Raw genomic sequence first — 143,048 nt, 5'->3', positions numbered from 1 at the left:
TGTCAGGTGGGTTAGGCTGTTGTACGAGGTCCCGATGGCGAGTGGCCACGAGCAAGAGGGGGTCTGAGTACTTCCAGTTGCACCGAGGGACGAGGCAGGGGTGTCCCCTGTCCCCCCTGCTCTTCGCACTGGTGATTGAACCCCTGGCTATGGCACTGAGGGAGTCGAGGAACTGGAGGGGGTTGGTGCAGGGTGGGGAGGAGCATAGGGTGTCACTCTATGCGGACGACTTGCTGCTATATGTGGCGGACCCGGTGGGGGAAATGCCGGATGTAATGAGGATCCTCAGGGAGTTCGGGGATTTCTCTGGGTACAAGCTCAACATGGGGAAGAGCGAGCTGTTCGTGGTTCACCCAGGGGACCAGGAGAGGGGGATTGGCGAGCTCCCACTAAAAAGGGCGGAGAGGAGCTTCAGGTATTTGGGGGTCCAGGTGGCCAGGAGCTGGGGGGCCCTGCATAGGCTTAATTTCACAAGGCTGGTGGAGGCAAATGGAGGAGGAGTTCTAGAGGTGGGACGCATTGCCGCTGTCCTTGGCGGGTAGGGTGCAGTCAGTCAAAATGACAGTGCTCCCAAGGTTTTTGTTCCTGTTCCAGTGCCTCCCCGTGTTTATGCCGAAGGTCTTTTTTAGGTGGGTCAACTGGAGCGTATTGGGGTTTGTGTGGGTGCGAGGGACACCGAGGGTGAGAAGGGTGTTCCTGGAGCGGAGTAGAGATGGGGGGGGGGGGGGCTGGCGCTGCCCAACCTCTGTGGGTACTACTAGGCCGCCAATGCGACGATGGTGCGCAAGTGGGTGATGGAGGGGGAGGGGGCTGCATGGAAGAGGCTGGAGACGGCGTCTTGTGTGGGTACGAGTCTGGGGGCGCTGGCAACGGCACCGATGCCGCTCCCTTCAAGGAGGTATACCACGAGCCCAGTAGTGGCGGCTGCCCTCAAAATCTGGGGGCAGTGCAGGCGGCACAGGGGGGAAGTTGGGGCCTCAGTGTGGACCCCAATACGGGGGAACCACCGGTTGTCCCAGGGAGAACAGATGGAGGGTTTTCGGGGTGGCACAGGGCAGGGATACGAAGGTTGGGAGACCTGTTTGTGGATGGGAAGTTCGCGAGCCTGGGTGAGCTGGAGGAGAAGTACGGCTCCCCCGGGGAACACCTTCAGATATTTAGAGGTAAGGGCGTTTGCCAGGCGGCAAGTGGTGGAATTCCCGCGGCTGCTGCCACGCACAGTACAGGATAGGGTGCTCTTGGGGGGGTGGGGGGGGGGGGGGGGGGGGGAAGAGAGAAAGAGAGTGGGGAAGATCTCGGAAATTTACCAGATGATGCAGGAGGAGGAGGAGGCCTCGGTGGTGGAGTTGAAAGATAAGTGGGAGGAGGAGTTGGGAGAGGAGATGGAAGAAGGGACGTGGGGCAGATGCCCTTGGGAGGGTGAACTCTTCCTCTTCGTGTGCGAGGCTCAGCCTCATACAGTTTAAGGTGCTGCACAGGGCACACATGACCGGGACAAGGATGAGCCGGTTCTTTGGGGGTGAGGACAGTTGTGTTAGGTGCTTGGGGAGCCCAGCGAATCACACCCATATGTTCTGGGCATGCCCAGCGCTGGAGGGAATTTTGGAAGGGCGTAGCGAGGACGGTGTCGAGGGTGGTAGGTTCCAGGGTCAAGCCGGGTTGGGGGCTCGCAATATTTGGGGTGGCAGAGGAGCCGGGAGTGCAGGAGGCGAAAGAGGCCGGTATTCTGGCCTTTGCGTCCCTGGTAGCCCGGCGGAGGATTCTTCTTCAGTGGAAGGATGCGAGGCCCCCAAGCGTGGAATCCTGGATCAACGATATGGCGGGGTTTATTAAATTGGAGAGGGTGAAAATTGCCTTAAGAGGGTCGGTACAAGGGTTTTTCAGGCGGTGGCAACCGTTCTTAGACTTCCTGGCAGAATGGTAGACAATGGTCAGTAGCAGCAGCAACTCGGTGGGGGGGGGGGGGGGGGGGGGGGGGGGGCCTGTTCTGTTTTATTTTTGTTTATTTACACTGGGGGATCTGAGGGGGTGTATATATTTGCTATGTTTGTTTTGTGTTAATTCGGGCTGTTAAGTTATTATTTATGTACAGGGGCGAGGGGGGCACGGGGGTTGTTTTACTGTGTTTTGCATTTAACTATCGGGTTCCTTTTTCATTTTGTTGTTGATATTCTGTGAAAACCTTAATAAAAATTATTTTAAAAATATAAATAAATAAATGGTGCAGCATGATAACATGGCGACTGCAGGACCACGTGGCAGTCTATCAAATTCTGCACTTGGGGCATGCCTGCTAATGGGCGAAGCTCATGTCCTTGGTCTTTGCTCTCCTGGTCCCGGTTGAAGTAAATATACATGTGGGCCCTTGCATAAAGGATATCTGTTACCGACATAATGTATTTAAAAAATATATATATTTATTAAGAATTTTTCAACAAAAATTTTCAACCATACAAACAAAACCTCCCCCCCCGTTACAAAAAGAAAGAAAGCTCGCATAGCAAGATATGAACGTGGCAAGTCAATAAGATACAGAGCTTTGTACATTGGATTCCTTCCGTACATATCAGTTTTCCGGATCATTCATGTATTTCCTTGCTCAAATGCCCCCAGAAAGACCCCCCTTCTCCCTCCCTCCCTCCTCTTTCCCCCCCCCCCCCCCCAACACACACGAACAATGTCTCCCCCCCCCCCCCCCTCCCCCCCCGGGTTGCTGTTGCTGCTGTCCGACCTTCATCTAACGCTCCGCGAGATAGTCTAGGAACGGTTGCCACCGCCTGTAGAACTCCTGCGCAGACCCTCTCAAGGCAAACATTATCCGCTCCAATTTGATAAACCCTGCCATATCATTTATCCAGGCTTCCATGCTTGGGGGGCTTCGCCTCTTTCCACATTAACAAGATCCTTCGCCGGGCTACTTGGGACGCAAAGGCCAGAATGCCTCTTTCGCCTCCTGCACTCCCGGCTCGTCCACTACTCCAAATAGTGCTAGCCCCCAGCTTGGCTTGACCCGGACTTTCACCACCTTAGATACTGTTCCCGCAACTCGCCTCCAGAACCCCTCCAGTGCCGGGCATGACCAAAACATATGGACGTGGTTCGCCGGGCTTCCTGAGCACCTCCCACATCTGTCCTCCACCCCAAAGAACCTACTCAGCCTCGCCCCCGTCATATGCGCTCTATGAACCACCTTAAATTGTATCAGGCTAAGCCTGGCACACAAAGAGGAATTAACCCTACTTAGGGCATCAGCCCATAGCCCTCTTCAATCTCCTCCCCCAGCTCCTCTTCCCATTTACCCTTCAGCTCCTCTACCAAAGCCTCCCCCCTCTTCTTTCATCTCCTGGTATATCGCCGACACCTTGCCCTCTCCGACCCATACGCCCAACATCACCCTGTCTTGAATCCCCTGTGCCGGGAGCAGCGGGAATTCCCTCACCTGCCGCCTCACAAACGCCCTCACTTGCATGGACCTGAAGGCATTTCCCGGGGGTAGTCCAAATTTCTCCTCCAGCGCCCCTAAGCTCGCAAACGTCCCATCGATGAACAGGTCCCCCATTCTTCTAATCCCTGCCCGATGCCAGCTCTGAAACCCCCCATCCATCCTTCCTGGGACAAACCAATGGTTATCTCTAATCGGGGACCACACCGAGGCTCCCATTGCACCCCTGTGCCATCTCCACTGCTCCCAGATCTTTAGCGTTGCCCCACCACCGGACTCGTGGTGTACCTTGTCGGCGAGAGCGGCAGCGGCGCCGTCACCAGTGCCCCCAGGCTCGTTCCTTTGCAGGGCGCCATCTCCAACCACTTCCACGCCGCCCCCTCTCCCTCCATCACCCACTTACTGATCATCGCCACGTTGGCTGCCCAGTAGTAGCCACCCACGTTTGGCAACGCCAACCCTCCTCTATCTCTGCTACGCTCCAGGAACCCCCTCCTTACCCTTGGGGTCTTGCTCGCCCACACAAATCCCATAATGCTCCTGCTTACCCTCTTAAAGAAGGCCTTGGTAATCACAATTGGGAGGCATTGGAATACAAAAAGAAACCTCGGGAGGACCACCATTTTAATCGACTGTACCCTGCCCGCCAGCGAGAGTGGCAACATGTCCCACCTTTTAAAATCCTCCTCCATCTGTTCCACCAGCCGCGTCAAATTAAGTTTGTGCAGGGCCCCCCAGCTCCGAGCTACCTGAATCCCCAAGTATCGAAAGCTCCTTTCCGCCCTCCTCAACGGTAGGTCGTCTATCCCTCTTCCCTGATCCCCCGGATGCAGCACAAAGAGCTCACTCTTTCCCACCTTGAGCTTATAGCTCGAAAAGTCTCCAAACTCCCTTAGGATCTGCATGACCTCAACCATGCCCTCCACTGGATCCGCCACATTCAGCACCAGGTCGTCTGCGTACAGGGACACTCGATGTTCCTCTCCCCCTCGAACCACCCCCTTCCATTTCCCCGACTCCCTTAACGCCATGGCCAAAGGTTCAATTGCTAATGCAAACAGCAGCGGGGACAGGGGGCACCCCTGCCTCGTCCCTCGATACAGCTGGAAATACTCCGACCTCCGCCGGTTCGTGACCACACTCTCCACCGGGGCTCTATACAGGAGCTTAACCCAACTAATGAACCCTCCCCCGAACCCAAACCTCCTCAACACTTCCCAGAGATACTCCCACTCTACTCGGTCAAAGGCCTGCTCCGCATCCATGGCTGCCACTATCTCCACCTCTCCCTCCACCGCTGGCATCATTATCACATTTAGGAGTCTTCGCACATTAGTATTTAGCTGCCTCCCCTTTACGAATCCCGTCGCCATAATGTATTTGTGAGCACTGATTGGGAGATGCCACACATCACCGGTGCTGCCCTGAAACAAGCATTTTGCTTAGAAGTTCAGTCTGTGGTGACTAAGGGCTATGGGCAGTGAGTGTCCTCCCATCTCATGTGGTACCAACTCTTGCAGGACATGGAACAGGTCCACCATCCCCTGCGACAGGTGCAGTCTTCCCTGGAACTGTGTCTCCGACATAGGAGCAGAATTAGGCCACTAGGCCCTCCGAGTCTGCTCCACCATTCAATTATGGCTGATATTTTCTCATCTCCATTCTCCTGCCTTCTCCCCATAACCCCTGATCCCCTTATTAATCAAGAACCTATCTATCTCTGTCTTAAAGACACTCAGTGATTTGGCTTCCATTCCGCCTCATCTCCGTTTTAAAGGATCGTCCCTTTAGTCTGAGATTGTGTCCTCTGCTTCTAGTTTTTCCTCCAAGTGAAAACATCCTCCCCACGTCCACTATCCAGGCTTCGCAGTATCCTATGAGTTCCAATAAGATCCCCCCTCACCCTTCTAAATTCCAACGAGTTCAGACCCAGAGTCCTCAACCGTTCCTTATACGACAAGCTGTTCATTCCAGGGATTATTCTTGTGAACCTCCTCTGGATCCTTTCCAAGGCCAGCACATCCTTCCTTAGATAAGGGGCCCAAAACTGCTCACAATACTCCAGATGGGGTCTGACCAGAGCCTTATATAGCCTCAGAAGTACATAAGAACATAAGAACTAGGAGCAGGAGTAGGCCATCTGGCCCCTCGAGCCTGCTCCACCATTCAATGAGATCATTGCTGATCTTTTGTGGACTCGGCTCCACTTTCCAGCCCGAACACCATAACCCTTAATCCCTTTATTCTTCAAAAAACTATCCATCTTTATCTTAAAAACATTTAATGAAGGAGCCTCTACTGCTTCACTGGGCAAGGAATTCCATAGATTCACAACCCTTTGGGTGAAGAAATTCCTCCTAAACTCAGTCCTAAATCTATTTCCCCTTATTTTGAGGCTATGCCCCCTAGTTCTGCTTTCACCCGCCAGTGGAAACAACCTGCCCGCATCTATCCTATCTATTCCCTTCATAATTTTATAGTTTTCTATAAGATCCCCCCTCATCCTTCTAAATTCCAACGAGTACAGTCCCAGTCTACTCAACCTCTCCTCGTAATCCAACCTCTTCAGCTATGGTATTAACCTAGTGAATCTCCTCTGCACACCCTCCAGTGCCAGGACGTCCTTTCTCAAGTAAGGAGACCAAAACTGAACACACTACTCCAGGTGTGGCCTCACTAACACCTTATACAATTGCAGCATAACCTCCCTAGTCTTAAACTCCATCCCTCTAGCAATGAAGGACAAAATTCCATTTACCTTCTTAATCGCCTGTTGCACCTGTAAACCAACTTTTTGCGACTTATGCACTAGCACACCCAGGTCTCTCTACACAGCAGCATGTTTTAATATTTTATCATTTAAATAATAATCCCTTTTGCTGTTCTTCCTACCAAACTGGATAACCTCACATTTGTCAACATTGTATTCCATCTGCCAGACCCTAGCCCATTCACTTAGCCTATCCAAATCTCTCTGCAGACTTCCAGTATCCTCTGCACTTTTTGCTTTACCACTCATCTTAGTGTCGTCTGCAAACTTGGACACATTGCCCTTGGTCCCCAACTCCAAATCATCAATGTAAATTGTGAACAGTTGTGGGCCCAACACTGATCCCTGAGGGACACCACTAGCTATTGATTGCCAACCAGAGAAACACCCATTAATCCCCACTCTTTGCTTTCTATTAATTAACCAATCCTCTATCCATGCTACTACTTTCCCCTTAATGCCATGCATCTTTATCTTGTGCAGCAACCTTTTGTGTGGCACCTTGTCAAAGGCTTTCTGGAAATCCAGATATACCACATCCATTGGCTCTCTGTTATCTACCGCACTGGTAATGTCCTCAAAAAATTGCACTAAATTAGTTAGGCACGACCTGCTCTTTATGAACCCATGCTGCATCTGCTCAATGGGACAATTTCCATCCAGATGCCTCGCTATTTCTTCCTTGATGATAGATTCCACCATCTTCCCTCATACCGAATTTAAGCTCACTGGCCTATAATTACCCACTTTCTGCCTACCTCCTTTTTTAAACAGTGGTGTCCCGTTTGCTAATTTCCAATCCGCCGGGACCACCCCAGAGTCCAGTGAATTTTGGTAAATCATCGAAGGCCTTACAGCATTGGAAATTGTATGCGGTGATGTGAATGCAATTTTAAAATGTTTGGTCGGTGTTTAGAAGGTAGTCTTTGGTTCTATTGTGCTCTCTGGGAATCAGAAATCCATCGATAATCATTAAAAACTCATAAATGGGTAATTTATACCTTGCTGCATTGTTCTCCCTGCAGTACTGTAGAATTTTTCATTATTAGATTTACTGAATGTTCGAAACTTAATTTGAAAACACCCACTCATGATGTACATCTATGTAACAGCGTTAGATTTGCATTTTCCATTTGTGTTTTAGATTTGTACTTCAGATTGGTGGGGATTTTTTCTTTGAAATGAAAATACCTATTTTATTACCAAAATTCTGATTTCTGGTATCTGGAATACTGATTTCTGTTGGAAAAGGCTGGCAGCTCTGCAATCAATTGATTGCCTCTTGTGACAGATGAGGCACAGCTGATTAGAGTAAAGCTCACAATGAGCATGACAAGCACCACACACATTCCTGAGAGTCAAATCCCCCCACTCCCCAAGAATGAGTGACTGATTCCCCAGCCTCGAGTTAGAACATAGAACATAGAATTTACAGTGCAGAAGGAGGCTATTCGGCCCATCGAGTCTGCACCGGCTCTTGGAAAGAGCACCCTACTTAGGCCCACGCCGCCTATCTCCGTAACCCCTCCAAACCGTTTTTTCTTGGACACTAAGGGGAATTTATCGTGGCCAATCCACCTAACCTGCACATCTTTGGACTGTGGGAGGAAACCCACGCACACACGGGGAGAACGTGCAGACTCCGCACAGACAGTGACCCAAGCCGGCAATCGAACCTGGGACCCTGGAGCGGTGAAGCAACTGTGCAAACCACTGTGCAAACCACTGTGCTACCATGCTGCCCACAGTTGAACTTATGTGTTCCACATGGCTTCTCCTGTGCGCCCTGAGCAGTGAAGCGCCTGGGGAATCATGTCTGCTGAGTGCACACCTCCGATATCTCCCTCAGAGGTGAAGGCGCCAGGTTCTCACTTTTGTAACCCTGATTTAAATGACACCGGTGTCACGTCAACGTCTGGTGAATATTCCGTGAGGGGTGAAGGTCTGGAGCGAATGCTCGTTAATGTATTAAAATTAGGTGCCTGAAATGTGCTCCAATGGGCGGGGAGAATACAGTTTATCGATTCTCTTCGGATTTGACCCCGGCCAGGTTTCTCACAGTTGGAATGAGAGAGCTCAAGATCGCCCCCACACTGTTTGACTACAGTTTCATCTGTACATTCTACATTTTCTGGCGACTAGTGCCGTTGAATTTTGTCTATCTAGAGTTTTCTGAATCTTAGCACTTGGGATTCATAAAAAGAACAAGTCGGCTTACATGATGTGTATCTTTTCTGACCTTAAAAGTAATCCTATATCTAAATAAAAATGTAAAATGACCTTTCTGAACCTCTTGTTGGAACTCTTGTCATTCGTGGGATGTGGGTGTCGCTGGCTGCGCCATCATCCATTGCCCTTGAGAAGGTGGTGATGTGCTGCCTTATCTGCTGGAACCATCTTAATTGCTATTCTTTGCATTCTCTTGCATTGTAATTTGTTTCAATTGTTAGAACTGGTTGCAGTACTCCAGTAGGCACTAACTCTTGGCAAAATTACTTGCTTTACTATAGGCACTTGACCTTGCACTCTGATATTTCATTTTATTCATTTTGAATTGCATATGGCTGTCTTTGTGCAATCGTGTATTATTAGCTTGCTTATTTTAGCAGGAATTCTAATCCTCTACCTGTTCACTTGCATGGTTAAGTAAATCCCCTCAAAATTTACACTTCTCTACACTTTCCCACCTAATTTATTATACAAAAACTTGAATAACCACCTTTTACAATGAAACATCACTCCAATTAGCTTGAAAAGACTGTGAAGTAAAACATCCACAATTTTAGACAGGAAGCGACTTGGAAGAATGCAGAAATTTTCAAAAAGGTCAGAGGGGCAAAAATGCTGAGTCGGCTGACCCAGTGGTCAGTATTGGACCTTCCAACTATTTCTGATTTGTATAAACCATCTGAATTTCACTAACAAACTAAAATAAGATTGTTCTTCCATCTTCAATTTCAAAGTCCGAGGATGGGTGTGTTTTTATTAGGGAGGGGTTCAGTGATGTCCAGAATCCATGTAGATTCATACAAGACCCTGTTAAATTATAAAAAAGGCAGATTTTGGACTTCAGTTGAGTATTATACTGCTGGTTACTTGCTGTATTATTTTGTTTCTGTGAAATATTCCTTGTCAATAAATGTATTTCCTTATTTTAGTCCAAACACTGTCAATACAGTGCTTTCTACTTAAGAATACACACATGGTGGGTATGTTTTATGGATATTTGTTTCTTAATACTGTGGTAAAAGGTTAAGTGTTAGGCCTGTGCTATGCTAGCCTATTCACAAACACTCAAGATTGTGAATTTCGAGACTTTTGGTGACGCAATGTAACTCTGCAAAACTGCCCCCTAGAATCAGGTCTCCAAATCGCTCAATCCCTGTCTGCCGCCACTGCCGAAACCTTGCATCCAGACCCCTGGCGCAAACCTATGATTATCACAGATGGGTGCCCACACCCAGGCACCCTCCAGACCCGAATGCTGCCTCCACTGCCCCCGCACACTCAAGGCCGACACTACCACTGGGCTCATGTTCACTGGCCAGCGAGAACAGCAGAGGCGCTGTTGACAATAGTTTTAAGTTTGTTCCCCTGCAAGAAACTGACTCCATCCGTCCCCACACTGACCCTCCCCCCAAACTACCCATTTCCTAACCATGGCGATATTCGCCACCCAGTAGTAGTTTATTAAATTCGGCAACGCCAGCCCCCCCCCCCCCCCCCCCCCCCCCCCTCCCCATCCTCCCCCTCCCCATCCCCACTACACAAAAGCCCTTATGACCCACGGGGTCTTTCCCGCCCATACAAACACAGATCAGCGTGTGAGGTTCTGAAATTTAACCGGAACCTTGGCAGCACCATCATCTTGACTGCACCTGCCCCACTAACGACAGTAGCAGCACATCCCACCTCTTAAAATCCCCCTTCATCTGCTCCACCAACCAAGCCACATTTAACTTGTGCCGCCTCATGTCACCTGAAATCACCATGATGCCCCCAATGCCACCCAATGGGTCTATAATATATAACAGCAAGTCGTCCGTGTACAATGAAACCCTGTGCTCGACAGCCCCCCCCCCCCCCCCCCGCGCTGCAAAATCCCTTTCCAATCCCTCGATGCTCTAAGTGCCATTGCCAATGGCTCTACAGCCAAGGCAAAAAGCAATGGGAAGATTTTCCAACAGCTGCCTCCTTTTCATAAACCACATTTGGTTCTTGCCTATCTCCCCAGGGCGCAGTCCTCAATTCACGAAGCCCTCAATTCACGAAGCCAACACCTTCTTCAGAAAGGGGGCTGTCACAGCCGCTACCCTGTGGAAGGCACTCAAGGTGGTGGTTTGGGGGGGGAGTTTATTTCAGTACGGGCGCATAGGGCGAAGGCAGAACAGGCAGAGATTAAAATCCCCACTTTTTTTCCTAAATTTAGAGTACCCAATTCATTTTTTCCAATTAAGTGCCAAACCACCTACCCTGCACATCTTTTGAGTTGTGGGGGTGAAACCCACGCAAACATGGGGAGAATGTGCAAACTCCACATGGACAGTGACCCAGAGCCGGGATCGAACCTAGGACCCGGAAATTTGAACTCCATCTGGAGCCTCTGCCTCTCTTTCAGCAGCCCCGCCTTTGGGGCTTCCGAATACCACCTGTCGACTCACCGAATCTCTTCCACCTGCCTTGCCATCTCTGCCTGTTCTGCCTTCGCCCTATGCGCCCGTATTGAAATAAACTCCCCCCAAACCACCACCTTGAGTGCCTTCCACAGGGTAGCGGCTATGACATCCCCCGTGTCATTGAACTCCACATAATAATAAACATACTCCTGGAGGCCGGCCCTCATGCGCTCACACACCACCTCATCCGCCAACAGCCCCATATCCAGCCCCACCCCCTGTCCACTCGCAAATCCACCCAGTGCGGGGCGTGGTCAGAGACCATAATCGCCGAATACTCTTGAGTTGACCAATCCCACCAACAACGTCCTGTCCACAGCCAATCGGGGAGTACACCCGGTGCACATTGGAAAAATATAAAAATTCCTTCACCTACGGCCTCCCAAACCACCAACGGCCCACCTCACCTCTCCCCTCACCCCCACACGCTCCATAAACCCCTTCAGCATCGCCACTGCCGATACCTTCCCCAACCTCGGGCTTGACCAGTCCAATCTTGGCTCTATAACTGTATTAAAATCGCCACTCATTTTTTTCCCCTAAATTTAGAGTACCCAATTCATTTTTTCCAATTAAGGGCCAATCCAGCTACCCTGCACATCTTTTGGGTTGTGGGGGTGAAACCCACGCAGACACGGGGAGAATGTGCAAACTCCACACGGACAGTGACCCAGAGCCGGGATCGAGCTTGGGACCTCGGCGACGTGAGGCAGCAATGCTAACCACTGCGCCACCGTGCTGATCAATAATCTCCCTTTTCGGGCCAGCCCTGGGCCCGTGTCACGTGACCCACCCGGCCCACCCTCCAGTGTCCACCATCATCACTCGCTCTCCAGCTATGCCACAGCAACTACTTATCAGCAACCCTTCCCCCCCCCCCCCCCCCACCCCTCTCCCAAACAAAACAACAACCCTCATCCCCCTCCCCTACGCCTACCTCCTGACAATCCCTCACTGCACTCCTGTTAACTAGCCCGCTCAGCTAGCATGGTGGCCCCCGACCAAGGCCTCCAAACCCCCTGCCACCCCAATTACCCCCCCCCCAAATCGATGCTCCCGCAAAAATAAACAGGAAAGATGCACTCACCCTTGATATTTCCCCCACGGAGGGACCTGCCCACGGAGGGACCTGCCCTCCTAACACCCTGTCATCAAAAGCAAAAGATCATTTCAAGGGGTACAATAGTTTTACCCACGAGGTGAACACTGGCCCAAACCCAAACTGTTCCGGTATCTTGAAGAGGTACATCCGCTACACCCAGTCAAAGGCCTTCTCTGTGTCCATGGAGATGATCACCTCAAGTGTTTCCTTCCTGGGTGGGGCATGACTGTTCAATAGCCGATTGATGTTAGCTGACAAACCCGGTATGGGCCTCCGCAATCACTTCTGGAAAGCAACTCTCCAGCCATCTTGCCAGAACCTTTGCTCAAACCTTTGCGCGGTGTTCAGAAGTGAGATAGGTTTGTATGACCCAAACTCCACCGCGTCTTTTTTCAGAATCAAGGAGAGCGAAGCTTGTGCCAGTACGGGTGGCAAGGCCCCCCTCGACAGCAAGTTATTGAACATCTCCAGCAAGTGGGGAGCCAGCACTGCCACTAATGTTTTGTAGAAGTCCACTGGGAATCCATCCGGTCCCGGCGCCTTCCTGCATTGCATGTAGTTGATGCATTCCATGACCTCCTCCACAACCAACGGTGCTTCCAATCTCTGTCCCTTTCCCTCCTCCACCACTGGGAAGTCCAGTCAATCCAGAAATTGTTTTATCTTTGAGTCCCCCTCCGGGGGCTCGGATGTGCACAGCCCTTGGTAGAAGGCTCCAAAGACACAATTGATGTCTTCTGGAGCCGCGACCAGCCAACCGCCCTCGTCCCTGATCTGTGCTATCTCCCATCCGGGTACCTGCTTCCACTACCCGTGGGCCAGCAGGCAGCGGGCCTCGTCACCAGGCTTATAGTAAGCCCCATGTGAATGGCGGTGCTCGCTCACCACCTTCCCGATTGAGATCAGTTCAAACTCCATTTGTAATCTTTTCCTCTCTGTTGGTGGCGACTCAGGGAACGCTCTAGGAAAAAGTGGAGGACCAGGAGAGCCCATTGTGCTGCCAGAATCTGCATTGTGGGCATGCCGGAGGGCATCAAGGGCAGAAACCCAAAAGAGTACATATCTTGGATGCTGGGCAAGCTGGTCGGTTGGGGGGTGGAAATCTTTCCCAAGCTCCCAGAAATAGACAGGGCCCACAGGTCACTCCGGCCCTGGCCAAAAATACGGGGGCAACCACAGGCCATCATTGCCAAGCTACACAGGTTTCAACATAGAGAGCGGATCCTGAACTGGGCAAGACACACTCAGTCCTGTAACTGGGGAGGACATTCGATCAGGACATTGGGGCATGTCTGGCTAAATGCCAGGCCGAATTTAATGCAGCCAAGGCAGCCCTGTACAAAAGCAAGGTACAGTTCAGGATGCTGTACCCAGCCATGTTGTGGGTAACCTTCCAGGGTAAGGAACATTATTTTACCGCACCGGCTGAAACAGATGAGTTTGTGCATAGGCATGGACTGGGAACGCAACAGCAACATCAATGAGAACAAACTTTAATGATCGCGTGAGATAACGTTGCCCCACTTTCAAACCAAAGTAAGTCCCAGGAAGGAGGAGGAGAGGGCAGAAAGGTGCAGAACCAAGATCACACCGTGGGGGAGGGTGGTGGGGAGGAGAACCAGACTAGCGAGCAGGCTAGCACAGGTAAGTCTGGAGAGCGGGCGGGGAATAAAAGTTTGGTAGGGGAGCAGAAGGGAGGGGAGAAATGGGGGGGGAGGGAAAGACAAGAGGGGTAGACATGGTCACAGGGGGGAGGGGGAAGGGGGTTGAAAGGTAGAATGTGTCATGATATCCATATTAACATATGGTGCAATCACACACACACACTGATGGACAGGTAGATGGACCAACCAACACACACACAACATCACAGCCAATCACCAGTGAGAGCACATGCACTATAAAACAGGGAACACCACAGTTCCCGCTCATTCTACCAGGAGATAGCCAGAGCACAGAGCTCACAGCGTGCCACTCAGACATACACCATGTGCTGAGTGCCTCACTAAGATAGTGCTAGGGCTGGGTCCACAGGTTAGCTGGTGAAGTACGAACCACAGCCAGAAGTTAATAGTTATTATTGTACAGAATAATAAAATAGAGTTGTACCATCCATAACCGTGTTGGTTCGTTTGTGTATCGGAACACCCAACACGACATGATACCAGGTCTGGAAACTCGCCAGCGACTGCACCTCTTCAGAGATCCGCCATCCTGCGCCATGGACACCATCAGCCCGCCGCAGCCGCTCCAAATCGCTGGAAACCTCGGCGTCAATTGGAAGCTGTTTAAACAGCGCTTCCAGCTCTTCCTAGAAGCCACAGACAGGGTGGATGCATCGGACACCAGGAAGATCGCCCTCCTCCTCTCCACAGCGGGGCAACACGCCATCCACATCTACATCGGAACGCGAGGACAAGACGAAGTACAAGACGGTCCTTCTAAAATTTGAGGAACACTTCAGCGTGGAAGTTAATGAGAGCTTCAAGAGGCACCTCTTCCAGCAGCGCCTGCACAGTAAGGATGAGCCTTTTCAATCTTATTTGACACATCTCCGTATCCTCGCACAGTCCTGCGGCTATGAGGCCACCTCCGACTCCATGATTCGGGATCAGATAGTTTTTGGGGACACCTCAGACACCCTACGCCAGCAGCTCCTCAAAATAAAGCGCCTCACCCTAACCACCGCCATCGAAACCTGCGTCCTCCATGAAAATGCGACCAGCCGGTACTCCCAATTCCAGGCGGCCGAATCGGCACGGCAAGGGTCCTACGAGGCCGAGCGGGTCCAGTTGATCGAGTTCCTCCCGGCCCGCTGCCCGGACGAGGGCGGCCATTTCACGCGCTTTCCGAGGCCTCCCGCGCTTGTACGCGCCAAGAGGGTACGTCGCGCAGAGGGACGTGATGCGCAGGCGCGCTCTACGCAGGACCGCACCGCGCATGCGCGGTGGCGGAACGAACGCCATGACGTCACGACGTGTGGCAACTGTGGATCCGCAACTTAAAGCGGCAATGTCCAGCCAAAACGCGACAATGCCTCCGCTGTGGCAGGATGGGCCATTACGCTGCCTGCTGTCGAGCAGCTCAACCTGCCAACTCTCCGCAATTCTGCCAGCCTCGCAGGGATGTGCGGGCCATTCAGCCTCCATACACCGAGTCATACCCTGACGACGTGCAGACCGGTGATACCGACGACCGGGAACCCTTCCGCGTTGCGGTAATAGACAGGAACCGGATGTCCCCAAGTAGGACCCACCAGCCGATGCCAGTGCACAGCATTAATCCGAGCGATGAATGGTGTGCCACCCTAATGGTCAACCGATCGCCAATCACATTCCGTTTAGACACTGGTGCCTCCGCCAATCTCATTGCATGGTCAGCCTTCCACACCTTGAATGTTAAACCACCGATTCGGCCATCCAACTGTCAGCTGGTTGATTACAACGGGAACGTTATCCCGGCCATGGGGTCCTGCCAGCTCGAGGTTGCACACAATTCATACACAGCCACACTGTCTATTGAGATAGTTGGATCCTCGAAGGACTCTCTGTTAGGCGCACAGGCGTGCAATATCCTCCACCTCGCTCAGCGGGTACACACTCTGTCTCCAGAAGGCACATCCGATTTCCCGGATGCAAACTTTAGGGCACAGCTCCACTCGCTCCTCGCCCACAACCAGGAGGTTTTCGAGGGCATGGGCACAGTGCCCTACACTTACAGAATACGGCTCAAACCGGACGCCACCCCGGTCATTCACGCACCTCGTAGAGTCCCAGCACCACTCAAGGACTGCCTCAAGCAGCAGCTGCAGGACCTGCAGGACCAAGGTGTGCTTTCCCGGGTCACGGAGCCAACGCCATGGGTCAGCTCCATGGTGAGCGTAAAAATGCCCTCTGGTGAGCTCCGGATCTGCATTGACCCGAAAGACCTGAACAATAACGTCATGAGGGAACACTACCCTATACCCAAACGGGAAGAAATCACGAGCGAAATGGCCCGGGCTAAAATATTCATCAAGCTTGATGCCTCAGGGTTTTGGGCAGATTCAACTGGATCAGTCCGGCAGGAAGCTGTGCACTTTCAACACTCCCTTTGGCAGATACTGCTACAATAGGATGCCGTTCGGCATCATCTCGACATCCGAGGTGTTTCATCACATCATGGAACAGATGATGGAGGGCATCGAAGGGGTGCGCGTCTATGTTGACGACGTCATCATCTGGTCCACCACACCACAGGAGCACATCAGTCGTCTCCAACGTGTCTTTGCACGGATACGAGATCATGGCCTGCGCCTCAACCGAGCCAAGTGTTCTTTTGGCCAAACTGAGCTAAAGTTTCTGGGGGACCACATATCCCGGTCAGGGGTGCGTCCGGATGCCGCCAAAGTGGCAGCTATTGCAGCCATGCCGCAGTCGACAGACAAGAAGGCAGTGCTACGCTTTCTTGGGATGGTCAACTTCCTGGGGAAGTTTATTCCCAACCTTGCCTCGCACACAACGACTCTTCGCCACCTGGTCAAGAAGACAACGGAATTCCAGTGGCTGCCCGCACACCAGAAGGAATGGGAGGAGCTCAAGATCAAGCTCACCACTGCCCCGGCATTGGCGTTCTTCGACACCACTCGGGACACAAAGATCTCGACTGATGCCAGCCAGTCCGGCATTGGTACTCTTGCAACGGGACGACACTGCATCATGGGCCCCATCTCCTATGCCTCGCGGGCCATGACCCCCACAGAACAGCGCTATGTGCAGATTGAAAAGGAGTGCCTGGGTTTGTTGACCGGCATCGACAAATTCCACGACTATGTGTATGGTCTTCTGCAGTTCACTGTGGAGACCGACCATCGCCCCCTGGTCGGCATCATTCAGAAGGACCTCAACGAGATGACCCCTCGCCTCCAGCGCATTCTGCTCAAGCTCCGGAGGTACGACTTCCAACTTGTCTACACCCGGGGAAAGGACCTCATCATCGCGGATGCCCTGTCCAGAGCAGTGAGCACACCGCCCGAATCGGAGGGGTTCGTTTGTCAGGTCGACGCACAAGTAGTCTTCACATCGGCCAATCTTCCGGCTACTGATGCACGTCTGGCCCACATTCGCGTGAGACTGCGGCCGATCCCCTTCTACAACGTGTGATGCGCCACATGACGGAAGGGTGGCTCAAGGGTCAGTGCCCACAATTCTACAATGTCCGGGACGACTTGGCCGTCATTGACGGTGTCCTCCTAAAGTTGGACCGGATTGTGATCCCATGCAGCATGCACCGGCTTGTCCTCGAACAATTGCACAAAGGCCATCTCGAGGTTGAAAAGTGCAGGCGGAGGGCCCGGGAAGCTGTGTACTGGCCGGGCATCAGCGACGACATCGCCAACATGGTGCTCAACTGCCCCACCTGCCAAAGGTTTCAGCCGGCGCAACCCCCTGAGACACTTCAGCCCCATGAGTTGGTAACGTCCCCCAGGGCGAAGGTGGGTGTGGACCTCTTTCATGCACTCGGCAGGGACTACGTCATTATAATTGACTATTTTTCCAATTATCCGGAGGTCATACGCCTGCACGACTTGACATCATCAGCTGTCATCAGAGCATGCAAAGAAACCTTCGCTCGCCATGGCATTCCGCTTACCGTCATGCCTGACAACGGGCCCTGTTTTGCGAGCCAAGAATGGTCTTTTGCCGCTTCATACGGCTTCACACACGTGACGTCCAGCCCTTTGCATCCCCAGTTGAATGGCAAGGCGGAAAAGGGCGTCCATATCGTGAAGCAGCTCCTCTGCAAGGCTGCTGATGCCAGATCTGACTTCTGTTTAGCCCTGCTGGCCTATCGCTCGGCCCCACTGTCCACAGGCCTCTCGCCAGCCCAGCTGTTGATGGGTCGCACCCTCAGGACCACTGTGCCGTCCATTCATGTTCCTAAACCCGACCATGCTCCAGTACTGCAAAGGATGCAACAGCAGCGTGCTCAGCAGAAGGTGGCACATGACGCTCGGGCAACTGATCTTCCTGCCCTGGCGCCTGGAGACAACGTCCGCATACACCTACCGGAGGGTGGCTGGTCGGCAACCGCTGAGGTTCTCCGCCGCGTGGCTCCCCGCTCGTTCCTGGTTCGCATGCCTGATGGCTCCATTCGCCGGCGTAATCGCCGGGCCCTTCGGCTGCTTCCGCGCTCGCTACGTGATCATGCACCGGTGCCACGCCCTCCTGTTGTCCCTGATGTTGACTTCGTGGAGCTTCCTGCCACCATGCCTATTCCTCTATCGCCCGTGGCCAGGCACATTCCTCAGCTGGTGGATCCTGACCCACCCTTGAGGCGGTCAACCCCTATTCGTCACCCACCTAATAGAATGGACTTATGAGCCTGTTTGCACATTGGACTCACTAAATTGTTATGCAACAATGTTAATGCGTTTCTCTTTTTGTCGTTTCAGGAGTTCTCTTTCGATGTTTGATGATTGCACTTGTTTTGTTTGTGGTACAACCTCGTTGCTCTGTTACACCTGACACCTTCCTATGTATATAGTTTAGCCTCATATACATGTTGTAAATATTGCACACACATACTCAGATGCACTCAGTACACAGCAATATTTATTACCATGTAGGCACATAGCCTTGTGAAAAGGGGGGATGTCATGATATCCATATTAACATATCATGGTGCAATCACACACACACACTGATGGACAGGTAGATGGACCAACCAACACACATACAACATCACAGCCAATCACCAGTGAGAGGACGCGCACTATTAAACAGGGAACACCACAGTTCCCGCTCATTCTACCAGGAGATAGCTCAGAGCACAGAGCTCACAGCGTGCCACTCAGACATACACCATGTGCTGAGTGCCTCACTAAGATAGTGTTAGGACTGGGTCCACAGGTTAGCTGGTGAAGTACGAACCACAGCCAGAAGTTAATAGTTATTATTGTACAGAATAATAAAACAGAGTTGTACCATCTACAACTGTGTTGGTTCGTTTGTGTATCGGAACACCCAACACGACAGAATGCTGGTTACGGCAGGTCCCACATGGTGACAGCAGCAACAAGGGCATTGAAAACGGCCATCTTGGATGTCCCCCAAACAAAGAAAAACCCCGGAGAGCAGGGGTACAACCACATGGAGAATATGGCAATGGTGGTCAACTTGGATGGCCCCCAAAGAAAGGGAAATCCCAGAATGCATACGAGGTAAGTACGGGAGGGGGGGGGCGGGGGTACATAGAACATAGAAAATATAAGCACAGAACAGGCCCTTCGGCCCACGATGTTGTGCCGAACCTTTGTCATAGATTATCATTGAATTTACAGTGCAGAAGGAGGCCATTTGGCCCTTTGAGTCTGCACCGGCTCTTGGAAAGAGCACCCTACCCAAACTCAACACCTCCACCCAACACCAAGGGCAACTTTGGACATTAAGGGCAATTTATCATTGGCCAATTCACCTAACCTGCACATCTTTGGACTGTGGGAGGAAACCGGAGCACCCGGAGGAAACCCACGCAGACACGGGGAGGACGTGCAGACTCTGCACAGACAGTGACCCAAGCCGGAATCGAACCTGGGACCCTGGAGCTGTGAAGCAATTGTGCTATCAACAATGCTACCGTGTTGCCCTTAAGAACAAATAAATCTACCCTATATCATTTTACCGTAATCCATGTACCTATCCAATAGCTGCTTGAAGGTCCATAATGTTTCTGACTCAACTACTTCCACAGGCAGTGCATTCCATGCCCCCACTACTCTCTGGGTAAAGAACCTACCTCTGATATCGCTCCTATATCTTCCACCTTTCACCTTAAATTTATGTCCCCTTGCAATGGTTTGTTCCACCCGGGGAAAAAGTCTCTGACTGTCTATTCTATCTATTCCCCTGATCATCTTATAAACCTCGATCAAGCCGCCCCTCATCCTTCTCCGTTCTAATGAGAAAAGGCCTAGCACCCTCAACCTTTCCTCGTAAGACCTACTCTCCATTCCAGGCAACATCCTGGTAAATCTTCTTTGCACCTTTTCCAAAGCTTCCACATCCTTCCTAAAATGAGACGACCAGAACTGTACACAGTACTCCAAATGTGGCCGTACCAAAGTTTTGTACAGCTGCATCATCACCTCACGGCTCTTAAATTCAATCCCTCTGTTAATGAACGCGAGCACACCATAGGCCTTCTTCACAGCTCTATCCACTTGAGTGGCAACTTTCAAAGATGTATGAATATAGACCCCAAGATCTCTCTGCTCCTCCACATTGCCAAGAACTCTACCGTTAACCCTGTATTCCACATTCATATTTGTCCTTCCAAAATGGACAACCTCACACTTTTCAGGGTTAAACTCCATCTGCCACTTCTCAGCCCAGCTCTGCATCCTATCTATGTCTCTTTGCAGCCGACAACAGCCCTCCTTACTATCCACAGCTCCACCAATCTTCGTATCATCTGCACATTTACTGACCCACCCTTCAACTCCCTCATCCAAGTCATTAATGAAAATCACAAACAGCAGAGGACCCAGAACTGATCCCTGCGGTACGCCACTTGTAACTGGGATCCAGGCTGAATATTTGCCATCCACCACCACTCTGACTTCTATCGGTTAGCCAGTTCGTTATCCAACTGGCCAAATTTCCCACTATCCCATGCCTCCTTACTTTCTGCATAAGCCTACCATGGGTAACCTTATCAAATGCCTTACTAAAATCCATGTACACTACATCCACTGCTTTACCTTCATCCACATGCTTGGTCACCTCCTCAAAGAATTCAATAAGACTTGTAAGGCAAGACCTACCCCTCACAAATCCGTGCTGACTATCCCTAATCAAGCAGTGTCTTTCCAGATGCTCAGAAATCCTATCCTTCAGTACCCTTTCCATTACTTTGCCTACCACCGAAGTAAGACTAACTGGCCTGTAATTCCCAGGGTTATCCCTAGTCCCTTTTTTGAACAGGGGCACGACATTCGCCACTCTCCAATCCCCTGGTACCACCCCTGTTGACAGTGAGGACGAAAAGATCATTGCCAACGGCTCTGCAATTTCATCTCTTGCTTCCCATAGAATCCTTGGATATATCCCGTCAGGCCCGGGGGACTTGTCTATCCTCAAGTTTTTCAAAATGCCCAACACATCTTCCTTCCTAACAAGTATTTCCTCAAGCTTACCAATCTGTTTCACACTGTCCTCTCCAACAATATCGCCCCTCTCATTTGTAAATACAGAAGAAAAGTACTCGTTCAAGACCTCTCCTATCTCTTCAGACTCAATACACAATCTCCCGCTACTGTCCTTGATCGGACCTACCCTCGCTCTAGTCATTCTCATATTTTTCACATATGTGTAAAAGGCCTTGGGGTTTTCCTTGATCCTACCCGCCAAAGATTGTTCATGCCCTCTCTTAGCTCTCCTAATCCCTTTCTTCAGTTCCCTCCTGGCTATCTTGTATCCCTCCAGCGCCCTGTCTGAACCTTGTTTCCTCAGCCTTACATAAGTCTCCTTTTTCCTCTTAACAAGACATTCAACCTCTCTTGTCAACCATGGTTCCCTCACTCGACCATCTCTTCCCTGCCTGACAGGGACATACATATCAAGGACACGTAGCACCTGTTCCTTGAACAAGTTCCACATTTCACTTGTGTCCTTCCCTGCCAGCCTATGTTCCCAACTTATGCACTTCAATTCTTGTCTGACAACATCGTATTTACCCTTCCCCCAATTGTAAACCTTGCCCTGTTGCACGTACCTATCCCTCTCCATTACTAAAGTGAAAGTCACAGAATTGTGGTCACTATCTCCAAAATGCTCCCCCACTAACAAATCTATCACTTGCCCTGGTTCATTACCAAGTACTAAATCCAATATTGCCCCTCCTCTGGTCGGACAATCTACATACTGTGTTAGAAAAGCTTCCTGGACACACTGCACAAACACCACCCCATCCAAACTATTTGATCTAAAGAGTTTCCACTCAATATTTGGGAAGTTAAAGTCGCCCATGACTACTACCCTATGACTTCTGCACCTTTCCAAAATCTGTTTCCCAATCTGTTCCTCCACATCTCTGCTACTATTGGGGGGCCTATAGAAAACTCCCAACAAGGTGACTGCTCCTTTCCTATTTCTGACTTCAACCCATACTACCTCAATAGGGTGATACTCCTCGAACTGCCTTTCTGCAGCTGTTATACTATCTCTAATTAATAATGCCACCCCCCCCCCCCACCTCTTTTACCACCCTCCCTAATCTTATTGAAACATCTATAACCAGGGACCTCCAACAACCATTTCTGCCCCTCTTCTATCCAAGTTTCCGTGATGGCCACCACATCGTAGTCCCAAGTACCGATCCATGCCTTAAGTTCACCCACCTTATTCCTGATGCTTCTTGCGTTGAAGTATACACACTTCAACCCATCTCCGTGCCTGCAAGTACTCTCCTTTGTCAGTGTTCCCTTCCCTACTGCCTCATTACACGCTTTGGCGTCCTGAATATCGGCTACCTTAGTTGCTGGACTACAAATCCGGTTCCCATTCCCCTGCCAAATTAGTTTAAATCCTCCCGAAGAGTACTAGAAAACCTCCCTCCCAGGATATTGGTGCCCCTCTGGGTCAGATGCAACCCGTCCTGCTTGTACAGGTCCCACCTTCCCCAGAATGCGCTCCAATTATCCAAATACCTGAAGCCCTCCCTCCTACACCATTCCTGCAGCCACGTGTTCAACTGCACTCTCTCCCTATTCCTAGCCTCGCTACCACGTGGCACCGGCAACAAACCAGAGATGACAACTCCTGGCTTTTAACTTCCAGCCAAACTCCCTAAACTTGTTTATTACCTCCACACCCCTTTTCCTACCTATGTCGTTGGTACCAATGTGCTCCTCGACTTCTGGCTGCTCTCCCTCCCCCTTAAGGATCCTGAAGACACGATCCGAGACATCCCTGGCCCTGGCACCCGGGAGGCAACATACCTTCCGGGAGTCTCGCTCGCGACCACAGAATCTCCTATCTATTCCCCTAACCATTGAATCCCCAACAACTATTGCTTTTCTATTCTCCCCCCTTCCCTTCTGAGCCCCAGAGCCAGACTCAGTGCCAGAGACCTGGCCGCTAGGGCCTTCCCCCGGTAGGTCACCCCCCCCCCCCCAACAGCATCCAAAACGGTATAATTGTTTTGAAGGGGAACGGCGACGAGGGATCCCTGCACTGTCTGCCTATTTGTTTTCTTTCCCCTGACTGTAACCCAGCTATTCTTGTCCTGTACCTTGGGTGTAGTTACCTCCCTGTAACTCTTCTCAATCACCCCCTCTGCCTCCCGGATGATCCGAAGTTCATCCAGCTTCAGCTCCAGTTCCCTAACACGGTCTTTGAGGAGCTGAAGTTGGGTGCACTTCCCGCAGGTATAGTCAGCGGGGACACCAGTGGTATCCCTCACCACCCACATCCTACAGAAGAAGCATGCAACTGGCCTAGCCTCCATCCCCTCTTACCTTACAGAATATAGCTGCCGTGTGGACTAACTAGATCTCCGCCCTCCGACTCTGCTCCCAGTCAGCTACACTTTCTGTAAACTCCTGGCTCTCTTCGCACTCTTTGCGGAAATGTCAGAAACAAAATGAAAGGAGCACCTTACTCCCTCCTCACCTAACTCCCTTGGTCACCAAACTCTTACTATAGCATTCAAAAAGCACCAAATTCAGCACTCCCTCGGTCACCAAACTCTTACTATAGCACTCAAAAAGCACCAAATTCAGCACTCCCTCGGTCACCAAACTCTTACTATAGCACTCAAAAAGCACCAAATTCAGCACTCAGTGCAAACAAAGTCTGCACTGTCGGGGATCACTTTTATACTGTGAATCTAGCCTCTGAAAACTGGCCTAATCCAATTAACTAATTAACAAGCTCCAGCTGCAAGTGCCTACAAGTAGAAGCCTGTTTAAAGCTAATTGAAAATTCACCTTCTTCTCAACCAAACAGCAACTTTTAAGTTAATTAACTAAATAAAAGAAAGACTAAACTTTAGATAAAAATTAAGCCTTATACTCCCTCGGTCACCAAACTCTTACTATAGCACTCAAAAAGCACCAAATTCAGCACTCAGTGGAGAATTGGGTGGAGAAAGAAATCCCCCATCAGGATAGTCACCTTGAAATCAGGGGATGTAACAGCCCAGTGAAAAGATCCAGAGTCTTTGTCCGTCTGAAAAGTATGAAAGCTGACGTAATGTTTCTCCAAGAGACACACCTGAGGGAGAAGGACCGACAGAGGTACCAATCGTGTTACGGGGCGAGGGCTAGGGGAAATGGCCATACTGTTCAAAATTCACGGCACTAAAGATGGTTACGGACTCAGGAAGATGAGTATGTCATGGTTAGTGGTGTCCTGGAAGGGACACCAGTGGTGCTTTTAAATGTGTATGCTCCCAACTGGGATCAGGATGACTTTATTAAGAAAACCATGGCAGAAATCCCAAACATAGACTCCCACCAACTCATTATGGGGCGGGGCGCGACTTACAGGCAGACAGATCCAGCCTCGCATTGGCGAGACAGTCAAACATGGCAAGGGAACTAAACGCCTTTAAGGAGCAGATGGGGTCAAGTAGACCCATGGAGATTCACACACCCAAGAGAGAAGGAGTTCTCCTTTTTCTCCCAGGTCTGCAGGGTGTACTCTGTTGTGTTCTGTGATACAACTGTTGTAACGATGCACACAGTACATGTAGTTGTTTAACTAGGAAGATGATTTATTAATAAACATGTGGAACAATAACTAATGAACTATAATACAGACGACGGCTACTAAATGAATTCAGTGAATTCTCCTGTAGCTACTCTAAGTGTGACCAACCTCTTGTACAACTTACTACCAACTGGTGGGTGTGTTGAATCATGTGTTGAATCATGTGTGTTGAATCTATTGCCACCAGCTGGTTGGAGGTCACATTGTTAACTATATACAGAACTGTGCACAGGCATATCACCACATCCTCTGGAACTGTTAATATTTATATTCAAATATAACTACCTTACAAAACAAGATCTGCATTATCATTTTACACATGTCATATATACAGATGCAACAGTGTTTCATACAACATGATGTGCCTGATGAACGTGTCCCTGGTGCACAGCTTATTGGATATTCACGACGACGTTGCCCTATTGGTCTTCTGAACTTGTATCGGCTGCACAATGTCGCTTTAATGTCCGGAAGACCGGTTTTCTAGTAGGTCGTTATCAGCTTGTTTGGTCTTTTGACGTGATGCATCCGGAAGACCGGTTTCCTTATTGGTCTCTTTTTACCGCGATGCTTCTTGCTGCATCATCGTATGCTTTCTGGCCTGTCGGACACATTGCCAATACTTTTTTCTTCAGTACCGTGGGTGCGACCCCGGTATCCTCCGCTCTCCTTTTCTTCCTCATCTTTCTCATGGAAGGGATCCTCTGGCTGCACCTCTTTTTCTTTTTTCTTTTGGTGGCACCCTTTATGCCGCTGGATGGCGCCATGTGACTGGTTGCTTGCGGTGCTTTTGCCACCATAGCTGCTTTCAGAGCCTTTGCTGGACCGATGAGTTTTGGTTGATCCATGGTTCTGTCCACACGCTGAGTTGCATGCCCATCACCTGGTGAAACGTCCAGTGTCGGCATACTTTTGGATGATTGTGCGGTCACAGTCAAGTCTGCAACAAGTGGGCAGAACAGTGGTTAGCACCGTTGCTTCACAGCACCAAGGACCAGGGTTCAATTCCCGGCTTGGGTCACTATCTGTGTGGAGTCTGCACGTTCTCCCCGTGTCTGCGTGGGTTTCCACCGGGCGCTCCAGTTTCCTCCCACAAGTCCTGAAAGACGTGCTGTTAGGTGAATTGGACATTTTGAATTCTCCCTCGGTGTACCTAACAGGCGCCCGAATGTGGTGATGAGGGGATTTTCACAGTAACCTCATTGCAGTGTTAATGTAAGCCTGCTTGTGGCACTAATAAAGATTATTAACTTCAGGAGCAGTCTGCAAAGCCTCGCACTCTGGTGTCTGGGCTGGATCAATGACCCAACGTTAGGTGCTGCTCCTTCGTTTTGTGTTTGAGCTCCAATTGGTGGCTCCTCCTCACTTGATATGATGATGTATGGGTCGTCTTTTGCTGAAGAGCCGATTAGTGGCTCATCCTCATCTGATAGGATGGTACATGTTTCATCTGTCGATGTGGAACTGCAGATGTATCCATCTGCTCTTCTAGCACGTCTCTCGGTGAAGTGGCCTCTAGTATTGAGGAGTCTGCTGCAGGAACCATTTCTTGGGCATGAGATGATTCACCGTACGCCTCTCAAGCCATTTTCTCCAGAATGGGGATTATTTCTTCTGTTATCAGTCTTTCACAGTTGAGTACTGTCATCTATTGTGTCTGCTCCTGTCATCTCACTTTCAGCCTCTGCATACGCCATCTTGGAGCTTTCACACTTATCGATGTCCTGCGCAGACTGGGCGTCCCTTGTGATCACCTCGTCACTTCCTTCAAACCACCTGAATAGCGTTTCACAGTCGTCCTCATCTAGTTCACCATCTGAGTCTCCACTTTGCTCATCGTATTCATGTTCTTGTAAATGTCATCGTAGTAATCATCAGAGTTAGTATCATCAGCAATGGCTTCTCCTGTAAAATACCACAGTGCACATGCAATTATGTGTTCACGCAGGAGGCGACCCATTTCAAAGTCAGCAGCGAGTCTTGCTGCAGAACATTTATTTAACACTCCATGCTGCGGAGTTTCTGGAGGACTGAACAACTTGAAGAGTGAGTCACTTGGTACAGTTTCTGTAACTGTTTTATGAGTGCTCTGATCCTTGTGCTTCTGCTTCATTTTAATGGTTTTCAGTGTGACACCTTTCTTCCAGTCGATCTGGCACCCTGTGCATCCTGTGATTTCTGATTCGTCAAAGAATAGAAAGTCAAACTCGTCAGGTCGCGACTCTATCTGGTATACTTTTGTGACTACCTCATTGGTGAAATACTCATTTGGCTCAAACTTAAACACAGAGTGAAGCTCATTGGCTGTTCAAGCTCTAAACATTTAACATTCACATCTTGTAGATGCTTTAATATAGGCTCACCATGCTCCTGTACCATGTCACTGAGCAAATTCACATTCTTGAAGACTGTTAACCGGAATTCTGGAATTCCCTTTGAATCCGCCATCTCTTCATCTGGTTTATCTTCCTCCACGTTCGCTTGTATCTCATCGGATAGCTGTGTCATTAGTTCTCGTTGCCAGTCACAATGATCCTCTGTCGCAGCGCTGTCTGGAATGTACAGCCGATCTACTAGGTTCAGGGCCTCACACACATCTGCTCATATGATGGACTTGTGTTCTATGTCCACAATGGAAAATGGTATGTTGTGACTTCTGTTGTGTACCTATGCTCCAAATTCACACACACCCAGCTTCTCAATCTCAGTCCCGCTGTCAGTAGTCTCGTTTGATTGGCGACTTTCGATTTAACCCGCAGCCTGTACAAATCGGACAGACTGAGAAGGTTGGCCCTCGCTCCTGTGTTGAGCTTGCATTTTATCAATGCGTCATTTAGCATCACTGGAATTGTCCATCTGTCTTCAATGGTATCAGCTTCAGCAGCACCATTGTCACAACTTGTCAGTAAGTCACAACTTCATTTTTCATAGTCAGACTCATTGTGTTCTTGGTTGAAATCAGATCAATGAAAAACTGTTCTTCAAGGGACATCTCACCAACTGCGTTGACTGACTCTGGTTCACTGTAGGGAACGAAAAACATTGCTTCGCAAAATGATTTGTACCGACACACCTGGGACATGCTTTCCCAAATGCTGGGCATTGCCATGGTCCATGACGATTGGCGCATCATTGAAATAAGATGGTGGACCCGGTCGGCCGCTTAAAATGGCTGCCCGCACTGATACCACGTTTTTTATTGAACTGCGTCAGTGCTGATGGAGCTGCCGTCTTTTCCAGATTGGCGCCAAAAGCTTCTAGTTGAGTCTACTGATCTGCTGTGCAGCTAGCTCACTTGCATGGCAGATCTTGATAGCATTTTAAAATTTGAGATTTCTCACGTGCTTTATCATTCGATACCCCAAACACTATCTGGTCGCGGATCATCGACGACTTCAGAGTCCTAAAACTGCACGACTGTGCTTTCAACTGCAAGTCGGTTACAAAGCTATCAAAAGATTTGCCTGCTTTTGGCTGCACGTACGAAATATGTAACGTTCAAATGTTTTGTTTTTCTTCGAAGAGCAATGCCAATCAAAGTACTTTATCATCTCATCGTAGCTTTTCTTTTCTCTTTGCTGTCGAAAGTGAAGGAATTGTACATTACTTGCTACCGTGAGCAGCAATGCAATAGGCATCTCGTCAAGGTGTGCCTGTAGGCCAAGGGCTGCAACATAGAGACTAAATTGTTGCTTGGAAACACACCAATTTTCATCAATGTTACCTGAGACTTGAAGCTGGTGGGATGCTTTCAACCCTTCCATCCCTACTTCACAGTCTTTTGTTGTGTTGAGTTGCTGATGGCCATAGATCACCAGGTCGGTGGAAGAATCTTCTCTTTTTGTTCTTCAGCCTATATCGCCCTGTCTTTGCTGTTACCCTTTAGTGTTCTGTACTCCTGGTACCATGTTGTGTTATGTGATACAATCGTTGTAATGATGCACACAGAACATGTAGTTGTTTAACTAGGAAGATGATTTATTAACAAACACGTGGAAAGATAGCTAACAAACTATAATGATGGCTACGAAGTGAATTCAGTGAACACTCCTGGAGCTACTCTAAGTGTGACTATCTTCTTATACGGCTTACTATCAACTGATGGGTGTCTTGAGTCACATGATAGATGTCTATTGCCACCAGCTGGTTGGAGGTCACATTGCTAACTATATATAGAACTGTGCACAGGCATATTACCACATACACGTAGTGGGGCAATCGGTGCGTCCAGGGATAGTAGGAGTGGAGTACTCCGCAATAGTAATCTCCAACCATTCTCCACATTACCTGGATGTGAGATTGGAGACGGGCCAATCTCAACATCCCACATGGAGTCTGAACATGGCCCTTTTCGCTGACAAGGTGTTCTGTGTGCGGATATTGCAAGCCATCGACGGTTATGTAACCTGCAATCAAAACGGGGAGGTCTAATCCTCCATTTTTGGGAGGCACTGAAGGCAGAGATAAGGGGGCAGATTATTGCGTACAGGGCACTTAAAGACAGGAAGGAGAGGGCACCTAAGCAACAGCTGATTGACTCCATACTGGAGGTGAATCGGCGGTACTACACAACCCCTGACTGTATAACTACTGGCAGAGAGGAAAAAGCTACAAATGGACTTTGACCTGCTCTTCACGAGGAAAGCAATGCACCAGCACCGCCTCACATGGTGGACATTTTATGAACATGGAGACAACGCCAGTCGCCTGCTGGCTCACCAGTTGAGAGCATCAACTCCATGCACGCGAGGAAGGTGCCGGAGCTGGATGGATTCCCAGCTGACTTCTACAAAGATTTGTGCCAGCACTGAGCACTGCCACCCCCCCCCCCCCCCCCCCCCGGGAGATGATCGCTGACTCGCTATCTGCCATCAACGCTTGCTCAGGCCTCAGTATCACTGATCCCCAAAAAAGACAAAGACCAAACGGAGTGTGGGTCATACAGACACTTCTCACTCCTTTATACTGACGCCAAGATTGCGTCAGAATCAGAGCTGAAGATTTTAAGTTCCCCAGTAAATAATGAAACTGTAGGTTTTAAATTGGTTCTAATATCTTAAGATGCCCAAATTGCCCTCTTCAAGGGCCAGACCAGGTTACATAAGGGTTGGGTCAGGCAGGTTTTTCACTCCAGTTTTAAAGGGCCAGGGGCATGGTAATTTTAATAAATAAGAGAATTAAATTCTCCTCCTCTCAGATTATAACCAATCCCAATGGTCATATTACTGTTTGTAGCTCCCTGGTGAACACTCTGTAGTCATGGTTAACGTCTATGCCCCTAACTGAGATGATACGAACTTCATCAATTCTCATTTAAACTCTTTCTCTAGCCTTGACTCCCACCAAATGATTCTAGTAGGTGACCTGAATTATGTTTTTAACCCTAAATTGGATCATTCCAAATCTAAATCTCTTGTCCCACCTGGGATGGCCAGGTCTTTGACCTCTTTTATGACACAGATGGTGGGTCTGGGTTCCTGGTGCTTATTTCACCCGATAAGGATTTTTCTTTTTTTTTCATATGTCCATCATGCGTATTCCCGCAATGATTTTTAACATTTTTGATCGGGCTCTCCTTGCTTTAGTGGTTGTGACTCAGCGATTGTTATCTCCAGCCATAACCCACATTTGTCGGTCCACTGTTAAGAGTCCGGCCCTGCCCAATGCCCACCATGGAGACTAGACACTGCTGTCAGACAATACAGTTTGTGAGAATTGCCATCTACCTCCATCGAGAATTATATTAAACTAAACAAGTCAGACTCAATCTCTCCCTCCATGCTTTGGGAGGCTCTTAAGGTCATCTTTAGGGAGGAAATTATTTCTTATAGGGCGCATATGCTGAAGACTGATAGGTTGGAGCAGCAGAGACTGGTGGATTCCATCCTAGAGGTGGACTACCAATACTTGCTTGATCCTGCGAAAAAATTACAGACCCAGTTCGAGCTGGTGCCCACTGGCAGGGTGTGTGTCAGTTACAGCGCTCCAGGGGTATGTCTTATGAGCATGAGGAAATGGTCTGTCGTCTTCTGGCTCATCAACTCAAACAGCAAGGAGCCTCAAGTGAGATCTCTAGAGTACGCAATAAGGGCAGCAATCTTGTTTTCACCCCTCGCCAGGTCAACACAGCTTTTAGATCTTATTAATGCAACCTGTATAAGTCAGAAGCCATTCATTTAAATCTTGGAAGGCAAAAGGACTTGAGCATTTTAGGGGCCTATTTGTCCAGGGGAGATTTGCTTGTTTTAAAGAGCTGACTGACAAATTTCAGTTGTCCAATTCTAGCACCTTTAGTTATTTTCAGATTCGTGACCTTTACCGTTTGTTCTTTCTTTCCTTTAGCCCTGCCCTCCTCCTTGCTGATGATTTTATCCTTGGCTCAACCTGAGGTCTATTTCGGACCTATATGGCTATATTCTCTCGGCAGATCCCGCCACATTGGATGGAGTGAGGTTCAGATGGGAGAGGGAGCTGGGTCCTGTGCTTACTGGTGAGGCTTTAAGGGAAGCCTTCTACAGAGTGACCTCCACGTCCTCTTGTGCCCAGTTGAGTTTAATACCGTTCAAAGTATTACACAGGACGCATTTGACCATGGCAAGAATGAGTGGGTTTTTCCCAAACGTGGAAGACAAGTGTGATTGTTGTTCACTTGCCCCAGTTAACAACACATATGTTTTAGTCTTGTCCCAAACTTGGGTTTCCTTTCTCAACACTATATTTCAAAGGTTCTTCAGGTGGTTAGGGAGCAATGCCCATTGGTAACCATATTTGGGGTATTAGATTCACCGGCGTTTCACTGTGGGGTAGGGGCAGTGCCTTTGCCTCACTGGTAGCCCGAAGGCGAATATTGCTAAGCTGGAGGTCTCCCATCCTGCCCAATGCTTCTGCCTGGGAAATTTACGGACATTTCTGCACTTGGAAACCATTTATTTCCTTTTTTAAGGATCGAGATACCGTCATCTGTCAGAGGGTTTAGTTCTCGTGTTTAAGTTTTACTTTGTGTTGATTGAGGATTTGTTTGTAACTTTTTGACTTTCTACCTTGACATCTTTTTTGGTTGATTGTAATATTGTTAGTGCTATCATTTAAAACTTTAATAACTATATTTTGAAAAGATTGTGAATTTCAGATCACAGGAGATGTTGGTCTGCTAATACAAATTGCTTTGGTGCCGTGAATCCAACAAAGTCTCTAACAGTAGCTTTGCAAGAATCTTTTTAAGGCCACAATTTTAGTGTACAACTTTGATGTACTTTTGAAAATAAGGTGCATAAAGTGGGAAATGACCCATTGACAATTGATTGCCATGTGCAAAGGGCTCAAAATCATGAAGCTTGATTTTCAGAATAAACTGGTTGCCTTTGGAAAAAGATCCTCCAAAATCTTTAACCTGAGATTGGTATTAGAAATCCCAGTGTCCCCACACAGAAGTTAGAAGAGTCCCTTTTCAAACAAAATATTTATGATCCTGATTACGGGCCATTGGTGTACTGGTTGACACAATAATATGTTCCAACAGGTTATTAAACTTTTACTGGACACAAGACGAGAGGATCTTCCATGTATCCTTTCCCCACCTCTAAGGTTGATTGTTTATAATTGCATTGCTCAACATACAATTGTCTTACATCATTACATTTATGCAGAAAGTAAGGAGGCATGGGATAGTGGGAAATTTGGCCAGTTGGATAACGAACTGGCTAACCAATAGAAGTCAGAGAGTGGTGGTGGATGGTAAATATTCAGCCTGGATCCCAGTTACCAGTGGCGTACCGCAGGGATCAGTTCTGGGTCCTCTGCTGTTCGTGATTTTCATTAATGACTTGGATGAGGAAGTTGAAGGGTGGGTCAGTAAATTTGCAGACGATACGAAGATTGGTGGAGCTGTGGATAGTGAGGAGGGCTGTTGTCGGCTGCAAAGAGACATAGATAGGATGCAGAGCTGGGCTGAGAAGTGGCAGATGGAGTTTAACCCTGAAAAGTGTGAGGTTGTCCATTTTGGAAGGACAAATATGAATGAGGAATACAGGGTTAACGGTAGAGTTCTTGGCAATGTGGAGGAGCAGAGAGATCTTGGGGTCTATGTTCATACATCTTTGAAAGTTGCCACTCAAGTGGATAGAGCTGTGAAGAAGGCTTATGGTGTGCTCGCGTTCATTAACAGAGGGATTGAATTTAAGAGCCGTGAGGTGATGATGCAGCTGTACAAAACTTTGGTAAGGCCACATTTGGAGTACTGTGTACAGTTCTGGTCGCCTCATTTTAGGAAGGATGTGGAAGCTTTGGAAAAGGTGCAAAGAAAATTTACCAAGATGTTGCCTGGAATGGAGAGTAGGTCTTACGAGGAAAGGTTGAGGGTGCTAGGCCTTTTCTCATTCGAACGGAGAAGGATGAGGGGCGACTTGATAGAGGTTTATAAGATGATCAGGGGAATAGATAGACAGTCAGAGACTTTTTCCCCGGGTGGGACAAACCATTACAAGGGGACATAAATTTAAGGTGAAAGGTGGAAGATATAGGAGGGATATCAGAGGTAGGTTCTTTACCCAGGGAGTAGTGGGGGCATGGAATGCACTGCCTGTGGAAGTAGTTGAGTCGGAAACATTAGGGACCTTCAAGCAGCTATTGGATAGGTACATGGATTACGGTAAAATGATATAGTGTAGATTTATTTGTTCTTAAGGGCAGCACGGTAGCATTGTGGATAGCACAATTGCTTCACAGCTCCAGGGTCCCAGGTTCGATTCCGGCTTGGGTCACTGTCTGTGCGGAGTCTGCACGTCCTCCCCGTGTCTGCGTGGGTTTCCTCCGGGTGCTCCGGTTTCCTCCCACAGTCCAAAGATGTGCAGGTTAGGTGAATTGGCCAATGATAAATTGCCCTTAATGTCCAAAATTGCCCTTGGTGTTGGGTGGAGGTGTTGAGTTTGGGTAGGGTGCTCTTTCCAGGTGCCGGTGCAGACTCAAAGGGCCGAATGGCCTCCTTCTGCACTGTAAATTCTATGATAATCTATGATTAATCTAGGACAAAGGTTCGGCACAACATCGTGGGCCGAAGGGCCTGTTCTGTGCTGTATTTTCTATGTTCTATGTTCTATGAACCAAGGAAAGTACCTTTAATTAAACTTCAGGACAAAACCATACTGGCACCATCAGAATGCAAAGAACAGTTTGAGATAGGTATCCTAATGTACAATGTGTGAGAGATGTTTAGTTGAAGAATGCAAAGCTTTACCAATAACTCTTGACTTTCTTCTACACTCCAATCCTCTCATCTCAGAAAGGTAACTTTCTTACTTATTTAACTAAGAGCAGCACATTGAAAATGTTGAAAAATAATTTTAATATACATATTAGTGTCAGATGCCGTGCAAGTTTGAAGAAAAGGGGATTAGGATTTTAATTGACAGCATAAAAATATATGAAAGAGATCACGATTTGTCCACAACAATAACATCAGTGACAAACAGATTAGCATGATTTTTTTAATAAATGAATGTGCTTACAATGAAAGATGCATGACCCATTCTAGTGAAGTTACAACTAGAAACTTACAGCAAAATAAATGAAGATGAGATGTATTTCCCTATCCTATAACCTGTTGTGCTGGTAAAAGTTATCACCCTGTACAGTAATCAGTTGATGTGTACGAAACACAATTAGCTCATTTAAAATGTGAGTGGTACAGTGGGTTTTTGAATTAATTACTGTGCCATCTAGGAACATTGAGCATTCGAACACCGGGATATGCAACAGTGTTGGGTAGAAGATTAGCGGCGGTAATGGGCCTTTGTTCCCATTTCTTTTCTTTTCTTTTGATTATTTTGGTCTGTGGGCCCATAATCGGGATGAACCTTAAAGCAAAAGATTCAAAGTTGAAAGAGTCTGCTTGCCAGGGCACTGAGTTCCCAGTGTTTTGACACCCTGGGTTCGAGCACGATCAATTCCAGCCCCACCTTGACCTGGAGTCGCAACACAATTGAAATTAACTCCTAATTTTTAGAAAATACGCAAAGTCTTTGGCTGCCCAATAACTACAAGCACCAGGGGCGAAATTCTCCAACGGCGCGATGTCCGCCGACTGGCGCCAAACACGGCGCCAATCAGACAGGCATCGCGCCGGCCCAAAGGTGCGGAATGCTCCGCATCATTGGCGGCCTAGCCCCAACATTGAGGGGCTAGACCGACGCCGGAGGGATTTCCACCCCGCCAGCTGGCGGAAATGGCGTTTGTTGCCCCGCCAGCTGGCGTGGAAATGCGGCGCATGCGCGGGAGCGTCAGCGGCCGCTGACAGTTTCCCGGCGCATGCGCGGGAGCGTCAGCGGCCGCTGTCAGTTTCCCGCGCATGCGCAGTGGGGAGAGTCTCTTCCGCCTCCGCCATGGTGGAGGCCGTAGCGGAGGCGGAAGGGAAAGAGTGCCCCCACGGCACAGGCCCGCCCGCGGATCGGTGGGCCCCGATCGCGGGCCAGGCCACCGTGGGGGCACCCCCCGGGGTCAGATCGCCCCGCGCATCCCCAGGACCCCGGAGCCCGCCCACGCCGCCTGGTCCCGCCGGTAAATACCAGGTTTGATTTACGCCGGCGGGACAGGCAATTTCTGGGCGGGACTTCGGCCCATCCGGGCCGGAGAATCCAGCGGGGGGTCCCGCCAACCGGCGCGGCCCGATTCCCGCCCCCGCCCAATCTCCGGTACCGGAGACTTCGGCGGGGGCGGGGGCGGGATTCACGGTGGCCAACGGCCATTCTCCGACCCGGTGGGGGGTCGGAGAATGACGCCCCTGGTTTGTAAATTTAAACACAATTAATTTTTATCAATAATAACTGTGATTAAATAGCCAACAAATACAACTGATTAACTATTATCAAGTTCCCAACCCACTTCTTTAACTTATGCCACCCTCTATACACACCCACAAGACAGGGGGGAAAGGTGGGGTAAACAAAATATCACTATAAGTGAAAGGATAAAAGTCACTGTTTCAGATGGATATATCCCAGTACAGCTTTCTTTTTAGTCTAGGCCTTCAGTTGGGTGTCCTTGCTTTCAGTCTGTAATGGTTTTCACTGTAGATTCATCAGGATCTCAAGATTCTGCAGATTCAGAAACCAGCAGGCAGGAAACTTTCTTCTGAAAGAGAAACGCAGAGCTTCTTCCCTCGGCATCCACAAGAGTTCTGATTCCTTCCTGAGTCCTCTGAAAACGTCCCACCTGACTGAAGCCAATCACATATGTTGCCAGGCAGAATAGGGTCTTTGGTCAATCCACTGGCCACCAGTAAACCAATCAATTCTGCCGATCTCTCAGGTGCCAGAACGTCTGAGTTCTTCTGTTAAAAATCTAAAGCAGTGTACTGTTTTGCAACTTTTGAGTTCCTCACTTTCCTCTGCCCAACTTAAAGGTATATGTCCATTAAATATCCATGGATCAAAATGATAACCACAAAGTAGAAGAAATGGAAAATAAGGGAATCAACAGGGAGAGTCCTTACACCAGGTTTTGTTTTTTGGAGAGAAGAAGCCAGACTCTTCGGCACCGAGTGGATCTTAGGAATCAGCTTTGGAGGGAGTTGGTTCGATTGGTTAACCAGCAATTAGTGAGTTGGCCAGGGACAGTGTTCTGCCTGACAACGGTCAGTGATTGGTTCCTACGTGATGCTTTCTGAGAGAACTGAATATTAGTATTTAGAACTTGGAAGTGAAAGGAACACTCTCTCTCCTGCCTGCTGAAGTGAAAGAACTGCTCTATTGTTCTGAAAGCAGTGAGTGCCTAGCACATCCTTTGCTGTGAACCTGAAATGGTGCTGAGTCCGCAGAGAAAGTGGACAATCTTGCCAGAGAAAACCATCTGAAGCCTAGAATGAAGAAGTACCAAAACAAAACCTGAATTTCAGAAAAACATTGACTGGAAGTTAACCCGTGCATCAGAGATCCTTGTCCTTCTATTTTTATTAATATTTTCTTTCTCTTTCCACCACCCTTTCCCTGCTATGTTGTTTGTCTGTGTGTGTGTGTGTAAAGTGGGGTGGGTTAGGAATAGGAAACGGGTGGTAGATCATCAGTTACATTTTTGTCCGTTTAATGACAATACTGTACATAATAAAAGGTTACTTGTGTTTTAAAGTTACAAACCTTGTGATTGTAGTTTATTGGGCTCAACCAAGGACCTCAGGTATTTTAAATAAAATCTAATTTCACCGGTATTATGACTCCAGGTGAAGTAGCGCTGGCATTGAACGTGCAGTAGCCCAGGGTGTTGTGACAGTAACCTAAAGTAATCTAAAAACTGCAACAAAAAATAATTAAAATGTAGTGTCGAGCTAGGCATTCAGGCTCTTAACCGTTTACACAGATGGACATTAATTATTTCACATGATAGGTTTCATGTCTTGTAGAGTTAGTTCAATTTGGTATAGCTGCTTCATTCCTCGTCATGAAATGGTACAACAATGTGCATTTAAACTCCAATTCTGACTGTTGTCAGAGTTGGGGGTAATGTTCAAACAGATATCAGGGGTGGGATTCTCCGACCTCCCGCCGGCGCGAATCCCGCCCTGCTGCCCCGCTAGCTGCCGTATTCTCTGGCGCCGTTTTTCTGGTGGGGGTAGGATTCACGCCACGCCGGTCGGGGGTCATTGGCAGCCGGCAATTCCCGGGGCCCCGATGGGCCGAGCGGTGTAGCCATCTGGGATGGCAACTTTCAACTAGGTACAGAGCAAAGACTGATGGGTAAAATGGACAAGCCAAGAGTCAGGCAGGCTCAGAGCCTGAAATGCATATTTGTCAGCAAAGTCCAGACGGCATCGAAACTCCGTCCCATTAGCATGTTAATCAGGCTGATTAGCAGGTGATGGCCCATCTCCCCCAACACAAAGGACTGGTACTCCAGCAACCGGGACAGTCCCAGACATTTCGGCGCCACTCCCTATCCAAGGGAAACGCAAACAGGGTCAATGACCACTTGAGACACGCCCAGCCATCCAGATCCTTGCCCACTTATTGGTTAAGGAATCGAACGGAGTGATCAGGGATCACCCAATTATTAAGGCCCAAATCGAAGGACCGCCCAAAAAAGCGTGAACCCCCCCCACCCCCCCACCGAGTATAAAGGAAGAGTTCGCCATATGTTCGCTCTCTTTTGGCCTTGGTACAGTCACAGAAAAGACCAAGTAGTAGAGATAAATCGACAACAGCGGCCGTCTGTTTTTGGCCAGTCCTGCTGGCGTGGGTTACGCATGGTCCCACACAGCGGGACCTGGCAGCTAAGTCGGCGGGGGGATCCGACCCCGGGGGGCCCCCGATCTTCGGGCGGGCCTGTTCCGTGGGGGCACTTGTTCCTTCTGCGGCGGCCCCTGTAGGGTTCCACTACGGCCGGTGCGGAGAAGAGAACCCCTCCCCCCCCCCGCGCATGCGCCAAAATACGCCGGCTGGTCTGCGCATGCGCGGAACCACGCCGGCGGTTCATCTGGAATGTCCTGGTTTCGAATGTGGTGGAGACAGATTCAATCATGGCTTTCAAAGGACATTGGAAAATATCTGAATAGAAAAGATTTACAGGGCTATGGGGAAAAGGCAGGGGAGTAGGTCTAGCTGAGGTGCTCTCGCTGAGAGCTGGCACATATATTATGGGCCAAATGGTCTCTATGTTGTAACCGTATTATGATTTTCTTTTTTGGGTAACGAGCACAGGATTTTGAAGAAGATGGGGATGAAAGAAGCAATGCTAATGTTAACACAGTCACTGGCAAATCACTACAAACTCAAGGATTATAATAAACATTTCAGCTCATCTCAGCACCATCCAGGATACTATTTGATCAAATGCCTAAGATGCATAACAATTATAGGTATCCTACATCCAGAATTCACAGTAAAGTGCAAATTGGCTTAAGTAACTAATGCATTAATACCCTTAATTTTAATTATTTCAGTGGCTGATTTTTATAATTTGGCAACATAAAGTGTTGTATTTTAATGAGCACATTACTAATCTGTTGCTGTAACAATTCACATTTGTACAGTAATAACAACCTAAGCTTATGAACCAGACCGTCATACTCAAGATGACAGAACTGCAAATTCCTTCATATCCATTATTCTACACACACTTTAGAAACTAGTTTAATTACATTCTGCAAACAATACATTCAAACTGTAAAATAAATGATACAATCCTCTCGCAAATGGTAAACATTCTGAAATCTTCTTAATTGTTTGATAACCATGAATTACAACCAGATCCCCCATCTATTTTGTGCAAGCTGTGGCATTCTGAACCGATGGGATACTTGCTTTTGACATCGAGCATCATTGGGATTTCTGATATATGTATTCCCTGTTTGAGCAGAAAAGGTCATTATGAAAATGCAACTCAAAAATTGGATTATATCACTGACTAAACATCTTTAACAATACTCATTAAAATAAATCATTTATGGGATGTGGGCAGCTGGCTATCCTTGAACTGTGGCTAGTCAGTCATTTAAGAATCAACCACATTCCCGTGTCTGCGTGGGTCTCACCCCCACAACCAGGATTGGCCATGCTAAATACCCCCTTAATTGGCAAAAAATTGGGTACCTGCCTCACTACGGGGTGTGGGCCCTGGGTTGGCAGTAACAGTGGGTCTGACCCATGGGATTGAGGATGATGACAACCTGCTCTGCAATGAGCTCTGGTACTCTGCATTGTCCGTCAACGTTTGACTCCTGTCCACGGTAGCACTTTCCACTGTCACCAGGGTGATCCCTGCATGCGAGCTGATTATTCCATCACATGGTCCCATCGAATCGCTGGGGTGGCGGTGGGACACCGGAACGGCGCTGGCTGAACCGCGGTCCCTGGGTCAAGCCCACCCCCAACATCTGCCCATTCCCCTCCCCCATGCCCCCTCTGCAGCCGGCACAGACCAGCCCACCCCTCACACCCTTCTGACAGCACCGAGGCAGGTTGTAACATTGTGCACAGGTATTTGAGGTGAACAAACATATACAGGTTTGTGCCCTAGGCCCTATCGCTATACTGTGTCCTGCACCCGTGCCAACTTAACTGCTGTCTACTTTTCTGGCCTTACAGGCTCTAATGCTACACCTAGGTAGATCCCCAGTCGATGGGCTGGAGGCCTGCTGCCATCTTGATGAGGGTCTGCATGTTCATGGACATGGAGCACAGGGAGTGGACCAACTCCGTCTGTGACTACGACTATGCCACCACCTTCTGGGTCTGTGCCACAACAACCAGTGACTGTGCCATTTCCCTCTGGGATTGGGCCACCTTCCTCCTTGTCTGTGCCATGTCGGCCAGCACCTGGGCAATGTCACCAATGTTCTCAGCCGTGGCCCGCTGTGACTGGCCCATGCTCTGGAGCGCCGCTGCAATGTCCAGGTGGCTCTGGCACATGGCTGCCTGTGATAGGGCAGCCCTGTCCTGGGCTGCGGCCAGCGCCTGCACAGATTGCCCCAGGCATTGGACATCTTGACCCATGGCCAAAACCATCATCTCCAAGGCCTCCACTGTGGATGCCACCCATGCGGTGTTGACCTGGGTGGCATGCATGGTGGGCACCACCTCCTGCTCCTGCATGAGGTTGGACAGCTCTAACTGCATCTGCAGGTGCTGGATGCTCGCCGACAACCCCTCATGTAGTCCCTGGCCCTGCGACTGCATCTCCACAATCAATGGGACTGTCCGTTCCAGAAGCATAAAACCCTTCTGGATGGCAGCTTGTCCCTGGGGTCGGTGAGCCCTCCAATCGTCCACCCCCTCGGGTGTTCGTACTCCACCTGCTGTACCACAGCATACATGCGGTGCGGGAGCTTCTTGATTAAAGTGCCCAACCGAGGTGAGTGTCTCTGGAATGGTGGAGGGTGTTAGAGACACTGTGACTCGAACTCCGGGGTGTCTTGGGATACGAATCGATGGCTTATGACCTTCTCCATATTGTCCTGTCGATAGTCGAAACCAGGGGTTGTGGCTGGGGTCGGTGGACACCAGAAGGACCCGCCCCATCACCAGCAGCACAAGACAGAAGACAAGATGCCCAATTGCATCACGGGCTGGGGAGTAGGGGGGTGGGATGAAGGGGAATTTGCTTGGGGGGGATGGGGGGCCGTAGGATGTTGGAGAGGGGGAAGGGTGGTGTTGGAGAGGGGGAAGGGTGGTGGTGGAGCGGGGGGATGGGGAGGTGACACACATGCCATGGGGCACTGCAACCCAACGGGGTCTCACTTCCTTGCCCGATGTCAACCTCCATCCTGGCCACTGTCATTTCTTTGGGTCCGCCAACCACGTCCAGTGCCCCCTGCTGTTCTGCGGTGAGGGCTCGCAGATCAGGCGGTCCCCGTCCAGTCTTCTCCCACTCCCAGTGGTTGTGAGCGGCCTTCTTCTGGGTTGGGGGTGGGGGAACAAAAGACGCAGTGTTAGATAATTCAATACATGCAGCCCTGGAGGTGAGTAGCTAGTGGCATCAGTGGCCAGGGCAAACGGCCATGGCGGCCTGTATGAGTGAGGGTTCAGCCGCCCTCCGGGTGGGTGGAGTTACAGATGTGCAGGCTGAGGGTTAGTGCCAGAGGCATAGTGTTGCCTTCTCACACTGAGGAGGTTGTGCCGTTTTTTCCTGCACTGCTGGCTGGTCAGGACGGTGTTGACCACGCCGCTGACCATCTCTGCCACCTGCATCCAGGCTCGGTGAACGGCGACAGCTGCCAGCCTCCTTCCCACGGTCCTTACTTGGTCACCTGCCTCTCCTCCACGGTGACCAGCAGGGTCTCCAGTTCTGTGTCGGTGAATCTCGGGGGCACGTGACTTACTGCCATCTAGTTGGCTGGGATGGTGTGTGTGGGGTGTGAAGTGTGTATATGTGGCTGCAGCTTGTCACCCTCCTGAGTGCCAGTCCCGGACCTGGTGAATCCGGCACCGTTTCCCATTGGAATTGATTGTGTTCCACGTGGCGCATGTGCTAGCCCCTTAACAGTCGCTGAATTGGTCCAGGTGCGGCACCAGTTTTGCTGTCGTAGAACTCCATGAATCTTGCCCCAGCATCAACACTTACTCTCAGGAACGGAGTTCAGCAGCAATGGCTTATTTTCATGTATTTTCACAGCCACCTAAATGCATTTTTTGTCAAACACTTGAATCATCTTGCATCGTTGTCCAAATGTCATTTCTCTCATTGGGCGGGATTCTTCGGCCGAGGCCAACAGACCTTTACACAGTCCCCGTCCGTGGCGATCTTGCGGCGGGCGCGGCTGAAGGAGCTAGCCCATTGTTACTCTCTCCCCTCGTCCTCTAAATGTGTAAACTCACATGGCTGCATGTTTCCAACACTCGTGATCAATATTCGCATGAGCCTCGTCAGCCAGCATCATTAGCCCAGTCTGCTAATTTCAGCAGGGCAATGTTCAGGGTGCTACAGCTGAACACTCCTTTATTCAGGGAAAAGATTTTTGTCAGAGTTCCCCAAATGATCATTAATCAGCAAAACATGCTGAGATTCCAAATGATTTTTAAAAATCTATGTAAAAATGCTGCACCTTTTTAGGTTATCCTGATACTAAACAAAATTGGGAAGGACAACTTAAATGCTTTTAATCTCCCTGAAGGCATTTCACCAGAGATTATTTTTCAACTCTAGGATTGCATGGATGTTAATCATATAATCTCTCCAGTGCAGAAGGAGGCCATTCGGTCCATCGAGTCTGCACCGACCCTTGGAATGAGTGCCCTGCCTAGGCCCATGCCCCGATTTAACACGGCCAGCCCACCTAACCTGCACATTTTTGGATTAAATTGGGATAATCAACAAAGGAAGTTTACCGCGGATTATTATGACTGATCTTCATTGCTGCCACTGAATGATCGGGTTCGGATCTGGTTCCTTAATTGTTCTATCAATTCTGGGTTCTCCTCCTGCATCTGCTGCGCAAACTGCTGACCTCTATGCAAAAGATAATAAACAGGGTAGTAAGGAGAAAAAATTGCCTCCAATGCAATATAAAGAGCACCAGTGGCCTATATAGTTGGAGAAGTGTGTAAGTGAACCTCCGATTCGGGTTCTGGTAAAGTTAACCAAGAAAAACCCATTTGTAAGCATACTTTTTTTGTGCATATATAGGTCTGTTTTCAGAAAATTTCTGCTGACAGGATTATACAATGGTGCTATTATCAAAATAAAAATGTCAACTGGTACACAAGGAAGATGTAGATGTTTCTGAGTTTTTCAAGGAAGTAGTCCCTGATTTTCATCAGGCTGAGATGAAATTAGGAATGATGATTAATATATAATATATACCATTTTTTGAATGTAAATATATTAAGTGTGCAAAGATCTAAAGACAAAATCATGTCTGGGGAAAAAAAAGGAGAAAAACTGAAAAAAATATTTTCAAAATCCCTGAACAATTGCATTGTTCAAAGAATAACTCACCAAAACTACTTCTCATATGCAAACATGCATTGGAAAATTCTTTTAAGCATGTCAGAGCATTGATTTATTGTGGTCTGATTCAAAAAGAGAGGAGGGAGTTTTTAAGTTCTTTAATTCGCACAATTAACACTCTTTGAAGAAGAGTAACTCCTTCATGATGAAGAGAACAAGATTTTTTCCTCCTTTCAACATTATGCAAAATGGAAGATGTGGTTTTGCGGAAAGTTAAATTAGAAAATTTTGCTGAGCTCTATATTTGGCCTGTATTTAAGTATTATTCCACTTCTAATGTAGACACCCTGTGTTGATTAAATGAAAAATAGCCTTGTTGTATGAAGTATACTAACAACCAATTTAGGATTATCAGTCACGCTTGCAATGTGGCTCACTTATGCATTGCGAGAAGCTATTTATATTCTTTGAAGAGACCTGTCCTCTGCAGGCAAAAGGAATATGTCCAGCCATCGTACCATTTTGAACAGTTCCTTAGTGCATTTTCCATGGCAATGTCTCGACCAATCAGAATTGATTTGCCAAGTAATCAGAACATTCTTTTCATGCAATGCAAATTGTTGCTTCCTTTGAAATCTGAGATTTGTGCCCTGCCTGATGAGCGTAAGGCAAAAAGTTTCAACAACATGTATTTTTTTCAGCAATAAACCTTGTTATCTTGGTTTTGAGAGAAATATAATTTGAGTCAATAACAAACCATTTAATAAGTTTAATTTTTGCTTTATTTTATAATTTTCATCACTTCAGAAAACATATGATTAAATAACAGAATGTTCTAATGTTCTAATTTTATTTTCTGCAGGTTTTGTTACTACAGATTCCCTGTTTTAAAATGTAAATTGAGAAACCAAATTGTGAAACTAATGTTTATGCTGCAGGATATTAAGTTTACAAAAGATTAAAAGATAATGTAAGGTAGATCAAAATAATAGGTGACAGAACTCTTTGTTTTACAAACATGAATGCTATAGGGGGAAAAAGTAGGTAAGGAATTGTTAGAGCTCCTAGGAAGGAACAAATTGAAGTACACAATTGCACAATGAGTCTTAATAAAAACCTAGTATGGATGAAGGAAGAACTTGAGCACTGACCATGGTAGCATTGATGAAATACACAACACATAGGCTTGTTTTTAGACAAGGAAAAGAGAAAAATGAAAGGAAAAAAGATTAAGATTAGGACTGACATTCTTGTATCTTTTCAAAAAGAGCAGAGTTTTTTAGGGGAAAAAACCATGCGTGCATGGTTGGCAAGGTCAGCGTTTGTTACCCATCCCAATTGCCCTTGAAGGTGTTGGTGAAGTGCATCTGGTGTAGGTACACATACAGTGCTATTAAGGAGAGTGTTCCGGGTTTTTGAACGAGAGCAGTGAAGGAATAGCACTATAGTTCTAAGTCAGAATGGCATCTACCTTGGAGGGGAATTTGTAGGTGGTGGTGTTCACATGTGCCTACTGTCCTTCAAGGTGGTGGGAATGGGTGCTGATCAGGAAGGCTGCTTTGTCCTGGATGGAGTTAAGTTTCTTGACTGTTATTGGAGCTGTAATCATCCAGACTAGCGGAGAGTATTCCATCACACTCCTAACTTGTACCCTGCAGATGATGGACAGGTTTTGGGGAGTTAGAAGTTGAGTTACTTGTTGCAGAATTCTCAGCCTCTGACCTGTTCTATTAGTCACATTGCTGGTCCAGTTAACGTTCTGGTCAATGGCATCCCCAGGATATTTACGATCAAGGATTCAGATATGGTAATGCCACTGAATGTCATGGGGAGATAGATTCTCTCTCGATGGAGATGGTGTTTGCCTGGCATTTGTGTGGCTCAAATGTTACCTCATGATAGAAGGAAGGTACCTGATGAAGCAGTTGAAAGATGGTTGAGCCAAGGACACTACCCTGAAGAACTGTAGGGGACTCCTCCTGGGGCTGAGATAAGGTTACAGTATAAAATCCATCACATTTTTCTCTCTCTTTAGCTCTGAAGAACTCATGCAGACTCAAGATATTAACAATTTCTCTCTCCACAGATTCTGCCAGACCTGCTGAGTTTATCCAGCACTCTTTTTATTTCAGATCCAGCATCCGCACTATTTTACTTTTATCCTTTTGTGCTATGTATGACTCCAACCACTAGAGTTCCTCCTGATTACCACTGATGTTTATTTTGCTCGTGCACCTTGATGTCAAGCGTACTCATCCTCAGTTGAAATTCAGCTCTTTTGTCCATGTTTGCACCAAAACTGTAATGAGGCCAGGGCTGACTGGCCCTGCCTTGACATATGAGAAAAGTATTGAAGTGTTTGAAGGGTTGAGCTACCTGTAGAGGAACTATTGAGAGTAAAATAATTCTAAGGCATTTTAGTCATGGGAGAGATGTTGGAGTTCTACTTGAAATCATGGGAAAGAGTAAAGCCAAGGAGGGCCCAATTACTCTTGGGAAGATGGTGGCAAGCAGCTCTTTGAACTGCTGCAGTCTTTGTGGTGAATGTACATTCACAGTGCCATTAGGGAGGGAATTCCAAGATTTTGATCCTGTAATAAAGAAGGAACAATGATATGAGTCCAAGTCAGGATGATATGTGATTGGATGGGAACATCCAGGAGGTGGTACTCCCATGCCGACCCTTATCCTTCTGGATTGTAAAGGTTGCAGGTTTGGAAGATGATATTGAAGGTGTCTTGATGAGTTGTTGCAGTGCATCTTGGAAATGGTACACAATTTAATATTTTGTTGGTGGTGGAAGGGGTGAATGTGTAAGGTGCTAGATGGGGTGCCAATGAGATGGACTGCTTTGTGCTGGATTGTGCTGAGCTCCTTCAGTGTTTTTTCAATTGCACTCATTCAGGCATGTGGAGAGCATTCAATCACATTTCTGCTTTATGCCTTGTAGATGGTGGAAAGACTTTGGGCAATTCAGATGATTTAGTCTCGACAGGAAATTCAGCCTCTGAACTGCACTTATAGCTACAGGGATTATGTGGTTCGTCCGGTTATATTTTGGCCAGTGATGGTGGAGGTGGGCAATCCTTTATCTTTTATTCTTTCATGGGATGTGGAGGTTGCTGGCAAGACCAGCATTAGTTACCTATCCCTGATTTCCCCAGAACAGAGTGGCTTGCCAGGCCACTTCAGAGAGCAGTTAAGAGTCAACCATGTTAATCATCATCATCGGCATCGACGAGTTACGTGCAGGCCAGACCAGGTAAGAATGGCAGATTTTCTTCCCTGAAGGGCATTAGTGATGTGTTTTTACAATAATCGATGATGGTTTCATGGTCACCATTACTGAGACTAGCTTTATATTCCAGATTTATAAATTGAATTTAAATTCCACCAGCTATATCATAGTGAGATATGAGCCCATTTGCCTAGAGCATTAGGCTGGGCGTCTGGATTACTAGTCCAGTGATATTACAACCATCTTCCCCAACAATTTAACAGCTGGGGCAGCACGGTGGCTCAGTGGGTTAGCACTGCAGCCTCATGGCGCCGAGGTCCAAGGTTTGATCCCGGCTCTGGGTCACTGTCCGTGTGGAGTTTGTATATTCTCCCCGTGTTTGCGTGGGTTTCGCCCCCACAACCCAAAGATGTGCAAGCTAGGTGGATTGGCCACGCTAAATTGTCCCTTAATTGGAAAATAATGAATTGGGTACACTAAATTTATTTTAAAAAACAATGAAACAGCGAACAGGTGAAGGAGGTTTCATGAATATCCATGAGCAATGATAGTGGGGCCTAGTACGTGAGCATAAATAACAAGGCTGAGGCATTTGTAATCCTTCTCTGCCTCCTCCTGAGATCTGTACCTTCTGCAGCATTCCTTTTGTTGCTCTCACTTGGGCATGTCTAATTCTGGTGGTTTGCTGTTGGCTGTGATATCACTTCCATTTTCTGTTTGTAAGGTTTTCTCATTCATTGCTATCCTGGAGTCTTGTCTATTAATGGAGGGATGTCCTGAGTCTGGCATCTGCCTTGTTAGCAACTCAGGTTTTTGCATGAGGAGTTCCAAGAATCAGGAAGCCACCAGTGAGCAAGAAAAGAGCGGAAATTGGGAAATTTCAGCAAAGGAGAATGCCGGTGTTGGTGTCAATGCCCTGTTTTGCCCAGGTTTTTTAATAATCCTGCTTCTCAGATAATTATTCTCTTCACAATCATATTAAATATTATTCTCAAAGGCCACATGTGGTGAAGGATCCCAAGGACTAATATCCCTCAATTTCAGAACCTTCCTCTTCCCTTCCCCCCTTTGGATCTTGCACATTCTCGGCTGCTCCTCTCCCTGTGCTGCTTCCGCTCCATATTGCTCAGGAGTCTACAAGCAGTGATAGTACGCATCACTATGTCCATATTCACTCAAGCGCCAATATTGCAACTCCGAGTCCCCTTATTTTCCATTTCTCTGTTGCCCCTGTGATCCCTATTTCCAGTCTGCTTCAATTCCAGAACTTTCATCCCTCCGTAGCCCCTTTCTGATCTCTTCCTGTCTCTGAATTCAGATGCCCTAATTTCAGGCCACCACCTCAAATGCCAAGACCACCCCGTACCTGAGAATGGACAGCTACACATCCTGACTGTCCATATCCTCCACAGTCGAGGCTTTCCATGGTAGTGATTGGGTGATGTTTTTGACCAAGGGGACACTATGGTGGGAAATTCAATGTGATGATCCCCATGTAAATAATTTGGAAGCAGTGCCCCTGGTGATTCATTTCCCAATTTGCAAGAGTACCAGTAATTCAGGAGCAGCTCTCAGATGTTCTGGAATGGGGTGTTCTTTACTCAGCATCCATGGCAGAGTCATCCCTTCATCACAGGAATATCACACAAGAAATCAACCTTAGAAGTAGCGTATTTTTTTCTGCCACATAAAGAGACCTGCACTCCACCAATATCATTGTATTTCCCCGGTTTCCATCTCGCACTTACCTGCGAGTCCGTGTTTTCAGTTGCAAATGGACTTGATGCGTTGAGGGCTTTCCATAGTTCATAATTTGCGAGTGTCCTTGGTTTCAAGATGCAGCTTGTATCTATTATAATGTAAGTTATTCGGGATTGTCAGTAAATGCCTGTAGTTTGCAGGTGTATTTTATTGGGAGGGATGTCTGTTTGTTCAGGTTTAATATAGTAATATCAGATTTTCCCAGAAATCTCTTTGTACTGTAGTTGCAGGAAACACACAGGTAAATGCCCAGTGTGCCCAGTACATGCCCAGTTTTGTGACTAAATATTCGACATCAGAAGTTAATTCACCAATCAAATAAAAATCTGAGGAGTATCTTTGTCAGTGCATTTTAAAATCATTTCAAGAAATTCGGAAATCATTAGACCAGAAGTCATTGATGAGGTGAGGTTGGTTACATTGTTTACACAGGACAAATCAGGTCAGTATGAATCAATTCTGTACAATTAAATTATTTTAAAATAATGAATCTGAATGCAAATAGTCAACATTATATGGCTCTCAGTCAATCTCAGGGTTCTTGACTTCACAAATTGCTTGAGCTATACTTCAGTAGTTGCACCTGTTAGATTAAAATATTATTTGTAACTCACCTAAGAAATATTTGCTCAGTAGTAAATCCTCAGCAATAACTAACGTGAAAACTAAATACTCTGTATCATAATTTTGGGAAAAACATTTACTGAATTATATGCTGTTAAAGATTATGAGATAGATACTTACGCTTGAATAAGGCTGCCCATATCTGTTAGACCTCCTACACCTGCTGCAGGACCACTAATCGCATTAGACATCATCCCTGACATTCTGTGTGTAATGCAAATACAGAAAAATGTTCAGTTTTTAGGCTTTTAGGTTTAGGCTTCTCCTAAACCAATTTAGAAAAATGAAAAATATGTCAACTTACAGTTGTTGTAACTGGGGGTTTTGCATCAAACTTGCAGCCTAGAAAAAAGTAAAATAAGAGCAATCTTCAAATATTGAGCTATTTTTTAGAACGCACAATAAATTTGAGAAGTCTGCTTTTTTCATCCAGGCAAGTGGAAGGTATAACTTGTGCCTTGTATGTGGAGATGCCAGCGTTGGACTGGGGTGAGCACATTAAGAAGTCTTACAACACCAGGTTAAAGTCCAACAGGTTTATTTGGAATCACTAGCTTTCGGAGCGCAGCTCCTTAATCAGGTGAGCCAAACAAACCTGTTGGACTTTAACCTGATGTTGTAAGACTTCTTATTGTGCCTTCTAGATGGTGGACAGGCAATTAGAAAAAATATTTTTTTTTACCTATTCACCAGATATGTTTGTCTTCCCTATTCTAATGAAACGTGTCTCAGTTTCTTTTGTCTCGACTCATTACTAAAAGAGGGCACCCAAAAGTGGACACCATGGGCAGGATTCTCCGGTCGCAAACGCTGAAATCGCGTTCTGCGATCGGTTAGAAAATCCCCGTTTCTGACAAAATCGGGGGCTGCGCGCTTTTGCGATGCGCCGCCTCCTCCAAAGCGGCGTACTCAGGTCTCTTATGGTCTTACCTGTCGGGAACTCGGCGTGGTGGCTGCGGACTCAGTCCACACACAGTCGGGTGAGGGCTGATCCGCGGGCAGGGGGGACTTTGGCAGAGGCTGGGAGCACCATTGGGGGGGTGGTCCGGGGGTTGTGAGACGGCCAAAGGGGGGGTGCATTATTTGGCAGGCCGGGTTCATGTGCGGCCGGCGCCATGTTGCACGGTGCGGCCACATGCGTGACCACGGACCCGGCAATTCTCCGGGCCATATCGGCAGCTAGACCCGGGTGCTCTACGCTGCCTTGCTGCTAGCCCCCAGCCAAATGGAGGATCGGTGACCTTTTTGTACCAAATATTCGGTCGTATAAGGCCACTGTTCTGAGCCGGCGTCAGGACATAGCCTGAGAATCGGAGAATCCAGCCCCATATTCTAACAGCAGTCTAACCAATAGTTTATTAGAGGAAAGCAGAATACTGCAGATCTGAAATAAAGCAGAAAATGCTGGAAACACTCAGCAGATCAGGCAGCATCGGTTGAGAGAGAAATTTAGCTAACTTTCAGGTCAAGGACATTTCATCAGAACTGGGAAATGTTAGAGATGTAATAGGTTTTGAGCAAAGGGTGGGTGGGAAAGAGTCTATGATAGGGTAGAAGACAGGAGAGACTGAATGACAGAAAAGTTAAGTCTCCCAGGGCCAAAGGGGATGGTGTGCAAGAAAAGAAGCAAATAAACAAAATATGTGCCTAGAGTAGATGTGTTGCTGTGTGAAAGCGAAATTAAGAGTAAAACTGAAGCATAAAAAGAAAAGGAAACAATCTGGTGTTTTGGTTTGAAATTGTTGAACTCAATGTTGAGTCTGGAAGGCTGTAAGGTGCATAATCGAAAGATGAGGTGCTGTTCCTCAAGCTTGTGTTGAACAGTGCAGTAGGCGGAGAATAAAGTTGTCTGCCTGAGAACAAGACAGAGAATTAAAATGGCAGGCCAGCAGAACCTCAGTCAAGCCTGTAGACTGAACAGAGGTATTTCGCAAAGCGCTCACCCAATCTATGTTTGGTCTCTCCAACGTAGGGTAGACTGCATTTTATGTATGCTTAAATTACTGCTTCATTTGGAGAGAATGTTAGGGGTCTGAGATTGTAGGTAGAGGGGAAGTAAAAGGGCAGATGTCACATCTTTTCCATGTAAAGGTGCTATGGGAAGGGGAAGGGGTACTAGGGGTGATTGAGGAGTGAACCACGGTGTCACGAAGGGACATTCCATTCTTTCAGTTCCTCCATCTCCATCTTATGTTCTGATGGTGCAATCTTCCACACCAGTAATTTTGAAATGTCAACCTAGCTTTTTCCTCAACTGAGGATTCCCTGCACCGTGGTTGACAGCGCCTTCAACAGTATCTACCTCATTTACTGCATTCTGTTCTCACCCCCTCCTTCCCAGAACCACAATATGGTTCCCCTTGTCGTCACCTCCCACCCTACTAGTCTCTCTATTAAACAAATTGTTTCCCACCATTTCCATGTCACCACTAAACGCAACTTCCCCTCCTTGCCCTGGGAGACCAGTCTTAGATTGGGTAACCGCTTTGCAGAACACCTCCATTTATCCCACAAACATGACCCTCAACCTTCTGATGGGCTGTCATTTAAACTCTGTGGCCCATAACCTCCTGGCTCCCCAGTATCGGATTTGGGGGGTACCCCAAAAATATAGTGGGGAATCGCTCTCATCGGCTCCCAGGTTGCTGCTGTATAGAACCTTAGTTAGGCCATACTTGGAGTATAGTGTTCAATTCTGGTCGCCACACTACCAGAAGGATGTGGAGGCTTTAGAGAGGGTGCAGAAGAGATTTACCACAATGTTGCCTGGTATGGAGGGCATTAGCTATGAGGAGCAGTTGAAGAAACTCGGTTTGTTCTCACTGGAACGACAGAGGTTGAGGGGCGACCTGATAGAGGTCTACAAAATTATGAGGGGCATAGACAGAGTGGATAGTCAGAGGCTTTTCCCCAGGGTAGAGGGGTCAATTACTAGGGGGCATAGGCTTAAGGTGAGAGGGGCAAGGTTTAGAGTAGATGTATCAGGCAAGTTTTTTACGCAGAGGGTAGTGGGTGCCTGGAACTCGCTGCCGGAGGAGGTGGTGGAAGCAGGGACGATAGTGACATTTAAGGGGCATCTTGACAAATACATGAATAGGACGGGAATAGAGGGATACGGACCCAGGAAGTGTAGAAGATTGTAGTTTAGTCGGGCAGCATGGTCGGCACAGGCTTGGAGGGCCGAAGGGCCTGTTCCTGTGCTGTACATTTCTTTGTTCTTTGTTTGTATGGGTTTACTGGATACTCTACAGAAGCGCTACCTTCCCCTGGACAATTGAGCTGCATCGGGACCCATCTGACAAAGCGATTTAAATCTCTAACTTCAGTTGGTTCTTCCAGTGTTACTCAAACAGTTACTCTGAAAAAGTTAGAAGAAATAACACCCCCCCCCCCCCCCCCCCCCACCCCGTGGTAATCTCCCCCTCCCGATCTGACTTGGTTATATACACGCACCTTCGAGCTGACCACTCCTCCCTGCACCTCTTTCCCACCCCTCAATGTCCTATCCCCACAATGTCCGACCTCCTCCATCCCCAATGAATGTGTGTCTTCCTTCGTTCTGATTTTTGTAGGCTCTGATGCTGGACCCGGGGACCCGCTGCGCAGCCTGGATCTCGTCCAGCCTGAGTCAAGAAGATAGTTCGAGACAGGCATGGATGAAATTTAGTACAGATAAGTGGGGATGGAGTGGCAGTCCAACACTGATTGCCACTCTTACTTGCCATGACTTGCTTTCACGCAGACATTTCTGTTCTCGGCCCGCTGCACTGTTCCACTGAAGCTCAACATAAGCTTGAGGAACAGCACTTCATCTTTCAATCAGGCACTCTACAGTCTACCAGACAACACTGAATTCAACAATTTCGATGCAACCCCGTTTTGTTTCCTTTTCTTTGCATGTTTTGTTTTTCTTTTCCCCCCCTATTTTTGCTTTCAGAGAGCTATGTCATCTGATTCCTATGAGTTCAAAGTAATCACCTTTAGACTCAAAATACTGTATTTCTGCCTGTTCTTTATAATAATAATAATCTTTATTGTCACAAGTAGGCTTAACACTGCAATGAAGTTACTGTGAAAAGCCCCTAGTTGCCACACTCCGGCGCCTGTTCGGGTACACAGAGGGAGAATTCAGAATGCCCAATTCACCTAACTGCACGTCTTTCAGGACTTGTGGGAGGAAACCAGAGCACCCGGAGGAAATCCATGCAGACACGGGGAGAACTGGAAGACTCTGCACAGACAGTGACCCCAGCTGGGAATTGAACTGGAACCCTGGTGCTGTGAAGCAACAGTGCTACTGTGCCGCCAACTGATGCATTGTTGCTCCGCAGCTGACTTTGGTGCAGCCAAAAATATGACGCCCTATATGTAAATCCTATGTTCCTAATTACTATTTCTTTCTGAATAATATTGTAATATCCCGCATGGAACCTTGTCTTCCCCATGCTCCTTGTGGAGTACGAGCTCTCCCCCGCTAGGGGCGGGATATCTCAATTAACCCATGTATAAAAGGTTGGCTAGTAAGGCACCGACCTCAGCAGGAACCCAGTGGGGATCTACTGGGTAGTGTACATATCGCTTGTGTAAATAAAACTTGTTTTTTTATTTACTCGGTATGAACTTCCCATGACCTTATTAAAAATATAACCTTATAGCAGATAGCAGCTCTAAGCACACATTTTATTTAATTGTTTCTTTTCTTGTCTCATCATCATTCTCTTTGGCCCTGTCTTCTGTAATTCAACCTCTTCTGTATTCCAACCTATCAAAGACCTTCCTTTTGTCCTTGTCCTGAAACATGAACTCTTTCCACAGATACTTCCTGACCGGCTGAGCGTTTCCAGCATTTTCCAAGTTAAATTACATGGACTATGGAGGAGAAATGGGCCATTCATCCCAACTAATTCATGCTGATGATTATTGCTACATTTGCGCCTCCTCCTGTCCTTCCTCATTAGCATAACCCTATATTCCCATTTCTCTCATATGCTTATCTGGCTTCCCTTTGCATCGATACTGTTCATCTAACTATTCACTGTGGTCGGTGGTACCACATTCTCATCACCCTGAGGTAAATAAGATTCTCCTTAATATTATGCATCAGTTTTGAAATCACTCAATTTGTGGGATATATTTGCTACCTCTTGGCAGTGGTATGGTTAAAATTATGAAATTGGCAGAGATGGGGGTCTGCATTTTGTGGCACCATGTTATGATGATGCCATGTTCTGGGCTGTTATATTCAAACCGGCATATTTAGTCATTAAATTAATGTTTATTTTAAGTTGCATATAATATTCAGATGCGTAAACGGTTCCCTCCTAACCTCCTGGTCAGCCTTTCACTCTCCATAAGCATCAGCTCATCCAAACCTCTGCTGCTTGAATCCTATTCCATTGTCAAGTCTTGCCCATCCATCCCTACTGTCCTTGGTGACCTACATTGAATCCTGGTTCCCCAAAGCCTTCAAGTTAAAATTTTACTCCAGTGTTTAAATCCTTGTATGGCCTTTCTCTACCTCTGTAACCTCCTATAGCTCTGTAACCCTGCACCGGATCTTTCCATTCCACCCACTCTAGCCTCTTTGTATTCTCCAATCCCTTCACCTCACCATTGGATACACCACATCCAATCATTTAGACCCTACAAGTTTTAATTCCTTCCCTAAGTATTTACATCTCCCACCTTCCTCGTCTCCTCTAAGACCCTTCTTCAAACCCATCTATTCGATTACACTTTTGGTCACCTCTCCGAATATCTTCTTTATTGCCCCAACATCCATTTTTGTCTGTGAAGTTCGTTGGGGCTTTTTCAAAATTATAGATAAGTGCTTGTCGTTAACCAACATCCCCCAAGGGAGTGGCAATGAAAGAAAAATGTGAAGAGAAATAAAGAGAAGGCGACAAGTCAACCATCCCCTCAATTTTCTTAGATTATCATAGAATTTACAGCGCAGAAGGAGGCCATTCGGCCCATCGAGTCTGCACCGGCTCTTGGAAAGAGCACCCTTCCCAAAGTCAACACCTCCACCCCATCCCCATAACCCCACCCAACACTAAGGGCAATTTTGGACACTAAGGGCAATTTATCATGGCCAATCCACCTAACCTGCACATCTTTGGACTGTGGGAGGAAACCGGAGCACCCGGAGGAAACCCACGCACACACGGGGAGGATGTGCAGACTCCGCACAGACAGTGACCCAAGCCGGAATCGAACCTGGGACCCTGGAGCTGTGAAGCAACTGTGCTATCCACAATGCTACCATGCTGCCCCAAGTTTACTAACCAAGTAAATCTTCCAAGCCTCTTAATGTCATCGTATGAAATAGATCCACAATCAATGTTTTGTATAGGTTTGTATTAGAGCACTCTGACTTTAATCATACTTACCATACTTACAAAACTTGGGTTATTCAGTAAACTTGCCAAATCAAATCCCAAACCAGCTCCTGTCTGCAGATATTGAAATAATTTCAAGTCAAGTTCTTAGAATTAACTATTATAAATTTAACACACTGTTATGATCAAATCTAGACAATATCAAGAATAGGTCAATAAATGGTGTGTTGGCATGGCTTCCATAGTATAATTAATCTTAAATTGATTATTGGCAACTGTAATAGCTTATACTATATATTAAGTGCTATTTTAAATTGTCAACATCTCTCATTACTATATTGCTTGTTGGCATGGCGCTGACAGATTACACAGCGACATGAACATTAGCATTGTGAAGCAGATGAGCAGTTGTGTTTGCCCAGGGCAGCTGAAGGTTTTGCTCTCGACTAATTGTTACAGTTATGAGGTTTATAAGATTGTTATGTTTTGTGATTGTGCCTTCAATTTGGGGATGCCAATAACTCTTCCTGAAGATGTTACATCTTGATAGGGGAAGTGGTCAACATTTTCAGAGTTCCGTTGGCAGGCAGTGATGGGAGAGGGCCTTGGTGTTGTCCACTTGTCATTGTCATAAGTCTTCTTACGGCCGAAGCATAGATCAACTTTGGTACCATTACTCTTAAGACCGGGGGTCGTGTCTTACAGCACGTATGATTCTTCAGCCAGCAGTGCAATGTTGCCTGCAAAATCCAGATCTGTCAGCTAGTGGTGTCAGCTGCACCCACCATCTCCTTCCTCATGATGAAATCAATAACCGAGAGGAGAACTTTGTGATAGGCAAGATCCCCCTGAGGCTGAAGAAGCCAATGCCCACAAAGTCACAGCGGCTATTTGCAATGGAGAAAATGAAGGACAAAGACACACCTGCCATTTTCAAGTCCTCATTGGGCGGAGGAAAAGAATCAACAAAGAATGACGGATACTGACACAATGTGGAAATTGACTGATGAAAGAAAGCTGGCGAAGATCAAGAGGGACCAGGAAAAGAACATTAAAATAAAGACGAAAAGATGGGAGAAGGACAGAGGAATAGATAAAGCCATGAGCAAGAGCTGCAGTAGAGACAAACAACAGTGGATAGAGCCAAAAGGCAGGGAGGCACAAGAAGCAAATTGAATCAACTCCAACTGTACAGGATTGTCTGGGAACTGACTGATGCAAGAAGATACACCAGTGTACCAACCAAGGGCAAGGTCAAGGACAGCAGAATACTACTGACACACAAGGAGCAGGAGACGAGGCGGGTGGGCACTTTCAATAGATCCTCACCCCAGACAAACTCTAGTTCCATGTGAGAGTTTGATGACAGCACTGCACCTTAGCAGCTGAACGTCAACCTGGAAGAAATTGCCACATCAGAGGTCCAAAAAGCCATTGAGGTACCTGTGATCGCTGAGATAGCATCACAGCCGTTGAAACTTGACAAGAACATCATCACAACAGAGCTCATGGATCTGTTCAACAAGATCTGGACTGCAGAGGATGTCCTGGATGACTGGAGGTGATGGGTAATCGTCAAGCTGCCAAAGAAGGGGAACCTGAATGACTGTGTAGCCATCTAAGATGGCCATCTGCAAAGGACCATGGGAATTATGGCCAACCCAGGACTCAGACAGATACAGAGCCTATGTGTATCTGAAACACAGGTAACCAGACCTGATCGAAACTCCCGCTCGTTTGCATTTTAATGGCTCATTTTCCCAGGACAATAGAACTCCAATCAAGCAACCAGTACAGCCACAGACTGATCGGCACTACTCCCTTGCTCAGAAAGCACAACTGCCAAGGTCAATGACCACTAAGGACCTGCCCAGCTACCAAGGCACCCACCCCTTTATTGGCCGAAATCGAAGACAGTGATCTGCCTGCAATTTAAAAACACATCCTATCTCATTAATAATATATTTTTTCAGTTTGGCATTGACTTCTTTGAATAAACATTCAGAAGCAATCACTTATTACCAAAAAGCTGTGGAATTGGATCCTGAAAATGGGACTTTCATATCAAATCTGAGAGTGGCAGAACAGAAAATCGGAGAGGCCTGTCGAACTATTGGGTCCAAGGTTAAGGACCACCCCAAACAGCGCAAAATCCCAGAGGGATAAAAGAGGACACAGCCATGTGTTCTGTCTCTTTTGGATCTGGCCTGTGCTAGCCCAATTGCAGCAGGAACAGCCAGCTAAGTTCAAGACCAACAATTGCTACCTGACGGATGAGCCCAGCAGAGACAGAGCCACGTTCTTCGAACCAGCCAAGTGAAATCCAGATAAAGGCCTTATCCATTTGCACAGTGCCGGTCGCCTTGAAGTTAAGTATAGGTTATTGTAGCTGATAGGTGTAGTTTAACTCGTAGTAGCTATTGTGTTTGCATGTCGACATAACCCTTGTATATGAAAATTAACCATCTTTTGAACTAACAAACTGGTTGTGTTGTCATTTGATTGATATAAGGGAAAGACTTGTGATTCACCAAAGTTATTAATAGAGCAACAACTGCAGAGGGATAACGCTGCTGTCAATACCTGGCACAGCGCTCCTCAACAGACTGAAAGTAGAAGTAGACAATACCCTTCATGAAGAACATGCAGCAAGCAGAACATTGCACTTAGAAACATCAGAGTATCAGAAGCTGCTTGTTATCAACATCATTGATTTCAAGATGGCTTTCAACAACATCCATGGGCAGTCATTCTGGTACATCACAAGACTGTATGGCATCTCAGAACGGTATATTAGCATCTTCAAGACCATATATTGTGACTCCAGCTGCTGCCTCAAGACCAGCATGGGTACCATAGACTACTTAAACATTATCACAAGAGTCTGGCAAAGCTGCATTCTCCCTCCCATTCCTTTTTCTCTTGGTTTGTTACAGTAAAAGTCTTCAAAAATAAAACGGTGTTGTATTATCCTCCCAGCTATTTCATGGAAATTTGAATTTATTACTGAAAGTTATTTGTGCCTACGGAGATCATAACGTACTCTAGGAGAAATAGATCACCATTTCCAGAAAATAAATATTGGATACCCTAGGATTTCCCCATTTCCATACGTATTATATGTCCCAAATCAATGCTATGTATTCAATTGGTAATAAAGAAGTCACTGTTTACCCAAAATTACCTGAAAGACATCCATAACAATCGGCTGGAGATCAACGTTGAAAAAATGTTGTCTATTTTTCAAGGGGCAGGGAAAGAACATGGCAGAACAAACACATTTCAATGATTTGGAAAACCTAGGTATAAAGTTTAATTTTAAAGCTGGCAAGCTACAGTGCATCACGTGAACTCGATATTCAGTAAAACAACACTTACTGGACTTGATGCCTCTCCGATTTTCTGTTCTGCCACTCTCAGATTTGATATGAAAGTCCCATTTTCAGGATCCAATTCCACAGCTTTTTGGTAATAAGTGATTGCTTCTGAATGTTTATTCAAAGAAGTCAATGCCAAACTGAAAAAATATATTATTAATGAGATAGGATCTGTTTTAAATTGCAGGCAGTTAATTTTCAAATTTAGTTACAAAATCAAGGAATCAAAATTGCATACTGCAATGCACGACAACACAGACAGTGATAGGAACACAGGACTTCCGGGTGCGGCGATGACCAGCTGAGTCGCACGTTTCGGCAGCTCCCTGTGAAACGGACTTTTGGGCTCTTGATAGGAGCCCCAACGGCAATTTTGACGGCTAAAAACACTGTGCGGTAAACCAGAAGGGAATCCCCCCTGGATACGGATGGAAAAAGGAGGAGAGAGTGGCCAGATTGCAGTGGATCCTTTAGAACAGCGGCAAGGAAGGCAAGCAAAAACAAGATGGCGTCGGAAGGTGGCAGTTTAACATGGGGCCCTGAACAACAAGAGTTCTTGAAATGCTGTGTGGAAGAGATCAAAAAGGAAATGAAGAAAGAGCTGTTGGCCCCGATACTACAGGCGATCGAAGGGCTAAAGGAGGAACAAAAGACCCAGGAGCGGGAGCTTCGGGTCGTGAAGGCAAAGGCAGCCGAGAATGAGGACGATATACAGGGCCTGGTGGTGAAGACGGAGACGCAGGAGGCACATCAGAAACGATGTGTGGAAAGGTTGGAGGCACTGGAAAACAACGCAAGGAGGAACAACCTGAGGATTCTTGGTCTTCCTGAAGGTGTGGAGGGAGCGGACGTCGGGGCATATGTGAGCACGATGCTGCACTCGTTAATGGGAGCGGAGGCCCCGGCGGGTCCGTTGGAGGTGGAGGGAGCATACCGAGTGATGGCGCGAGGACCGAGAGCAGGAGAAATTCCCAGAGCCATAGTGGTGAGATTCCTCCGTTTTAAGGATAGAGAAATGGTCCTTAGATGGGCGAAGAAAACTCGGAGCAGTAAATGGGAGAACGCAGTGATCCACGTTTATCAAGACTGGAGTGCGGAGGTGGCGAGAAGGAGGGCGAGCTTCAATCGGGCCAAGGCGGTGCTTCATAAAAAGAAGATAAAATTTGGAATGCTGCAACCGGCAAGACTGTGGGTCACATATCGAGGGAGGCACCACTACTTTGAGACGGCGGATGAAGCGTGGACTTTTATTGTGGAAGAAAAACTGGAATGAGCGGGTTATTAAAAAGAACGTTCGAACAAAGTGGTGGGGCGAATGTGGGGGGCAAAGAGGGGTTTTATGTACTAATCCTGCAATGTGGTAACTTTTCTCTCTCCCACAGGTGGTGATGGGGGGAGGAGGGGAGGTGGAGGAGATGGGGCGTTGGCCATTAGGGGCGGGGCCAAGGGAGAAGCGCGGGCTTGGTTCCCGCGCTATGATAATCATGGCGGGAATAGAGAAGCAGGAAGGAGGGGGCGTCGCACGGTGCGAGCCGAGGTCACGGGGGGAAGCCGAGGTCAGCCAGAGTTTGCTGACTTCTGGGAGCAACATGGGGGGAGTAATTACGCTAGCGGGGGATCTAGCGGGGGGGGGTGGGAGGGGGGAATTACTGGGTTGCTGCTGCTGGGGAGAGGGGGGAGCTGGTATGGGAGAGGATGGGCGGGGGGGCACCGCCTGGGGGAGATACAGCTGCGTGGGAACCGGGTGAGGAGCTGGAAAAAGGTGATGGCTAATCGACAAGGGGGGGGGGGTAGGAAGCCCCCCAACTCGGCTGATCACGTGGAATGTGAGAGGGCTGAACGGGCCGATAAAGAGGGCACGGGTACTCGCACACCTTAAGAAACTTAAGGCAGATGTGGTTATGTTACAGGAAACGCACCTGAAACTGATAGACCAGGTTAGGCTACGCAAAGGATGGGTGGGGCAGGTGTTCCATTCGGGGCTAGATGCGAAAAACAGGGGGGTGGCTATATTAGTGGGGAAGCGGGTAATGTTCGAGGCAAAGACTATAGTGGCGGATAACGGGGGCAGATACGTGATGGTGAGTGGCAAACTACAGGGGGAGACGGTGGTTTTGGTAAACGTATATGCCCCGAACTGGGATGATGCCAATTTTATGAGGCGGATGCTAGGACGCATTCCGGACCTAGAGATGGGAAAGCTGATAATGGGGGGAGATTTTAATACGGTGTTGGAACCAGGGCTGGATAGGTCGAAGTCCAGGACTGGAAGGAGGCTGGCAGCAGCCAAGGTACTTAAAGATTTTATGGAGCAGATGGGAGGTGTAGACCCGTGGAGATTTAGCAGACCTAGGAGTAAGGAGTTCTCGTTTTTCTCCTATGTCCATAAAGTCTACTCGCGAATAGACTTTTTTGTGCTGGGTAGGGCATTGATCCCGAAGGTGAGGGGAACGGAGTATACGGCTATAGCCATTTCGGATCACGCTCCACACTGGGTGGACTTGGAGATAGGGGAGGAAACAGGAGGGCGCCCACCCTGGAGAATGGACATGGGACTAATGGCAGATGAGGGGGTGTGTCTAAGGGTGAGGGGGTGCATTGAAAAGTACTTGGAACTCAATGATAATGGGGAGGTCCAGGTGGGAGTGGTCTGGGAGGCGTTGAAGGCGGTGGTTAGAGGGGAGCTGATATCAATAAGGGCACATAAAGGGAAGCAGGAGAGTAAAGAACGGGAGCGGTTGCTGCAAGAACTTTTGAGGGTTGGCAGACAATATGCGGAAGCACCGGAGGAGGGACTGTACAGGGAAAGGCAAAGGCTACATGTAGAATTTGACTTGCTGACTACAGGCACTGCAGAGGCACAATGGAGGAAGGCACAGGGTGTACAGTACGAATATGGGGAGAAGGCGAGCAGGTTGCTGGCACACCAATTGAGGAAAAGGGGAGCAGCGAGGGAAATAGGGGGAGTGAGGGATGAGGAAGGAGAGATGGAGCGGGGAGCGGAGAGAGTGAATGGAGTGTTCAAGACATTTTATAAAAAATTATATGAAGCTCAACCCCCGGATGGGAGGGAGAGAATGATGGGCTTCTTGGATCGGCTGGAATTTCCCAAGGTGGAAGAGCAGGAAAGGGTGGGACTGGGAGCACAGATCGAGGTAGAAGAAGTGGTGAAAGGAATTAGGAGCATGCAGGCGGGAAAGGCCCCGGGACCGGATGGATTCCCAGTCGAATTCTATAGAAAATATGTGGACTTGCTCGCCCCGGTGCTGATGAGGACCTTTAATGAGGCAAAGGAAAGGGGACAACTGCCCCCGACTATGTCTGAAGCAACGATATCGCTTCTCTTAAAGAAGGAAAAGGACCCGCTACAATGCGGGTCCTATAGACCTATTTCCCTCCTAAATGTAGATGCCAAGGTCCTGGCCAAGGTAATGGCAATGAGAATAGAGGAATGTGTCCCGGGGGTGGTCCACGAGGACCAAACTGGGTTTGTGAAGGGGAGACAGCTGAACACGAATATACGGAGGTTGTTAGGGGTAATGATGATGGCCCCACCAGAGGGAGAAACGGAGATAGTAGTGGCGATGGATGCCGAGAAAGCATTTGATAGAGTGGAGTGGGATTATTTGTGGGAGGTGTTGAGGAGATTTGGTTTTGGAGAGGGGTATGTTAGATGGGTGCAGCTGTTGTATAGGGCCCCAGTGGCGAGCGTGGTCACGAATGGACGGGGATCTGCATATTTTCGGCTCCATAGAGGGACAAGGCAGGGATGCCCTCTGTCCCCATTATTGTTTTCACTGGCGATTGAGCCCCTGGCGATAGCGTTGAGGGGTTCCAAGAAGTGGAGGGGAGTACTTAGGGGAGGAGAAGAGCACCGGGTATCTTTGTATGCGGACGATTTGCTACTATACGTGGCGGACCCGGCGGAGGGGATGCCAGAAATAATGCGGATACTTGGGGAGTTTGGGGATTTTTCAGGGTATAAATTGAACATGGGGAAAAGTGAGTTGTTTGTGGTGCATCCAGGGGAGCAGAGTAGAGAAATAGAGGACCTACCGTTGAGGAAGGTAACAAGGGACTTTTGTTACCTGGGGATCCAGATAGCTAAGAATTGGGGCACATTGCATAGGTTAAATTTAACGCGGTTGGTGGAACAGATGGAGGAGGATTTCAAGAGATGGGATATGGTATCCCTGTCAATGGCAGGGAGGGTGCAGGCGGTTAAGATGGTGGTCCTCCCGAGATTCCTCTTTGTGTTTCAGTGCCTCCCGGTGGTGATCACGAAGGCTTTTTTCAAAAGGATTGAAAAGAGCATCATGGGTTTTGTGTGGGCCGGGAAGACCCCGAGAGTGAGGAAGGGATTCTTACAGCGTAGCAGGGATAGGGGGTGCTGGCACTACCGAGCCTAAGTGAGTATTATTGGGCCGCTAATATTTCAATGGTGAGTAAGTGGATGGGAGAGGAGGAGGGAGCGGCGTGGAAGAGATTAGAGAGGGCGTCCTGTAGGGGGACTAGCCTACAGGCTATGGTGACAGCCCCATTGCCGTTCTCACCGAGGAACTACACCACAAGCCCGGTGGTGGTGGCTACACTGAAGATTTGGGGACAGTGGAGACGGCATAGGGGAAAGACTGGAGCCTTGGGGGGGTCCCCGATAAGAAACAACCATAGGTTTGCCCCAGGGGGAATGGATGGGGGATATGGAATGTGGCAAAGAGCAGGAATAACGCAACTGAAAGATCTGTTTGTGGATGGGAAGTTCGCGAGTCTGGGAGCGCTGACCGAGAAATATGGGTTGCCCCAAGGGAATGCATTCAGGTATATGCAACTGAGGGCTTTTGCGAGGCAACAGGTGAGGGAATTCCCGCAGCTCCCGACACAAGAGGTGCAGGACAGAGTGATCTCAAAGACATGGGTGGGGGATGGTAAGGTGTCAGATATATATAGGGAAATGAGGGACGAAGGGGAGACTATGGTAGATGAACTAAAAGGGAAATGGTAAGAAGAGCTGGGGGAGGAGATCGAGGAGGGGCTGTGGGCAGATGCCCTAAGCAGGGTAAACTCTCGTGTGCCAGGCTAAGCCTGATTCAGTTTAAGGTATTACACAGGGCACATATGACTGGAGCACGGCTCAGTAAATTTTTTGGGGTGGAGGATAGGTGTGCGAGGTGCTCGAGAAGCCCAGCGAATCATACCCATATGTTTTGGTCATGCCTGGCACTACAGGGGTTTTGGATGGGGGTGACAAAGGTGCTTTCAAAAGTAGTAGGAGTCCGGGTCGAACCAAGCTGGGGGTTGGCTATATTTGGGGTTGCACAAGAGCCGGGAGTGCAGGAGGCGAGAGAGGCCGATGTTTTGGCCTTTGCGTCCCTAGTAGCCCGGCGCAGGATATTGCTAATGTGGAAAGAAGCCAAGCCCCCAGGGGTGGAGACCTGGATAAATGACATGGCGGGGTTTATAAAGCTAGAGCGGATTAAGTTCGTCCTAAGGGGGTCGGCTCAAGGGTTCACCAGGCGGTGGCAACCGTTCGTCGAATACCTCGCAGAAAGATAGACGGAATGGGAAAAAGGCAGCAGCAGCAGCCCAGGATCGGGGGTGGGGGGTTGGGGGGGGGGGGGGGGGGGGGAGGAGGAACCAGAAGGACTCTCAGGGTTGTTAATATATACTGTATAGTATGTATAGGTCGTTGCTACAGATAATTATATATTGGACTGTTAAATTATATTTTTGGAGAGTGTTACTTGTGACAAGGCAGTTGCCAATTAGGGCTAGTTTTCATTTTTGTTATTTATTATTTATTCATTTTTTGTTTATAAAATAGGTCATTGTTATTTGTGTTGTTATAATATTGTGTAAAGGATGCACAATGTACTGTGTTGGTTGACCAAAAATTTTCAATAAAATATTTAATTTAAAAAAAAGTGATAGGAACACAACTTATGGACCCGGTGATCGTTACCCGCAGTGAGGATGTTTGGGCACAAAGCTCTTTGCCCCAATCCCCACAATCAGTGTGCCAATTTTCATTGTCTAGACTTACACATGAAGCATGTTGATTTGATGAAGTACTGGAGGGCTACTGGCACCTGTGACATCTGATGAAAAATTATTGACATGCAGTTCACCCTTATGTGGGCAATCACAGAATTAACGTATTAAGATCTTTTTTAAAAATGTACTTTGTTTAAAATAAATTTGAAAGATATACATACCCCATCCTTCCATAAGCCTTGCTATAGTCTGGGTCAATGGCTATTGCTCTCTTGCAGTCTTCTATTGCTGCAGTGTAATTATTAAGTTTGCTCTGAGCAGCAGCTCTAAACAAGTTAGATTACAAATTTTAGCATCTGAACTCTATGAAAAGAAAAATCAGGTTATATCATATTTCAGTGTTAGATGGAAAAATTTAAGTATTATATGCCAAAATGTACTGGCAAAAGATCTAGGTTTTAGTATTTATCGAAGTTAAAAGTGGCTGTTGTTGAGTAACATTTTTGAAACAGTTTTCAACACAAGGTACCAAGATCACACACAACAGGTAAATTTCAGCAAAACTGAACCAAGCTGCTTCAACACAATCTCCTCTTCAAATGACTAAAAATTTTAATAGTAAATTTATTATTAGATAAAAAGCAAGCGATCAGCCAATACACACAACAGATCCATGTCACAGCATGATTAGATACTTGCTCAACATCCTTTGACTGGATTACATCATTTTTAGGTAATCAAATTAATTATCATCTGGGTAAACTGAAGATCAAAATTATTAAATGGTACTACCTGGAATGTACAATATAAACTAACTTCACAGTAATCTATCCAATTACCTAACTATACTCTGCACCATGACATTTTATAGTGAAATTGAAATTATACACCCATTTAAGAAAGACAAATCAACATTTTACTTAACAGTCAATATCTTATTCAATACAACTCAATATCAATACAGTGTGATGCAACAGAAAATATCATAGAATTTGCAGCGCTGAAGGAGGCCATTCGGCCCATCGAGTCTGCACCAGCCCTTGGAAAGAGCACCCTACACAAGCCCACACTTCCACCCTATCCCCGTAACCCAACTTAACCTTTTTGGACACTAAGGGCAATTTATCATGACCAATCCACCTAACCTGCACGTCTTTGGACTGTGGGAGGAAACCGGTGCACCCGGAGGAAACCCACACAAACATGGGGAGAATGCGCAGACTTCGCACAGACAGTGACCCAAGCCGCGAATCGTACCTGGGACCCTGGAGCTGTGAAGCAGCTGTGCTAACCACTGTGCTGCCGCGCTGCCCTAACACGATAAAGTTCTTCAAGTTCTATTAAAATAATCACTGTTTCAATAATATAAAACAGATGTCGCGGCATGGGTGAAAGGCTTTCACTGAAATCTTGGGGTTTCATTGACATTAAAATGGGAGTTGGAGTTAATCTGTGTGTGTTTGTGTGCAGTAAAACCTAAATGTGTTCAAAGAGGACAAATTTACAATTTTGATATTCAAAACACTAGAGAAATGTTCTCCCTAGATCTGTTGATTCATTGCTTTATTATTCCCTTCCTGGTGACCCTTTTTCTGTTTTTATCTTGACAAATTTAATAATACTGAAACATACAAATCAATACAAAAAAGACAGTGAAATAATTCTTACCGGTTACAGAAGTAAACTGCACTATTTGGATCCAATTCAATTGCTTGACTGTAAGAGTCTACAGCAGCTCTGTAGTTCTCCTCTTTTATATAGTTGTTGCCTAGAATATTTAAACAAATGGAAATTACAAAGTAAAGTCAATCATTTATGTTTGAAAGTTTATTATCACGCCTTGTTTTGTTTACTTTTTAAAATTATATAACAGTAGCACAAATTTTTAAAACTCAGAATGTATGTGCATTATGGGGGCTGCAAGAGTACCTTGCACTGTCTTGCAAATCTGGGTCTTGTGGTTGCATGCTATCTGCATGTTCATGGAGTGGTAACCCTTTATATTCACTAAGGCTTTAATGGGCACATGAATGCAGTCTCTGGTAGCCTGGATGCGGAGATATCCAGCAATAGTTGCCTCTGGCTCGCTCAGCCTGGTTGGCTTCAACTGTCCAGTAATGAATGAATCATAGAATCCCTACAGTGCAGGAGGCCATTCAGCCCATCGAGTATGCACCAACCCTCCAAAAGAGCACCCTAGACTTCCCCCCCACCCCCTTCCCCCCATCCACATTATCCCAAAAGCTCACAAAACCTTTGGACACTAAGGGGTCATTTAGCATGGCCAACCCACCTGACATGTACATCTTTGTGATGTCCTGACCTGTCTGAAAAGAGGATCAGTGACAAGCTTGACAGAACTGTGGACAGCTGTTTGGACACTCCACAAAGATTACCCAGACCCCTTGAAAAATCCAGATGCAAAAGAACTGAGGGCTACTGTGACCTTCAGAGCCACTGCACTGGGTGCCCACCCACACAGCTGGAGATGATATCTAGCCCAATCACGGTGTCCCTGGAGAGGCAGAGCCTCCTGTGGCACTGAACCTCAGATGTTATGGGGTTGCTGCCTGTACACTCTGGAAGCATCTTCTGCGGTCCCTTCTGCTTTGCTCTACCTGACAACCCTGCATCCCACATCCCTGCGCATCTCCTCCTACAGGTCTTTCCCTGCAACGCTGCCTGTGGACAGATAACCTCTTTTCCCTTCTGCCCCTCTCTTCCTCCTCAGAGGAGCTCCCCACAGTGGAATAAAAAATCCCCATATGCTGAAATGCAGAGGGCACTGTCTCATGCACCGAAGGCTGTACTTGACAGAAAATGCTCCAAGAAAGTTGACAAAACAACAAGAGTCCTCAAAACAAAGCCAACAAAACAAACACTTCAGAAGAAACCACAGGAAAAGGTATGAAATTTCATCAATAAAGCAGCAGCAAACTTTCATCTGAACTCCTAACATCTCACACAGCCAATGCTCCTTTTCCCTTTTCTCCCACCATTTGATGAGAAATGTGAAAAAAACAGATTGGCTACCTGCCCGTGTTGCCCCATGCTAGAGTGCTAAATCATTCGGGCAATGTAAAATTAAATTCATTCAGATTGCTAATGAGTTTAATTGCCTGTTTAATTTTCAGCGGGGCGCTTCCAGCACCCGGGTGGCCTGCCAAATGTAATGTTGCACACAAGTGTGATCACCTTGGGATGTGTGCCTGACATTTTCTCGCGTGATTTCACACAATTTTGGGTCGGGCATGTGCCTGCTTAAACAATGTAAAATTCTGGCCATGGCGACATCAATCACGAAGGACAAATTACACAATGCCACCGTTGAATCTTAAAGACCTGACTATCTGAGGAGAATGAAAGACTGATGGATGCCAGGAGTTCGAAAGTTTTGAGTTCCTGAGAGAAAGAAGTCAGATCAGAAGACTGTGGATCCAGTCTTGATTTTACCTCCAGAGTATGTGGGGAGAAGAGAAAGGATGCGGGATGTATTGGAGCTTAGAAAGAGCATGGAAGAACTTTTGAGAATGGCGGCACAGTGGTTAGCACTGCTGCCTCTCAGCGCAGGGACCCGAGTTCAGTTCCGGCCTTGGGTTACTGACTGTGTGGAGTTTGCAAGTTCTCCCCCTGTCTGCGCGGGTTTCCTCCGGGTGTTCCGGTTTCCTCCCAAAGTCCAAAGATGTGCATGTTAGGTGAATTGTCCATTCTAAATCACCCCTTAATGACCAAAGACGTGCCGGTTATGTGGGGTTATGGGGCTAGGGCGGGGAAGTGGGCCTAGGTAGGGTGCTCTTTCAGAGGATCAGTGCAGACGTGATGGGCCAAATGGCCTACTTCTGCACTGTAGGGATTGTATGGTTCTAGGTTCTGAAACACAAATATATAATATACTCTGAATAGGTTTAAATGCCGATATAAGGGAAAAAATGTTCACAGTGCTGATACCCCTAACCTGAACAAACTAGTTAAAATATCAGAAAAGACTTGCATTTAAAAATCACCTAATCAAAATGCTTCACATATAATGAAAGTAACAATGGGGAAATAATATTAAAGGATATTTTTGAAAACAAATCAAAGCAAAAATCATTTTATAAAGCAAAACAGAATGAGGAAGTAAGTTAAAATTTGCAAACACTGACTTATTTCCCTGCAGTACTGCACACATATCGTAGATCGCAGCATACAAGTCGCCCTTTATAAGTGTATAAGTTGATCCCTGTTTTTAGAAAGAATTTTCAAGGTTTCAAAGTGTGACTGCTGGTGTGGTGGTCACCATTTTGTAAAGTGATAAAAACCCACCGGGAATTCAAATTAAAATCTTTGTGAAACATTTTATTGAATGAATTAATTCCACAAGAATATCTTTAACCACAAATTCAACATTTCAAAAAAGTCAAATTCACTGTCTTCGGCATTGAATGCTCAAATTCACTGTCTTCGGCATTGAATGCTAAGAGTTAATCAAATTTATTCTGACTCATTTTGGATATGTGCATCATCGCAAGGTTCCCACTCTGGACCAATTTGGAGCTTTTAGTTTCAGAATCATCCCTCCACAACAAATCATCTTTCTCTCCATCCACTAAATTGGAAATACTGCATTTGTTTTAAAGATCTGATGACAATTTGTGCAATAACATCCGATGATTTGATAATGAAACCACTTAAAGCATCAAGTGGGGCAGCACATACATTCCCAGTCTTTGTTAAGGTTTTTCTTCACCAACCATCCACCTGTTCCATTCACTGCAAACATATCTTGACTGGCTTGTTGAGGCATACATCTGCAGGTTGATCTACAGGCATTAGACTCTCTGGTATAACTATAATTTGAGTGTAATTTCTTTGTAGGTGCGTGTTGTTCTCATTGGTTATTGGATCTGAACATGGCGTAGGCCACTGGAACACCTATCGCACACATTATCTATCAATCCACAACTTCACTCCATCCTCATCCATCCATTGTCACAAACATGCACAAATACATACGAAAAGTACCTGATTTTAGTCATGGTTTTACATTTGAAAATTGCCACAGGCTTTAATTTCATTCCGTCTACCATGCAGGCTGGTGCCACTGTGAATCTTAATTCTTATGTCCTGTAGTTTTCACTAGAATTTTTTTTGCATCTTTCCTCTCCACAGTTTGGTTGCTGAGCATATTGAAATGTTGAAATGCATGGGCATTTCATCCATGTTACCGCTGTGGCAGAATGAACACTTGTATTTTTGCCACTGTGTGATGAGGAATCCTTGGAAACTGATAATTTTGACATTCAGATTAAGTGGCTACCCCAACGAGCTGTTACTCTGAAATCTTTGCTGGACTTGGTTTGGCCCACTTAAGTGTGTATATATGCATTGATTTCTGCTGACTATGTAACGATTGTGATGATTTTCAGGACGCATTCTGATACATGCTTCTCATGATCAGGCCAGTGGCTGGTTCCTGTTCTCATGGGGCATTTGGTCTTGGGTATCTTCTACAAAAGGATTTTCTTCCATTCGCACACCAGTTTTTCCACTAACACTGAATACCCTCACCGCAGCAGAGTTAGTAAATGTTTCGACTTTTTGCTTGAAACCAACTTCATACTTTGTTTTTTTGTTGGAGGATCTATTTCTGTTCATCATTCGACAAACAGTCTACTCTGTGTGGGCGTGTCTTAAATTCCTGGGCATCGTCTTGTCAACAAGGCACATATTGCTCGCTTTATCTCATGCGCTGATTTATAAGGTGAGTAAAACATGTATTTCTCAAGTGTAAAATTGCGAATATAGCATTTTTAAAAGTACACCTCGTATGGGCCTAAATTACATGATTTTGGCATTGATAAAACGGGGTCTCTTATATGCTGGATCGACTTATACGCTGCAATCTATGGTAACCCTGGCCGTGATTCTCCGCTCCGGCGACAGAGTGCGGGCGCCGGCGGGAAAACGGGCGCGTTTTACCTCGCTGCCGGCTCCCGTCCTATGACGGCATTCTCCAGCCTACAAGGGGGCTAGCAGGGGCGTGGCGGGAAGCACGGGGGCGCGGCCTCGGAGTCCTGGCGCCACGTAACCGACGTGCCACCATGGCGCACAACAGGCGAGGCAAGCGCACATGCCGCCGACGGGGCACCATGGCGCCACGCCGAGCAGTGCCCAGGTTCACACACCACGATCTGGAGACGCTGCTGGACGCCCTCGAGGAGAAGAGGGGGTCTGTACCCCGGACCCGGCCGGAGGGGCCAGGCAACATGGCCCGGCATCTGTGGAGGGAGGTGGGTGCGGCCATGAGTGCCACCGCAGTGACACCCAAGACTGGCGAGCAGTGCTGCAAAAAGCTCCACGACCTACTGAGGGCAGCCAGGATGAGTACCCAGCAGTGTGCTCATGGCACCAATCCCCCTACCCCCCACATGTGTGACACCCACCCCCCCCCAGGGGGATGGTACAACCACAGCCGTGAGGCACATGGCTGCAGCCACCCATTCAAGCCGCGTTGGCCCTGTGCACCCATGCCAACATAGACCCAACGGCATGCAGTGGACTGCCTAACAATGCTGTTATTCCTCCCCTTCCCAGGAAAAGAGCGCCCATAACCAATGGGAGCTAGCCCGAACCGGAGGGGGTGAACATGACCTGCGCCAGCTCACCGTGCACGAGCAGAGGGCACTGGACATAGCCGGTGCACCTGAGGACCGGGAGATTGCCAATGCCGAGGTCGGGGGCGCGCCACCAAGTGAGATCCTTCCCCCTGCCTGGCCCCCTACCCCTCAGCCCTCTCCCTCAGTCCTTTCCCCTCAGCCCTTTCCCCTCAGCCCTTTCCCCTCAGCCCTTTCCCCTCAGCCCTTTCCCCTCAGCCCTTTCCCCTCAGCCCTTTCCCCTCAGCCCTCTCCCCTCAGCCCTCTCCCCTCAGCCCTCTCCCCTCAGCCCTCTCCCCTCAGCCCTCTCCCCTCAGCACTTTCCCCTCAGCCCTTTCCCCTCAGCCCTTTCCCCTCACCCCGTACCGCGAACCACACCCCCCTGCATCCGCCTAACCATGATGGTGTATTGTGTGTTGCAGGGCCACGCGGTGACCGACATGGAGCACCCGGCCGACACCACTCTCATCCAGCACCTGGGCGACCAGCTAACGTGGAATTTTGCAGCGACGGGGAGGGCTGCTCCAACAACAGCTGCCGGCCCAGTCCAATGACGACACAGGACACCAGTGTAGCGCACAATGACTTACGAGAGAGACGAGAAGTGATGAAGTCGATTCAGGCTTTATTAAGCAAGACTTGTCCCCAGCAGTTCAGCAACAGAATTAAGCGGCGGGGAGAAGCTCGGGTTCTTATACTCCGCCTTCAGGGCGGAGCCAGGAGTCAGCAGCCAACCAGGACCCAGGATCTGTCAGCCAATAGCATCACGGCTTCACAGTCCCACATGACCCCTAATATACATACCACCACAACCAGCACACAGGAGACAGACGGACACAACACGACCACACTGGACACCAACACACAGGGGACAGACGGACACGACACGACCACACTGGACACCAGCACACAGGGGACAACACGGCACCAACACGGAGGGGACAGACAGACAGGTCACGGCACCAGGGGACCCCCGACCACAGGTCCGATCAAGACACTGAGGTTGCGTCACAGCTATCTCCTCCACCCCCGCCATCGCAGAGACACTCACCTCGGTTGGCCATGTTAGTGGTGAGGCTTCTGGGACACTAACTGGTGTGCACCACACAGCCGCTCCGGTACAGCAGGTGGAGGTAGGAGCAGCCGAGGGGCCGGACGGTGGGAGGGCAGCCCAGCCCTGGCAAACACCTGTCGCCCGGACGGGTCCCAGGTCCCTGGAGTTCCCCCGCCCATCCATAGGCCCGATGCAGTCGGTGACCCAGGGGCGTGCGAAGGAGACGGCCGGCTTCCAGCACCTGCAGACGCAAGTGCAGGAGTGCATCCACGTCCAGGAGCAGGAAATGTGGCCGGTCATGAGTGCCACACAGGCCAACACCGCACGGGTGGCATCCGCGGTGGAGACAATGGTGGCGACGGTGTCGGGCATGGGTCTGAGCCTGCAAGGCCTGGGGCTATCCGGGCACGTGGCCGGGGACAGGGCTGCCGTCGCACAGGAAGCCATGGGCCAGAGCCAGCTGAACATCGCAGAGGTGCTCAACAACCTGGCCCAGTCCCAGCAGGCCAAAGCCCAGTCCCAACAGGCCACAGCCCAGTATCTGCAGGCCACAGCCCAGTCTCTGCAGGCCATCGCTGACAGCATCAGCACCATTGGCTGGGTGATAGACGGTGTTGTACAGAGCCAGACACGAATGGCGCATTCCCTGAGCTCCATGGCCGTGAACGTCCAGACCCTGGTCGATACCAGCGCAGGCCTCCAGGACTGGCAGCACCAGGTGATTCCGGTGCCCCAGATGCTGGATCCGCCCGCACCCCCATCCCATAGAGCGCCCCAGGGGCCACCGGGTGGCACTCCGGGGGGAGGAGGTGCTGGGGCCTGTCCTGGTTCCCCCTATAGGGGGGTCCAGGAACCCCGTGCCACTTCTGCCTGCCCCCCCCCCCCACCGCCCGTGGTGGGCAGCGGGCAGAACAGGGTGGCATCACGCCATCCCAATTCCCCGAGGTGCGGCCTGGCCCATCCAGGCCGGGCCGCCCCAGGAAGCGTCCGCTGACGGGGACCCCAGTCACAGGACAGGAATCACAGGAGCCCACTTCCAGTTCTGCTGTACCGTCTGGGGGAACACCTAGACGTTGTCATAGGGCCTGTGAGGCCAGAAAGGTAGACACGGATGAGTGAGGTGACGCGGGTGCAGGGCATAGATTAGTTAGATGGGCTAGGGCACATGTACAGGACATTTGTTATTAAACACATCCCATATCAATGCAGACTGCCTCTGTACTCCGTCGGATGCGTGCGGGGATTGGGCGGGGACTGTGTGCCAGTGTGTGTGAGGGGTGCTGCGATAGGGGTTGGGCTCCGGTGCGTTTGACCTGCACGCTCCCCCCCCCCCCCTCCCCCAACGGTTCCCCCATGTCAGCCCGCCCCCGGCCATACGACAGGGCCATGAGATGCAGTGTCAGGGCTGCATGCAGAGTCCTCCCAGGTGGAGGGTCGTGATGTGGCCATGAGTCAAACTTTGTCGAACGATGTATGGCTCGGAGCCCATCGCAGAGTAGGCTGTCATCATCCTCCATGCTTTGTAACAGACCCACTTACACCATCAACCGTGCCCCCATCCCGTTGTGCCGCAGGCGGATGTGTCATGGAGGGGTGGTATGCATGCAGGTGTTGTGGTGGTGGGGGCATGCGGGTGGGGGAGTGAGGTTGTTGTGGTGGCGGGGGTGGGGGAGGTGAGAGTGGTCGTCCGTTGGGGAGTGCCGAACCTGCTGCCTGTGCCCATACCCATCACTACTGCCGCCCACCGTGGTCGCCAAAACGGGCAGCTTCCAGCGCCTCCCGTGCCTCCTGGCCCAGCCGGTGGCGGCGGACAGCCTCGTGTTCCCGTCCATCCCCATGTCCTGTGCATCGGCTTGTCCCTCGCCAACCCCCTTATCTGGGGAGGAGTTCCCCTCATCCTGACCGTCATTCTCCTCCTCCAGCATATCGCCCCTCTGCTGGGCTATGTTGTGCAGGACGCAGCTTACCACGACGATGCGGCCGCCCCTCTCCGACGGGTACTGGAGGGCCCCTCCAGAGCGATCCAGGCATCTGAAGCGCATCTTGAGCAGCCCAAAGCACTTCTCGACCACATCCCTGGTCGCTGCATGGGCATCGTTGTAGCATTGCTCCGCGTCGGTCTGTGGCCTCCGTATAGGCGTCATCAGCCACGACCGCAACGGGTAAGTCCTGTCGCCCAGCAAACAGCCCCGCAGCCGGGGTTGGGGGAGGGGGGGGGGGGTGGGGGGGGGGGGCTCGAACATGGCAGGGGTGAATGATTGGGCCAGTATAAGGGAGTCATGCACACTGCCAGGGTACCTGGCGCAGACGTGCAGGATTGTCATCCTGTGGTCGCAGACAATCTGCACGCTCATTGAATGTGTACCCTTCCTGTTTAGGCACATGGTCCTTTCCTCTGAGGTGGGCTGCATTGCAATGTGCACGATGTGCATCGATTGCCCCCTGCACCATGGGCATCTGGGCAACAGCAGCGAATCCCGCTGCGCGGGCATCCTGGTGGGCGCGGTCCACAGGGAACTGTATGTACCAGTCCGCGATGTCGTACAGCATGTCGGTGACGGCCCGGATGCACCTGTGCATCGATGGCTGGGAGATGCCAGACAGGTCCCCACTCGGCGACTAGACGTTGAGGGCGACCGTCACCTTGACGGCAACCGGGATGGCATGTCCACCCCTGGTCCCGCGTGGTGCCATGTGTGCCATCAGGTGGCAGATGTGGGCGACGGTCTTGTGGCTCATCTGCAGTCTCCTCCTGCACGCCCTGTCCGGGAGATCCTCGAAGGACATGCAGGGCCGGTACACACGGTGTCGCATCGGACACCTCCGTGGTCGTGGCACACCCTCCTCCTCCTCCTCGGCATCCCCATGCTGTGGCTCCCGCACGGCGTGGTGCCCCTCCTGCGCCTCTCGGGCGTGCGGCACTGCGGCCTGGGCAGCTTACACGTACACCACTGCAGCCCGCTGCTCTACAGCAGGCTCCACCACCTCCCTCTCACGCCCGTGCTCCAGCTCCCACTGGGCCTCATGCGGGGCAGCAGAACCCGCCATGGCAGCCAACAACGCTGGAAGATGGCTGAACATTATACGATCTGTAGGGGGTGGGAGTAGACAGGGTTTCATCATTGGTATACCCCCCTCCACGACCAGGTGCCATGGGCAGCATGGCAGGCCGGGTGCCAGCACGCAGCCCACCCCCGCCCCCCTAGGTGCCCTGGCACCTGTCAGCCGTCCCTCCTGCCAGGGCCACCATCCGCTGGCACTGCCCTCACAGGGGGGCTGTCATGTGTGCTGCCCTGGAGGCACCCGCCGATGGGTGGCGCTAGTCTGGTGGAGGGGTGGGGGGGGGTCTGGCACACGTCAGGATGGCAGGGCCCTGTGGGCCGCCACGGCGGACGGTCTGGGTGGACGACCGTGTGTCAGCCCTTATGGCGGACCGTGGCCCCCTGCAGCCTTCCGCACCCCCACTGTCCCCACCGCCACCCCACTCCCACCCCCGGCAGCGGATGTGTGGGGCCACCCCCACCCCCACCCTCGGCAGCGGATGTGTGGGGCCACCCCCGTCACCCCCCACCCCCACCAGCGGATGTGTGGGCCTCCCCCACACCGTCCGCAGACACGGCCGTCCCGCTTCCCGTCCCGGGTCCACGACTGGCTGACGCTGTTTTATAGCATGTTGGAATGGCGCCGGCGTGACATCCGGTCGCGCCGGCGCGACGGGCAGCACGGTAGCATAGTGGATAGCACAATTGCTTCACAGCTCCAGGGTCCCAGGTTCGATTCCAGCTTGAGTCACTGTCTGTGTGGAGTCTGCACATCCTCCCCGTGTGTGCGTGGGTTTCCTCCGGGTGCTCCGGTTTCCTCCCACAGTCCAAAGATGTGCAGGTTAGGTGGATTGGCCATGATAAATTGCCCTTAGTGTCCAAAATTGCCCTTAGTGTTGGGTGGGGTTACTGGGTTATGGGGATAGGGTGGGGGTGTTGATCTTGGGTAGGGTGCTCTTTCCAAGAGCCGGTGCAGACTCGATGGGCCGAATGGCCTCCTTCTGCACTGTAAATTCTATGATAATCTATGACTTCGGCCCATCCGGCCCGGAGAATCGCTGGCCCACTGGAGAAACGCCGCTACGGCCGTTTGCGCCGATTCTCCGTGCCATTCGCATGCGGTCGTTTTCACAGGGTGGTAGAATCCCGCCCCGTATCTTTCATTAATGGGGGGAGAGGATTTTCCATTGACAGCTGGCTGGTGGGTCGCCTCCTGCCACCGAGAAACACACCACGGGAGGCACAGAAAATCCCTCCCATGATGTCTACCTGAGCTCAACAGTTTTTAATAATGTGACTGGTGACATTTACCTCCCATTTTCTAAAGCAGTTAGTCCTGCAAAAGAATAATCTAACTATGTTTTATTTCATGTTATGAAATTTGAAAATAAAGCTTTTCATTTTAATAAGGTGGTCTGTTACATACAAAAAAAGCTTCTTTTCCACAGCGAAGGCAGGAATGAAGTGTGGCAGCAAAAATTAAAATGATTTTGTCAAGAAACAGAAAATAGGGTCTGATAGATAAAAAATCTGGTCACAGTTTTGCTTCCTTCCCTATCACTTGCCTATCTCCTCCTCCACTTAAGTGCTCCTTAAGTTAAAAAGATATCAATCATGGGAAAATTATTTTATTCCATTTTGCTTAACTACTGTCAACATTGGATACCTACTGGTTAGATACTGAATTAAAGAGATGTAGAATAAAGACACCTGTCCCAAAATTATGCTTTAATTCTGATTTAGGATGGCAGCCTTCTTTCTACTTGACATTCCCATTCGCCACACCAGCCAATTATATTGTATTAATCTGTTGTGGCAAACAACTAGGAAGACCGTTGTTTACCAGATCTCTTGCATCCGATCTTGAAAACCTTCTTCAGATCTCACACATTACTAATGCTGCTTTCCCTTTTATGGTTCATTGCTTAATAAAAAGGTATTGGGCGCGCTGTATGGGAGAATCGCCGTTTGCGCCATTTTTTCCCACGGCGCCGGTCCGACGCCAGCATGTGATTCTCCGAGGAGCGGAGAATAGGCGCCATTTGCGCCGGCGCGTTTGGCGCGGCGCCAGTCGTGGGCCACTGTCCGCGGCCGGGCCGCCGATTCTCGGCCTTGATGGGCCAAGCAGCCGCACAGAAACGGCAGAGTCCCGCCAACGCCGTTCACACCTGCTCGCAGACGGCGGGAACTCTGCGTGTCGGGTTGGGGGGGCGGCCTGTGGGGCGGGGAAAAGCGCTCCTTCACCGGGGGGGCCTCCGGTGGGGTCTGGCCTGTGATCGGGGCTCACCGATCGGCGGGCCGGCCTCTCCAGCCCGGCCCTATTTTATTACGCGCCCGGCCCCTGATCCCCCACGCCATGTTGCACCGGGGCCGGCGCGTTGAGGAAGTCCTCAGTGCATTCGCGGGTTGGCGCGGTTCAACTGCGCATGCGCGGGTTGGCGCGGCACCCAGTTGGCGCCGAGAAGGGAGGCTGGAGCGGCATGAACCACTCCAGCGCAGTGCTGGCCCCCTGTGGAAATGCGCCGGCTTTCACGACGGCACGAACACTCTGCCCCCATTTCGGAGAATCCCGCCCATTGAGTGCAGTTTTTATTTTAAAAGACAGGTTGATTCAAATATTATTTACACAGGGCTTAGGTTGTGGTGTTGCTAACTTTTGGTTGGTTCACTTGGCTCTGTTTTATAACCTTTGCTCTCGAGTCGCCAGGTATCTTTATGATACCACCACAGAGTTCAAGTTCGAGTAATGACCAATAACTCAATACACTGATTAGTAAGAATTAAATCAAAGCACATTTATTATACACAGTAATCGCTACTCATGCACAAATTCTATGTCGAAGCTACTTCTATGACTAACAGGCCTGTACTTAACTTCGGACTGGCCCACCAGGTCAGGGGAACAAATGGCCTTTTGTTCGGGTTCTGAGTCTGCGGTATTCGAAGTTGGTACAGATTGATAGCTAGGAGCGCCTATCTCGTAGCGAGCGTTGACTTAAGACTTACGATCTCTCGGCAGCCGTTGGACCGGTCACGGTCAATGTTGGTTCGTGTTGCTGGGTGACCCGGTCAAGAAGAAGGAACGATTTGAACTTGGGGGCTTAACTTTATAGTCCCCAGGGGCTTCCCGCCTTTCGGGGCGGACCCTGTACCTGGTTCTAAGTGATTGGACTTCGTTCCAATCGCTTGGTTCGATTTCTCCAATACTGGAGCGGTTCCCTGATCGATGGGCGGTCTTGAGGTATCCGTTAACCTCTTTTGTGTTGGCTCCTGCTGGCGCCGGGGAGTCTGGCTTACTTTTGTTTGTCCCAAATGTTGCTATTGTTCCCGGGGATTGCTTATTAGTATGTAGATGGTTGCTACATTATTATGCAGATGGCTGCTAGTATCGATGCTGTCTGGGCCTTTGCAGAGTTAAATACACAGCAAACTTGCCCTGCTGGTTTCTGCCTGTGTTGGCTGAATTTCCCTTCAGCCTTTGCCGTTCGCCATTTTAAATCGGGACTTGGCCAACTCAGGTGGCTACAGTGGGCAGTTTTCTTTTACAAGACACATATTTTTCTCCACTGATGCCCTTTTTTCCACTGAAGGACAGTCAGGTTTCTGACCATTGTGCCCACCAGTGGGAGCTCTGGAGCAAAAATGGCTCATCTCTCATTTTTCTATCATTAATGCAGAAATACAACTAACCTTCGCTGTGCCTCTCTGTAACAGTAAAGTTAAAGTGAATGATGCAGTATGCAATTCCTATTAAGTTGACAGAATAGAAAATGGATTGCATGAAATTGTATTATTTTAGGAAAAGATAGTTATGAAGAACAGATTAAATGTTGTGCTAATAATAACAGGGAAACATTGCAGACCGAAACGTTACGCAATTTAACGCAAATGAAACAGAGTCCTGTGTCGAGTGGGTTTAGCCGGGTGTTTCCGGGCACCTGCAGTGTCGAGAACGACCCTGCTATCGAACAGGACTCGGCTTCATTTTGGGGCCTTGGTGAGGAACGCCCCACCGAAGCCGCACTGAGTCCCAGATCCTGCACTTAAGAACTCCCGACCCAGAGCCCGCCACCCAGGGGCCCCTGAGCACTTGGGGCCCCAAGTGCTGGTACACCTGCTCCACATTTGTGGAGACCGGTGCTAACCGGCACTCACTCGGGGTCTCCGAGTCGCAGGGGTTAGTTACCACGCCTTGGGTAACTCCGGCGAATGCATATTCAGTGTGCCTTACTGCACACTTGATTATGCAGATTTGGGCTCTGCCCATTGTCGGCGGGGTCCAGATAGCAATATCTTGCGAGTTCCCGCTAGATCTCGCAAGGCATCGCGTCCTGGGGCGGCCATTAAATTTCACCTTTTATTTCTCTCTCCAAAATTGCTGCCAAACCTGTTGAGTATTTCCAGCATTTTCTGATTTTATTTCTGATTTCCAGCGTTTGCAGTCTTCTATTATATTTTGGAGCTATTGGAGGATCTTTCAAATTTGAAATATCTTTTTCAATAAGCAGTCCTAGGTAAGCCAAATGATTAAGCCATGTAGAGAACAAGTAAGAATTCTCAAACTTCTGGACATTTGCCAGACATAAGCTTTTTGGATATTTTTCTAATCTTCTCCAGCATCAGCTGAGGTTTTAACATTTTGAATCCACAGCATGTGCCAAGTCTGTTTGTAATCCAGATAACGAGTTAAGAAACCAGTTATCAAATACAACACCCTATCCCTCCTCCAACTGGAGGTGCAGGGCAGTGTAGCGATTGCTGACTATTTACTCAAGTCTAAACCAACAATTTCATTTGAGACAATGATATAACTCTAATTTTTAACATTTCAAAGTGATGACTGCTCCTTGAATACAGTAATTTGCAGCAACAAACATTAACATCTGTTAACCCTGAGCAGTTCCATCAAGTTAACAAAAATATTGTGGACATTTTGAACACTGTGATTAAGCATTTTAAAATGATGACTCAATATCTGCTCCTGCACACAGAAAATACCTTCATTTTTCAACTGTTCAGCTCTAATTACATCTTGTGCAGATGGAGTAAACTCTGATGGAGCGTTCCATATCAAATCCTTCTGGAAGAAAATGTGTATTGTACAAACTTTGTCAGTGATTTTCTTTAGGTCAATGACATTCTATTGAGTAGAAGAATCACAATTGTAAATTTGTTTATCTTGAAACAAACTACTGGGAACGCAAATCATGCTGCATATTTAGCATAGTCTCCCGCTATATGCTAGAACACAAAACAATCAAGACAAGTTTTCTATTTTACTAAGTTCCCCATCACTCTCCCAACACCCTCACTGTCCAGAGCAGGGTTTTTCAAAGTAAGGGTCACAACCTGCGGGTAAGTGTGGAGGGTTGTGGAGCGGAAGGCTGCGTTGTTCCCACGGTCCTCCCGATTGCAGGTGAAGCGCTCAAGAGTCGCTACTGGCATTTTTATTGATAGTGGCGGCCACTGCTGACTTTTAAATAAGAAAGAAATGAGGCTATGTGCAGTTGTCCGGCCAGAAGCGGCAGTAGGGAGCAGGTAATGTGCCCTGCATGTATGTGCTTTTGATGCCAAATCACAGAGTAGAGCAGCTTCCATTTATAGCTGCTGGCAAGTAAGGCAAGAGGACTGATAAGATCAACCATTTTCTTACAAGTAAGAGACCTGCAGAGACACAAATAGGTAGTGTACCTACTGGCCAGGAGCCCACAACAGAATTTGCTGGAGGGAGCTGGCCAGGAGAGTCCAGGGTAGGTCAAAGCAGTGCTAGTGTTACTCTGTACAGAGGTCCAAGACCTTTGGTTAACAGTCTACAAAGAAGAAACTTAACTTGGGAACAAAGCAGCATGGCGATGATTTTGTCATTCAAGAGTGCCTTTAAGAAATGGATGTGTAAGCAATGGACCTTTAAGAAAACAGTGATGTCAGAGAGTGGGTGGGATTGGGCTTTAGGTCAGCCATTTTTAGTTTCAGTTTAAAAGCAGTGTCTGTATGTTTCCAGAGAGCTGCAAGTTTTGCAGTTTGGTTTTGCTGAGAGCAGCTAAAAAGTGCCTGGCTGGTTTTGCTGAGAGCAGTTTAAAAGTGGAAAGCCAGTTTGAGACAGTCTCTGCCATTCTACAGAAAAAATATATATCCTTTAAACTGATGTGATACTGTTTAAAGGTGTTAAGTCTCTTGGAAGTTTGAAGGAACATTTTAAGGAATTATTTACTGTTGCAATATTTTCTGAATTATCTTTGAAGTAAGGAGTGTTAAGAGATCCAATGTTTATTTAAGATGTTAAGTTGAGTTCATGGAATAAACAGTGTTTTGTGTTTAAAAACCCACGTATCCATAATTGTAATCCCACACCAGGGGAAAAAGCCGTGTGCTAGGAAAAGCAACAAATCCATTAAAGGGAGAGGTTGGTTGAACTCCATGATACATTTTGGGGTTCTGAAAAGCCTCGCCCATAACAATTTCTTGAGGTATGGTTTTGTCAATTGTGCCAATGCAAATAAGGATGCAACGCTCATGTGTATTATATGCAGGGAAGTACTGGCAAATGAGAGGAGAAGTTTCAGATTTTTAAAAAGAAATGGTGGGTGAAAAATTAATTTTGAGGTTGAGACCTAAGAGTCAGGTATTGACTTGCAGCTGACTCAAATAAAAAGACTACGCTGCTGTACCTGATCTGTGATAGCATGTTAAAAACACCCCAAAGTCCCATCAGGTTGTCAGCATTCTACAGTAGCATCTCCCAAAAGTGTCCAGTGCTGAGTAAAACAAGAATTTTGTTGTTATTGCCCTTCATGACAACCGACATGTGCAAGGTTGGATTTTCCGTTCTCACAAAGATGAAGATGGCACAAAGGAACTGGCTGAATTCTACACTGATATGCACATTGCCCTCTCCTCCTGTGAACCTGATTGGAGTGAGATCATGAGGACCAAGCAAGCTTCCCTTTCACATTAAAGGTAAGTGAATGTGGTGTGTGTTGTGAAGGTCGGCCGGCATGGGTCGCGAAGGTCGGCCGGCATGGGTCGCGAAGGTCAGCTGGCGTGGGTCGCGAAGGTCGGCCGGTGTGTGTCGCGAAGGTTGGCCGGCATATGTTACGAAGGTCGGCTGGCATGTGTCGCGAAGGTCAGCCGGCGTGTGTCGCGAAGGTCGGCCGGCGTGTGTCGCATCGGTCAGCTGGCATGGGCCCTGAAGGTTGGCAACTGGCAAAAGTGGGTCCTAGGAAAAATTTTTGAAAACACTACTCTAGGATTTGGTTCCAAAAACGACAGTTGCAGCCCATGAATATCATGCCCAATTGGCCATCCTTCATGTAAGACTGGACAAAGAATGTTAGAAGGCTATTTTAACATGTAGGGCAATTGTCACATTTAGGCTGAAATATGTTACGTTTTTCAACAGCAAACCCTGAGTTTAAGTGCGGCTTCAGTGTTGATAGATTGACAGTTGACGTGATGTTTACACTTCAGCAGTTACAGAAGTATCACAAACAGCGAAGACCACTCTACATTGCCTTCACTGACCGCACCAAAGTCTTCTGGTCACCACACTACCAGAAGGATGTGGAGGCTTTAGAAAGGGTGCAGAAGAGATTTACCAGGATGTTGCTTGGTATGGAGGGCATTAGCTATGAGGATCGGTTGAATAAACTCGGTTTGTTCTCACTAGAACGACGGAAGTTGAGGGGTGACCTGATAGAGGTCTACAAAATTATAAGGGGCATAGATAGAGTGGATAGTCAGAGGCTTTTTCCCAGGGTAGAGGGGTCAGTTACTAGGGGGCAGAGGTTTAAGGTGCGAGGGGCAAGGTTTAGAGGAGATGTACGAGGCAAGTTTTTTACACAGAGGGTAGTGGGTGCCTGGAATTCGCTGCCGGAGGAGGTGGTGGAAGCAGGGCCGATAGTGATATTTAAGGGGCATCTTGACAAATACATGAATAGGATGGGAATAGAGGGATACGGACCCAGGAAGTGTAGAAGATTTTAGTTTAGATGGGCAGCATGGTCGGCACAAGCTTGAAGTGCCGAAGGGCCTGTTCCTGTGCTGTACTTTTCTTTGTTCTTTGTTCTCGACCTTGTCAGCAGTGTCAGACTCTTTAAAATACTGCAGACTCCATCTTCCACCAACATTGACAACCTCATTCTGGAGGTCGGCGACAGCTTCCCGTACCTTGGACTAGCAATTACCAGAAACCCTGATGCTGAATTCAGTAACAGAATTGTCAAGACTGCAGCTGTCATGTCAAAGTTGAGGAGATGAGTGTGGACCAACAGCAAACTAACCAAAGTACAAAGTTCCATGTGCACCAGGCTCCTACTCTCAGTACTCTCCTTTACAGTAATGAGACATGGACAACTTATGTAAATCAAGAAAAGTGGCTGAACAGCTTCCACATCCACAGGCTCAGATGAATTTTGGACTTATCCTGGCAAAACAGATGACCAAATATGAAAGTATTTCCAGGATGATTTCCCGCCTATCTCAGCAGCTACCTCTTGGATGGGTCGTGGGTGTCCAATGGACAATGGCTGCATCCCCAAAAACATGTTCTACAGCAGTGTTTTTCAATCTTTCTTTCCCGGGACCCACTTTTGCTAACCGGGCAACCTTCAGGACACATGTCGGCCGACCATCGGGACGCATGCTGGCTGATCTTCGCGACACACCAACCGACCTTCGCAACACGCTTACTTTTAATGTGAAAGGCAGGCCTGCTTTGTCCTCACTATCTCACTTGAATCCGGTTCAAAGGAGCAGAGGGCAATGCATATACCAGGTGCAGACTTCAGCTGGTTCCTTTGTGGCAACTTCATCTTTATGAACATGGAAAAACCAACCTTGCACAAGTAGGTCATTGTGAAGTGCAATAGCAACAAAACGCATATTTTACTCAGCATTGGATATTCCTGCGAGAGGCTACACCAGAATGCTGACAGCCTCATGGGGTTTTTAAAAAAAATTTAGAGTACCCAATTATTTTTTCCAATTAAGGGGAAATTAAGCGTGACCAATCCACCTATCATGCACATCTTTGGGTTGTGGGGGTGAAACTCACGCAGACACGGGGAGAAAGTGCAAACTCCACACGGACAGTAACCCAGGGCCGAGATTCGAACCCGGGTCCTCAGCGCCATAGGCAGCAATGCTAACTACTGTGCCACCGTGCTGCCCTTTCATGGTTTTTTTTAACGTGGTATTACAGGTCAGGTACTGTAGCATAGACTTTTCATTTGGAGTCAGTTAGAAGTTAATAACTGACTCTGTGGTCTCAACCTGAAAATGAATTTTTCACACGCCATTTCTCATTCAAATCTAAAACTTCTCTTGTTTGCTAGTACTTCTGTGCGCATGACACGCATTGGCTTTGCCTTCTTATTTACATTGTCACAGTTGACAAAACCACACCTCTAGAAATCATCTTTTTACTTCTTTGCTCCGCGTTAAGTTTCCCTTTTCAAGGCCATTAACCAAAGGCTTTGGAGCTCGAACACTACCACTGCCCTGGACTCTCCTACGCAGCTCTTTCAGGCAGATTCTGGTGTGAGATCCTGTCAATAGGTAAATTGCCTATTTAAGTCTCTGACTGTCTCTTGCCTTTAAGAAAACCTCATTGATCTTCACAGTTCACTTGCCTTACTTTCCAGCAGCTGAAAAATCGAAACAACATTTCTCCCTGATTTGGCGCCAAAAAACATGTAACTGGACGGCGCTTCACGTCAATTCTACCTGCAGATGTGTGACCTGCTCTCTGCTGCCGCTTCTTGCCATAAGACTCCACACAGCTCAATCATGTATCACCATTTAAAAGGCAGCAGCGGCCACAATTCTCGATGGAAAAGCCTGTAGCAGCTGTTGGGCACTTCTCCCACGATCGGGACCACCACAGGGACTGATTGCTTCCCGACACCCGCCCGCGCGACACGGCCCTGACTTTGAAAAACCCAGATTTAGAATAACAAGGGCAGCAGATGTATGGGAACACCTCCAAGACATACATCACCTTGACTTGGAAATAACAACGTTCCTTCATTGTTGTTTGGCCAATATCCTGAACTCCCTCCTGAACAGTACAATCTACACCACATAGATTGTAGCAGTTCAAGGTGGTGGCTCATCACTACCTTCTCAAGGACAACTGGGGATGGGCATTAAGTGCAGGCCTTAATAGCGACACCCACATCCCTTGAGCGAATAAAAATAGACAACTTTCCTGTATTCAATAGGAGAATGAGGATGATTGTGCCGAGCTGTAATGGGAAAGATTCATTAAGTATGACTAAAAATGTCATGCTGCACGACAGTGCTGTCAAGATACTTAACGTAAACAAAATGATTTTCAAAAATCCACAGAATTGACAGTTAAGAAAAAATCTCCTACTACTTTGAAACTAGTTCACAACCTACTTGTGCATTTATGCAAAACCTCAATTGGAAAATATTCTACCATATGTAAAATCAACAAAATTAATTAGAAATTAAATATGCCCAGTATTTACATAAAGGTGAAGGAAGCAAACAGGTATTTCCAAGAGTGACTACTTTCAAAAGTACTTATTAGCTATGAGGTGCTTTGGGATAGATAGCCTGAAATGAAATGAAATGAAAATTGCTTATTGTCACAAGTAGGCTTCAAAGAAGTTACTGTGAAAAGCCCCTAGTCGCCACATTCCGGCGCCTGTTCGGGGAGACTGGTATGGGAATTGAACCGTGCTGCTGGCCTGCCTTGGTCTGCTTTCAAAGCCAGCGGTTTAGCCCTGTGCTAAACCAGCCCCTGACTTGGAAATGACAAGCTCTTTCTTTCTATGGAAGGAACTGATTGAAGGTCATAATTTAAACTTGGTTCAGGAGTAAACTACCACAGTGCTTGCAATTATGGCATTTTCTGAAACCTCTCGATTGAGTTACTACTGTTAAATGCTCCTTGTATTATACATCTACCATTAGGCAGAATCAGAAAATGTGGAACTGTAGAAATAGGTTTCAAGTATATTCTTGAAGGTTTAAAATACTGAGCAATTTTATGTAAGTAGTTTCATAATTTATATATGCATATAAAACTACTATAGTGTTGTATATATCAACGTATACAATAACCCACTATAGTTAAATCACCCAGTACCAGAGAGGTCTTGACAGGGTGGATGTGGAGAGGGGCAGGATTCTCTGGTCTCCTCGCTGCATGTTTCTCAACCGTGCGCCGTTCACTGGCGGTGGGATTCTATCTTCCCGCCACTTCTCAATGGAATTTCCCATTGTAAGCACCTCACACCACCAGGAAACCTGCAGGCGGGAATTAGCTGCTGGCGGGAAAAGTAAATCGCAACGAATGGAGAATTCCGGTTGATGTTCCCTCTTGTGGGAGAACTTAGAACTGGAGTCATTGTTTATAATAAGGGTCATCCGTTTAAGACAGAGATGAGGAGAATTTTCTCTCTCTCAGAAAGTAGTGAGTCTTTGGAACTCTCTTCCTTAAAAGATGGTGGAAGCAGAGTCTTGATATTTTTAAGGCGGAGCTAACGTTTCGAAGTCAGAGCTAGATAGATTTGTGATAAGCAAGGGGGTAAAAGGTGTCAGGGATTGGTGCGAATGTGAATGTAAGGTCAGCCATGATCGTATTGAATGGTGCAGCAGGCTCGAGGGACCAAGTGGCTGACTCCTGCTCTTCATTCATATGTTCATATGTCCCAGTGCACTTGATCGCTTCCACAACACTGCTGGTCCATGCTTGACAAACAAAACTGAATAATCAATTCTCACTTGTTATTTAAGAAAGCTCAAAACGTGCATTATTCTATCGCTGAAGAGGCAAATACTTAACTTGGTTCCAGATCCCTGCTTTATAAGCTGCTATGTTGTGTGTAACAACACATTGGTGTGAATTTTACGAGGTTCCCCTGCTAGTGGGGAGCCTCACCTGCTGGGAACATGTTTTGGGAAATTATGTGCACATTTCTTGCAATTTTCTTTCAGTTAAAATTAATAGGTGGAAGATTGTAGGACTCTCCCCCGCAAATATATGTGCTCCTGAGTAGTCAGGTATCCCACCAGAAATTTACATTTGTAAAGTCAGCTCTATTGTGTCTACTTGCTCTCCAATTGCTTCTGGAAGTACCTTGGATTGTTTAAACCAGTCTTCTGACAGTCTAGCTGAGGCTGGAATGTCATTTATGGAACTGCACTCACATCTCTGAGGTATGTCAATGGATCACGTACCCACTATTATGATTGGATTTCCCTTACAAGTTTATTTAGACCCACCTTAGTAACAGCTGCAGAAAATATCTCTGTTAAAGGTGGTGAGACTGCCAGATGGATATCTTGTGAACTTATTTTGAAGACATTTTCCAAGCACTGCATGGCAACTAGAAACAAAATATATTTTATTCCAAAGTTCATAGTTTGTTAGGAAAATTAGGCCAAAAGAAATGTCCTTATGGTACGGCATTTTTCATACAATGAATTTCCAAAATATAATCTATATTCTAAATGATATTACTATTAAAGCATTAAATTGCTACGGTAATAAAATTCAGTGGTTAAGTAAAGGCCATTGAATAGTTAGAATTGATAAGCCTATAATTATACATTTGGATTATTTACCCCCCCCCCTTTCAGTTTTCTGATGAGAACATAGTGTAAACAGCACCAAAATCAGTGGGACACACGCTCACAACCCAATCCTCGAGCAGGCCTTAAAGTAGGCATTCAACAGAGGAGATGGGTGCCTTCCTATCTCCCTGGCCAATGTATTGCTTTGGAGCTGACATTCAGCACTTTCAGCTCACCAGCCACATGCTACTGAGGTCCAATACCAAGATGGTTCAGGATTCTTTCTGCTCCAATTTGGCAGGTGGCACAATCATGATGCCCACCGACAACCCAGTTACAGCAACAAACCAAATCAGCCCCATCATTCACTAAAGCAATTTGTCTGTTTTTCCCTTGCACTCGTTAAATTGAATTAGGCTAAAGTTGGAACCTCTATAGTGCTGTATCAGGCTAATTACTGCATTCAATTATGGTCACGAAGAAATGCAAGAAACATTCAAGTGCTGGAGCCAAGGATATAATTTAGAAAGAGCGTCTAAATAACTGAAATTGTAGTGCTTCTTAAAAAGCCCAGCCTCCATAGGTACAATTGGTATAAAAATATTCATGAAACTTTCTTCCAAAGATAAACCTATAAATCTGTAGTAACCTCAATGGAGGTCCCGGAATCAGGACCATAACATTTTCCATGACCTCCCCAGAATATGAACTTTCCCTTTTAGGCAGCAGGGCTTCCCCTCTACAAGGAGAGCTCCAGCTATATAAAAACCCCAGCCTGTGTGCAGGTCGGGGAAGGCGATTCTTAGAGGAGTGGAGGAGTAACAGAATTGTATTGAAATAAACCTTGTTCATAAATTTCTACTATCATCTACTTATCGTGGATTCAACAAAATCTCAATTTTTTTTTCAACGAATGGAAAGGAGGAGGAAAGAGAATATAGGAGAGAGAAGTTATGGATTTATTTAGCTCCAGAACAGCAATGTGGATTTTGGGACAGCATGGTAGCACAGTGGTTACCACTGTTGCTTTGTAGCGCCAGGGACCCGGGGTTTGATTCCCGGTTTGGGTCACTGTCTGTGCGGAGTCTGCAAGTTCTCCCCGGGTGTGCGTGGGTTTTCTCCGTGTGCTCCGCTTTCCTCCCACAGTCCAAAGATGTGCAGGTTAGGCGCATTGGTCATGCTAAATTGCTCCTTAGTATCCAAAAGATTAGGTGGGATTACGGGGATAGGGTGGAGGTATGGGTTTAAGTAGGGTGCTCGTTCCAAGGGCCGGTGCAGACTTGAAGCGCCGAATGGCCTCCTTCTGCACTGTAAATTCTATGAATTTCTTTTGTGCAGATGAGAATCAGAGCACAGATTTAGAGTGGCACTTGATTCCCTAAACTGAGAAAGCCATAATAATAATAATCTTTATTGTCACAAGTAGGCTTACATTAACACTGCAATGATGTTACTGTGAAAAGCCCCTTGTCGCCACATTCCAGCTCCTGTTCGGGTACACAGAGGGAGAATTCAGCATGTCCGAATTACCTGACATCACGTCTTTCGGGACTTGTGGGAGGAAACCCACACAGACATTGGGGGAACGTGCAGACTCCGCACAGACAGAGACCCAGCCAGGAATCAAGCCTTGGACCCCGGCGCTATGAAGCCACAGTACTAACAACTGTGCTACCGTGTTGCCCTATCTTTTATAGTGGTGTTACTTTTATAAATGTCACGCTAAGAGTGCTTGTGGGACCTGAGTTTGCCAAATTGCTCTTAATAGTTTTGTATTCCAGATTCGATCAGTAAAAACTATGCTGTGAATGACCAGAGTTATTTCTCAGAAGACTATTCATAAGAACATAAGAACTAGGAGCAGGAGTAGGCCATCTGGCTCCTCGCACCTGCTCCGCCATTCAATGAGATCATGGCTGATCTTTTGTGGACTGAGCTCCACTTTCCGGCCCGAACACCATAACCCTTAATCCCTTTATTCTTCAAAAAACTATCTATCTTTATCTTAAAAACATTTAATGAAGGAGCCTCAACTGCTTCACTGGGCAAGGAATTCCATAGATTCACAACCCTTTGGGTGAAGACATTCCTCCTAAACGCAGTCCCAAATCTACTGCCCCCTAGTTCTGCTTTCACCCGCCAGTGGAAACAACCTCCCCGCATCTATCCATTCTATTCCCTTCATAATTGTATATGTTTCTATAAGATCCCCCAGCATCCTTCTAAATTTCAACGAGTACAGTCCCAGTCTACTCACCCTCTCCTCGTAATCCAACCCCTTCAGCTCTGGGATTACGTTGGTAGATAAATATTACCATGGCAGTCATTCCAACAATCTGAGTTGGAGCTTAACTGACGCCTTTAAACAGCATAATGCTAACCTACTGCACTATGCAGGGTTAAATAAAGAAAATGCTACAATTAAAGAAAGTTTCCCTGGTCTCCTTCTTCCATTAGTAACTTGATTGAGTACTTATCGGTGAGGCCTGCAGTGAAACAAACTAAAACCAGGTTCAGGTGACTCAGGCAAAACACAATGCTGGGAATTCCTGCCGATCGGAGAAATCATCCCATCATGTGCCTTGCAGCAATAATAAGGCAAAATATTGACCAAGCACCATATGAAAAGGTCTGAACAGCAAAGTTAGGCGATCACTGCAGAGTAGTTAAAAAGAACTGCATTTTCGGGCGGCACGGTGGCGCAGTGGTTAGCACTGCTGCCTCATGGCACTGTGGACCTGGGTTCGATCCCGGCCCTGGGTCACTGTCTGTGTGGAGTTTGCACTGACCTCTGAAAGACCAGTCTATCTAGGCCCACTCCCCCGTTCTACCCCACAACCCAACCTCATCTCCACATCTTTGGATTGTGGGAGGAAAAAGGAGCACCCGAAAGAAACTCACGCAGACACGGGGAGAACATACAAAATCTAATCAGAAACCCAAGACTGTAATTGAACCCGAGTCCCTGGAGCTGTGAGGCAGCAGTGCTAACCACTGTGCAGCCCATGATTTTGAGTTAATCTTAATGGTGAAAATAGTGGCCGAAATTCTCCGTTATCGGCGGAAAGTCCGCCGATCGGCGCAAAAATCGGCGCAAATCCCACTTGCGTCACGTCATAAAAATGGGATGATAGTCTCCGGCCCGAAATGGGCTAGCAGCGACGTAACGGGATCCGCGCCTGCGCAGTGGTTCACGCCGTGCAGCGTCATACGCGCTGCACGGCGTGACGGCTCATAAGGCCGCGTTGCTCCCCCCCAACCGACCGGAACACCCGACCGCAACACCCGACTGGATGGCTGGCCGTCGCTCAGCCCCGAGGTTCGAGTCACGCGATGTGGAGGCGCTCCTGGACGCGGTGGAGCAGAGGAGGGACGCCCTGTATCCCGGGCACGGCCGCAGAGTTGCCCCACGCCACAGCCGGCGTCTGTGGAGGGAAGTGGCAGAGGCCGTCACCGCTGTGGCCCTGACACCACGGACAGGCACCCAGTGCCACAAGAAGGTGAACGACCTCGTCAGAGCAGGCAGGGTGAGCCTCCCCCAAATCCCCCCCTCCCCCATATCCCCCCTCCCCCATATCCCCCCTCCCCCACATCCCCCCTCCCCCATATCTCCCTTCCCCCATATCCCCCCCTCCCCCATATCCCCCCTCCCCCATATCCCCCTCCCCATATCCCCCCTCCCCATATCCCCCCTCCCCCATATCCCCAAGTGAATCCAGCCCTAACCTGAACCTCTGCAATGCACGCGCAAACGATGGCGTGCATTCATATACCTGCCTAACACTGTTGCCTTTTACCCCTGCCACCACCACCCCCCCCCCCCCCCCACAGGAGAAGCGCGCACACAACAATAGGGAGCATGTGTGGACTGAAGGAGGGCCCGCTGATGAGAGGCCACTGACCGTACACGAGGAAAGGGCCCTGGAACTGGCTGGCGGACCTGAGGACCGGGAGGTTGCTGATGCAGAGGTCGGGGGCCCACCAGCAAGTGAGCCACCGACAGCCCGTCCCCATATCCCCCCTCCCCTATATCCCCCTCCCCCGTATCACCTGATCACTGCCTGATGTCTAACCATGCATGCTTCATTGTGTATCGCAGGACCAAACGTCCAGGCACCCATCCCCGCAGATGCACACCGCCCGCAGGATGCCCCTCGGAGACCACAGGAGACGGAGAGACCCGCACCCTCCAGCATGCGACGCCCGCAGGATGCCCCTCGCACACCACGGGAGACGGAGAGACCCGGACCCTCCAGCATGCGACGCCCGCAGGATGCCCCTCGGAGACCACGGGAGACGGAGAGACCCGGACCCTCCAGCATGCGACGCCCGCAGGATGCCCCTCGGAGACTACGGGAGACGGAGAGACCCGGACCCTCCAGCATGCGACGCCCGCAGGATGCCCCTCGCACACCACGGGAGACGGAGAGACCCGGACCCGCCAGCATGCGACGCCCACAGGATGCCCCTCGCACACCACGGGAGACGGAGAGACCTGGAGCAACAGGGAGACGACACCCCCGTCACGTGCGGGAGCGACCATCCAGCGATGAGGGGGGCAGCCACAGGCCCCCGTCACATCCGAGCCAGGACACCACTACCCAGGACACCACTACCCAGGACACCACTATCCAGGACACCCCTACCCGGGACAGCACTACCCAGGACACCCCTACCCGGGACAGCACTACCCGGGACAGCACTACCCAGGACACCCCTACCCGGGACAGCACTACCCGGGACAGCACTACCCAGGACACCCCTACCCGGGAAGACGAAATACCGGACAGTGACTCAGAGTGGATGGGTGGAGACGAACCCCCACCCCAAAGTGCCATGGAGTCAGAGTGGGACGAAGAGCACGACACAACGCCACTGCTGTCACCAACACCCTCCACCATCGCAGAAACACTCACCATGGTTGGGCACTTTAGTGATGAGGCGTCTGGTACACTCACAGGTGCGCACAACACAGCCGTCCCGGTACAGCAGGTGGAGGTAGGAGCAGCAGAGGGACCGGGCGGTCGGAGGGCAGCCCAGGCCAAGCGAACATCTGCCACCCAGATGGATCCCGGGTTCCTGCAGTTACCACACCCACACATAGATCCAATGCAACCACCGACCCGGAGACGAGCGAAGAGGGTGACGGGTGGCTTGCGGCGGCTGCGGTCGCAGGTGGAGGAGTCCACCCGCGTCCAGGAGCTGGGAGTGGTCCCGGTCATGCGTGCCACCCAGGCTGACACCGCACGGGTGGCGTCCGCGGTGGAGGCAATGGGTGCGACGGTGTCAGACATGGGGAACGGTTTGCGAGGCCTGGGGCCATCCGTGCAGGCGGCGTCTGTGGCCCAGGAAATGGCTGCCCTCTCACAGGAGGCCATGAGCCAGTGCCAGCGCCAGATGGCAGAGGCGCTCAACGCCATAGCCCAGTCTCAGCAGGCCATGGCCCAGTCTCAGCAGGCCATAGCCCAGTCTCTGCAGGCCATGGCCCAGTCTCTGCAGGCTATGGCCCAGTCTCAGCAGGCCATGGCCCAGTCTCAGCAGGCCATCGCTGAGGGCATCGGCGCCAGTGGCCATGTGCGAGCCGGCGTCGCACTGTCACAGACAGGGTTTGACAACACCCTGGGCTCCATGGCTGCAAACCTGCAGACCCCTGTCGATACCAGCACGGGCCTCCAGGACTGGCAGCGCCAGATGTCGGGGGGGCGTCGGATGGCCAGTCCGTTCGCATCCCCGACCCATGTAGAGGCCTGGGGGCCATCGGGCACCCCGAGGGAGGAGGAGGTGGTGTGGTCCGTCCCGGTTCCCTCTGTAGGGGAGGTCCCGGTACACCGCGACACCTCGGACTCCCCCCCTTCCGTCCCAGGTGCATCGGGTGGGCAATGGGCAGGACAGGCTGGCAGCTCGCCATCCCAGTCGCCCGGGCCGCAGCCTGGCCCATCTAGGCCAGGACGCCCCAGAAAACGGCCGCCAAAGGGATCCAGTGTCAGAGGGCAGGAATCACAGGAGTCCACCTCCAGTTCTGCTGTACCGTCTGGGGAACCATGTAGACGTAGTCAAAGGGCCCGTAAGGCCAAACAATTAGACACTGAGTAAGTTGGCATGGGTGCAGGGCACAGATGAGTTTTAGGGGCTAGGGCACGTGCATGAACTCCTTTGGTTATTAAAGTCAATGTTACACCTACCGAAGCTGCCTTTGTGCTCTGTCCAAAGTGTGCGGGCGTGTCATGTACGTTGAGCGCAAGTGTGTGTGTGAGGGGTGGTCTTACCTCAGCCCCAGGTGAGTCTGCCCCCTTCCCCCTGGGCCGCCATCAACATCCCCCGGGCAGAGGACGGGACCGTGCGCTGCAGTGTCACAGCCGCATGCAGGGATGGTCCGGGTGGATGGTGGTACTGTGGCCATGGGTCAGACATAGTCCAACGATGTAGAGCCAGGAGCTCATCGCAGGGCGGGTTGTCATCATCCTCCATGGCCTGCGATAGACACGCGTCCACCCGCAACTGGGTGAGCCCGGCCCGTTGTGCCGCCGGTGGATCGGCAATGGGGGGGGGGTGGTGGTGTGCATGCGGGTGGGGTGTGTGGGGTTGGGGAGGGGGGTGAGGGTGCTGGGTGGGTGGATGGGTGGGGGGTGTGGGTGGTCGGCTGTTGCCATGGTGTGCGGTCTGTGGCCATACTACCCGATTCCCACGCCCATCTAGTCAGTGAAGCGGGCGGCTATCAGTCTGTCCCGTGCCCGCTGGGCCAGCCGGTAACGGTGGACAGCCACCCGCCTGTGTCTACCCCGTCTGCCCTGACCATTGCCCCCATCCCCCTCATCTGGGGAGGACTGTGCCTCTTCCTGCTGCTCCTCCACTCCGCCCTCCTCTGCCTGCGGCACCTCGCCCCTCTGCTGGGCTATGTTGTGCAGGACGCAGCACACCACAATGATGCGGCCGACCCTATCTGACCGATACTGGAGGGCGCCCCCAGAGAGGTCCAGGCACCTGAAACGCATCTTCAGCACGCCAAAGCACCTCTCTATCACTCCCCTTGTCGCTACATGGGCATCATTGTAGCGGTTCTCTGCCTCATTGCGTGGCCTCCGTATAGGCGTCATCAGCCACGATCGCAATGGGTAGCCCCTGTCGCCCAGCAACCAGCCCCTCAGCCGGGGATGGCGTCCCTCGTACATACTGGGGATGGATGACCGCGACAACACGAATGAGTCGTGTACACTGCCTGGGTGACGGGAGCAGACGTGCAGGATCATCATGCGGTGGTCGCAGTCCACCTGTACGTTCATCGAATAGGTCCCCTTCCTATTAGTGAACACGGCCCTGTTATCTGCAGGTGGCCGCACGGCGACGTGCATCCCATCGATCGCGCCCTGGACCATGGGGAACCCGGCCATGGCAGAGAAGCCCACGGCCCGGGCATCTTGGCTGGCCCGGTCCACGGGAAGCGGATGTAGCGGTGCGCCATAGCATAAAGGGCATCTGTCACTGCCCGGATGCACCGGTGCACCGATGTCTGCGATATGCCGGACAGGTCCCCAATCGGTGCCTGGAATTACCCCGTTGCATAAAGGTTCAGGGCCACCGTAACCTTGACGGACACGGGGAGAGGGTGTCCCCCGCCAGTGCCACGCGGTGACAGGTGTGCCAGCAGGTGGCAGATGTGTGCCACGGTTTCCCGGCTCATCCGGAGTCTCCTCCTGCATTCCCGGTCCGTAAGGTCCTGGTATGACTGGCGGGGCCGGTACACACGGGGCACCCTCGGGTGCCTCCGTTGCCGTGGGGCCGCGACGTCCTCCTCCCCCTCCTCGTCCTGTCGGTCAGGTGTCCCTCCAGCCTGGGCGGCTGCCGCCTGCCCCTCTGTGGCAGCCTGCGCCGCCTCTCTGGCACGCTCCTCCTCCTCCTCCTCATCCAGGGCAACATAGACATGAGCGGCTGCCACCACGGCGGCCAACATCGCTGGATGATCTGAAAACATGACGGCCTGGTGGGGGGGAGGGGAACGACGACATGTCATCATTGCCCATATCCCCTCCTCCCCCCAGCCAGGTGGCATGGACCGCATGGGTCCAACTGTTGGAGGCTGGCACCTGGCCAGGTGGACCAACTCATTTGCCGTCCCATCACCCTCCTCGGCACGGACCCCCTCCCCAACCTCCACCCCAGCACGGACCCCCCCCCCCAACCTCCACCCCGGCACGGACCCCCTCCAACCCCCAACCTCCACCCCAGCACGGACCCCCCCCCCAACCTCCACCCCGGCACGGACCCCCTCCAACCCCCAACCTCCACCCCAGCACGGACCCCCCCCCCCAACCTCCACCCCGGCACGGACCCCCTCCAACCCCCAACCTCCACCCCAGCACGGACCCCCTCCCCAACCTCCACCCCAGCACAGACCCCCTCCCCAACCTCCACCCCAGCACGGACCCCCTCCCCAACCTCCACCCCAGCACTGACCCCCCCCAACCTCCACCCCGGCACGGAACCCCTCCAACCCCCAACCTCCACCCCAGCACGGACCCCCCCCCCCAACCTCCACCCCGGCACGGATCCCCTCCAACCCCCAACCTCCACCCCAGCACGGACCCCCTCCAACCCCCAACCTCCACCCCAGCACGGACCCCCCCCCCAACATCCACCCCGGCACGGACCCCCTCCAACCCCCAACCTCCACCCCAGCACGGACCCCCTCCCCAACCTCCACCCCAGCACGGACCCCCTCCCCAACCTCCACCCCAGCACGGACCCCCTCCCCAACGTCCACCCCAGCACTGACCCCCCCCAACCTCCACCCCGGCACGGACCCCCTCCAACCCCCAACCTCCACCCCAGCACGGACCCCCCCCCCCCCCCAACCTCCACCCCGGCACGGACCCCCTCCAACCCCAAACCTCCACCCCGGCACGGACCCCCTCCAACCCCCACCCCAGCACGGACCCCCTCCCCAACCTCCACCCCAGCACGGACCCCCTCCAACCTCCACCCCAGCACGGACCCCCCCCCCAACCTCCACCCCGGCACGGACCCCCTCCCGGCACTCCCCCGGAGCCCAGCCTACTCTAACCCCCCCCCCCCCCCCCCGCCGCACACACACACACACACAAGCCGAGACACACCTCTCCTCACGCAATCAGTCTGCGGCCACGCCATTTCCTGCCCAGAGCCAACCCCCCAGGCCGTCACTCACCTCCTCGCTGGCCGGCGTGAGCCTGGAGCACCGGGTCACGCCGATGAAAAGGAGGTTTGATTCACGTCGACGTGAACGGTCATCACGTCGACGGGACTTCGGCCCATCCGGAAGGGAGAATATCGGCAGGCCGAAAATCGGCTGCCTTGCGCAGACCCGTGACATTCTCCGCGGCAGCGGCGCCATTAACGCCCCGCCGACATTTCTCCCTTCGGAGACTTCGGCGGGGGCGGGGGCGGGATTCACGGCGGCCAACGGCCATTCTCCGACCCGGCGGGGGGTCGGAGAATGACGCCCAGTATTCCCCACACCATGTAGCCAGTTGCAATTACAATTAACTTTTGTGCAGAAATGCACGGTCCCCAATATAATAAATCTGACACAGAAGTAGATAATGCTGGAAATATTCAATAGGAAAGGCAGCATCTTTGGAGAGAAGCCAATTTTTTTTTTAAATTTTAGAAGACCCAATTAATTTTCTTTCCAATGAAGGGGCAATTTAGCGTGGCCAATCCACTTAACCTGTACATCTTTGGGTTGTGGGGGTGAAACCCACGCAGACATGGGGAGAATGTGCAAACGCCACACGGACAGTGACCCGGGGCCGGTATTCGAACCTGGGTCCTCAGTGCCGTAGTCCCAGCGCTAACCACATGCCGCCCCTGAAAGAAACCAAGTTAACATTTTAGATCAAGATAAGCTTTCATCAGAACTGCAGAAAGATGAAAATGTGACAGCTTTTAAACCAATGGAAGGGGAAGGGGACAGGAAGTAAAAAAGGAAGCTCTGTGATAGGGTGGAAGGCAGGAGAATTTAAATAACAAAACAATAGCCAAAGAAAGTGGTAATGGGTAAAATAAAGACACAAAGGTTGTGTCCAAATGAGGTGTGAACGGCTATCCAGAAACTATCAGAATGCAAGATGGAGGGAAAGAAAGGAACAAGACGAGAAAAATCCATCAAAACAAAAAGATAACACAAGACAATATGATGGCAGAGATTTTGACCTAAAGCTGTTAAACTCAATGTTGCGTCTAGAAGACTGTGGAGTGCTGAGTCAAAAGATAAGGGGCTGGATTCTCCGCCCCGCCACGCCACTTTTCAGCCTCAACCTGCCGGCGGGATGCTCCGTTACGCTGGCCGGTCAATGGGGTTTCCCATTGTCGGGCAGCCTCACGCTGTCGGGAAACCCCCGGGCGCCGGCAAAACGGAGACTCCCGCCCAAGGTTTTCCTCAAGCTTCCATTAAGCTTAATTGGCAGGCCAAAGATAGAAAGTTCAGCGCGGGAGCAAGGTGGAGAATTAGGGTGACAAGCAACTGGAAGCTCAAGGTCATGCTTACACACTGAATGGAGGTGTTTTGCAAAGTCATCACCCAACAATGTCTCCCCAATGTGGAGACGACCACATCATGAACAGCAAATGCAGTATACTAAACTGGAAGTACAAGTAAATCGCTGTTTCACTTGGAAGGTGTGTTTGAAGCCTCAGACAGTGAAAGAAGAAATGAAAAGACAGGTATTGCATTTCCTCTGCTTGCACGGCAAGGTGCCAAAGGGAAAGAAGGGAATGGTAGGGGTGACTGAGGAGTGGACCACATTGTCGTGGATGGAATGGTCCATTTAGAATGCTGAAAGGGGAGGGCAGGGAAATATGTGTTTGGTACCTTTGTTTTGGTACCTTTCTGTCTTTTGATTGCTACAGTGATCCACTGAAGTTCAGGGAATAGCACTTCATCTTTCAACTGAGCACTTTTGCATTATTGAGTTCAACAATTTGAGATCATAGCCTCTGCCCCCGTTTTAAATTTTTTTTATTTCTCTCCCTCATTTCTTTCTAACTTATTCTGCATTTAGAAGGCTGGTTTCCTGCCGCTCACACCTCCTTCCAAGATCTTTCATTTCTTTACATGTCGCTTTTGGCTTTGCACCATGAAACGGTTTGTCATTTAGGCCAGAGTTTCCCAGCCCTTCCAGCGGTAGGGCCAACGAGCCATTGAAATCTCCGTTCATAGTGGTGGGACTGGAAGATCCTGCTGCATGAAGTGCTGGAAAATTCCGGTCTTAATCTCTCCTGACCTCCAGCCAGTCACAGACTGTTTCTCATCTCCGCCTGCCCTTTCACTTGCTCAAAACCCATTACATTTTTAACCTTCCCCATTTCTTATGAAAGGTCACAGACCTGAAATATTAACGCTGCTCCTCTCCATAGATACTGCTCTATCTGCTGAATATCTGCAGCATTTTCTACTTTTTAAATCTGTATTAGTGTCCTGACAGGGTAGATGTGGAGAGGATGTTCCCTCTTTTGTGAGAATCTGGATCTAGGGGTTACTGTTTAAAAATAAAGAGTTGCTCATTTAAGACAGAGCTGAGGAGAATTGTTTTCTCTCAGAGGGTTGTGAGTCTCTGGAATTCTCTTCCTCAAGAGGCAGTGGATGCAGAGCCTTTGAATATTTTTAAGGCGGAGCGGGATAGATTCTCGAATAATAAGTGGGTGTAAAGTTATCGGGGGTAGGCAGAATGTGGGTTGAGGTTATAATCAGATCAACCATGACCTCTTAATTGGCGGAGCAGGCCCGAAGGGCTGAGTTCCCTACTCCTAAATTCATATGTATGTATATCTGTATATATATTAACATAACACTAAAAAGTGTTATTTATCAGAGTTATTTATGCTCCTTTGTGTTCCTCCCAGCCTTTGCCCTTAATCACACACTAGCTTTCCTTGTCCTAATATTTGCTGACATCATTAATGGCTTCCTCTTCTTCAAAACCGTAGCGATGTGCCAACCAGGAAAGACCACCCTTAATCCCCGCAGTCGCTCATTTTCCAAATCCTTTTGTCCCTCATTAATGTCTTCAATTCAATTCAGCCACCCACCCGATCTTCCTCGACAATGTCTACTCTGTGGCATTTTCTTCACTTTATTTCACACCTGCTGTTTGAATGTAATCAACATGCATCAGTAAGGGGTTCCCATCCTTCTCATGGTCATCTTGAGCAGGAAAGCAATGGATATGCTCCCAATCCATTTTACCTGCTCCCAGCCAGGTAGAATTAAAGTCAGACCCTGATTTGAAATTAATTCAGATCATTTATGTAGATTAGAAATCATGATATCCCTGCATCAAGCTCTGAGATACTGCCCTCAGTACATCCTCCTTCCTAAATAACTCCTTTAATATTGTTGGATTCAGCATTTATAGAGGGAAGTCCTTTAAAACATTAGCTAAAAAAGATTCCTGAAAATGACTAAATTTGTATAAATAATATGAGTAAGTTAGAACTATGATTATAATTCTAAACACTGTCCATGGCTGTATCAAATGTTACAAATAATGAACTATAAGTTCTGACATTATCTGATATTAAGGTACATTCAACAAGATTGAAACAGTATCCTAGCTGAGACCAGACGTGACATAGGGGCCGGGATTCTCCGAGCCTCTGCGCCGAAATCGGGCTCGAAGCGGGGGCGGAGAATGGGGCCTCAGACCCACGATCGGGTCAGACGCCGGGACGCGAATCTCCAGCGACCGGAGAATCGGAGTCAGTTGCGCTCGCACAGTCGACACGGCGCCGTTCGGGGGCCATTAAAAGACCCGCGGCCGTCAGTGCAGGCCTCGGAAGGTAGCTGGAGCAGCGCGGAGCACTCTGGCGCTGACGTCAACACATTTTTGGAGAACTCCGGCCAGGAAGTTTGAATCTGGCACAGAAGTCAGGAGACACTTCGAGAGACACGGAGAAAGCATTTTCCAGTTAATTTTGTGTGAATGTATCAAAATGTAGTTTTTGCCCTTCACTTGTTACTTCTTCATTCTCAGGGTTCAATCTGAATTTCTACAGCTTTGATTTTAATTGATGTGAAATTTATAGAAAGTCTTTTGGAGATCAAAATACACACCCGTAATTCTCTCTCAGCACTCTGGGATCATTTTAATCCCCCCACAATATCACACCACCCTTTACCTCTGCCAGTGTATATCCTTTTGGTCCTCCAAATCACACTTCCTTAACCTGTCTCTCTCTCTCTCTCTCCCAGGCAGAGCCTACAGTTGTGTTTAAAAAAATAATAATTCTTGGGGAATGGGCGTTGCTATCAAAGATGTCATTGCCAATTCCGAACTACCATGAGAAGATGGTCATGGACCTTCATGATTTGCTGCTGTCTGCTTTACAACTGCTCGCCGGAACTCCCCCCTTAGGCTCAACCTCATTATTCCTCTACCATAAAACAAAGATTTTACGCCATGGTTAAAAAGTCATTTCTCCTTTTTTCTGTTGTTGCTTAATGTCCACTTTCCACTGTGAAGCACCACTGGACTCATCTATATTTCTGAAAAGATTATTGTGTAATGAAATACATTTAAAAACAAATCAACGTTCTGATAGATTTAAAAGTCATTTCATTTCCCATTACAAAATTATTTTTAACTTTTAGTGCAGGTTAATGATAAAGAACTGGATAACTACAGGAACGCTTTTGGAATCGCTTGCGTTTCTTTGATACATGTTGGATGTTCTCAGCCTCATTACTTTTACATTGGTACATGACAGATATATAATCATGTGCAAAGCCATGTCAATCTTAATCCTATAATTCTGAGACCAGAAATACCACAAATTATATTTATATAGCACCATCAACCATAATAAAATATCTCAAATATTTCATGGAATGATAAAAGCAAAATTGGACACCAAGATGGTCAAAGAGGTAGGCTATAAGGAACATCTGGAAGGGGGAAAAAGAGGCAGAGAGGCAAATGGGGAAAAAGAGGCAGAGAGGCAAATAGGAAGGAATTCCAGAGGTTACAACCTAGGCAGCCGATGGCATGGCCAACAGAGGTGGAGCAACTAAAACCAGGGATCCTCCAGAGGCCAGAATTGGATGGTAGCATTTCCTCACAGAAACTGAAAGATGTGCAGTTCATAACTGATAAACATGAAATGGAGGGCATTGCACTGAGTATTCTGGATTACACCAACCTTCTAAACTTTCCCGTTCATCAGAATTCCAAGCTTGGGACTTTGTCTGCTCACGCAGAAAGGCAAGAATTGAATAGGCAAGACGCTTTAGCTCTGACATGTTACCACCTTGAAAATATTAAAAGGAACATTAACTTAAGTATTAGCAACCTTTCAGAATTATATAAAAATTAAAAATTATCAAATGTATGAGAAATTAAGCCTGTAAAATGATTCACGTTATCAAAAATGTGCAGATATTGGCCGCTCATAATTTCAATCAGTAATTTATTGACTCTCTCATAGACTCTGCATCTTAAACTCCGGTCCACTGGACATGAAAATCTCTCTTGAATAAATAGCCTAAATCTGGGGTTCACATCAAGTTATATTGGTAAGAATTTCATATGGCAAAGAGATGAAAAAAACGTTTCTTATTCTTCCTGCTTTGATGTTTCTGTAGATAATATCTTGCTGGTATTTCAGCTGTGAGATCAACCATCTTTGCCTATACATGTACCTCCGCTTTCCAATAAAACTTCAGCAAAATTTCTACTGTGTTGAATCTGCCCCACTGACAATGGTGGAGAATTGCACATATGCAAGACTCACAACTTAAGTTTATTTTTAAGATAGGGAAGTGACATCAAATGGGGGAAAAAGTGCAGCTTGATTGCCAAGCTCTGTCCTCTCTATGACATAATGGCAGAGATTGAGAAAAAAAATCTATATACTATGCCTTTGTGCATCCATCAAATCTTAAATTTGGCTTCTTTCTCCTTCCATATCATTTATCTCTTGGTACAAAGCTGACTAACGTATACAAATATAATTATTGTACACCAACTACTTGCTGATAAAATCTTCATCTTAATTATAGTCACAAGTAGGCTTACATTAACCCTGCAATAATAGGTGAACATTCAGATAGCCCCTTGAACCTTTCATAAGTTCAGCAGTTGTTGATGCAAATGTGTTGGTATACTGAATCTAGTATTCGACAAATGTCTCTTTTGTATTATAAGATAGATAAATACAGTCACCATAGTCCCAGGTGACCATAAACTGCTTTTCCCTTTGAGGCGGGGAGCTGGCTGGTGATGGCTTAACCTGAGGATCACCACACCTCAGGCGAGGGGCAAGGTTGAGAAGGTGGAGCCTGCATGAATGACCTTAGCCAGTATGGGAATTGAACCCATGCTGTTGGCCTCCCTCTACATTATGAACCAACTGTCCAGCCTACTGAGCGAAACCAGCCCCATAAAATAGAGAATAATATCATTGTATTGAAAATCTCAGAGCAAAGAGCTTTCCTGTTCTAAAATAAGTCATATTTGTAACCTGAAGCTAAAACATTTAAATAGTCCAATTATTTTTTAAATCTAGCATCACAAAAGAACAAGAAGCAGGAGTAGATAATTTGGCTCCTCGAGCCTGCTCCATTCAAATAGATCATGGGTGAACTTCTACCTCAACACCATCTTTCCGCACTATCCCCATTTCCTTTGATGTCATTGGGATCCAGAAATCTATTGATCTCTGCTTTGAACATACTCAGTGCCTTAGCCTCCACAGCCCTCTGGGGTTGAGAATTCCAAAGTTTCAATGCCTTCTGACTGAAGAAATTCCTCATCTCAGTTCCAAATGGCTTCTTTTATATTCTGAGACAGTGTCTCCTGGTTCTCGACCACCACCTCAGCCCCCCCCCCACCCCAAAACTGGGGGAAACATCCTTCCTGAATCTACCCTGTCGAGGCTTGTAAGAATTTTCTGCACTTCAATAAATGCTCCCTCTTTGTTCTTCAGGTTAACCAAGTACAAAGCACGAGGTGAGAATTATTCATATCGTCCTGTTTATTCGCATTGTTGCATCTGTGCTTTTCTCTACAACAAATTAATCAAAAATTATCAAGTAAATTGTCTTTGTTAACACTGAGGTGTGAACCAGTAATAGAAATAATCTAAAACTGGGTACAGGGTGCTTCCCAAAATAATGTCATTGCAGTTTATAAGAAACATGTTTGATACAACAAATATGAGAACAGAATAAAAAGCCTCCAAGTATTAAAGAGGCAGATCCTGTAAACAACAGGTCCAGCTCATTTACAACATGGGCGCGATTCTCCAGCCTCATTGTGCTCTTGCACGAGCGAAACAAGGCCAGTGGATAGCAGAAGAGGCCGAAAATGAGGTCCGTGCCAGGCGCCAAGCAATTTACGATGTAACCGGACCGCTCCCGTAGGTGAAATCGGGATCTCGCCTTAACATAGAACAGTACAGCACAGTACAGGCCCTTTGGCCAACGATGTTGTGCCAACCATTTATCCTGATCTAAGATCAACCTAACCTACACCCCTTCAATTTACTGCTGTCCATGTGCCTGTCTAAGAGTCGCTTAAATGTCCCTAATTACTCAGACTCCACCACCTCCGCTGGCAGTGCATTCCACGCACCCATCACTCTGTGTAAAGAAGCTACCTCTGACATCTCCCCGAAACCTTCCTCCAATCACCTTAAAATTATGTCTCCTCGTGACAGCCATTTCCACCCTGGGGAAAAGTCTCTGGCTATCCACTCTATCCATGCCTCTCATCACCTTGTACACCTCTATCAAGTCACCTCTCTTCCTTCTTCGCTCCAGTGAGAAAAGCCCTAGCTCCCTCAGCCTTTCTTCATAAGACATGCCCTCCAGTCCAGGCAGCATCCTAGTAAGTCTCCTCTGCACCCTCCCCAAAGTATCCACATCCTTCCGATAATGAGGCGACCAAACCTGGACACAATATTCCAAGTGTGGTCTAACTAGGGTTTTATAAAGCTGCAGCAAAACCTTGCGGCTCTTAAACTCAATCCCCCTGTTAATGAAAGCCAACACACCATAAGCCTTCTTAACAACCCTATCAACCAGGGTGGCAACTTTGAGGGATCTTTGTACGTGGACCCCAAGATCCCTCTGTTCCTCCACACTTCCAAAGTTCCTGGGCTGGATTCTCCACCCCGCCGCACCATATTTCTGCCCCGACCCGCCGGCGGGATTCTCCGTTACGCCGGCCGGTCAATGGGGTTTCTCATTAGGGGTAGCCCCATGCTGTCGGGAAACCCCCAGGTGCCGGCAAAACGGAGAAACACGCCGGTGGATAATCCCACCCCCTGCCTTTAACCCTGTATTCGGCATTCAAATTCGATCCCTCTGTTCCTCCACACTTCCAAAGTTCCTGGGCTGGATTCTCCACCCCGCCGCACCATATTTCTGCCCCGACCCGCCGGCGGGATTCTCCGTTACGCCGGCCGGTCAATGGGGTTTCTCATTAGGGGTAGCCCCATGCTGTCGGGAAACCCCCAGGTGCCGGCAAAACGGAGAAACACGCCGGTGGATAATCCCACCCCCTGCCTTTAACCCTGTATTCGGCATTCAAATTCGACCTTCCAAAATGAATCACTTCACATTTATCCAGGTTGAACTCCAACTGCCACTTCTCAGCCCAGCTCTGCCTCCTGTCAATGTCCTGTTATAACCTGCAACAACCCTCAACACTATCTACAACTCCATCAACCTGCGTGTCATCGGCAAACTTACTAACCCACCCATCCACTTCCTCATCCAAGTCATTTATAAAAACCACAAAGAGTAGAGGTCCCAGAACAGATCCCTGCGGGACACCACTGGTCACCGATCTCCAGGCAGAATACTTTCCATCTACTACCACGCGCTGTCTTCTTTCGGCCAACCAATTCTGTATGCAGACAGCCAGATTTCCCTGTATCCCATGCCCCCTGACTTTCTGAATGAACCTACCATGGGGAACCTTATCAAATGCCTTACTGAAATTCATATACACCACATCCACTGCCGACCTTCATCAATGTGTCTCGTCACATCCTCAAAGAATTGAATGAGGTTTGTGAGGCATGACCTTCCCCTCACAAAGCTGACTATCTTTAATCAAACTATGTTTTTCTAAATAATCATAAATCCTATCTCTCATATCCTTTCCAGTATTTTGCTCACCACAGATGTAAGACTCACTGGTCTGTAATTCCCAGGGATCTCCCTATTCCTTTTCTTGAACAGGGGAACAACATTTGCCTTCCTCCAATCATCTGGTACTACTCCAGTGGAGAGTGAGGACGCAAAGATCATCGCCAACGGCGCAGCAACCTCCTCCCTCACGTCCCGGAGTAACCTTGGGTATATCCCGTCTGGCCCAGGGGCCTTATCGATCCTGATGCTTTTCAAAATTTCCAGCACATCCTCCTTATTAATATCAACCTGTTCGAGCTTATTTACCTGGTTCACGTTCTCACGAGCAACAAGGTCCCTCTCTCTCGTGAATACTGAAGCAAAATATTCATTTAGAGCCTCCCCTACCTCCTCAGACTCTAGGCACAAGTTCCCTCCAATATCCCTGATCGGCCCTACTCTCAGTCTGATCATCCTCTTATTTCTCACATAAATGTAGAATGCCTTGGGGTTTTCCCTGCTCCTTCCCGCCAGGGCTTTTTCACGCCTCCTTCCAGCTCTTCTAAGGGGGCCATCTGGGGGTGCCCTACATTAACAGAAAGGGGTTCCCTTCCCTGAACATACAGCTCGTGTGCGACCACCACATGGCGATGTGTGCACACTTCCCGGGAGTGTCCACGACAGCTGCATTCTGGGGCAGTCGGACATCCCCGGCCTCTTCAAGGACCACCCCAGGATGAGCGGCTGGCTCTTGGTGGATACCCGCTGATGACCTGGCTAATGACGTCAGTATGGAGGCCGGAGACCGAAGCAGAGACCCAGTAAAACGAGGCCCTTGCTGCCATTCAGACTGTGACTGAGCAGTGCATTGGACTCCTCAAGATGCGGTTCCGATGCCTCAACCGCTCCGGTGGTGCACTCCAGTACTCTCGCCCCCTTCCCCCACGCCATCTTTCTCTTTCTCTCTCCCCTCCCTTCCCTTGGCATCTCTCTCTCTCTACCCACTTGGCATCTCTCTCTTCCCCCCCCCCCCCCACCCCCACCTCGGCATCTCTCTCTCCCCCCCATGCCATCTTTCTCCACCCCCCCCCCCCCCACACCCGACATTTCTCTCCCCCCCGGCATCTCTCTCTGCCCCCCCCCTTGTCACCGCTCTCTCCCCCGACATTTCCTCCCCGCCCCCAACATCTCTCTCTCTCCTCGCCATCTCTCTCTCTCGCCCCGGCATATCGCTCTTCCCGGTATCTCTCTCCCTCCCCGGCAACTCTCTCTCTCTCCCCCCCCCCCCCCCCCACCACCCCCCACCCCTCTCTCCCGGCTATCTCTCCATCCCTGCTAAATCACCCTCTCTCCAGGATCTCTCTCTCCGCAGGATCCCTTTATCTTCCGTGGATCCCACCATCTTTCTGCGGATCCCACTCTCTCCTGTGAATCTATGTCTCTCTTTCCAGGATCCCTACCTCTGGTATCTCTCCCCGGTATCTCTGTCACTCCCCGAGATCTCCCTCTCTCTCCCCAGGATCTCCCTTTCTCTCCCCGGGATCTCCCTCTCTCTCCCCGGGATCTCCCTCTCTCTCCCCGGGATCTCCCTCTCTCTCCCTGGGATCTCCCTCTCTCTCCCCAGGATCTCCCTCTCTCTCCCTGGGATCTCCCTCTCTCTCCCTGGGATCTCCCTCTCTCTCCCCGGGATCTCCCTCTCTCTCCCTGGGATCTCCCTCTCTCTCCCCGGGATCTCCCTCTCTCTCCCTGGGATCTCCCTCTCTCTCCCCAGGATCTCCCTCTCTCTCCCTGGGATCTCCCTCTCTCTCCCCGGGATCTCCCTCTCTCTTCCTGGGATCTCCCTCTCTCTCCCCACGATCTCCCTCTCTCTCCCCGGGATCTCCCTCTCTCTCCCTGGGATCTCCCTCTCTCTCCCCACAATCTCCCTCTCTCTCCCCGGGATCTCCCTCTCTCTCCCTGGGATCTCCCTTTCTCTCCCCGGGATCTCCCTCTCTCTCCCCAGGATCACCCTCTCTCTCCCTGGGATCTCCCCCTCTCTCTCCCCAGGATTTCCCGCTCTCTCCCTGGGATCTCCCCCTCTCTCTCCCCAGGATTTCCCGCTCTCTCCCTGGGATCTCCCTCTCTCTCTCCCCAGGATTTCCCGCTCTCTCCCTGGAATCTCCCTCTCTCTCCCCAGGATCTCCCTCTCTCTCCCTGGGACCTCCCTTTCTCTCCCTGGGATCTCCCTCTCTCTCCCTGGGATCTCCCTCCCTCTCACCAGGATCTCCCTCTCTCCCCCCGGGATCTCCCTCTCTCTCCCTGGGTTCTCCCTCTCTCTCACCGGGATCTCCCTCTCTCTCCCAGGATCTCCCTCTCTCTCCCTGGGATCTCTCTATCCCGTGATCTCTCTCTGGAATATCTCACTCCCTGAGATCTCTTCCTCTCCGAGGACATCTCTCTCTGCCCCAGGGATCTTCACCCCACTGTCCCACTGCCGGGATCTTGCTCTTTCTCCCCGAATCACTCCCTCGCCTCCTGTGATCTCTCCCCCCCGCAAATGATCTCTTCCTCCCCAGAGTCTCTTTTTCCCCAGTATTTCTCTTTCTCCTCAAGACATTTCTCCCTCTCTAGGATCTCTCACTTTCCGGTATCTCTCTCCCCTTGATCACCTCTTTCCATAAGATCCGAAGACATAGGAGCAGAATTAGGCCATTCGGCCCATCGAGTCTGCTCCGCCATTCAATCATGGCTGATATTTTTCTCATCCCCATTCTCCTGCCTTCCATTACTCCTGATCCCCTTATTAACCAAGAACCGATCTATCTCTGTCTTAAAGACCTCAGCGATTAAGCCTCCACGGCCTTCTGCAGCAAAGAGTTCCACAGATTCACCACCCTCTGGCGAAACAAATTCCACCTCATCTCCGTTTTAAAGGATCGTCCCTTCAATCTGAGGCTGTGCCCTCGGGTTCTAGGTTTTCCTACTCGTGGAAACATTGTCTCCATGTATCTTTAAATCTTTGGGAGATCAATAAATCTTTGGGAGATATCCCAAACCCGAGCACCAGGTAGGCAATGCAACCTTCGCGATTCACGATCCTGGTCAAAGAGATGTGTCAATGCTTCTAACTATTCTATCCCCAATTACAACTGCATTTCTTTTCTCTCCCCCCACTTGAATGGCTCCCTGTAGCACGAGGTGTGGTCAGTTTGCTCATCCTCCCTGCAGTCCCCGTTCCCGTCTACACAGGGAGCAAGAATCTCAAACCTGTTGGACAAGGACAAGGGCTGAGGCTCCTGCAACCCTACCTCCTGGATCCCATCTACCTGCCTCACTCGCAGCCATACCCTCCTATCCCTGACCACTGGCTGAAGTTAAGTTAGTTATTCTAAGGGATGTGACTGCCTCCTGGAATACAGTGTCCAAGTACATCTCCCCTCCCTGTTTTTTTTTTTGCAGCATCCGTAGCTCAGAATTCCAGCTCATCAACTCTGAGCCTGAGTTCCTCAACCAGCCAACGCCTACTACTCTCCCTGGGATCTCTCTCTCTCTGAGATCTCTCTCCCCGAAATATCCCACATCTTGGGATCTGCCACTCTGGGATCTCTCCACCAAGCACGCTCTCCCCTGGATCACTCCCCATGATCTCTCTCCCTCGATATCTCTCTTGCCCTGGCACCCCTCTGTCTCCTTGATTTCTCTCCCTCTCCCCCATGATCACTCTTTCCCCGGAATCTCTCTCCCTCTCTGGGTTTCCACACCCTGGGATCTTCCTCTACCCGCTATCTATCTTTCCCCAAAAACTCCCGCCCTAACTGGGATCTTTCTCAGAAATCTCTCTCTGGGATCTCTCACACCCCGGAACCTCTTTCTCACACCCTGCCACCCCATATCTCCCTGGATGCCTCTCCCCTGAATATCTCTCTCCCTGGGATCCCTCCCTCTTCCTGTGACCTCCCTCACTGTGAGCTCTCTCTCTCCTCAGGGATGTTTCTCTCTCCTGAGGGACGTCTCGCCTCCCCGGGATTGCTCGTTCTCTCCCTCTTGAGATCTCTCGCCCTCTGGGACCTCTCTCCCTGAAATAAGCCCACTCTCTGAGTCCTCTCTCTCTTGGTTCTCACTCTCCCTGGATCATGCTCTCACTTGGATTGCTCCCTGGGATCTCTCTCTCCCCTAGATCTCTATCTGGATTTTTCTCTTTGTTCATGATCAGAATCTCTATCTCACTCCCTGGTATCCCTCGCTCTATGGGTTTTCTCTCCCCCATGACCTCTTCCTGTCCCCCGGGATGGCTCTCTCTCTCTATCCAGGATCTCTCTCTCACACCCTGACATCCCTCTCTCCCTGGGATCTTTCTCCCCCGGATTTCTCTCACAGGGATCTCTCTTCCCCCAAAATAACCCTCTCCCCATGAAATGAAATGATGATCTCCCTCTCTGGTATCTCTATCTCTCCAGAGGGCGTTCCCCCTGGTTCGCATCTCTCTCTGTGTGATCTCCGTGATGTCTGCCTCCCAGGCATCCCGCTCTCTTCAGGGTCCCTCTTTCCCATGAACGCTTTGCCCCCAGGATCTCTTTCTCCTAGGATCTCCATCTCCCTAGCATTTCTCCCTTTCTGCGATCTCTGGCATCTCCCTGTCACTCCCTGGGATTCCTGTCTCCCTGGGATCCTTCTCCCCAAAAGTATCCCACTCCCTGTGATCTCCCTCTCTGGAATCTCTCCCTCCCTGGATCACACTCCCACTGGATCGCTCCCCAAGATCTTTGTTCAGGATCTCTCTGTCTCTCCATTATCTCTCTCTCTCTCATTCTCTGGCATCCCTCTCTCTCCAGAATCTCTCTCTCTCTCCCATGACCTCTCCCCAGAATTTGTCTCTCTCTCGATCTATCTCTTCCAGGGATTTCTCTCTGGGATCTATCTATGCTAGGATCAAGCTCTCCTCTGGATCACCCTGGGATGTCTCTCTCTCCCTCACTTCCCGGCATTCCTCTTTCTCCAGAATCTCTCTCTCCCCATGACCTCTGCCCTCACTCCCCACTCCATGTGATTTCTCTCCAGGATCTCTCTCTCTTCCCCACCCCCCTCCCTGGATCCTTCTCTCTCTTTCCGGCATCTCTTGCTCCTGGGCATTGCTTTCTCCCCAGAATCTCTGGGATCAATCTATCTCACTCTGTGGCATCCCTCTCTCCCCGGCATTTCTCTCTTCCCTGGATCACGCTCCCCCTGGTTCGCTCCCTAGGACCTTCGCTCTCCCATGATCTTTCCCACTCTGCCACTGAGATTTCTCTCCCTCAGGATCTCTCACCTCAGAATCTCTCTCTCCCTAGGATCTCTCTCACTCCCTGGCATCCCTCCCACTCCCCGTGATCTCTCTCCCCCGGGATCTCTCTCTCCCCTGGACCTCTCCCTCACTAGCTGGCATCCCTCTCTGCGATCCCTCTCTAGGATCCCTCTCTCCCAGGAATCCGCACCACCACCAGGATCGCTCTCCCTCCCCAGGATCTCTCTCACCCCGGGTCTCTTTCCTGCAGGATTTCTCGCTTCCTCTGCATCCCCACCCAGGATCTCTCTCTCTGGGTATCGATCCCACTTTCTGTCTTCCCTCTCTGCGATCTCTTTCTGGGATCTCACTCTCCCCAGAATTTCTTCCTCTGCTTGGGATCTCTCGAACAAGCCCCCCCCCCCCCCCCCATCTCTCACCTTCTTGGAACATCTCTCTCCCTCCCTCAGGTCTCCCTTCCCCAGGATCTCTCCCCCCCCCCCCCCCCCCCCGGATCTTCTCCCCTCCCCCGGGATCTCCCCCCTCCCCTCCGGTTCTCTCGCCCGGGGTCTCGGTACCTGCCGCCGTTACTGGTCCTCTTCACTCGCTCTCTCTCTCTCTGCGCTCGAGCTGCCCGACACAAAGTTCCAGCGCCAGGCGGCGGCGCAGGCGCACTGCCACAGCGGGCGGAGCTGGCACTGTGTCCACCGCCGGCGGCAGCAGCAGCTGCGGGGGCTGGGCAGCGGTGGGCTCTCTATCTGGAAAGTCAATGTTGGCTGACCAATTTGGAAATAAACCCAGCCATGGATGGAGTGTGGTTCCTGCAGCCAAAGGGCAAATTAACCTCCGGGGCCAGTGACCAATAAGGCAAAGGATTTACTGCAGGTTTGCATCGTTGGAAATAGCAACTGCAGACCTGTTGTAACCACGATCCAGAGAAAGATGATAATGGGCAGATCTATTGTACGTGCAATGATCCAGAGAAGGATGAGAATGGTTTCTGTAAAGGCATTCGTAGCAGAGCGTTGCACAGTATATTGCAGTTTATTTGGAAAACTACAGTATAGCTGAGGTAATACAAATAATTGATGAGCATAAATGCTAACTAGACAAAACAATGGGGGGGGGGGGGGGGGTTGCAGGAATTAGACACACTAGACAGGCAAACCAATGAACATAGGCGAGTAGGCCATCTGGCCCTTTGAGCCAGCTCCACCATTCAATATGATCATGACTGATCTGGTTGTGGTCTTGAGTCCATTTTCTTGTTTGCCGCCTCCAGCAACCATTGATTCCCTGGCCTGCCCCCTTCTCCCCTTGTCTATCAAAAATCTGCCTTACTGAACCGTGAATAAATTCAAAGATTCAGCCTCCACCGATTTCTGGGAAAGAAAATTCTCCATACGGATGACCCTTTGAAAGAAAAAACATCTCTCAGTCTTTAAAGGGATACCCCAAATTCCTTAACACTATTTGCCAATGACTTTTCGTGACCCCTTCTAGCCCTCCTGACTCCTTGCTTAAGTTCCTTCCTACTTTCCTTATATTCCACACAGGCTTCGTCTGTTCCCAGCCTTTTAGCCCTGACAAATGCCTCCTTTTTCTTTTTGACGAGGCCTACAATATCTCTCGTTATCCAAGGTTCCTGAAAATTGCCGTATTTATCCTTCTTCCTCACAGGAACATGCCGGTTCTGAATTCCTTTCAACTGACACTTGAAAGCCTCCCACATGTCAGATGTTGATTTACCCTCAAACATCCGCCCCAATCTAGGTTCTTCAGTTCCCACCTAATATTGTTATAATTAGCCTTCCCCCAATTTAGCACATTCACCCTAGGACCATTCTTATCCTTGTCCACCAGCACTTTAAAATGTACTGAATTGTGGTCACTGTTCCCGAAATGTTCCCCTACTGAAACTTCTACCACCTGGCTGGGCTCATTCCCCAATTCCAGGTCCAGTACAGCCCCTTCCCTAGTTGGACTATCTACATATTGTTTTAAGAAGCCCTGCTGGATGCTCCTTACAAACTCTGCCCCATCTAAGCCCCTGGCACTAAGTTGTCCCAGTCAATATTGGGGAAGTTAAAGTCTCCCATCACAACAACCCTGTTGCTTTTACTCCTTTCCAATAAGATAAGATCACATCTCATTCTTCTAAACTTTCACTGAGGACAGGCCCAAGCTATTCAAGATTTCTTTATAGGTAATAGAGTCATAGATGTTTACAGCATGGAAACAGTCCCTTTGGCCCAGTTTGTCTATGCCGCCCAGTTTCTATCTAACCTAGTCCCACTTGCCCGCATTTGGCCAGATCCCTCCATACCAACTCTGCCTATGTAACTGTCTAACTGCTTTTTAAAAGACAAAATCGTACCCGCCTCTACTACTGCCTCTGGCAGCCTGTTCCAGGTGTTCACCACCCTCTGCATGAAGAAATTTCCCCTCTGGTCTCCTTTTTATCTCTCCCCTCTCACATTAAACCAAGCCCTCTAGTTCGAGACGCCTCTACCTTTAAAAAGATGTCGACTATCTACCTTATCTATGTTCTTCATTATTTTATAGACCTCTATAAGATTAACTCTAAGTCTCCTATGCTCCAGGGAAAAATGTCCCAGCCTATCCAGCCTCTCCTTATAACTCAGACCATTGTTCTGGTAGCATCCTCGTGAATCTCTTCTGCACTCTTTCTAGTTTAAGAAATCCTTCTTATAATAGGGTGACCAGAACTGAACGCAGTATTCCATCTGTGGTCTTACCAATGTCTTGTACAACTTCAACAAGACGTCCCAACTCCTACGTTCAATATTCTGACCGATAAAACCTAGCATGCTGAATGCCTTCTTCACCACCCTGTCCACCTGTGACTCCACCTTCAAGGAGCTATGAACCTGTACTCCTCGGTCTCTTTGTTCTGTACCAAAATACATCACCTCAGATTTATCCAAATTAAATTGCATCTGCCATTCATCGGCTCACTGGCCCAATTGGTCAAGAACCTGTTGCAATCTTATATAACCTTCTTCACTGACAACTATGCCACCAATCTTGGTGTCATCTGCAATCTTAGGGGCTAGTTTAGCGCAGTGGGCTAAACAGCTGGCTTGTGATGCAGAACAAGGCAGCAGCATGGGTTCAATTCTGATACTGGCCTCCCCGAAGAGGCACAGGAATGTGGCGACTTGGGGCTTTTCACAGTAACTTAATTGAAGCCTACTTGTGACAATAAGCGATTATTATTATTACCATGCCTTCTAAATTCTCATCCAAATTATTAATATAAATAACAAATAATAGTGAACCCAGCACCGATCCCTGAGGCACACCGCTGGTATCAGGCCTCCAGTTTGAAAAACAACCCTTTGTAACTACCCTTTGGCTTCAGTCACCAAGCCAATTTTGTATTCAATTGGCTACCTTGCCCTGGATTCCGGGAGATTTAACCTACCATGCGGTACCTTGTCAAAGTCCATGGAGACAACGTCGACCACCCTGCCCTCATCTACCTTCTTGGTTACCCCTTGAAAAAACTCAATCAAATTCGTGAGACATGACTTTCCCCTTACAACCATGCTGACTTTCCCCAATTAGCCCTTGCCTGTCTAAATTCCTGTAGTTTATATCCCTCAGAATACCTTCTCACAACTTGCCCACTACAAAAGTAAGGCTCACTAGTCTGTAGTTCCCAAGCTTATCCCTGCAGCCCTTCTTAAACAAGGGCACAACATTTGCTACCCTCCAATCATCAGGCACCTCTCCAGTGGCTGTCGATGATTCAAATATCTCAGTTAGGGGGCCGGTAATTTCCTCCCTAGCCTCCCACAATGTCCTGGGATACATTTCATCAGGTCCTGGGATTTATCTATCTTAATCCGCTTTAATATCTCCAGCACCTCCTTCTCTGTAATATGTACAGAGTCGAAGGTAAGTCCTTCATCCCAGGAATGTGACGGGTGAACCCTCTCTGTATTGCCAAAGAAATGTTCCCCTTTTTAAAATAAACCAAATCTGTACACAGTATTCCAGATGAGGTTTCAAAGAGGCCCTGTGCAGCTGTAGTAAAACTTCCCTACTTTTATATTCCATTCTCCTTTCAATAAACAACAACATTCCATTTGTCTTCCTAATCACTTGCTGTATCTGCATTCTAACTTTTTGTGATTTATGTACCAGGACACCCAGATTCCTCTGTACCACCAAGTTCTGCAATCCCTCCATTTTTTTTCTTTTTAAAAAATAAATTTAGAGTACCGATTTTTTTTTTTCCAATTAAGGCGCAATTTAGCATGGCCAATCCATCTAACCTGCACATTTTTGGGTTGTGGGGGTGAAACTCACGCAGACATGGGGAGAATATGCAAACTCCACACAGACAGTGACCCAGGATTCGAACCCAGGTCCTCAGCGCCGCAGTCCCAGTGCTAACCATTGCACCGCATGACGCCCGCAATCCCTCTATTTAAATGATATGCTACTTTTCTATTCTTCCTGCCAAAGTGGACAAGTTCACATTTTCCCACAACATACTCCATCTGCCAAATGTTTGCCCACATTCTTAAACAGTCTATATCCTTTTGCCGACTCTCTGCTTCCACATTTGGTCCCTTCATCCAAGTCATTGATGTAACTTGTAAGTAGTTGAGGCTCCAGCACTGATCCCTCTGGCACTCCCATTAGTTACAGCATGCCAATCCAAAAATAACTCATTTATCCCTTCCCTCTGTTTCCAATTAGCTAATCAATCCTTTATCCAGGCTAATATGTTCGGCCCTACACCATGTTCTCTTATCTTATGTAAAAGAAAATTGTCAAATGCCTTTTGTAAACCAAGTACACCACATCTGTAGGTTGCCTTTATCCAACTTGCTTGTTATTTTATCAAAAACCATAATAAATTAGTTAATTATGATTTTCCCCATAATTTCAATTTCAAAGCCATGTTGACTCTGTCTGATCACATTATTATTTGCTAAGCATCCTGCTATAACCTCCTTAATAATGGATTCTAGAAATTCCCCAATAACAGATGTTAGGCTAACTGGCCTGTCGTCTCCTGATCTCTATCGCCCTCCTTTCTTGAGTAAAGGTGATACATTTGCTATTTTCCAATCCATTGGGACCGTTCCAGAATCTAAAGGATTTCAGAAGATTATAATCAATGCATCTACTCAAACTCTACTGACAAAACCGGCCATCTTGAGCTGCAGAAATGCTTCAGGTTTAACCGAGTTGAAGGTGGAGATAATAGTAATAATAATAGCTTATTTTCACAAGTAGGCTTAAATGAAGTTACTGTGAAAAGCCCCTAGTCGCCACATTCCGGTGCCTGTTCGGGGAGGCCGGTACAGGAATTGAAACCGCGCTGCTGGCCTTGTTCTGCATTGCAAGCCAACTGTTCAGCCCACTGTGCTAAACCAGACCCTGTTTATGTTCATGTGATCAGTGACCATGAAGGGGATAGATGCCAAGAGATTGGGAAACATTTTTGTGCTTCCATGAGCAGAGTTTATCCTTCTGGCCCCCAAAATTGTTTAAAAATGTAACTGTTCCAAACTTTTTAGTAGCCTCTTAATTATGCATTGTGGTTCCCAGAAGTTCAAAGTCACACTTTTAAACACAAAATACTGGAGCTTTTTTTCAGTGGCCCATAACTTCCTGACTCCCTAGTGTCGGATTTGGTGGGTTACCCCAAGGATGAGCTGGGGAATCCCTCTCAGAGGTTCCCAGGTAAGGGTTTGAGCGGCAGTTGTCCAGAAGCACTAACTCACCCTGAACTTTTGCACTCTGCTGGGAGCCATCCGGCAAAGCTATTTAAATCGTGAGATGGTTCTGCCAGTGTTACACTAATAGTTATTCAGAAAAAGTTCGAAGAAATAAAACCCCTTCTAACTTCTGCATAACTATTTCAAACACCCAGATTGAACCCTGCACAGGACATCTCCACACAACCGACTAATCACCAGCCCCCCATCGTATTTCCCACTCCTTGACAACTCATTGCTCTATCCCCCCACCCCCATCTCTGACCCCCAGCTGCACAGGACTCTTCCCAAAGACTAACCTGTGGGTCCGTCCCTCATCATCACGACCCCCCCGCCACCCCTCCCCCACGACCCATTCGGACTCACCCTCCAACACCACCCCCGAACTAGCTGGACACCACCCCACCCCGACCAAATTCCCTTGAACTGTCCAGATCCCCTCCCCCACAGCCGACCCAACACCACTGATTCACTCCCCCAACCTTCCTGGATCCATCCCCCACCCAGGACCACTCCAATATCTGAACCCCCACACAACATCTGACCCCTCCAACACCCCACCCTCGACCTCCAACCCCCAGACCTGACCTCTGACCCCCACCCTTTGATGTCCTCCACTCCCCGACCTCCAACCCCCTACACCTGACCTCTGACACGCCACCGTTCAATCCCCTCCACCCCTGACCTCCACCCCCAACGTCTAACCCCCTCCACCTCCCTGACCTCTGATCCCCCACACCCTCCCATGATCTCTTTTTAAAAATAAATTTAGAGTATCCAATTAAGGGGCTATTTAGCGTGGCCAATCCACCTACCCTGCACATCTTTGGGTTGTGGGAGTGAAACCCATGCAGACAAGGTGATAATGTGCAAGGTGATAATGTCCACACAGACAGTTACCCAGGGTCGGGATTGAATCTGGATCCTCAGCGCCGTAGGCAGCATTTCTAACCACTGCGCCACCCTGCCGCCCCCTCCCATGATCTCCAATCCACTCCTATACCCCCTGGCCTCCGATCCCACCAATCCCACTACTGCAGTAAAAAGGGGGCCCTGGCTTCCCTGAATCCATTGCTCATTGACTACTCTGGGGCCTGCATTAAGTTTCAGTGAAGTTTTCAAGAGCAGGTAAGTGCTCATGAAAATCTTGTAATTCCAGCAAGCCATCGCTTTCTGACACTAGTTGGAAGTTTTGGCCCAACATATTTCAGAGATCCCACCATGCACTGCAAACTGATGCATTGTTAGCTCCATACACTGACTGTAGTGCAGTATATGAGTGATGTGACATTCTGGATACTTATGCATATGTACACCTGAACATTTAGTTCCTAAATCATATTGGAATAATAAAGGAATACAACAGGACTGCTGGCTAGGTTGCTTTATGTCCATGACCAATGGGAAGTCATGGGTATCAATGCACAGCAAATACTCCATTCTTTGGTAGCTAAAAATTGCATTTCTGTTTATAAGGGTGTAGGTCCAGAATTTGTATTTTACAAATAGGGCTCTGCTTGTTGCAGGGAAGAATTTAGGCAGCTCTTCTGAAAGTCCCAAGCAAAATGGCAATCGGCAGGTATGTTGAGAGCAAGAACGGTGATTTTCAGAGACTACAGCCCAGTTCAAACCGTGAAAACCAGTCCCAAAATGTAATAATAAGGAGCTCAATGGGCTCATGTTCTTATCATCTGAAATATTCGCTGGAAACGTACTACAATTAAAAATTGAAATGATAAATTGTTTTAATCCTATCACTCCCAGTAATCCAACTGAATTTTTAAAAGCTGTCCATCTACTTAAATGCAGCAACTATAATCTCAATTAAATGGGGGGGAAAAGTCAATTAAGTTCTATTCAGGAATGTAAGGGCTCAGAGCCTATTTTCTGAATATAAAATCACATGTTTAGTGTGGCTAGTGCATTGACAGCTTCTGAAGACCCTCAAAACTATTGGTCAGCGAGTTTACAAATGGGAATTAACATTTGTGTAGGACAAAATTCTGTCAGCAAGTCATTTGTCCCAGACAATTACCAGCTGATGCAATGTTTGGGGATTATGATTTTTTTTCTGCAGTTTTCAGGGTTTTCTGTTCTAAATCTGTGTATAATATTATGCCCAATTATCTGGCAGATTGTCAGATGGTTGGCAGGCGATCCAAGTTAAGGTACCCATCGTTCTGAGCTTGTAAACTATTGTCAGGTTGACACCAACTGATCGTTCATTTGTACAAATATTGTCGCAACAAATTTCTTATATTGTTGATGAGCTATTCATCTAGAAGATCCAGCTAACTAAAGGTTTCTAGTTCATATTAGGCCTGACACAGAGAGTTTGTAAAAATCTGAAGATTTCAACACCCAAAGCTCCTACAAATTGTGCTTTCCAGAGAGCCCTGTATTATGTTATGTACTCTGGGATAACACAGGCTGCAACTCGATGCAGCTTTGACCAAAAGATACTCCAGACTTTGAAGTAAGTTCAATGTGATGTATTGAACCATTAGCACAGTTCTCTATGAGTTCGACTCTCCTGCTAATCTTGCTATAACAACTCAGTCGAACTAACCAGTCTGCTCTAAGCCACGTGGTGGGTGTGATGCTTCTGATCTGCCCCTGTCCTACTCTTTACTCTGTCGCCTGTGGAAAGAGATGGAGCATGTGTGCCCTGTCCTTATATATTGGTTGTGTAATGCCCCCTTGTGGTAGTGTCACCTCTGGGTGTCTTGACTGCCCATTGGTCATGTCCTATTCTATGTGTTCATTAGCTGTATGTCTGCATGTCATGACATCTCTGGTGCTCCATCTAGTGTTTACTTAGTTGTAGTGTATTTACATTAACCCCTTGTGTATTTACAGTGATGCATATCACCACATCCCCCCTCTTTTCGTGTTACATATTTTCTGTACAGTGTTAAAGAAAAATTGAACAAAAACAGGTAAATAAGTGATGACATGTACAAGTTATGATGACTGTGATGACTATACAAGATCAAAGAATAGTTATGATGTCATTGAGGATTATACAATACCAAATAATAGTTATGATGACGTTGAGAATTTTACAATACCAAATAATAGTTATGAGTCCGAAGTCCATGAATTTGCACGGTTGAGTGGCTTTCTGATGCTGTTATGGAAGTGTCGATGTTGATGTTGTCATTCTCTTGTGAATGCCGTCAGTGTCCCTGTGCTTAAGGAACCACAAAGTCATCAGGAGGTGTTCAAATGGTCAAATCACTTCATTGTCTGAGGTGGACTCTTTTCTTTTTATGCTTGTGGTAGCAATTCTTGATGACATCTTTCCTGAAAGCTGGTTTGCTTGGCCGTAGTGTAGCAAACGTGAATTGGTAAGATGTGTTGACATGCCATGGTATGTTTGCACTCTCGCCATTGTTCTGAGCTGAGCAGTAACATTGTCCTTCATGGGCAGAGTTGTCCTTCATGGGCAGAGTTGTACCATGTCGTACCAGTTGTTGTTCTATTGTTGTTGTTATTGACGTACTTGTTGTGTTTGTTGCCTCTGGTACGCTTCTTGTTGGTGTCTTTGTTGTTGTTTTTGTAGGTTTTGGTGTCGTGTTTGTTGCGCTCAATGACCACACCGAGTGGAGAATTCGAGTCCTTCACAAAGTTACTTGTGTCAGTGTCCTTTGTGGCATCTGCTGTTTCATTGAGCATTACATCTTTGATTCCTCGGCGCTCCCCGTCTGGAGTCATGTCCGGTTCACTGGAATCATCTTTGGCTTGTCGATGCTCCCTGTCTGGAACCCTTTCTGGTTCACCTGAATCACCTTTGGTTTCTTGATGCTCCCTGTCTGGAGTGAACAGCAAAAAGACTATGACAGTCTACCCAGATTCTTGTGGAGAGGCTCGAGTAGATGAGGTTTGAATTAACGTGGTGTCACTGGAGCCACTAGTAGCCTCACTTTGATTGTCGAGTGCCTCTGTACATACTAGCTGAGATCTGTCAGTCTCGCTGAGATGTCGCACATCTGGAGCGAAATTCTCCCGAAATGACACCTCCGGGCGGCGCATGCGCGGGAGCATCAGCGGCCGCTGACAGTTTACCACGCATGCGCAGTGGAGGGAGTCTCTTCCGCCTCCGCCATGGTGGAGACCGTGGCGGAGGCGGAAGGGAAAGAGTGCCCCCACGGTACAGGCCCGCCCGCGGATCGGTGGGCCCCGATCGCGGGCCAGGCCACCGTGGGGGCACCCCCCCGGGGCCAGATCGCCCCGCGCCCCCCCCAGGACCCCGGAGCCCGCCCACGCTGCCTTGTCCCGCCGTTCAAAAGGTGGTTTAATCCATGCCGGCGGGACAGGCAATTTAACCGGCGGGACTTCGGCCCATCTGGGCCGGAGAATCCAGCGGGGGGGCCCCGCCGGTTCCGCCCCCGCCGAATATCCGGTGCCGGCGACTTCGGCAACCAGCGGGGGCGGGATTCACGCCAACCCCCGGCGATTCTCCGACCCGGCGAATTCAACAATTCCCCTTGTATGGGAATTGTGAAGCCTTTGTCACTTGTCGCACATACCGTGGGTAGACCTTCAGTGTCTTCTTGTCGGTTAGATGAGCTGGGTAGACTGTCAGAGTCTTCTTCTGGTGGCTCAAATAATCTGGGTAGACTGTCATCGTCTTTTTGCTGTTCACGTGAGCATGGTAGACTGTCATAGTCATCTTGCTGTGCACTTGAGCATGGCAGACTTGCATCGTCTGCTGCTGGTTGCTCAGATAAGGTTGCTAGACCTTCATGGTCTTGTTCATGCAAGGACTGCGCTCTGGAGTCTTGCGTTGCTTCCATCGTGGAGTCTGTCAACGAGCTTGCTGTGGAGGCTTGTATCGCTCTCTCTGTGGAGTCTGGCATCGTTCCCTGTGTGGAGTCATGCAGTGGTCTCGCTGTGGAGTCGATCTGTGCGCTGTCAACGGAGTTGGGCAGTGGTCTCGCTGTGGAGTCTGTCATCGCTTTCTGTGCGGAGACGGGGACTCTTCGTGTTGCGTGGACCACTGTCTGTGTGGAGTCGGGGACACTTTGTGGTGCGTGGACCACTCTCTTGGCGTCAAGCCATCTCTGTGGGCTTGTACCGCTCTCTGTCTCGTGGCGTCTGGCCGTAGCAGAATCCTGTACTCATGAGTCGGGATGTCGTCTATGCTGGGCTGAGGATCCGCAAATCCAAAGAACTCGTCCATGACTGTCGGTTGCTTTAATGTACAACACATCTCATTGCGGTTTGGATTTGGTACTGAGGTCGCCATGTCCAATGATGAAATCATCACCTGAGTCGTATTCTTCAAGGACTAAATCATCTCTTTGTGTGGTGCTAACTGCTTGTTGCAGGGTTCTGCAGAGGATACTTTCAGCTACTGGTCGAAGTTCAGGCATTGTGTTGTCGTTCCAGGTGAAATAATTGTGTTTTCTGGCTTTAAATTTTTTTTCACTATTTTTGGACATTTCCCCTTTATGTGGGCGTGGTCCGGGGCCTCTGACGTCATGATGCTTGTGACGTAGAGCGTAGGAACGGATTGCGCACGCGCAGATTGCTTTTCCTTCACTGTGCGCTCTTTTCGGAACTGCACATGCACAGCTCCTCGTGCATGCGCAAAACACTGTTTCGCCGGTTCGCGTCTTCTCGGGAACTGCCCATGTCCGGCTCCTTGCGCAAGATGTCTGCCAATCAAAATTGCTGTTTGCTTCTGCTGCAAGCCTACCTTTGCCTCGTGGTGAGTATAGGCGCGGGTTTTACCGATTTCTGTTGTGTTTACTTCGCAGTAGTTTTCAAACTTGTCCAGGACTGTCTGGAAGTCTCTCTTGTCCTGCCCTTTGGAGTACTTGAAGGAGTTGAAGATTTATGTTGCACTCACCCGCAATGGTGAGTAGAAGATCTAACTTCTCAGCATCGGCCATGCCATCTAAATCAGACGCTACCATGTAAATCTCAAATCTCTGCTTGAATGTACGCCACTTGGCACTGAGATTGCCGTGGTACCTGAGCTGCTGAGGAACCGGAATCTCGATCATCTTGCCTGGGTGCTGTTGCTGGTAGTCACGGATCTTGCTGAGTTGAACTATATAGATTCAACAGGCACTACTGGTACCATGTTGTGTTATGTACTCTGGGATAACACAGGCTGCAACTCGATGCAGCTTTGACCAAAAGATACTCCAGACTTTGAAGTAACTTCAGTGTGATTTATTGAACCATTAGCACAGTTGTGTATGAGTTCGACTCTCCTGCTAATCATGCTATTGTAACTCAGTCTAACTAACCAGTCTGCTCTACGCCATGTGATGCTTCTGATCTGCCCCTGTCCTACTCTTGCCTGTGGAAAGAGACAGAGCATGTGTGCCCTGTCCTCATATATTGGTTGTGTAATGCCCCCTTGTGGTAGTGTCACCTCTGGGTGTCTTGACTGCCCATTGGTCATGTCCTATTTTATGTGTTCATTAGCTGTATGTCTGCATGTCATGACGTCTCTGGTGCTCCCTTTAGTGTTTACTTAGTCGTAGTGTATTTACATTAATCCCTTGTGTATATACAGTGATGCATATCACCACACCCTGAACAGAAAAAGGATGACCTCTGACCCTTTCCTAGCTCTGTGTTAATGATCGGATCATCGAGCCACATTCAAAACTACCATTACTTTCTATTTAGCTCTGTGGATCATGAGAACATATCACTTTGCTGACTTGGGCTCCTGCTGTATTCAATTTCTCTCTGGAATGAACTAACAAACCACACAGCCTCAAATATCATTAACAACTTTACTGGTTAACCCATTTCCCTTTGGGAAAACACATCAAAATTGCTCGCCTCTCTTCGCTTTAGCAGCTCCATGATGTTTGCTGTCAAATCAGAAAACTGCTGAATTCTGGTAATTAATTCATAGATTCCTGAACTTAATTATATAAAAAGCACACTGTGCCCTTGGCCATGATCAATGCAACGCCCCTACTGCAAGTTTATAGGGTCAGTATGCGGGATCACCACAGACAGGCCATTAACGCTTGAGGACTGCCTCTAGGGGCCCCTTCCATAAAACGTTGCATTGTGTGGCCTAAATGGCCAATGCATGGAGTTCTGGGCCATGGAATTGAGCACAGTGATTGAGTACAGCAGGAGCCCTGGAATGGAATCTGTGAGACCTCTGCAACCTCATTTGTGAGGATTGCTCTTTCATACGTTCAAGCCTCATCCACCCACTCTAGTGGGTCCCATTTGTGCTGGAAATGTAGGCTAAATGCCTCTTGGTCCTTAATATGAAACAAGGTCTCCTATTTGTCATGATATTCATATAAACATATCATAGTGCAATCACACACACACACTGATGGACAGATCAACGGACCAATCAACACACACGCAACATCACAGCCAATCACCAGTGAGAGCACACACACTATAAAACAGGGAACACCACAGTTCCCGCTCATTCCAGCAGGAGATAGCTCAGAGCACAGAGCTCACGGTGTGCCACTCAGACATACACCATGTGCTGAGTGCCTCTCTAAGATAGTGTTAGGACTGGGTCCACAGGTTAACGGGTAAAGTATGAACCACAGCCATAAGTTAACAGATGTTGTTATCAAGAGTAATAAAACAGAGTTGTACCATCTACAACCGTGTTGGTTCGTTTGTATAGCGGAACACCCAACACAACACTATTGACTGACCATATGGGATCTGAAGGCTTAGATGCCCTTGCCCTTGACCCTACTCCTGATGGTTTTTTTTTCCAAAAATATACTTTATTCATAAAATGTAGATAAACACATTACGTGATTGTTCAAAGTTGATATTACATAATGTGAAAAACAAATCAGTTCAGAGCAGATTCAACGCTTTATGTTATCCGATACATTTACAGTTCATATTTACAATATTCATTCTATGTCAAACATACAATCCGAGGAGGTTTAAGTGGAATACTATGATGAAAAGGTCTTGGACTAATGGCCTTTCCCCGTTGTGACTTTGTGGCAGCTGTCCCAATTATTAATACGTCCCTCAGTACGTAAATATGTCAGTCTGCAACACTCGGCCATTTACAGCTCTTTGCACTGGAAGACCAACATGGTGCACCATAATGGTTTCTTTCACTGAGTTGATGGACCTCTAGCAGCTGTTGATATTTGTCTCAGAATGTGTTCTTGGGAAAAGCCCATGGAGCACAGAGAACTGCATAATGGAGCTTCTTGGGATGGACCTCTTCAAAAACCACTGCACATTTTTCCAGCCCTGTTTTCCAAAAGCACATTCCAGGAGGAAGGTGGATGACAGTCTCAGCCTCACCACGCATGCCTCAGGGGCAATGCTTGGTGGGGGTGAGGATCTGACAGGACCCTTCTCACCACAAGCCAAACTACATCTTGGTGCTTGTTTGAAAATTCTGCCAAATTTCAGAGAACCATCTGACGTGATCCACCGTCTTCCTTTCCTGCAGGGTCTCGAGGATGAAACTTCCTGTTGCACTTCTGGTAAAAGATGTTTTTCTGCCGAAACCTTTCAATGAGCATTAGGTGATATGGTCCAATACAATGGAACTTTCCACAGAAATGTGACCAGATCCATCCTTGGTGTTTGTGTACTGAGGGCGGAATGTAATGGTAAAGAGTCAGGTTCTGACCGAAAACCGCCGTGTTTTTCTCCAGAGGAACAGCCAAGGTTTCTCTCCAGATCTTCTGACACTTTGTCAGTGTTTTGCGCCATCAGTCTTGAGAGACGGGACCTAAAGACCGCCTCCAAAGAGATTGGAGCGCCATTTTTAAAGGTTGCTCTGATCTCATAGTTAAGAGGCAGGCAACCCTCCCACCCCACCAACATTGGGACACCGCTGTGATATGGTACGAATTAAGTAATGACATGATGGGAAAACTGTTCAATGGGAAGACTGGTCAAAAGGTTTGATACAATACAAGAAAGACTGAAACTACTCATTCCAACTCCCCAAGCCCAGGTAAAGAATGCTGCCCTAACCATTTTCAGACTAGTATGGCCGTAGGCCAACTCTGCATAACTTGAAGTCTGAAAAAATCAGCGAAGGTCGAGCCATTCCAAAACATCGGACCTCGGTGACTCCTGATAAAACTAACTCGTCATAACCCAGGGCCGTAGGAATTTAAAACAAAGATAAGTTCAGGAAGAAACAAGTCTATTCTGACCTTTCAATGTTCCCTCCGAGGACTAAATAATGGTATGAGTGATATGACCAAACATGGTCTGGTCTTTGCTTCCGTTTGTATTTCCGATCAAACTCCTGACCATACAGTTGTCACATAATCTTGATAAAGATAATGTATAAATATTGAGCTAATTCTCCGCTAAAGCGCGGAACTTGTGACAGACTGAGCAGTTTTGTTGATTGCTCTCTGACTTCAAGTTTCAGCCATTACTGCAAGAAAATAAAGCTTGTTATTCTGTCTTAATGAGTGTGTTGAATTTTTCTACCACAGAAGCGGGAAAATATTGACTTTGACACCGCCATCCATCCTCACCAGCAAATGCTCTCCCACATTCCCCCAATCCATCATGGATCACAACCGCCCCCCCTTCCCTCCCCCCCCCCCTCAGCATCAGTGTGGATCATCACCAGCAATCATCCTTCCCCTCCCCCCAGTCCCCATCTTGGCCCCACCCCTGCCAACCTGCCAATTCCGTTATGGCCCTCTTGTGAGAGTTAGCAGCCATAACGAGAGTTGTGCCCGTGGTGGGCAGACCTGGACAATCACCCTTGAGTCTATGGACAGCTTGTTGCAGCTGCACACCAAGGTAGCCACCAGGATGAGGGCAACATTGGATATGCTTATCACCCCTTATCTCGAGATTTGTACATCGTGTTCCTGCATTCATGGTCCATTTTTGATCTCCAGGCTACCTGTGGCGCAGGGGTGCGATATGTGCCACACCTGCACCACGTAGAGCAGCACCATGAATACATTGCAACAGCGTCTCACCCATGATGGACAGGAGCATTGCTCCCACATGCCCAACAGGGCCCAGGCAGGAGGGTGCAAGTGGTGCCAAACTGTGGAGTCTGGGGTGGGCGTTGGGGGGGGGGGGGGGGGGGGGAGGTCCAGGCTCAATGTTTCAAACGGTTTCTTATTGTCTACGCTGAGTATCCAGAGCTACAGACCCAAAAGACAAGCTTTGTCAAAACGACACTGTCGGGCTGAGAGTTTCAATATTCTAAAGCCGGCCTGCCAGTACCAGGTCAATGTCACGGATGCTGCTACTGCTTCTCTCCTTCGGGCAGCTTCACGATTCCGTTTCTTTAAAAAACTTGCCAGAAAATCACAAAGCTGCCCGAAAGAAGCAATACTGAGAGTGTTTTTGCTTGCAAAATGGTCAATTAAACCCTGTAATTTTACAACTAATGTTGTGCAGTGCGCGCAGGATGGGAGGGGGGGGGGGTGGGGGGGGTGGGGGGTAGAGAGGGAGGTTGGAGGGGGGCTTGGGGGGGAAAGTTGGTGGTTGGGGAATGGCTAGTGGGGTTGGCGATAGGTTAGGGGGGGTTGGGGGAGATGGTTGGAGGGGGGTTGGCAGGGAAGGACGGAGGGGGTTTGGAGGGATGGATGGGGAGGGGATGAGAGGAAGAATGGAGGGGGATTGGGGGAAAGATGGAGCAGGTGTGGGGGATGGATGGAGGGGAAGTTGGGGAAGGATTTGGGGGAAGGTTAGAGGAGGTTGGCGGAAATTTGGAGGGATTTTGGGGAAAGGTGGAGGGGAAGGTGGGGAAGGATTGGGGGGAAGGATGGGGAGGGATTGGGGGGAGGGTAGAGCGGGTTTGGGGGAAGGGTGTCGGGGGTTGGGGGAAGATTGGAAAGTAATTGGAATGGAGGTGGGGGAGGTTAAACGGAGTTGGATAATTTGGAGGGGGTTGGATGGGGTGAGGGGAAATTATACAGCTATTCGACTTTACTGTACTTCAGCCTCACGAGGCACCAGATGCAGATTCTTGGAGTTATGAACAAGGTCTGTAATGCAGCTATAGCTGGACTAACGACAGTCCAAGCTGGCACATCAGAAAGCCCTGATCCAAGGATTGTATAGACAGATATATTCAAGAAATTAGCATACACCAATTATTTATTAATAATTATCTATGTCTAATCATGACTATCATAGAACATACAACATAGAAAAAAACAGCACAGAACAAGCCCTTCGGCCCACAATGTTGTGCCGAAACTTTGTCCTAGATTAATCATAGAGTATCATAGAATTTACAGTGCAGAAGGAGGCCATTCGGCCCATCGAGTCTGCACCGGCTCTTGGAAAGAGCACCCTACCCAAGGTCAGCACCTCCACCCTATCCCCATAACCCAGTTACCCCACCCAACACTAAGGGCAATTTTGGACACTAAGGGCAATTTATCATGGCGAATCCACCTAACCTGCACATCTTTGGACTGTGGGGGGAAACCGGAGCACCCGGAGGAAACCCACGCACACATGGGGAGGATGTGCAGACTCTGCACAGACAGTGACCCAAGCCGGAATCGAACCTGGGACCCTGGAGCTGTGAAGCAATTGTGCTATCCACAATGCTACCGTGCTGCCCTTAAGAACAAATTAATCTACACTATATCATTCTACCGTAATCCATGTACCTATCCAATAGCTGCTTGAAGGTCTCTACTGTTTCCGACTCAACTACTTCCACAGGCAGTGCATTCCATGCCCCCACTACTCTCTGAACCTACCTCTGACATCCCCCCTATATCTTCCACCATTTACTTAAAATTTATGTCCTCTTGTAATGGTTTGCTCCACCCGGGGAAAAAGTCTCTGACTGTCTACTCTATCTATTCCCCTGATCATCTTATAAACCTCTATCAAGTCGCCCCTCATCCTTCTCCGTTCGAATGAGAAAAGGCTTAGCACCCTCAACCTTTCCTTGTAAGACCTACTCTCCATTCCAGGCAACATCCTGGTAAATCTCCTCTGCACCTTTTCCAAAGCTTCCACATCCTTCCTAAAATGAGGCGACCAGAACTGTACACAGTACTCCAAATGTGGCCTTACCAAGGTTTTGTGCAGCTGCATCATCACCTCACGGCTCTTAAATTCAATCCCTCTGTTAATGAACGCTAGCACATCATAGGCCTTCTTCACAGCTCTATCCACTGGAGTGGCAACTTTCAAAGATGTTTGAACATAGACCCCAAGATCTCTCTGCTCCTCCACATTGCCAAGAACCCTACCGTTAACTCTGTATTCCGCATTCATATTTGTCCTTCCAAAATGTACAACCTCACACTTTTCAGCGTTAAACTCCATCTGCCACTTCTCAGCCCAGCTCTGCATCTTATCTATGTCTCTTTGCAGCCGACAACAGCCTTCCTCACTATCCACAACTCCACCAATCTTCATATCGTCTGCAAATTTACTGACCCACCCTTCAACTCCCTCATCTAAGTCATTAATGAAAATCACAAACAGCAGAGGACCCAGAACTGATCCCTGCGGTATTCCACTGGTAACTGGGATCCAGGCTGAATATTTACCATCCACCACCACTCTCTGACTTCTATCAGTTAGCCAGTTCGTTATCCACCAGGCCAAATTTCCCACTATCCCATGCCTCCTTACTTTCTGCATAAGTCTACCATGGGGAACCTTATCAAATGCCTTACTAAAATCCACGTACACTATATCCACTGCTTTACCTTCATCCACATGCTTGTTCATCTCCTCAAAGAATTTAAAAAGACTTGTAAGGCAAGACCAACCATTCACAAATCCGTGCTGACTATCCATAATCAAGCAGTGTCTTTCCAGATGCTCAGAAATCCTGGGCGCGATTCTACACTCCCACGCTGGTTGGGAGAATCGCCTGGGCCGCCAAAATTTCCCGGGACGCCGGTCCGACGCCCTCTCGTGATTCTCCCAAGCGGCAGGAACGGCCCGGTCGAGTTTCACGGGCCGCAGGCCGGAGAATCGCCGGAGACACCCAAAATGGCGATTCTCCGGCACCCCCGCTATTGTGTCACCCCCGGATGACGCCTGTTATGCGGCGCCGGCCGCGTCATCTATGCGGCGCCGCCTTTACGTGGGCGACAAGGCCTGGCGCGTGTAGATGACGCGGCCCCGATCCTGGCCCATTGTCAGGGCCTGAATCGGTCGGGACCGGGGCCGTTTCGCGCCGTCGTGAACCTCGACGGCGTTCACGACAGCGCGGCCACTTCGGCGCGGGAGTGGAGAATCCCGCCCCCTATCTCTCAGTACCCTTTCCATTACTTTGCCTACCACCGAAGTAAGACTAACTGGCCTGTAATTCCCAGGGTTATCCCTAGTCCCTTTTTTGAACAGGGGCACGACATTCGCCACTCTCCAATCCCCTGGTACCACCCCTGTTGACAGTGAGGACGAAAAGATCATTGCCAACGGCTCTGAAATTTCATCTCTTGCTTCCCATAGAATCCTTGGATATATCCCGTCAGGCCCGGGGGACTTGTCTATCCTCAAGTTTTTCAAAATGCCCAACACATACTCCATCGTAACACGTATTTCCTCGAGCTTACCAGTCTGTTTCACACTGTCCTCTCCAACAATATGGCTCCTCTCATTTGTAAATACTGAAGAAAAGTACTCGTTCAAGGCCTCTCCTATCTCTTCAGACTCCATACACAATCTCCCGCTACTGTCCTTGATCGGATCTACCCTCGCTCTAGTCATTCTCATATTTCTCACATATGTGTAAAAGGCCTTGGGGTTTTCCTTGACTATCGATTAGATTTACATTGTACATAGTATATGAGAACAATTAATCAAGTGCATGCTTACTTAATTATAATATTCGATCAGTGCAAACACATGTGGGGCAGGATTCTCCCATCCCGCTGCAGAGTGCCCACGCTGTCGTCGACGCCATCGCTTTTTACGACGGCGTGAATGGGCCGCTGCCAGGAGTAATTCTGGCCCTTACAGAGAGCCAGCATGGTGCTGGAGAGGTTCACGCCACTCCAGCTGCCGATTCAGGCGCGAACTGGGTGCCGCGGGTACCGCGCATGCGCAGTGGCGCCGGCGCTAATGCATGTATGCGCGGTGGCCTCCTTCAACACGTCGGCCCCGATGCAACATGGCGCAGGAGTACAGGGGCTGGCGCGTAGGAAAAGAGACCAGGGGACAGAGAGGCTGGCCCGCCAATCGGTGGGCCCCGATCGCGAGCCAGGCCGCATCGGAGCCCCCACCCCGGGTTCGGAGCCCCCCCACCACCACAGGCTGCCACCCGACCCTTCCACACTGAGTTCCTGCCGGCTGAGAGCAGGTGTGGACGGCTCCGGCGGGACTATGGCCGCTCGGCCCATTCTCGCTGAGAATCAGCGGGCTGGCCGCATACAGCGGCCCGCGACTGCGGAGAATCGCGTGCCGGCATCGGGGCACATGGCCAGCCCGTCCCAGGGCTGGGAGAATCCCACCCAAGCTGTCTCCAAATATTTATCACTGGTTCCTTATCATGAATGTGGGTATCAATCACATCCCCAGCCAAGTATAATGGCCTTCCCAAAGCAAAGAGGCCCATTGCAATAACAATTCTGTACGATTATGTACGACAACCTAACACCAGTACCAATGGTGAAAAGATCCCACGTTTTCATTGCCATCCTTGATAATGACCATCTGTGGTTTGTCTTTCCTGGGACCCCATAACCAGCAAGATATGTCCTTGGGCTGGTTTCTTACAGCTAACAACTTCTGCTCAGCATCTTGGGTGGAATTATCTGACCCGCCAGCCCCGTGTTCCAGCATGGTGTGCCCCCACCGGCAGCGGGATCCTCCGTTCCGGCAGCCGGCTAATGGGGTTTTCCATTGTGTCTATCCTATGGCGTATGGAAACCCGCAGGCGTGGGTGCGCTGCCGGCGAAGCGGAGGATCCTGCTGGCGGAGAATCCCGCAGCTTCTCTGTGTAATACAGATCGATACAGGAGAAATTTAACCCCTTCAGAACTTAGTGGGTAACTAAAGTTTTTTAAATTAATTCAGATGTAATATTTTTTCCGCCATCAGGAAGGATATTGAGAGATTGGGGTAGGTTTGAGTGGGAATTGAGGGAGGGGGTGGTTATGGGGATGGGGAAGGTTTTGGGGGTAATGGGGGACATTGGAGGGGTGCTTGGGGGGAGTTTGGGGTGGGAATTGGGGTGAGGTTTAAGGGGAGCAGTGGGGGTGGACATTAGCTATACAGTTAAATTGTTTTGTAAATGTAATGATTTCTTTGTAGCCACTTTTGTAACATCAGTTGATTACTCTGTGATTAATTGTCCTTTGAGAATCAGCATCGGGCCCTCAATTTCACCATTGCTACAGTCACTCTGCCTGCTTCAAGCAGGTGCAATGAAAGAAAAATCTAAATTTGTACAACACCTTTCACACTTTTCCAAATCATTGACATAATGTAGGCAAGGTTATCAAATGGCAGATCAGACCCCAGAGGCTGAATGGCCTATTCCCACTCCTAATATGTCGTTCTGGGATGGGTGAAATGAACTGGGCTAGATGGCACTTGTCATCCATAATTACCTTGCAAACAGAGAGTAGAATCATGGCTGGAATTCTGTTTATTTTGTCGTGAATGAAAGTTCACTGTGAGCGGGTTTTGTGGGGTGAGGTTGCCAGGGCAGAAGTGCATAATGGCCTCATAGTGAATCAGTAACATGATTTACCCATGATTATTTTCCATTGACTGCAATCTTGTCCTTTTGTTGTCCACTTACCCATTATCCCACTTCATCTTGGGGCTTTTTATGAAGTATTGAAATAATCATGATAAAATTGAGTTGCGTTGTGGACATTGAAAATATATGAACTGATGGACCATTCTGTTGAAGAGTCATTTTAGAATCAAAACATTAAACTCTGTTCCTCTCTTTGCAGAAGCTGGCAGACCTGCTGAGTTTTTCCAGCATTTTCTGTTATTATTTCAGATTTCCAGCATCTGTAGTGTTTTACTTTTATTTTGTGACATTATGGAGGCTGAATTTCAGGTACCAGGGTAGCAGCTTGGCCAGACTGGCAGACTCCAGCATGTGATGTGAGTGGGGTGTTGGGGGGTGGGGCACTGGGTTTGAGAGGCTGGTGGGAAAGGTTAAAGCCGGGGATAGACTTTTTGGGGTGGGTAGAGGTGCCTCTGATGGGCACAGGGGACCCCTCACCCTTTCCCAACATCACCTGGCCCAGTAAAAGCTGACGGACTACCTGCTTGGTGTGGGCCTACCCGTACCATGGGTAAAATTGTGGCTTGAGTGAGATGAACCACTTAAGTGGTCATTAATTGGCTACGTTAGGGCTTCATTAGGTCCTAAGGCAGCTGGCTGTCCAATGCCTCCACCGGCTTCCATAAAATGGGAGACAGGTCGGGCGCAGTCTGGAAGGCAGTGGGCAGTTCATGCACTGCGTTTTCTGAATGTCTGCCACGTTCAATCACACCAATGAGGTGTGTGTGTGTGTGTGGGGAGGGTGTATGCTTAAAATCCATTTCATCTAAAATATAGTTGAGGCTGGTGTTTTACGGTTGTATGATGCAAATGAGATCCGGAAACAGGCTTTAAGGGCACCAATTTGGCAGCCCTATCAAATAAAGCTGAGGCCAAGGAAGTGGACGTTTGTAAGGTTGAATACAGATCGTGGCACAAGACTCACTCACATTTTGCAGGGAGGAAGATAAAATAATTCTTACCGGTCAGAGAATGTAGGATGGAGCGATCCATGGGAAATTTCCTGCAAGGTGAAAATACCAGTCAGCAAATGTACTGCATAAGGGCAATGAGTTAATAAGTTTGTATTAAGAATAGTTCAAATTTCCTCACCTGAGGCCAAAACATTTTTTGTTAAAATGTATGTGGCTGCTTCTTAGTCTTTCCTGTATTTATTGGTCCTGGGTGGCTAAGCTAAATATACATCAGTATATCTAATAAAAGAAGTCTGTCATATTGTGTTAGTTAGAAAATGAAGCAGAGACTGAACTCAATTACATCAGAAACCTTTTATAGTGCCACCTATCGGCCTACCGCATCCAAATATTGGCATGTGAAAAATGAATTTTCCCACAAATGACCTGATGTACGAATTTCAATGCATTTCAAAACACAGTGGTGCAATTCTCTCCACTTTTTAATCTGAAAACAGTGAAGAGACAAATAATAAAAGGGTATTGTTGTAATTATAAAGTAAGATCGCAAGAACTGTGAATAACGCATAAAATTAACCTTTGAGTGGATAGCACAGTAATACAGTGGTTAGCACAGTTGCTTCACAGCGCCAGGATCCCAGGTTCGATTCCCGGCTTGGGTCACTGTCTGTGCAGAATCTGCACGTTCTCTCCGTGTCTGCGTGGGTTTCCTCCGGGTACTCCGGTTTCCTCCCGCAGTCCAAAGACGTACCGGTTAGGTGGATTGGCCATGCTAAATTGCCCTTAGTGTCCAAAAAAGAGGTTTGGTGGGGTTACTGGATTATGGGGATGGGGTGGGTTTAGGTAGGATGCTCTTCCAAGGGCCAGTGCAGATTAGATGGGCCGAATGGCCTTTTACTGCACCGTAAATTCTATGATTCTATAAGTGAATACTTAAAACATTAAGAAATTAAAACACAACCATTTGAATTTTGAATTATCCTAAAGTGATATTCTGCTAAGTAAATTAATTGTGCTGCTGATCCTACCAGATTAAATATTTACTTTTCAAATTGTTAAGAGAACTAAGTAATTTGCAATAAAACAATGAGGGATTGAGGCAGTGAATTCATGAGAATTTTACATTGCTTTATTCTGAGCTAATTGAATTTAGATTGTATCAAATTGATAATATGGTCAATGAAGTGTTAGTTCCTATTTCATTTTTTTCCATGTCACATGGTGGTTATCACAATGCTGGGTGATATCAACCCTAATTTTTGGATTTAACAGCTCTTGCTGTCACTAACCCTAACCAATTATCCTTTTTTTTAAATAAATGTTTTTTATTGGGTTTTTGAACAAAGTATATTTGCCGTTATGTACACAGGATATTTTATATATATATATAGAAGAAGAGAAGGGCACACACACACAAATCAAAAAGGGAGAGAAAAAAAAAGTAACAACACGAGAGAAATACAAAATCAAATAATATAACTGGTCGGGTATTATGCACCCGCTCAACAGCAGCAACTCTGTACACTTGGCAAAATGATTTATACTCATAAGTAGGCATCTGTTTGTGGGGGGAGGGGGGGTGGTGGAGACTGGGAGTTGCGGGGGGGGGGGGGGGGGGGGTAGATATACATTTGGGTGCCGGAGAGGCAATTCCGGAGGGCAATCCTCGAATGGGTCTGGTGCTGGTGTTGCCCCTTGCTTCTCCCGGACGGATTTCGCTGCCGTTGTCGTCTCGCGCTCACCTCCGCTTCAACCGGCCCTCCCGTCTTCTGCCTGTATTCTCCTTGTTCTCTGTTCCTTTGGATGCCAAGTTTGCCTCCCCACTCAGGATTCTACGGCGGGTGATCAGGGAGGCAAAGGCAAGGGCATCTGCCCTCCTCCCCAGGAATAGATTTGGCTGGTCTGAAACCCTGAAGACCGCCACTTTCGGGCATGGCTCCACCCTCACTCCCACCACTTTGGACATTGCCTCGAAGCAGTCTGTCCAGTACTCCACAAGTCTGGGGTAAGACTTGAACAGTGGGCGTGGTTAGCCGGGCCTCCTTGGCACCATTCACATCTATCCTCCACCTCCGGGAAGAACCTACTCAAACGGGTTCTTGTTAAGTGGGCTCTATGTACCACTTTTAGTTGCGTCAGGCTGATACTTGCGCATGTGGAGGTGGAGTTGACTCTATGTAGTGATTCGCTCCAGAGTCCCCACCCTATTTCGATCCCCAGGTCCTCCTCCCATTTCATTCTTGTTGCGCCCAGTACGGTGTCGGACCCTTCTACCAGTCGGTCATACATGTCGCTACAGTTTTCTTTCTCTAGTATGCTTGCGTCCAGGAACTCTTCCAGTAATGTCTGTCGTGGCGGTTGTGGGTATGTCCTTGTCACCTTTCGTAGGAAGTTTTTGAGTTGCAGGTACCTTAGCTCGTTCCCCCTGGCTAGCTGGAATTTCTCTGTCAGTTCGTCCAGTGTTGTGAGGTGTATAAGTCCCTGACTGTCAGTGTCCCACCCATCCTGTCTCCACCTTTTGAAGGTGGCGTCAGTCAGCGCTGGTGTGAACCTATGGTTGTTGCAGATGGGAGCTTTGTCCGACATTTTGGTCAGGCCAAATTGCTGCCGTAGTTGGTTCCAGATCTGGAGGGTGGCTATCACCACCGGGCTGCTGGAGTGTTTTTTGGGTGGGGATGGGAGTGCCGCCGTAGCGAGGGCCCGGAGGGAGGTCCCCTTGCAGGAGGCCTATTCCGCGCGCACCCACTCGGCTTCTGGCTCCTTGATCCATCTCCTTATTCGCTCGGCCGTCGCTGCCCAGTGGTAGAATTGTAGGTTTGGGAGGGCTAGCCCCCCAACTGGATTTTGTTTTTTGTAAGACCTTCTTTGGGATCCTAGCATTCTTCCCCCCTATACGAACGCCATGATTAGTTTGTCTAGTGCTTTGAAAAAGGCCTTGGGGATGTAGACCTAACCAGTTATCCTGACTGGGGACCAGCACCAGTACACCCCAGCTTGCCTGCACCAATTGTTTGTTTCTTTCATAGCCTGGAACAAGACTTGAACTGGAGGCCTTCCAGCTTAGAAGCAGGAGAGCTATCCACTGAGTTACTCCAGCTTTGACATGGCCAATGACTATTGGTGCTAAAAAAAAAGCAGAGCTTTATGTTCATCCTTCATCATTCCTCACTTATTAAACAATTTACTTCAGTTTATTACCAGTACAGTTGATTCTGATATATGTTAATTTTCCACAGAATCCCTACAGTGCAGAAGAAGTCCATTCAGCCCACACCCTCAGAACCGACCCTCAGAAAGAGCAGCTTACCTAGACCCACTCCCCCGCTCTATCATCGTAATCCCACCTAACCTGCACATATTTGGACACGAGGGGCAATTTTGGCATGGCCAATTCACCAAACCTGCACATCTTTGGACTGTGGGAGGAAATGGGAACACCTGGAGTAAACCCACGCAGACACGGGGAGAACGTGCAGACTCCGCACAGTCACCCAAGACTGGAGTTGACCCCGGTTCCCTGGTGCTGTGAGGTAGCAGTGCTAATCACTGTGCATAAAATAATATTATGCAATTCACGTACGTTAATATTTAGCAAAAGTTGGTGTTGTTAAAGGGTATCCTAGTTGTCAGTAACAGCCAGTAAATGCATAACAATTGAATCATCAAATACATTTCAAGAGAAACCTTTGATACTTGTCTCGAATTAAAGATGTCGAGTACATGGTAGTCCATGTAGTACATAGGTAGTACATAGAGTACATTGAGAGGTAGACACCTCAACTTGTATATTTTTAAAAATTCTTTCATGGTATATGGCATCATTGCTGGAAAGGCCAGCATTTGTTGTCCATCCCTTATTGCTTTTGAGAAGCTGGTGGTGAGTTGTCTTCTGAACTTCTGCAGTGCACCTAGCATAGGGACTCCTACAGTGCGGTTACGATGGGGATTGCAGGATTTTGTCCCAGTGACACTGAAGGAATGGTGATATATTTCCAAGTGAGAATGGTGTCTTGCTTGGAGGGAAACCTGCAGGTGCTGGTGCTCCAATGTTTCTGCTGCTATTGTCCTTCTATGTGTTCGAAAAGTTTGAAAGCTGTTGTCAAAGGAGCTTTGGGAGATGCTGCAGCGCACCTTGTATAGGGAACACACTGCTACCACTGTAGATCAGTGTTGGAGTGAGTGAATGTTTAGGTTGGTGCATGGGAACCTGATCTAGTGGGCTGAATTGTTCTGGATGTTATTGAGCTTCTTTCGTGTTAAAGCTGCATTCACCCAGGCAAGTGGAAAATATTCCATCACACTCTGATTAATGCCTTGTATATGATGCTTTAGGGAAGGTTTGGGGAGTCAGGAGATGAATTACTGGCCCTAAACCTTTCAGTCTCTGACTTGCTCTTGTAACCACAGTATTTACATGGCTGGTGCAGTTCACTTTTTGGTCAATGGTAATCCCCCAAGGATGTTGATAGTGGATAATTTAGTGACGTGAATGTCAAGGGGAGAAAGTTAGGTTCTCTCGTATTAGACGATTGTGGTAGTATGTATTGGGGGTCATGTGGGACTGGAAGCCCTAATGTCATTGGCTGACAGATCCCGGGTCCTGGTTGGCCGTTGACCTCAAGCTCCGCCCTGAAGGCGGAGTATAAGAAGCCGGTGTCTTCCCCCGCAGGCCAGTTTATTATCGAGCTGCTGGGGAACAGACACGCTTAATAAAGCCTCATCGACTTCACTATATTCATCTCATGGAGTCTTTGTGCGCTACAATTTATTAAGTGTGCCTAAAAAGGACTATGGAGCTCAGGATCATTTTGAATGCCTGAGGATCAGCCCCCACGCAGTGAATGCGGCAGCAGCCTTCAAACACTGGCAGACTTGCTTCGAGGCCTACATCAGAACGACCACCGGCCGAGTCTCAGACGAACAAAAACTGCAGGTCCTGCACTCGAGGGTGAGCACGGAGATTTTCTCCCTCACTGAAGACACCGACGATTTCCAGACGGCGTTCGCAGCACTCAGAAGTCTCTACGTTCGCCCAGTTAACCAAATCTACGCTCGCTACCAGCTCGCGACGAGACGGCAAGCTCCCGGAGAATCGATGGACGAGTTCTACGCCGCGCTGCTGATTTTGGGACGAGCCTGCAGCTGCCCGTCGGTGAATGCAAACGAACACACGGACATGTTAATGCGCGACGCTTTTGTGGCAGGTATGCAATCCTCCCAAATCCGCCAAAGACTTCTAGAAAAAGAGTCGCTAGGACTCTCAGAGGCACGGGCCCTAGCAGCCTCCCTAGACGTGGCCGCGCGTAATACCCGCGCCTACGGCCCCGACTGCGCGGCAGGCCATTGGGCCCCGTACGTACCCGTCGCGGCAAACCCCCTACCCCCCCCCCCCCCGGACACCCCACAGGCTTGCGCAGTCCAAACGCCGAGTCGAACCGGGGGCGCCCGCTGTTATTTCTGCGGCCAGGCGAAACACCCCCGACAGCGCTGCCCGGCCTGCGCAGCCATCTGCAAAAGCTGCGGGAAAAAGGGCAATTTTGCGGTTGTGTGCCGGTCCCGCGAGGTCGCCGCCGTCCCGGGAGCACAGGGAGCCCTGCAAGCAGTCTATGCGTCCCAAACCCCCCAGCACGCCATGTGCGACCCGCAGGCGCAGCCGCTCTGGTTCCCGACCACCGCGGTCCCGGGAGAACTGGGAGCCCTGCATGCCGCCTACGCTCCCCAACCCCCCTCCCCGCAGCCCATGTACGACCCGCCGCCGGCGCTACCGCTTTGGGTCCCGGCCAACACTCTCCACGGAGAGGAGGGGGTTTTTTGCGTCCCTAACGCCACCCTCATCCCCGTCCCGCACCCCACGCCTGACCCGCCGGCGCCACCTACTTGGACCCCGACCACCGCTGTCCCCGGTGAGGGAGCTCCTCGCGCTCCTTGCGCTCGCGGCCCCATGCCTGACCCGCCGGCGCCGCCGACTTGGGCCCCGACCACCGCTGTCCCCGGTGAGGGAGCTCCGCGCGGTCCTAGCGCTCGCGGTCCTAGCGCTCGCGGTCCTAGCGCTCCCAGACCCCCCGGCACACCATGTGCGACCCGCAGATGCCGCCATTTTGGGTCCCGACCACCACGAGGGGAGGAGGGGCGCCGTTGTGCGACCCGCAGACGCCGCCATTTTGGATCCCGACCACCACGAGGGGAGGTGGGGCGCCGCCATCTTGGACCGCCCCCGACCTGTACGACGCATGGGGGCGGCCATTTTGTCCACCCCCGCCGCCATCTTGTGACCCCCCAGCCACGTGCGATGTATGGGGGCGGCCATTTTGTCCATCCCCGACACCATCTTGGATGGCAACAACGGACCCCACCCCACTACTACAACCACGGCTCGCTTCGGTTACGCTCGATCAGGCTCGGCCCCGGACACTCCAGACGACGACGACAACGGTCCTAATTAACGGCCACGAGACGCCATGCCTAGTCGGCTCCGGGAGCACGGAAAGCTTTATACACCCCGACACGGTAAGACGCTGTTCCTTGACCACCTATCCCAGCGCACAAAAGATTTGCCTAACTGCAGGATCCCACTCCGCACAGATCCAGGGATTCTGCATAGTTACCCTAACGGTGCAGGGGAGGGAGTTCAAAAACTACAAACTTAACGTCCTTCCCCAACTCTGTGCCCCCACCTTGCTGGGATTAGATTACCAATGTAATCTACAGAGCCTTACGTTTAAATTCGGCGGCCCCATACCCCCACTCACTATCTGCGGCCTCGCTACCCTCAAGGTGCAACCCCCATCCTTGTTTGCGAACCTCACCCCGGATTGCAAACCCGTCGCCACTAGGAGCAGACGGTACAGCGCCCAGGACCGGACCTTCATTCGGTCCGAAGTCCAGCGGCTACTAAAGGAGGGCATAATCCAGGCCAGCAATAGTCCCTGGAGAGCGCAGGTGGTAGTAGTGAAGACAGGGGAGAAACAAAGGATGGTATTGACTATAGCCAGACCATCAACAGGTACACACAACTAGACGCGTACCCTCTCCCCCGCATATCCGACATGGTCAATCGGATTGCCCAGTATAAAGTCTTCTCCACCGTGGACCTCAAGTCCGCCTACCATCAGCTCCCCATCCGCCCAAGTGACCGCAAGTACACAGCCTTCGAGGCAGACGGGCGATTATACCATTTCCTACGGGTCCCTTTTGGCGTCACAAACGGGGTCTCGGTCTTCCAACGGGAGATGGACCGGATGGTTGATCAACATGGGTTACGGGCCACGTTCCCGTATCTCGACAATGTAACCATCTGCGGCCAGGATCAGCAGGACCATGACGCCAACCTCCAAAAATTCCTCCAGACCGCCAAAGCCTTGAACCTCACGTACAACGAGGACAAGTGCGTTTTTAGCACCGACCGGCTAGCCATTCTGGGCTACATAGTACGCAATGGGGTAATAGGCCCCGACCCCGAACGTATGCGCGCACTCATGGAATTTCCCCTCCCGCACTGCCCAAAAGCCCTGAAACGCTGCCTGGGGTTCTTTTCGTACTACGCCCAGTGGGTCCCCCAGTACGCAGACAAGGCCCGCCCCCTAATACAGACCACGACCTTCCCTCTGTCGACAGAGGCTTGCCAGGCCTTCAGCCGCATCAAAGCGGACATCGCAAAGGCCACGATGCGCGCCATCGACGAGTCCCTTCCCTTCCAGGTCGAGAGCGACGCCTCCGACGTAGCTCTAGCGGCCACCCTTAACCAAGCGGGCAGACCCGTGGCCTTTTTCTCCCGAACCCTCCACGCCTCAGAAATCCGCCACTCCTCAGTGGAAAAGGAAGCCCAAGCCATAGTGGAAGCTGTGCGACATTGGAGGCATTACCTGGCCGGCAGGAGATTCACTCTCCTCACTGACCAACGGTCGGTAGCTTTCATGTTCGATAATGCACAGCGGGGCAAAATTAAAAATGACAAGATCTTAAGGTGGAGGATCGAGCTCTCCACCTTCAACTATGAGATCTTGTACCGGCCCGGAAAGCTGAACGAGCCGTCCGATGCCCTATCCCGCGGCACATCTGCCAACGCACAAATTGACCGCCTCCAAACCCTCCACGAGGACCTCTGCCACCCGGGGGTCACTCGGTTTTACCACTTCATCAAGTCCCGCAATCTCCCATACTCTTTAGAAGAGGTCCGTACAGTCACATGGGACTGCCACATCTGCGCGGAATGCAAGCCGCATTTTTTCAGGCCAGATGGAGCGCACCTGATTAAGGCTTCCCGCCCCTTTGAACGCCTCAGTCTCGATTTCAAAGGGCCCATCCCCTCCACCGACCGCAACGCATATTTTCTTAATGTAATGGACGAATACTCCCGCTTCCCTTTTGCCATTCCCTGCTCCGACATGACCGCGGCCACAGTCATTAAAGCCCTGAACAGCATCTTCACACTGTTCGGTTACCCCGCATACGTCCACAGCGACAGGGGGTCCTCTTTCATGAGTGACGAGCTGCGCCAGTTCCTGCTCAGCAAGGGCATAGCCTCAAGCAGGACGACCAGCTACAACCCCCGGGGGAACGGGCAAGTAGAAAGGGAGAACGGCACGGTCTGGAAGGCCGTCCTACTGGCCCTATGGTCCAGGGATCTCCCAGTTTCACGGTGGCAGGAGGTCCTCCCGGACGCTCTCCATTCCATCCGGTCGTTATTATGTACAAGCACTAATCAAACGCCTCACGAGCGTCTCCTTGTCTTCCCTAGGAGGTCCTCCTCTGGAACGTCGCTGCCGACCTGGCTGGCGGCCCCAGGACCCATCCTGCTCCGAAAGCATGTGCGGGCACATAAGGCGGACCCGTTGGTCGAAAGGGTTCACCTCCTCCACGCAAACCCCCAGTACGCCTACGTGGAGTACCCCGACGGCCGACAGGACACGGTCTCCCTGCGGGATCTGGCGCCCGCTGGCAACACACACACCCCCCCGACACCATCAACCCAACCGCCCCCCTTCCTGCCACCGCCGCACCCCGCGACCGCCCCCTTCCCAGGAGGATCAGTCCCCCTCCCCTTTGCACCGACAGCTGAAAACGTACGGCTCCTGGAGGCGACAACACCGGTACAAGCACCACCACCACCGCCGGGGCCGAGGCGATCGACACGGACGACCAGACCGCCTGACTGACTCGTGGCGTCGATGTAAAACAAAGATGGACTGTTCAAAGAACATTTTGTTTTTTTTCCTATACCCTCTGTAAATAGTTGCAACAGGACGAAACTGTCCAATACTGTACTACCATGTGAATGTTCTATCCTCCCAGGACCAGCCCTGTAAACCCTTACCACCATACGAAGCATCACCCCGCCGGGTTCATTTTTGACAAGGGGTGAATGTGGTAGTATGTATTGGGGGTCATGTGGGACTGGAAGCCCTAATGTCATTGGCTGACAGATCCCGGGTCCTGGTTGGCCGTTGACCTCAAGCTCCGCCCTGAAGGCGGAGTATAAGAAGCCGGTGTCTTCCCCCGCAGGCCAGTTTACTATCGAGCTGCTGGGGAACAGACACGCTTAATAAAGTCTCATCGACTTCACTATATTCGTCTCATGGAGTCTTTGTGCGCTA

The 143,048-nt window shown here is 49.0% G+C and overlaps 1 protein-coding gene and 1 pseudogene across 5 annotated transcripts; both read right to left on the bottom strand.

The window, feature by feature from the left end:
• Nucleotides 1-26,370: 26,370 nt before the first annotated feature.
• LOC140409412 (nucleosome assembly protein 1-like 1 pseudogene) lies at nt 26,371-28,506 on the bottom strand (annotated as a pseudogene).
• Nucleotides 28,507-37,838: 9,332 nt separating this feature from the next.
• On the bottom strand, nt 37,839-111,738 carry LOC140408958 (small glutamine-rich tetratricopeptide repeat-containing protein beta-like). Of its 5 annotated transcripts, none has more exons than XR_011940249.1 (12): nt 111,646-111,738; nt 101,892-101,999; nt 87,429-87,532; nt 80,172-80,253; nt 66,112-66,211; nt 64,665-64,769; nt 58,454-58,592; nt 55,127-55,189; nt 49,039-49,076; nt 48,855-48,938; nt 48,098-48,198; nt 37,839-39,070 (listed from the first exon to the last, which is right to left on the bottom strand). XR_011940249.1 is itself a non-coding variant. In XM_072496913.1 (12 exons), exons 2-11 carry the CDS (start codon nt 101,989-101,991, stop codon nt 42,559-42,561), a joined length of 927 nt encoding a protein of 308 aa, XP_072353014.1. In that variant the 5' UTR covers nt 101,992-101,999; nt 111,646-111,738; the 3' UTR covers nt 37,839-39,070; nt 42,550-42,558. The 5 variants fall into 5 exon arrangements, 3 of the variants coding, with proteins under 3 accessions (XP_072353014.1, XP_072353015.1, XP_072353016.1); XM_072496913.1 differs by lacking the exon at nt 48,098-48,198 and adding an exon at nt 42,550-42,670; XM_072496914.1 differs by lacking the exon at nt 48,098-48,198 and adding an exon at nt 42,550-42,670 and having other exon boundaries at nt 80,172-80,250.
• Between the last annotated feature and the right edge of the window lie 31,310 nt (nt 111,739-143,048).

This window comes from Scyliorhinus torazame, chromosome 3 (assembly GCF_047496885.1).
Source record: "Scyliorhinus torazame isolate Kashiwa2021f chromosome 3, sScyTor2.1, whole genome shotgun sequence".
Lineage (NCBI taxonomy): Eukaryota > Metazoa > Chordata > Chondrichthyes > Carcharhiniformes > Scyliorhinidae > Scyliorhinus > Scyliorhinus torazame.
The sequence above is the reverse complement of the archived record's forward strand: the minus strand, read 5'-3'. Positions and strand labels throughout refer to the sequence as shown.

Bases quoted from the DNA above. Each gene is read 5' to 3' on its own strand.
- LOC140408958 (XM_072496913.1), bottom strand. From the start codon at position 101,991: ATGTCAGAGCTAAAGCGTCTTGCCTATTCAATTCTTGCCTTTCTGCGT. The intron at 64,770-66,111 runs GTAAGAATTATT...TAACTTGTTTAG, and splicing joins GCAGTTTACTTCTGTAACCG to AGCTGCTGCTCAGAGCAAAC. The intron at 48,939-49,038 runs GTAAGTTGACAT...CATTACACACAG, and splicing joins AACCCCCAGTTACAACAACT to AATGTCAGGGATGATGTCTA.